The following is a 121693-nucleotide window of genomic DNA, read 5'->3' as shown; positions in this document are numbered from 1 at the left end:
AAAGTTAACATTTTGTTGTTTTTTAATGGAAGTTTAGGGCTATTATGCTATTTTTAAGCAAGTTGATAAATATCAAGACTGCTTTGTTAGCCTGAGGATTTTTCTTTCTTTACTATATTTTTCGGTGATTAAAAATTGTCATGAGTTCAGAAACTGTAAAAATTAATTTTAGGATATAGAAAGCTAAACAAGAATGTATACACTTTAAAAGTTTATCATGATTATTTGGAGTAATTGGAACAATTTGTATAAGATTCAAAACATTTTAAACGCAGAAAAACATGCTGCTTTCTCAAAAAGTTCCCCTATTGGTTTAAATTGAATATATAGCTATTCATTACACTCACACAATTTTTTCAGGACATAGGAAAAGTTTTGAAATCCCACTAATGAATGTCTCTTGTTCATTCCTTTAAACAACATTCAGCAGTAATGACAGTCACTACCAGTAAATGTTACTCTTTCTCCCCTATAATTGCTCATCAAAGACTGTGTCCAAATACAAAAATGGTGGGATAGTGTGCATTGATGCTTGAGTATCAGTGAACTCCATTGTTCATCAATAGAAACAATCAGTTAAAAATATCTTTCTGGTGACTGAGAAGAATAAACCTGATTTACACATAATTGAGGTAAGAAAAGATTCATTGTAGTTCCAGTATATTCCACCTACAACATGAAATCAGCAGAGCACTCTTCACAATAGTCACAAATAATATATAATACCTTGGTGTGACTCTAGCCAAGCAAGTGAAAGACCTATATGACAAGAACATAAAGTCTCTGAAGAAAGAAATCAAACAAGACCTCAGAAATTGGAGAGATTTCACATGCACATGGAATTAGGAGGATTAATACAGTAAACATGGCTATTTTGCCAAAAGTAATCTACAGATTCAATGCAATACCCATCAAAATTCCAACTCAGTTCTTCATAGACTTAGAAAAAGCAATTTGCAAATTCATTTGAAATAACAAAAAAAAAAAAAAAAAAAAAAAAAAAAAACCCAAGATAGCAAAAACCATTCTCCACAATAAAAGAATTTCTTGGAGAATCACCATCACTAACCTCAAGCTGTATTACAGATCAGTTGTGATCAAAAGAAAAAAAAATTCATGGTACTGGTACAGAGATAGGCAAGGAGATCAGTGTAAAAGAATTGAAGACGCACACACTTGTAGCCACTTGATCTTTGACAAAGGAGCTAAAACTATCAAGTAAAAACAGACAGCGTTTTCAACAAATGGTCAACTGATGGCCAGCATGTAGAAGAATGTAATTGATCCATTCTTATCTCCTTGTAAAAAGGTCAAGTCCACGTGGGTCAAGTACCTCCACATAAAACCAGATTAGCTGAATCTAATAGGAGAGGAAATGGGGAAGAACCTTGAACACATGGGCAAAGAGGTAAATTTCCTGAACAGAACAAAAATGATTTATGCTTTATAATCAATAATCAACAAATGGGACCTCATAAAAGTGTAAAGCTTCTGTAAGTCAAAGGGCAACTATCAATAGGACAAAACAACAACCAAGAGATTGGGGAAAGATCTTTAGCAACCCTACATCTGATAGAGGGCTAATATCCAATATATACAGATAACTTAAGAAGTTAGACTCCAGAGAAAAACATAACCCTATTAAAAATGGGCTACAGAGCTAAACAAAACATTCTCAGCTGAGGAATACTAAATGGCTGAGAAGCACCTAAAGAAATGCTCAACATCCCTAATCATCGGGGAAATGCAAATTAAAACAACACTGAAATTCTACCTCACAGCAGTCAGAATGACTAAGAGCAAAAACTCAAGTCACTGCAAATGCTGGTGAGGATGTGGAGAAAGAAGAACAGTCCTCCATTGTTGATGGGGTTGCAGGCTGGTACAACCACTGTGGAAATCAATCTGGTCGTTCCTCAGAAAATTGGACCTAGTACTACCTGAGAACCAAGCTATATCATTCCTGGTCATATACCCAAAAGAAGCTCCAACATCTAACAAGGACACCTGCTCCACTATGTTTATAGCAACCTTATATATAATAGCCAGAAGCTGGAAAGAACTCAAATATTTTTTAACTAAAAAATGGATACAGAAAATGTAGTACATTTACACAATGACCCAGTGAAATTCTTAAGCAAATATATGGAAATAGAAAATGTCATTCTGAGTTATTTAACCCAATCACCGAAGAACATATGGTATGCATTCACTGATAAGTGCATTTTAGCCCAAAAGCTAGAAATACCCAAGATATGAGTCACAGACCACATGAAGCTCAAGAAAATAAAAGACCAAAGTGTGGGTGCTTCAGTCCTTCTTTGAAGGGTGAACAAAATACTCAAGGGAAAGAATACAAAGACAAAGTGTGGAGCAGAGACTGAATGAACAGCCATCCAGAGATTGCTCCACCTGGGGATCCTTCTCATATACAGACACCAAACCCAGACATTATTGTGGATGTGAAGAAGTGCATGCTTACTGGAGCCTGATATAGCTGTGTCATGAGAGAATCTGCCGGAGCCTGACAAATACAGATGTAGATACCCACAGCCAACCATTGGAATGAACACAGGTTCCCCAGTGGAGGAGTTAGAGAAAGGTCTGAAGGAGCTAAAGGGTTTGCAGCCCATAGGAAGAACAACAGTATCAACCAACCAGAAACCCCAGAGCTCTGAGGGACTAAACCACCAACCAAAGAGTACACATGGAGGCACCCATGGCTCTAGCTGCATATGTAGCAGAGGATAGCCTTGTTAGAAATCAATGGGAGGTGAGGCCCTTTGTCCTGGGAAGGTTCAACACCCCTGTTAAATGGCAGAGCAAGGAGGCAGGAGTGAATGGGTGGGTGGGAGAACACCTTCATAAAAGCAGGGGAGGGAGAATGGGAAAGGGGCTTCGCAGAGGGGAAACCAGGAAAGGGGATTACATTTTACATGTAAATAAATAAAATACCAATAAAAAAGAAAAAGAGAAATGTTAACAGAATTCCATCTCTAATCTGAATTATCTTTGTCTCTGCATTACACAATGTGCTCTGTGTTCCTGTCTTAGGAGGAAGATGAAGGAAAATATCCCTCCATAAAACTGAAGATAGCACTTTACTTATTTCTCTGTTAGGTTTTAGAGAGGTAGTAAAGAGAAGGTTGGATTGAAAGGCTTGGAGGAGATATGAAGAAAAATATTAGATACCCACTCCCAATGTACAAAGCAGGTTGTTTAAAAAAGGGGAAGAAAGAAAAGAAAGAAAAAGAAAATTAAAGTGTTGTACAGAAAATGCCATTTTAAATCATCTGACATATGTACCAAAAATTTAACATTTTTTTATCATAAGGAATACAAAATTAAAGCAATAGTCCAATTTTTCTTTACCAAACAGATTTACTTTTGTATTGTTTTTAGCAGGAAGATTATCATACATATAATATATAATAAAGCCCAATAAGGAGCAGTTTTAGCTCTCCTGAAATTGGTAGAAGCAATTTTTTAACATAATTGAAGTTCCATCTATCCTCAGAGGCCCACAGCCAGGGTTAACCCTTCGGTATATGTAGGCTCTATTTCAGCACTGAGGCAGATGTAATTGTAACCATTCTTTAAAAGGGGTAGATGGCATTCTGGCATAAAGAATTAGCATTCTCATATGCACCTAACTTGAAAAAAATCATTCTGCCTGTTTATTAACAATCAGGCAATGATAGCTTGCAAAAGATGAAAAATTTAAAAAAAAAATCTCCATTTGGTGGATCAAAGTGATTGTCTACATGTAGGAGAATGAAACTAGTTATATAATTATCATCAGCACAAAACTCAAATTCAAATAAAAGACTTCAACATAAAACCGATACACTGAGACAAAAGAGAATGCAGAAAGTAGCCTTAACATCAATAATACAAAGGACTTCCTGAACAGAACACTGATCATGCAGACTCTAAAAAAAAAGAACAATCAATTAATGGGGCTTCATAAAACTGAGAAGGTAGAGGACAGGACCAACTGCGAAAATGTTTCAGCCTAAAGAATGGAAAAAGGTGTTTATCCATTCCACATAAAACAGAAGATAAAGATCCAAAAATATATAAAGAACTCAAGGCACAGAATATATTTTAAAACCCAATATTTAAAAGGTGGCATACCTTCTGGTTCATAACTGCACCCAGGAGCAGATTCTGCAGTTCAGCCCCAAACATCCCACCCACACCCAGAGAAAATGTCACCTCTAGGAGTTGTTACACCACCAGGTTCACAGGTGAGTACCCCATCCTCACCTGAATCCCTGGCCTAACCGGGGACCTCCCTCTCTTGACCTGGAGGACACAGGAACTCCTGCCCTGGGAAAGACACATCTTCCTCTCAGGTTTGCAACTAAACCGGGGAGCTGATTCTGTTCTCTACTACTCCCCACTCTATCCACATCAGAGTCAGCTTGACTCCCAGGATGTCTGCCACAGCCAGACTCACTGATCAGGTGCTCCGGATGCCTCACACACCCAGAGACAGTCTGAACAAAGGTTTGGTCTTCTCATCCTGCCCTGGATTTTTCTGGATGTTTTGGGTTAGGAGCTTTTTGCATTTTATATTTTCTTTGACTATTGTGTCAATGTTTTTTATGGTATCTTCTGACTCTGAGATTCTCTCTTCTATTTCTTGTTTCTATCTCATTTCGTTTTTTTTTTTTTCCATTTCTATTTTTAGATTCTAGATGGTTTTGTTCAATTCCTTTACTTATTTGATTGCTTTTCCTGTAATTTTCTAAGGGATTTTTGTGTTTCCACTTTAAGAGCTTCTACCGGTTTACCTGAATGCTTCTGTATTTCTTTGTGGGAATTATGTCTGTCCTTCTGAAAGTCCTCTGTCATCATCATGAGATGTATTTCAAATCCAAATCTTGCTTTTCTGCTGTGTTGAGGTAACCAAGACTTGCTGTGGTGGGAGAACTGGGTTCTCATGTTGCCATGTAGCCTTGGTTTCTGTTGCTTAGGTTCTTGTGCTTGACTCTTGCCTTCTGGTTGTCTCTGGTGTTAGCTGGTCTTGCTGTGTCTGACTGGAATTTGTCTCGCCTGTGGGCCTCTGAACCTGTGATTTTGGGAGTGAAGGTGCTCCTGGGAGACCATCTCTCTCTGGGCAGGATTTGGGCACTGAGGGCCATGAGACAGCTTTAGCTCTGGGCACAGATGGAGACTGGAAGGATCCTGTCCCAACCTGCTCTGTGGTTCTGTTCCTGTGCCCTGTGTGCTCCTTATAGGTCCCTTTTTGGACAGTTGCTGGAGCAAAAGCAAGGTCTCACCGGTGGACCTAGGAGTGAGAGCACTCCTGGAGACCAGTTCTTTCAGGGCAGGACTTGGGTATCGAGGGCAGTAGGATAGCCTCAGCTCCAGGTGAAAATGGAGATAGGACCATGGTTTGTCTTTTACACTAAAAAAAAAAAAAAAAAAAAAAAAAAAAAAAAAAAAAAAAAAAAAAATTAACCATTTTATTTGTTTGCATTTTAAATGACATCCTTTTTCCTGGTTACCCCTCCAAATACTCCACATCCCATCCTTCACTTCCCCCTCCTCTTTACCTCTATGAGGGAGCTCCTCCACCCACTTACCCACTCCTGTCTCACTGCTCTAGCTCTCCCTGTGCTGGGGCATCAAGCCTCCACAAAACCAAGGGCCTCCCCTCCCACTGATGTCATATAAATCCATCCTCTGCTACATATGTATCTGGACGCGGATCCCTCTTTGGTAGTGTGGAGCTTTGGGTAGTCTAGTTAGTTAATATTGTTCATCTTATGGGCTTGTGATCCCCTTCAGCTCCTTCAGTCCTTCTCCTAGTTCTTCCTATGGGGTCCACAGACTCAACCTAATGGTTGGCTGTAACTCTATCTTTTTTAACATAGAAATTAAGTTTATTCTCTATCTTTATTTTTAATTGAAAAAAAAGTTCAAACAATATATAACAATCATATTTTCCCTCCACAAACTCCTCTCATATCTTCCCTAATTCTCCATTACCCCAACTCCCCAAGTCCATACCCTTTCATTTTCTTTTGTATTTTTTTTATTTTTATTTTTTTGTTTTGTTTCTTTTGGATATTTGGTTTACTTACATTTCAAATGTTATTCCCTTTCCCAGTTTACCCTCCAGAAACCCCCTATCTCATTCCCCTTCTCCTTGTTTCTATGAGGGTGCTCACCCACCCATCCACCTAGCCCCTCCAGCCTCTCTACACTGGCATTCCCCTACATTGGGGTATTGAGCACTCATAAGACCAAGGTCCTCTTCTCCAATTGATACTGACAAGACATCCTCTGCTACATATGCAGTTGGAGCCATGGATCGCTCTGTGTGTAGTCTTTGGTGGTTTAGTTTCTGGGAGCTCTGGGGAGTCTGGTTGTTGATATTGTGGGATTGCAAACCCCTTCAGATCCTTCAGTCCTTTTCTAACTCCTACACTGAGGACCCTATTCGTAGTCCAATGGTTGGCTGAGAGCATCCTCCTCTGTATTTGTCGGGCTCTAGCAGAGCCTCTCGGGACACAGCTATATCAGGCTCCTGTCAGCATGCACTTTTTGTCAACTGTAATACTATCTTGGTTTGGTGACTCAGGTGCTGGTAGAAGCTCTAAGGGAACAGCCATACCAGACTTCTGTCAGCAAGTCCTTCATAGCATCAGCAATAGTGTGGGGGATTGGGTTATGGAGGTGGGATGGATCTCTGATGGTTTCTGGATGGCCTTTTCTTCACTCTCTCTTCCAATTTTTGTCTCTGTCTTTCCTTTGGAAAGGAACATTTCTGGATAAAAAATTTTGAGATGGGTGGGTGGCTCCATTCCTCAACAGGGAGTCATGCCTGTCTAATGGAGGTGTTCTATCTACATGTTCTATCTCCCCTTTGTTGGGTATTTTAGCTAAAGTCATCACCACTACGTCCTGGGAGGCACTTGCTTTCCTATAGTCTGGGACATTTAAGTGGCTTTCTCTAGTTCCCCACCCCCACTGCTACATATTTCTATTCAATTTCCTGACCCTCTGTACTTTTCCTCTGTCCCTTTCCAATACATACTTTCACATTTTTACCCATTTTTTTTCTTATTCATTTTCTTCCTTTTCTAACAAATTGGGGTTTAGTGTGTTTTAATTTATTTTTTTACTTTCCCTCTTCTTTTGTTAAAATAGAATCTTTGTCATATGCAATATTCTAATTATAGTATATTCTCTCAGTAATATATCGATAAATTTATGTCCCATGTTCTATTTCATGGGCATTCACTCCTTTTCTTTCTCTCATAGAAAAATAAATGACTCTAAGAGACAACAATTGAATATAGCAAATAAAAATATGTAAGATAAAAATTCATGTTAGAGTAGGACGAGGCCAAAATAATGCAAAGTAAATAATTTCCCAGGAGAAGGCACAAGAATCATAAACCCATTCATTCACATACTCAGGAGTCCCATGCACACACTCAAATTAAATCTATACTTGTAGTGGCTATTTCTGGTTGTCAATGGGACTATATATAGAATGAACTACAATCCAGAATTGGAAGGCCCACCGCTCATCCTGCTCTTGAGGCTGGGAAATACAAGTTTTTGACCTGCAACGCTAGAGTGGATACACTGTGTAAAATCTAATCCTCTACAATGGGAAGACCCAGAAGATAGGTCCTTCATGAATCCTATAAGACACAAAATGGTGAGAGGGGCACCAGCACATTTGATAGGTTTTGTTCTTGCCCTTTTCCTTGTGCCATACCTTGGGGTTGAGGCTGCTGCTGCTCAACTAGGTGAATTAAATGCAATGGGTTTAATTGGGTCCCGAGGTAACAAGGGGCAGGTGGCAGCATTGAATTGCCAGAGACAAGGTGATTGTAGTTATTAAAATGGACAATATAGACAAAACAGTGTTTATAATGAAATAGCCCATAATGGCCAACACAGATGAGGTGAAATTTATAATGGCATGACTCGTTTGGACCTTTGGTACTGGCTAATCAGTCATGGTGTTTTCAGGCATGAAATAGATAGGAAGCCTACTGCATATCTGTTTGATCTGTATAAATAGAAAAATTCTCAAACAAATGAAAGAAAGGCTACATTGGATCGTCACAAAAGGCAGTCTCAGCCAGTGAATCAATTTCTAGACTTGATCCAGTGTGCAGACCCAGAACCCCTTGAATGAAGGGATGACCAGGTTCCCCTGAGGAAGGATCTTGATAAGACACCTAAAAGTTTTGCTATTAGCCTTTTCTTCAGTTCTTCCCCAGAGGGACCTACAACCTTTAACAATGGTAACTGTGCACTGGGGGGAAAGGAATAGTAATAATCAGACTTTCCAGAGTCTATTGGATACTGGTTCTGAATTGACACTGATCCCAGGAGATCCCAAGAAACATAATGGCCCTCCAGTTCAAGTATGGGCTTATGGAGAACAGGTGTTTAATGGAGCTTTGAATGATGTATGACATCATCAAACCATCCTGTGGTTATTTCCTCTGTTCCAGAATGTATAATTGGAATACATATGCTGGGGTAAATATTAAATAAATGATAACCTTTTATCCTGTGGTAGTGCCGGCTCCTATAGGACCACATGGCACTGCGGGGCATCTTTATCTTATGCCACCTCTAAGTACTCACAGACCATGGCTTCTTTTGACCCAGGTGCAGTTCTCTCTGCCTGCCCCAGCTGCTTCTGTCCTGGGTGGTCCATAACTGCCCCAGTGTGTTGTTTTCACTCACTTTTCCTTGGTGTGTTGTTAACAAGTCTTTCATCTCATTCCTCGGGCCCTGCATTCCCTCTCCTCGTGTGGGATAACAGAGCTGGAACTGCTAGTTTCAGGGTATCTCAGCCATTGCTTTCACATACTATGTTCCACAATCTGGTAAAGTCACAACTCAACAATCAATAACTAATCAAACAGGTTTATACATTAAATTATAACCACAATCCCTCTACACAATAAGCTTATAATCAGTTGGCAAAGATATAAACTCCCCACCTAGGTAAGATAAATTGACCCCCAGAAACCCTTAGAAATGACCTAAGGTTACTCAGAAATGGTTCAACTTCTTCTTCAATCTTGAATCTCCTGCTTTCTCCTCCCCTTACCATTCACCAAAACTTAGTTCCTGCCTACTCTCTACTGTCCAATCATGTATAGCCTTAACTTCAACCTACATACATATACTTAGAAATTGGCAGAATTCTCACATTGGTTTCCTGACCTGTGGATGGTGGGCTATTATGGCTGGAAAGAAAGCCTTTAGAGTTTCCTCTGCCAAGGAAAATGGTGAATCAAAAACAGTATCTTATTCCTGGAGAAATAGACAACTAAATGTTTTCTGTTTAATTGAAAAAATTCTGGACTGGCAGTTAGGTATATTTTATACTTTATAAATTACAAAAATGATAATAGTTGTGCTCAGCTTATAATTGAGAGAAAAGTTCCTTTTTTAAGTGGGACAAAAAAGGTGAAATGTGTTTGAAATTTTAAAAAGGGTAGGCACAAGGCCTGTCATTGGATGAAAAGGAAGGATAGGGAGGAAAAAAGGGGTGGGCTTTTTTGGAACAAAGTTTTAGAAGAGAGGAGGAAGCAAGAGAGAGGAGAGGAGGCAAAATGGAGGAAGATGCAGGTGAGCGTCTTAGCATGTCTCTGCATATCTACAGGTTGTTGTGAATATTTTAAAAAGTATGGCTTTGTATAACATGATTTGTCTTGTCTAGGTGGGCAAATTATATAGTATCATTTGTCTCTGAGTTTATGGTGTGGACGTTTTGTGGAGTGTAAAATTTGCTGAGAAAATCTGAGATAAAGCCATTGCGGAATTACAAGTTTCTGGGGTTTTGAATTTGTCTGGCTGGTTGGAGTGTGGGGAGAGTTCAAGCCTGGCCCTCTGCAGGGAACGAGAAGGCAGAGGGGACAGGCTGCCTATAAGATAAATATGTTAGTTCTATATGGCCCACTGAGATAAATATATGTTAGTTATATATGGCCCGTTGGTGCCAGAACTAACGTGAGAGAGGCTGCCTCATTTGTCAGGCTGGTTGGAGTGTGGGCAGGGTTTGCAGATGGCCCTTTGCTGGGACAGAGAGTTCCTAGGGGTAGCATGGAATGGTGACATGCTGGAACCAGTTGACACTGCCATTTTAATATTTATTGCAACAACTATCAAGGAGTTGAAAGATGCAAGGGTGAAGGGTGGTGGTTCCCACCACATCTCCCTTTAACTCTCTTATCTGACCAGTGAAGAAGACAAAGAGATCATGGAGAACGGCAGTTGACTATGAAAACTAAATCAGGCAGTAACTCAGATTGCAGCTGCTGTGCCAGATGTAGTTTCATTACTGGAACAAATTAACACATCTCCTGGTACCTGGTATGCAGCTATTGGTCTAGCAAATGCCTTCTTGTCAGTGTTTGTTTATAAGGACCACCAGAAGCAAATTGCTTTCAGTCGGCAAGGCCAGTAGTATACCTTTACAGTTTTGCCTTTACAAGGATAAATTAAGTCTCCTGTCCTGTGTCAAAACTTAGTTAGAAGGGACCTTGATCATTTGTCTCTTCCACAAAATATCACATTGGTACACTATATTGATGACATTATGATGATTGGACCAAGTGATCAGGAAGTAACAACCACTTTGGACTCATTGGAAACACATATGTGTATCAGAGGATGGGAAATAAATTCAACCAAATTTAAGGAGATCTACCTCAGTGAAATTCTTAGGACTCCAGTGGTGTGGGGTCCTGCAGAGATATTCCTTCTATGGTGAAAAATAAGTTATTGTACCTGGCTTCTCCCACCATCAAGAAAGAAGCACAATGTTGGGGGAGGTCAAATTGGATTCTGGAGACAGCACATTCTTCACTTGGGTGTGTTACCCATGCATACTTCCCTGACTCAGAAAGCTGCAAGCTTTGTGTAGGGCCTGTAACAGGAGAAGGCTCTTCAACAGGCCCAGGCTACTATTCAGACTGCTCTACCACTTGGACCATATGATCCAACAGAGCTAATGGTGCTTGAAGTGTTGGTGGCAGAAACAGATGCTGTTTGGAGCCTCTGACAGGCCCTTTTAAGTGAATCACAGAAAAGACCTTTGGGATTTTTAGACTAAAGCTCTACCATCATCTGCAGACAAGAACGTTTGACAATAGGACACCAAGTTGCCATGAAACCTGAGCTGACCATCACGAGCTGGGTGCTATCAGACCCTCCAAGTCATAAAGTAGGACATGCACAACAGCAGTCTATTATCAAATGAAAGTGGTATATACATGATCGGGCCCAGGCAGGTCCTGAAGGCACAAGCAAGTTACATGAACAAGTTGTTCAAATGCCTATGGCTTCTACTCCTGTTACAATGTCATTTGCTGCCAAGTACATGCCTATATCCTCATGGGTGTTCCCTATGATAGGTTGACTGAAAAAGAAAAGACTAGGACATGGTTTACTGACAGTTCTGCACATTATGCAGGCACCACCTGGAAATGGACATCTTAAGTATTACAACTCCTTTCCAGGTCAACACTGAAAGATACAGATGAAGGAAAATCTTCCCAGTGGGCAGAACTTTGGTACAATACATGGTATTACAGTTTGTTTGGAAAAAGGAATGGCCAGATATATGACTGTTCACTGACTCATGTGGTATAGCCAATGGGTTGGCTGGCTGATCAGGGACTTGGAAATATCACAAATGGAAAATTGGTGAGAAAGACATCTGGGGAAGGAGAATGTGGTTAGATCTCTACAAATAGGCAAAGGATTTGAAGATATTTGTGTTCCATGTAAATACTCACTAAAAGTTGACTTCAGCTGAGGAGGAATTCAATAATCAAGTAGATAAGATGACCAGTTCTGTGGACTGTCAGCCTCTTTCCCTAGCCATCCCTGGAATTGTTCAATGGGCACATGAACAAAGTAGCCTTGGTAGACAAGATGGAGGTTATACTTGGGTTCAACTTCCACTCACCAAGGCTGACCTGGCTATTACTGCTGCTGAATTCCAGATCTGCCAACAGCAGAGACCAGTACTGAGCTCAAGATATGGCACCATTCCTCAAGGTTACTAACCAGCAACCTGGTGACAGGTTGGGCCACTTCCTCCGCAGAAAGAACAACATTTTGTTCTTACTAGAGTAAATACTTTTTCTGGTTATGAATTTGCCTTTTCTGCATGTAATGTTTCTGCCAAAACCATTACTCATGGACTTATAGAATGCCTTATCCATCATTGTGGTATTCCACACAGTATTGCTTCTGACCAAGGAACTCATTTCACAGCCAGAGAAGTGGGACAGTGGGCCCACGATCACAGAATCCATTGGTCTTACCATATTCCCCATTATCCCGATGCAGCTGGTCTGATAGAAAGATAGAATGGCCTTTTGAAGACACGATTAAGTGCCAATTAGGTGGCGACAGCAGCATGAAAAGCTGGGGCAGAGTTCATCAGAAGGCAGTATAGCTTTGAATCAGCATCCGATATATGGTACATTTTTTCTCATAGCCAAGATACATGGGTCTAGGAATCAAGGGATGGAAAAGAGAATAGTTCCACTCACTATCATTTCTAGTGACCCTCTAGGAATAGTTTTGCTTTCTGTTTCCACAACTCTAGGTTCTGCTGATCTAGAAGTTTTGGTTCCAGAGGGGGAAGTGCTACTACCAGAAGTCACAACAAACATTCCATTAAACTGGAAGCTCAGACTTCCTGATGGTCATTTTGGGCTTCTAATGCCGTAAACTAACATACTAAGAAAGGAATAACAGTGTTATTAAAGGTGATAGTTCCAGATTACCATGAGGAAATTATATTGCCACTCCACAATAAAGGCAAGAAGGATTATGTCTGGAGTGCAGGAGATCCTTTAGGGTGTCTCTTAGTACTACCATGTCCTCTGTGATTAAAGTCAATGGGAAACTACAGCAGCCTAATACAAGCAGGATGACAAAGGACAAAGAACCATCAGGAATGAAGGTATGGGTCACTCCTCCAGGGAAAGAGCCAAGACCTGCTGAGGTGCTTGCAGCAGGTAGAAGAAATACAGAATGGGTATTAGAGGAAGGTAGTTATAAATACCACCTAAGTCCATGTAACCAGTTTTAGAAATGAGGATTATAAAGAAATATAAATGCTTTTGTTTTATTTTATTAAGAACGTACTTGTCTTTCTTCCAATTCCTTTAACATCAATTGATATTTAAGTTGAGATACTAAAAGAATATTCCCAAGGAACATTGCCCCACTGTAAATTTATAAATGCATTTGCAATTTTGCCAGGAATAGTTATATCATGTTAGGTGTATTCATAACCTTGTCACTGTTTCGTGTGGACATGAGATATTATTTGTATCAAGTTGACAAGGGGTGTATTGTAGTGTCTATTCCTGGTTGTCAACTTAACTATATCTTTAATGAACTACAATCTAGAACTGGAAGGCTCACCAGTGATCCTGATCTTGTAGCTGGGAGATACAAGTTTCTGACCTGGATCTTGGCATGGAGATCTTGAGGCATAGTGGCTATGAATCCCAGGATACTAAGGCACGGTGATGTCGGAGTTCAAAGTCATCTGGACAAAGTAAGTTCCAGATCCAGGAGAAGTGGTAAACACTTTTAATCTGGGACATATCTGCTAAAGACCTACAAAAGGACATTGGAAGATGGAAGATTCTCTCTTCTTTTGCCTGCTTGCTTTGTGGGAATGAGTAACTGCTAGATCCTTTCAGTCTGTAGTCAACTCCCCAAAATGTTCAGCAGCTGCAGTGAATGGAATTCCAAGGCTCTAAGCCTCACAGAATGGACAATCTCCAGTCAGAGACAGCAAGGCCATCATCTAATACCAGCGAAAACCAGATGGCAAGGTATCAGGAGACTGATATGGCCCAGGTAGCAAGCAGATTGGAAGAAAGAGGGAGCTCAGGAGGTGTGTGTATATATTGTGCAGAAGGTGGGGTTGTCCCTCATCATCTGAACCCTTTGGTTGTTCCAGCTGTTGTGGGTATTTCGGCAAGATTCTCAGTGGGAGAATGTCTCCTGGGAGATATTCAGGCTGTCATGTGTGGGCAGATATCTGGCCGCTGATATGGCCTTAGTAAAAAGAGGGCCAGGAGAAAGGTTGAGCTCTGGAGACAGAGATCTACCCACCCCTGCCTCCCTGCCCACTCCCAACAATCACATTAAAGGTATGCAACACCACACCAGGCTCTGGTTTTTGTTGTTTTTGTTTTGTTTTGTTTTTTTTTTAAATCATTTGGGGTGCAAGTACAGACTTTCCTAACTATTCTTCTTTCTTTTAGTTTTCATGTAAAATGATGGTAGAACATGCCAAGGTTGATAGTGAGTGGTCTCTCTTTAGCTTTCCATGGTGAGACACTAAGAAGCCTAGGCCAGCTCTTGAGGCTCCCGTGCAGCCTCAGGTTTCCCACTACCACCCAGCAGACATTTTTCCTGTTCTGTCTGAAATTAGTAGGACGAGTTGAGATTTAAATCACATTTCTGCTGAGGGTGCTGTGCTCACACTGTGCTTTATAATTTGCTCGCTTTGTAGAATTTTTGTTAAGTTTTTCATAGTCACAGAGAAATTACTGATAGAACAATTTTTATTTAAATAGAGTGCATCATGGAAATGTTACAATTTTGTTGAACTAGAAAATAAAATTAACAAATACCGGGAGGCCTAAATCTCCCATTAATAGTGCGCGTATCTCTAAACTACTTTTATGTTTAGTTGTAAAAGTATGCTTGAATTCTTAGGCATACATATAATTTACAAAGTTTTTGTTATTGTTTTTGTCTTGTTGTTGTTGTTGTTCACTGTAGTTTTTAAAGTTAAAATGTGCATTATTTTTACCAAGTAATTAACCTTTCTGATTCATATTAGAAAAATTTTCTTGACAAAGAATTGCACTTAATTTGAAGCTATAATTTTTCTTTCTAAAATGTTAACTTTTCTTTTTGGTTTTTTTATTTAAAGATGATAATTTAGTGGGAAGGTAGCACTGACCTTTGAAAAAAGGACTCAATTTCACATCTGTAATAACCATAACTTGTTTTGAGATATTTGTGATGGTTTTTTGTTGTTGTTGTTTGATATAAATAAATTTGCCAACTTAAATATTTGTCAATAAATAAATTTAAATTTTAACCATAAAAAAGAGAATAAAGAAGCTAGTGATAAGATTTAAAAAATATGCATTTAGATACAAATTCATCCATATACTAAAATCATAATTATTAATTAGACTTACTAAAATGAGAACTTCTAAATATCATGGGTCATGTAACACTGTAACTTTTAGTTTCTGGTAAACATTTGATGTGCTAGAATAATTACTTTCTCACAACACATTATCTTCTACAGACTTGGTCCTCAATGTAAAATTTTTGATGGTGAAATATTAATTGAAATAAATTAATAAAACACCATGTTGTCCCACATTTGCCTTGTGTCTGCCTAGACACTTCTCAGCCTTCCATCCCTCAACAGCCACATCCTCCTGGGGAATTTATTTTTTCCACAACATGAACCATGGTCCAGACACATTAACCAAAATAAGTGGTTTTGTGTACAAGCTTTTGTATAAATCTAAAGTAACTAAGAGAAAGTATAAATAGAAAATTATTTCCATGCAGTGTCTGAAAAATAATGCTGAGCTTCACAAGACACAAGATTTTACAAAGTCACCACAAACCTCAGTGATGCAGCCCAACACTGAGCAGTTATATGATATGCCATTGTCTTTTAAAAAGCTAAGCTGCTCTTGGTCTCACCATTAGTAATAAGATTTTTAATTGCTTAATCAACATGGTTGTCAGTAATGCTTTAATATGGATCATTTCAGTTAAGTCACATAGATTACTGGGTGGTCATTACTGACCTGTGGCCTCTGTAATGATTTTCTAACATTTGTTTTCTACATTTTTCTGTTCTCTATCCATGATAATGGCATCAATTAGGACACATTGCCAATGACAGAAACATTATTTTGATACGGACTTTAAAACTTTCCAACAGATAGAACAATGTAAGTCAAGTAAATGAGGAGATCAATGGTTATTCAAATGAATTTAGAGACTAGCAAATGATTTCTGTCATTAGGATGTAAATGATACGAATACATTTTCACTTGGTAAAGAAGTTAGGAGTAATGTCTGTATACACTAAACAATTCTGGTGCTGTTTAAAGAGTAGCAATGGTAAAAAAAAAAAAAAAAAAAAAAAGTTAAAGGAACCAAAACAATAGGAGAACAATAATGAAAGTTGAGACATGAGTTGCTAGACCCACCCCTCCAACCTTATTCTTGTCACCATGAACAGTCCTAAAATAAAGTTTTAGGCATCAAAGCATATTACTAATTAAATCACAAATAAGATACTAAAATCCTAAATGAAGAAATGTTCAACGAGATAAAGGAAATACACTTAACACTAAACATACAGGGACAGAAAAAAATACCCATGACAAAATTAAAACACCAAAAACACAGAGTGATAAAAAGGTATTATTGAAAGCAGCAAGAAAGGTAAAGTTGCTTGTAAAACCAGAATTATCAAGTTAACTTTTCCAGTACTACCTTTTCACATAAGATGGAATCAGAGAGATGATCATTTGATTTCATGAAGATGTGCAGGAATAATTTAACATATGTAAATCAATATAGGACATATATAATATATGTAATAAATATAGCACATAATACAAATTTTGGATATTATGAAGAGAACAACAATGACTATGGTAGAGAAAATGTTTCTTTAAAAGTTTGAAGTATTTTGGGATATATGACCAAGAGTGCTATATTTATACTTTGGGGTAGATTGATTTTCATTTTTATGTGGAACTGCCAAACTGATTTTCATATTGCAAGTAAAATTCTGTACTGCCAAAAGCAATGCACAGTGTTCCTCTTATTTCACAATTTTTCAGCATGTGCTATCATTGGTTCTATTGACCTTTTCCATTCTGACAGTAAGATAAAAATCTCAGAGTAGTTTTGCTTTGTATTTTCTCGATGGCCCGGGTTGTTGAACATGTCTTGAAGTGTTTCCCTGCCATTTGAGTTTCCTCTGTTAAGGATTCTTTCTTTGGATTTGTACTCCATCAAAAATCAATAACTAATACTTTTTAAAAGTCCAAGTTATTTTACCTAAAAAATATCTTTTGACCTAGAATGTTGTGTTCCACCCTTAGAACATTAAGGTAGTTGCAAAAATTACTGATGAAACTTTTACAATGTGAGACTTTTGGGGAGGGAGAAGATGACACAATAGGAGCAGGTACCATGTCTCTGCCACCCTATGAATTTGAAAAAAAAGAAGTTATGCTTTTTATTCTAGCTGGGTGTTATATATCAGCCTTAAGAATACTGAAATCCCTCTGTAATTAGTTAATCTGTGAACTCCACCATCCAAACCTTTCTGTTTTAATTTAAAAAGGAATTACAGCATGTGATTAAATGTGTTAGCCTTCAAGAAGCATCAAGAAGAATTCATGATAATCCCATATATCCTAGAGACTGAAAGTTAATGAAAACATTAAAACTATCACACAGCTCACAAACCAATATTCTGGCAACACAGAAATAAAACATACATGCACATAAAAAATTAATATCACAGGGCTTCAGTTGTCAAAGAAAATGGCAACTCAAATATCTAGAACAAGAAACAAAGAAATATCTGAAATAGACTTTAGATCTGGCCCCTATTGAGCAACAGTGTGAGAAAATCAAGCTGAAACTGACTCAGCTGCCTTGTCTCTGAGAACTTGTCTCGGTATCCAGTGGTGCCCAGGAAGCAGTCAAAAGGAGGACGTTTTGGTTCTTCCTAGGAGAAGAAAAAAAAAATACTCACAGGATGAAATACAGAGACAAAATGTGGAGCAGAAACTGAAGGAAATGCTATCCAGAGACTTACCCACCTGGGGAGCCATTCCATATTCAGTCTTCAATCCCAGACAGTATTGCAGATGTCAAGAAGTGTTTGCTGACAGGAGCCTGATATAGCTGTCCCCTGAGAGGTTCTGCCAGAGCCTGACAAATACAGAGGAAGATGCTCTCAGCCAACCATTGGGCTGAGAATGGTAAGAGTTAGAGAAAGAACTGAAGGAGCTGATGGGGTTTGCAATTCCATAGGAAGAGCATCAATATCAACCAACTAGACTTCCCAGAGCTCCCAGAGACTAAATCACCAACCAAAAAGTACACATGGAGGCACTCAGCTGAATATGCAGCAGAGGATGGCCTTTTGGGGCATCAATGGGAGGAGAGGGCCTTGGTCCTGTGAAGTCTAGATGCCCCAGAGTAGGAAAATGCCAGGGCATGCAAGCAGGATAGAGTGGATTGTTTTGTGGTGGGGCACACTCAGAGAGGCGGGGGAGGGGTGTCTCTACTTTCACATTTTATGTATTTATGCACCACAGCAGTTAGTAGGTTGCGTTCTTGGATTATAGATCTCACAATTTATATTAATTCTTAATTGGGTCATTGTTTTACTGATAATCTCCTCTTTTGTATAGTTAATAAATTTTTTCAGTTTGCAATCTTTGAATTTATTTTAGTTATTCTATAAAGTATGAGCTTTATCAACAAAGTTGTCTCAGCTCATGTATCTGTACATCTGGATATCCCTCAAGTTTATTACCTCTCTCTATATATTTCACACAAAAGCTGTTTTAAGCTAATCACATAGGTTCCTTATATTATAAACATCATTGCAACATTTCTCAAACCACGTACATTATAGGTGATACTTTACAAATGCAAACCGAGTCTGTTTTCCCTTTCTTATTTTGTTAGATTCATCTCACAACCAGCTTCCTCATGAACTATGTTATGTAGATGTCTTAGAGATATAATGCCATATTGCAAGTATATAGAGAACCTTCTGAATTGCATTGTGGATGTACTTGAGATCAGGCCAGAGAACCATAATAGATTTGAAATCCAATAATGGACATACGTAGAAATAAATAGTCATTAATTCATCCTACAAATATTTTATAACAACTGAACAGAGAGGCTATGGAATTAAACATTGTATATGTATTAGTGACTTTTCTTTTACTGATAAATTACCTTACCAGAAGGAACTTGCAATAAGAAAAGTTTAGTTTTAGCTTACAGCTGGAGAGGGATAGAGCCCGCTGTGGAAGAGTAGACATGGTACCTGGAGCTATCTGGTCATAATTCAGATACACACAGAAAAATAAAGAAGACAAAAGTGCAGCCATGGAACAAAACCACAAATCCACAAAGCCAACTCAGGTGATATATACAGAAAGGCTTCCACTTCCTGAATGTTTCATAACATCAAAAACAGTATCAGAAACTGGGGGAAAATGTTCAAAATCATGAAATCATAAGAAAATTTCTCCTGTAAACTAACACAGTATATGCTATTGTTCTTTTTTTTTTTTTTGTAATTTAACAATGTCTTTATTTTTTCAACAAATTTTACACTCCACAAACTGTCCACACCATAAACTCAGGGCCAAATGACATTATATCATTTGCTCACCTAGACAAGACAAATTATCCTGTACAAATCCACCCTTTATAAAATGTTCATAACTACCTATAACTATGTAGAGACGCACAGACAGGATCATTCTCCCCTTTGTCCATCTTTCGTCCTCCCCTGGCTTCTTCTCTCTCCTTGCTAAGATTTTGTTCCTGCCTATCCTTCCTTCATTATCCAACGACAGGCCTTGTGCCAACTCTCCTTTAATTTTAACCACACATAATTTCGAATTTTATTGGGAATCTTAATATCCTCTTAGGTATACTTTCTTTTTTTTTCTTTTTTTTAAACTTTAATTTAAAAAACAAAGATAAAAGAAAAAAATTTAAACATTTTTGCATAAATGTATACAAATACAATTGTGTCAGTGCTTGGCTTTTTTTTTTTTTTCTTATTATTAAGGTTTGATACTCTACATTAAGGTCTTATTAGTTACAATGAGCAAAAAGTACATGTAAAACAGGATGTAACCCAGAATCAGTCAAAGTTTTCTTGGTGTGTAAGGATTGAGCATAACGTTTTTTTTTTTTTTTTTTTTTTTTTGTTTTGATTTGATTCGTTCTCTTTTTATCTTGAACTTCACACAGTCTGTGAGTTGTTTCTGGGGCAGTCCTAGCCTCTGGGGTTAGCATCCCACTATCAGTGACTGCATATTATGTCTGTTCTTTTGTGACTGGGTTATTTCACTCAGAATGATATTCTCTAGATGCAACCATTTTCTTAAGAATTTGGTTAAGTCACTGTTTCTGGTAGCTGAGTAGTACTCCATTGTGTAAATGTACCACAATTTTTGTATCCATTCATCTACTGAAGGACATCTGGGTTCTTTCCAGCTTCTGGCTATTATAAATAAAGCTGCTATGAACATTGTGGTGCATGTATCTTCGTTGTATATTGGAGTGTCTCTGGGGTATATGCCCAGAAGTGGATCTTCAGGCAGAACTATGTCCAATTTTCTGAAGAACCCCTAGATTGATTTCCAGAGTGGTTGTATCAGTTTACAACCCCACCAACAGTGGAGAAGGGTTCCTCTTTCTCCGCAACCTCGCCAGCATCTGCTGTCATCTGAGATTTGGATCTTGGCCAATCTGACTGGTGTGAGGTGGAATCTCAGGGTTGTTTTGATTTGCATTTCCCTGATGGATAAGGATGTTGAACATTTCCTTAGATGTTTCTCAGCCATTCCACATTCCTCAATTGAGAACGTTTTGTTTAGCTCTGTCCCCCATTTTTAATAGGGTTGGTTGATTCTCTGGTATCTAGCTTTTTGAGTTCTTTGTATACCTTGGATATTAGGCCTCTATCTGATGTGGAGTTGGTAAAGATCTTTTCCCATTCTGTTGGCTGTCGTTTTGTTTTCTTGACAATATCCTTAGCCTTACAGAAACTTTGCAATCTCATTAAGTCCCATTTGTTAAACTTTGACCTTAGAGCTTGAGCCATTGGTGTTTTGTTCAGAAAATTTTTTCCTGTGCCTATGTGTTCTAAGGTTTTCCCTACTTTCTCATCTAATACTTTCACTGTATCTGGTTTATGTTGCCACTTTCCTTTCTGATTTTGTTAATTTGTATACTCTCTCTTTGCCCTCTAGTTAGTCTGGCTAGGGGTCTATCAATCTTGTTGATTTTCTCAAAGAGCCAGCTCTTGGTTTTGTTGATTCTTTCGATGGTTCTTTTTGTTTCTATTTGGTTTATTTCTGCCCTAATTTTGATTATTTCTTGCTGTCTACTCCTCTTGGGTGTATCTGCTTCCTTTTGTTCTAGAGCTTTTAGCTGTGCTGTCAAGTTGCTGATGTATGCTCTCTCCAGTTTCTTTTTGGAAGCGCTTAAGGCTATGATTTTTCTCTCAGTACTGCTTTCATTGCATCCCATAGGTTTGGGTATGTTTTGTTTTCATTTTCATTGATTTCTAGAAAATCCTTAATTTCTTTCTTTATTTCTTCTTTGACCCTGCTATCGTTTAACAAAGCATTGTTTAGTTTCCATGTGTATGTGGGCTTTTTGTTGTCTTTGTTGTTGTTAAAGACCAGCCTTAGACCATTGTGATCTGAGAGGATGCATGGGAGTATTTCAATCTTCTTATATCGATTAAGGCTCGTTCTGTGTCCATTTATATGGTCAAATTTCGAGAACGTGCCATGGGATGCTGAGAAGATGGTATATTCTTTTACTTTAGGATGATATGTTCTGTAGATATCTATTAATTCTTGTTGGTTAATAGTCTCTGCTACTTTTACAGTGTCCTTGTTCAGTTTCTGTTTCCATGATCTGTCCATTGATGAGAGTGGGGTATTAAAGTCTCCCACTATTATTGTGTGGGGTGAAATGTATTTTTTGAGCTTTAGTAGGGTTTCTTTTATGAATGCGGGTGCTTTTGTATTTGGATCATATATGTTAAGGATTGGGCGTTCCTCCTGACAGATTTCCCCGGTAATGAGTAAAAAGTGTCCTTCCTTATCTTTTTTGATAACTTTTGGTTGGAAATTTACTTTATTCGTTATTAGAATAGCCACTCCTGCTTGCTTCTTCAGGCCGTTTGCTTGGAAGTTTTTTCCCCGACCTTTTACTCTGAGATTGTGTGTATCTTTGTCTCTGAGATGAGTTTCCTGTATGCAGCAAAATGCTGGATTTTGTTTATGTATCCAGTCTGATAGCCTATGTCTTTTTATTGGGGAGTTGAGTGCATTTATGTTAATAGATATCAAGAAATAGTGGTTGCTGTTTCCTGCTATTTTTGCTTTTGTAGGTAGTAGTGTGTCTATGTCTCTTTCTTCTTTTGTTTTTCTTGCTTAGGAGTTTCTTGTTTTTACTATGAGGTGATTCCCCTCATTATATTGGGTTTTTCACCTATAATTCGTTGTAATGCTTGGTTTGTGGTCAGATATTGTGTAAATTTAAATTTGTCTTGAAGTATCTTTATCTCTCCATCTATGGTGATTGATAGTTTTGCTGGGTATAGCAGCTTGGGCTGGTACTTGGGCTGGTACACTCTCTTAGGGTGTGCATGATGTCTGTCCAGGCTCTTCTAGCTTTCATAGTCTCTGTTGAGAAATCGGGTGTGAGTCTGATTGGTCTGCCATTATATGTTACCTGACCTTTTTCCCTTACTGCTGTTAGTATTCTTTCTTTGCTTTGGGCACTTGGTTTTTTGACTATTATGTGTCGGGAGGTATTTCTTTTCTGGTCCAACCTATTTGGAGTTCTGTAGGCTTCTTTTATGCTCGTGGTCATCTCATTCTTAAGGGTAGGGAAGTTTTCTTCTAAAATTTTGTTGAAGATATTTACTGTGCCTCTTAGTTGATATTCTTCTCCCACTTCTATTCCTATTATCCTTAGGTTTGGTTTTCTCATTGTGTCCTGGATCTCCTAGACATTTAGAATTAGGAGCTTTTTGGTTTTTGCACCTTCTCTGACTGTTTTGTCTATGTTTTCAATGTTGTCTTCGGCTCCCGAGATTCTCTTTCATCTTTTGTAGTCTGTTGGAAATGCTTGCATCTGTGACTCCTGATTTCTCTTTTAGGATTTCTACTTCTTGGGTTGTCTCTTTTAGAGTTTTCTTTATTGTGTCCTTTTCTGTTTTAAATTCCTTCTTCCATTCCTTCATCTCTTTGGTTCTGTTTTCCTCTAGTTCTTTGAGTTCTTTGAGTGTTTTTATTGTTTCTTCTTTAAAAGCTTCTGATTCTTTTTGCTTTTCCACCCGTTCTTGTTTAAGGATCTCTGTCATTGTCTTTAGGTATGATTTTAGGTCTGTGTCTTCTTTTTCTGGAGTGTTTGGCATTCCACTGTTTGCTGTGAAGGGAGAGCTGGGTACTGGTGTTGCAAAGTTTCTTGATTTCCTTGGGATATGCTCTTTTGCTTTCCTCTTGCCATCTTGTTGTCAGTGATATGTTCTTGCCTTTCCCTTGTACCTGCTCTGTATTCCTGGATCTCCACTGGTCTAGGTTGGCAGATGAGCCGAGCCCTGTTCTGTGCCCCAAAGCCACAGGGTGGGAACAGAGGTCCCAATGCTGGGTTCCTGGTCCCTGGATCAGGCAGGGCAGGGGTGCGCTTTCCGTGTGCACTCTGCAGATATATCTCTGCCCCCTGGCTGCTCAGATCTCCTTCTCACCAGGCCTTAACCTTTGGGAACTGCTGGTCCAGGTCTATGCTATTGTTCTTAAAATAAAGGTTCTGTTCCAGTGGGTGGTATAGATGGAAAATAAAATAAATATATTGCTGGATATTTGAATGGTTGAATAGGTTTTTCTATCTCTTCAAATCCACTAAATTATCTTTCTTGGATATTAATATTTCTATAGTTACACATCTTCCCTCCTTCCATTCTTTTCCTATTGCCTTGCTTCCTCCTTCCTATCTCTCAAGATTTCCTCCTCTTTTTTCTTTTTTATTACTCCATATTCACAGAGACATCTATAATATACACATATTATACTCTATGTATGAGATATTATATCCTCTCATGTAGTCTGAATATGCTTGGCCCAGAGAGTGACGTTATTGGGAAGTTTGGCCTTATTTGGAGAAAGTGTGTCAGTGCCAGGATGGATAATATGACCCTCCTCTTAATCATGTGGGTATCTTAACCATGTGCCTTCGCAGCAAGATGTAGACATCTCAGCTTCTCTCAAATTATGCCAGCTTGGATGCTCTCATGTTCTGGCCTTGATGATAAAAGACTTGTAAGCCAGCTCCAATTAAATGTTGTCTTTTTGAAGAGTTGTGGTGGTCATGGTGTCTTTTGACCACAGTGGTTCCTAACTAAGACATACGTACATGGAGAAACATGAACTGAATGCAGCCATGGTCTTTGTTTACTTGTGGATTCAAGTTTCTTTTGAAAAGGGCAACACAGCTTCAGGGTACAAAAAAATAAAAAATAAGAGAGCAAATAGTGTGTTGGTTCTACTTTTATAATTTTTTAATGGTTAAAATATGTTAAGTACAGAAATTCACTGTGATATTTTCATGTCTTTATTCATTCCAAGTTATAAATGTTCAATCTCACATCCATTTAACACATTACTATTTCTCCCCCTCCTTCTCCTTCTTCTTAGTGTTACACATCCCACTTCACTCCCATCCTCTTCTTTAGTTTGTGTTTCAGTTCCTAACAATATACCATTTATTATTCTTAGAGTATGGGAAAATGCTTATGTGGTGTTCATATGATTACGTAATACACAAATTACATAATCAAATCGCAAAAAAACTTAGCAAACTCAGCTATGTTGGTATAAATGAATTATATGAGTAGACTTTTCTTAAGAGAACCAACACAAATTTACCTTAAATCTATAAAAATAAGTTCAAGACAATTTGTTATTATAGAAATTGAAGCAAAAAAATCCTTTTTATCTCAGTCGAGTTAGATTGCAATTTTATAAAAAATGAAATTGTTCATGAGAATGTAGACAAAAAGAGATTCTAATTTAGTTTCATTGGGAGGCTAAGTATTGTGTCACTAAATACCAGTGATGGTTCCTCTTTTTCTTCTTCTATTTCCTCCTTTCGGTGATGACAATATATAGCAGAATCATAGGGTATCTAGTTGACATGGGCATTTTCGCCAAACTGCATCAACTGTCTAAACTACTTTTACTGCTTATTCATCCCAGTTCTTTCTTACTAGTGTTACATGTAAATCTGCACCTTGTGATGAGGATTTGACTTCACATACAATAATAAAAAGAGAGATGATAAGTTTTGGACTTTCTTATAAACACAACGTGTCCTTTGGATTGATTCACAGAGTGTTTTCTTCTCCTGACATCATTTTCTGCAGGATCAGTGTGGATGAAAAATGAAACCATTCTTTAGAAACAGTAAGTTAATAGTCACCTACAAATTTGTAACAATAACACATATGAGTTTTTCAAAATAAAAATAGGCAATCTGGTTATAGCTTAAGCCTACACTTTGCAATCACTTATCATTTATTATTTGTTATTAAGATATAAGATACAAACAAAGATAAAAATAAATCATTTAATATGTTTAGTTCATAATGTTTATTTCCAGCCATTTTCATAACATCTAAGGAAACTCCAGAACTGATGAGCAGTCTAATACACTGATCTTACTCTATACTTTTATTGATGTGTATAATTCATATCAATTGAAACACTTAGTAGTTAGAGCACTCTGTGTCTATATTAGTTATATACTGGGGACATACCATTCATTAGACATCCATACTGAGACATCAGTTGTGATTATGTTAATTAAAAATGACTCTATTGTCATAAGTTTATCAAGGTAGTTTAGCTGGGCATGAAACTCTAAGCATACAGTTATATCTGCCTCTTCTGCATTGGGATTCTAAGCATGTTGGCTTTCTGCTTGTGTTTGTTTTTTTTTTTTTCCACATGAGGACTAAGAACTTAATAGAAACAATCTTACTTGCAAGGCAATTACTTTGCTGACTGAACTCCACCCTGCCCCCACCCCCATTCTCTGCTAATTACTTTCTTCACTAAGCCTTAAAAATATCTTCATCCACACTGGAGCACACAATATGCCTCATGCTTCAATAACATTACAGTATTCTGTGGATGGATGGACCCATATGTGGTTATTCACTGTGTTTATACATTGTGACATTATAAGGCATGCTGCAATAAATATTGCTGTGTGGAACTTTTGTTGAACATGTATTAGTAGTTTTCTAGGGTAAATAATCAGTGATGAAATTGTAATCTTTAATGTCAGTTTGGACTACATGAAGCACTGCATTAATAATATAAAAAATTAAGGACAATACACAGCCCAAATTCATGGCACAGACACATTGCACGTGACTGTGTTTAACTACAAGCACATGTGTAAAAAGTTTGCTACATGAAACTATGACAATTTAGTCTTATCAAAGAAACTTGCCTCAAATTCTGTGACCTGAGCAATGACACACAATTCTAGGAGGCACTGAAAAATGACTATTTGCCTTTAGTTTAACTTAACACTACAAAACACAGAAAGTATATTGTTGGATTAGCTATTTTCCTTGCAATATAGAAGTGAAAGATCCCAATTGACTAAAAACAAATAAACAAAAAAAAAAAAAAAAAAAAAAACAAAGCATCATACTCAACAGCCTTCTCTGAACTGTGGTGTTTTGCTGAGGAGCAATTTCTTTTAAAAATAGCGTTGTAAAAAAGGAAGTGGTGTTTGTGTGTTTTGCTTTGCAACCACATGGTGATGGGGATGGTATTTCCTTCTTCTCTTGAAATGTGATTTCCTCTTCTGTGAAAGTGAATAAGGTTTTAACTTCAGAGTAAAAGAGTACAATTTGCTCATTTCTCCACTGTGCATTTTTTTGGGGAATGTGGACATTTATTTTGTTTTAGAATTCACTTTTAAAATTATACTTTGAGAATTTTATAGTGTATGTAATGCAGTATGTTCATATTCACCCCTTCTAATTATCCCTCTAATATTGTTCAGATTGTACCCACATAATACAGCCTCTAGTTAGTTCTTTTCATATGCATGAGAGCAGAGGACCATCCAATGTGAATGTACACTCTACCAGTGGCGAGAACCCTCCAAACAAGAGTCTCCTGCAGCAGCTGTCAACAGCAAATGCCTCCTCAGAATTATGCCATCCTGAGTTCTTTCATGCACCATGTTTGCATTTCTGCTGGCTCAAAAGCTGCTATCTTTTAAGTATGGTGTGGCTTTTTTATTGACAGACCTAATAGTGAACCTGTGGTTACCTGGAGAACATGGTTTCCATTTTGGCATACCATGAATAAATGGCTTGCCTACCTAAAAGCAGTTAATTAGAAGTATTTAATTAATACACTATATATTGGTTTAGTTATGTTCAGGAGCAGAAAGTTTGCCAAAGGGTGGTAAAGGACTCTGGGTTTTACTATGTAGTATTGTATCTGATTGTAGCTGGACTTTTTACTTATTTCTGAATGAACTATAAATTTGTTCATCAGTCTAGTGTTCAAATTTTAAAGATAGACACAATAGAGTGAGCATACCAGTCATCATCCAACGCAGAAAAAGTGTCTGGAGTATATGACTTCAAAATACTGCCTTGGAGATTTTTGGTTGTCATATGAAAAAAAGAGAATTTCAATCAATCATGTTTAGAAGAGAAAGTCAAATAGTACAATGTCTGACAGCATATATTCCAAGAAGATTATGCAGTCTGAGATATTTCTAAAAAAATCTTGTCACTCCTCAAAATAGGAAACAAAATCTGTTTCTATATATGCTGGAAAATTAATGCATAAAGTTTGGAAGAATCTATCCATTAGGCTTTAATCAAGTGTGAATACAAATAAAATAGTATTACTGACAGGGAATATCATCACACTGTGTTAAATCATATCATATTTCCTCACAAATGGGAAGGCACTCTATTTATCAAACCAATATCTATTATCTACTATCACCTATCTATCTATTTTCTTTCTTTCTTTCTTTCTATCTATCTATCTATCATCTAACTCTGTATCTATGTATCTATGTATCTATGTATCTATCTATCTATCTAAATACTATCTATCTACAATCTGTCATTTTTGTACAATTTGTGAACCTATATGGCATTAAAATAGAAGCAAGAATATTAGACAAAAGGGATAGTATCAAAAAGGCATGAATGACATCAACAATAGTGTAGGGTTTGGTAGGTGTATACGACTGCCTTGTCTAGGGCTATTTATTTATTTGTATATATATTTTAAAAAATAAGTAACAAGAATTTATGAACAATAAATAGAGTTTTGAATATTATTTTTGAGAAGAAAAGCTTAGCTAAAATTGAAAAATTTAACATTAGAAATGCAACATATAGATTTATAGGACATATTTTAAATTGATGCCCTCTATAAAGGAAATGAGTGATTTAAATACTTTGTTAGAAATACTAATTTTATATTAATATTTATACATATTATTTTACTATTATATTGTAGTATATTATGGACAAAGCATACTTTACATTGAAACCAGTAAACATTATAATGGTGACCATGTTTTTATTAAAATTGAACAACATTATTGGTGCAGAACAGATGGTCAGGCCATCTGCCACCAGGAACAGCAGAGATCCAGGGACACAGGCCTGATGAGACTGCACTGCGAATAACCATGGAGCAGAAAGGTCTGTGTTGAGCGCTCAGAAAGTGCGCCCCCCCATTGGTTCAGGGGAGTAGGAACCCTACCATTGGGTCTCAGTTTTCACCCAGTGGGTCCCTGCATGCAGAACAGGCACTCAGGCCATCAGCCACCAGGAACAGCTGAGATCCAGGGACACATGCCTGGTGAAACTGTGCTGCGAGTCTCTGGGGCACAGAGAGGTCTGGATGGAACGACCAGAAAGCAACCCCCGATTGGTTCAGGGTAGCAGGAACTCTGCAATAGGGTATCCGTTACCACCCGGCTGGCACATGCATGCAGAAAAGGCACTCAGGCCATCTGTCACCAGGAACAGCAGATCCAGAGACATAGGCCAGGTACACAGGAGATACAAGAACCAATCACTGACAACAAGACCACTTATAATCACAGACAACAAGATTGCAAGAAGAAAGCAAAAGAACCTACCCAAGGGAAACCAAGACAATCCAGCAACACCAGAACGCAGCTCTCAATCACAGCAAACAGTGGAATGCAAAACACAACAGAAAAAGAAGACTCAGAATCAAAATCATACCTCAAGGTGATGATAGAGATCCTTAAACAAGAATGGGAATAAAAGCTTAAAGAACTAGAAGCTTTTAAAAAGGAAACAAGAAAACCACTCAAAGAAATCAAAGAACTACAGGAAAACAGAACCAAAGAGATGAAGGAATTGAAGAAGGAATTTAAAATGGAAATGGAAACAATAAAGAAAACACTAAAAGAGAAAACCCTGGAGGTAGAAAGCCTAAAAAAGAAATCAGGAGTCACAGATGCAAGCATTACCAACAGACTACAAGAGATGGAAGAGAGAATCTCAGAGGCTGAAGACAACATTGAAACCATAGACAAAACAATCAGAGAAGATGCAAAAGCCAAAAAGCTCCTCACCCAAAATGTCCAGGAGATGCAGGACACAATGAGAAGAACAAACCTAAGGATAATAGGAATAGGAGAGGGAAAAGAATATCAATTAAGAAGCACAGTAAATATCTTCAACAAAATTGTAGAAGAAAACTTCTCTACCCTTAAGAATGAGATGACCATGAGCATAAAAGAAGCCTACAGAACTCCAAATAGAGTGGACCAGAAAAGAAATTCTTCCTGACACATAATAGTCAAAATGCCAAGTGCCCAAAGCAGAGAAAGAATACTAAAAGCAGTAAGGTGAAAAGGTCAAATATCATATAAAGGCAGACCAATCAGAATCACACCCAACTACTCAACAGAGACTATGAAAGCTAGCAGATCCTGGACAGACATCATGCAGACCCTAAGAGAACACAAGTGCCAGCCCAAGCTGCTATACCCAGCAAAACAATCAATCACCATAAAAGGAGAGACCAAGGTATTCCAGGACAAAACTAAATTTACACAATATCTGACCACAAACCCAGCACTACAATGAATTATACGTGGAAAACCCAATACAAGGAGGGAAACTACATCCTAGTAAAATCAAGAAAATACATAAGCAAGAAAACCAAAAGAAGAAAGACACACAGGCACAATTCTACCTCTAAAAGCAAAAATAGCAGGAAACAGCAACCAGTATTCCTAAATATCTGTTAACATAAATGGACACCATTAGTTATCAGGGAAATGCAAATCAAAACAACCCCAAGATTCCACCTCACACCAACCAGAATGGCTAATATCAAAAATTCAGATGACAGGAGATGCTGGCAAGGTTGTAGAGAAAGAGGAACACTTCTCCACTGTTGGTGGGGTTATAAACTGGTACAACCACTCTGGAAATCAGTCTGGTAATTCTTCAAAATATTGGACATAGTACTACCTGAAGACCCAGTTATTCCACTTCTGGGCATATACCCCAGAAAAGTTGCAACATACAACAAAGACACATGCACCACTATGTTCATAGTAGCCCTATTTATAATAGCCAGAAGCTGGAACTAACCCAGATGTCCTTCAGTAGATAAATGAATACAAAAATTGTGGTGTATTTACACAATGGAGTACTACTCAGCTATCAGAAACAATGACTTTATGAAATTCTTAAGAAAATAGATGATTCTAGAGAATATCATCCTGAGTGAGGTAACACAGTTAACAAAAGAAAAGACATAATATGCAGTCACTGATAATTGGATACTAACCCCAGAAAGCTCTGAACACCCCAGACACAACTCACAGACTATATGAAGTTCAAGGGGAAAAAAGAAAATAAAAAACCATTAAACTTAATTTTTACAGACCAAGAAAACTTTGACTAATTCCAGGTTACATCTTGTTTTACAGGTGTTTTATGCTCATAGTAAGATCTTAATTCATACTATCAAACCTTTAAAAAAATCAAGTACTGACAAAAATGTATTTCCATATTTTTATGCTTAAATGGATGAATCTGAACATTTATCTTTTTTAAAAATAAATTTGTTTAAAAAAAAAAAGAGGGAAGACCAGAAAGTGAATGACTGAGTCTTTCTTAGAAGGGAGAAGAAAACACTCTTGGGAGGAAATAAAGGGATAAATAGAGAAGCAGGGATTGCACATTGCTCTTTCCAACTCTATGAAGAATTGGGTTGGAATTTTGATGCAGATTGCATTGAATCTGTAGATTGCTTTTGGTAGGATGACCATTTTTACAATATTGATCCTTCCAATCCATGAGCATGGGAGCTCTTTCCATTTTCTGAGATCTTCCTCGATTTCCTTTTTTAGAGATTTGAAGTTCTTGTCATTCAGGTCCTTCACTTGCTTAGTTAGAGTCACACCAAGGTATTTCATATTGTTTATGACTATTGTGAAGAATATCTTTTCCCTAATTTCTTTCTCCACATGTTTGTCCTTTGAGTAGAAAAAGGCTACTGATTTGTTTGAGTTAATTCTATATCCAGCCACTTTGCAGAACTTGTTTATCAGCTGTCGGAGGTCTCTGGTGGAATTTGTGGGGTCACTTAAGTACACTATCATGTCATCTGCAAAGAGTGATGTTTTACTTTTTCCTTTCCAATTTGTATCCCTTTTATTTACTTTTGCTGCCTAATTGCTTTGGCCCAGACTTCCAGTACTATGTTGAATAAGTAGAGAGAGAGTGGGCAGCCTTGTCGAGTCACTGATTTTAAAGGGATTTCTTCAAAGTTGATGTTGGCTGTTGGTTTGCTGTATATTGCTTTTATTATGTTTAGGTATCGGCCTTGGATTCCTGTTCTTTCCAAGACGTTTAACATGAAGCGGTATTGAATTTTGTCTAATGCTTTCTCAGCATCTAGTGAGATAACCATATAGTTTTTTTTGAGTTTGTTCATATGGTGAATTACACTGATGGATTTCCTTATATTAAACCATCCCTGCATCCCAGGGATGAGGCCTACTTGGTCATGATGAATGATCGTTTTGATGTGTTCTTGGATTCAGTTTGCAAGGATTTTCTTGAGTATTTTTGCATCAATGTTCATAAGTGAGATTGGTCTGAATTTCTCTTTCCTTGTAGGGTCTTTGTGTGGTTTAGGAACGAGGGTTATTGTGCCCTCAAAAAATGAGTTAGGTAGTTTTCCATCTGATTCTACTTTGTGGAATAGTTTTGAGAGTATTGGTATTATGTTGTCAATAAATGTCTGATAAATTTCTGCACTGAACCCATCTGGTCCTGGGCTTTTTTTTGGTGGGAGGCTTTTGATGACTGTTTCTATTTCTTTAGGTGTTATGGGATGATTTAGATGGTTTACCTGGTCCTGGTTTAAATTTAGTATCTGGTATCTGTCTAGGTATTCATTCATTTCCTCCAGATTTTCCAGCTTTGTTGAGTATAAGCTTTTGTAGTAGGACCTGATGATTTCTTGAATTTCCTCAATTTCAGTTGTTATGTTTCCACTTTCTGATTTTGTTAATTTGTATACTCTCTCTTTGCCCTCTAGTTAGTCTGGCTAAGGTTTATCAATCTTGTTAATTTTCTCAAAGAGCCAGCTTTTGGTTTTGTTGATACTTTGAATGGTTCTTTTTGTTTCTATTTCGCCAATTTCTGCCCTAATTTTGATTATTTCTTGCCATGTACTCCTCTTGGATGTATCTGCTTCCTTTTATTCTAGAGCTTTCCACTGTGCTGTCAATTTGCTAGTGTATGCTTTCTCCAGTTTCTTTGTGGAAGCAGTCAGAGCTATGAGTTTTCCTCTCAGTACTGCTTTCATTGCATCTTATTGGTTTGTGTATGTTGTGTTTTCTTTTTTATTATATTCTAGAAAATCCTTAATTTCTTTCTTTATTTCTTCTTTGATCATGCTATCATTTAATAGAGCATTGTTTAGTTTCAATGTGTATTTGGGCTTTTTGTTGTCTTTGTTGTTATTAAAGACCAGCCTTTGACCATGGTGATCTGATAGGACGCATGGGACTATTTCAGTTTTCTTATATCTATTGAGGCTTGTTTGGTGACCGATTATATGGTCAATTTTGGAGAAAGTGTCGTGAGGTGCTGAGAGGAAGGTGTATTCTTTTGTTTTAAGATGATATGTTCTGTAGATATCTATTAATTCCAATTGGTTCATAACCTCTGCTAGTTTTACTGTGCCCTTGTTCAGTTTCTGTTTCCATGATCTGTTTATTGGTGAGAGTTGGGTATTGAGGTCTCCCACTATTATTGGGTTGGGTGCAATGTATTTTTTGAGCTTTAGTAAACTTTCTTTTATTAATATGGGTGCTCTTGTATTTCGAGCATATATGTTAAGGATTGATAGTTTCTCCTGACAAATTTTCCCTGTAATGAGTAAAAAGTATCCTCTCTTATCTTTTTGATGTTTTTTGGTTGCAAATCTACATTATTTGATATTATAATGGCCACTCCAGCTTGCTTCTTGGGGCTGTTTGCTTAGAAGGTTTTTTTTTCCCAACCTTTTACTCTGAGATAGTGTCTGTCTTTGTCTCTGAGATGAATTTCCTGTATGCAGCAAAATGCTGGATTCTGTTTATGTATCCAGTCTGATAGCCTATATCTTTTTATTGGGGAATTGAGTCCATTTATGTTAACAGATATTAAGAATAGTGATTGCTGTTTCCTCCTATTTTTGCTTTTAGAGGTAGAATTGTGCCTGTGTGTCTTTCTTCTTTTCATTTTCTTGCTTAGGTATTTTCTTGTTTTTACTAGGATGTAGTTTCCCTCCTTGTATTGGGTTTTCCATGTATAATTCATTGTAGTGCTGAGTTTGTGGTCAGATATTATGTAAATATAGTTTTGTCCTGGAATATCTTGTCTCTCCATTTATGTCGATTGGGAGTTTTGCTGGGTATAGCAGCTTGGACTGACACTTTTGTTCTCTTAGGGTCTACATGATGTCTGTCCAGGATCTTCTAGCTTTCATAGTCTATGTTGAAAAGTCAGGTGTGATTCTGATTGGTCTGCCTTTAAATGTTACATGACCTTTTTTTCCTTACTGCTTTTAGTATTCTTTCTTTGTTTGGGCACTTGGTGTTTTGACTATTATATATCAGGAGGAATTTCTTTTCTGGGCCAATCTATTTGGAGTTCTGTAGGCTTCTTTTTTGCTCATGGTCATCTCATTCTTAAGGGTAGGGAAGTTTTTTTCTATGATTTTGTTGAAGATATTTACCGTGTCTCTTAGTTGATATTCTTTGCCCTCTCCTATTCCTATTATTCTTATGTTTGGTCTTCACATTATGTCCTGGATCTCCTGGATATTTTGGGTTAGGAGCTTTTTGGCTTTTGTATCTACTCTGACTGTTTTTCTATGTTTTCCATGATGTCTCTGCTGCCTTAGATTCTCTCTTTCATCTCTTTTAGTCTGTAGGAGATACTTGCATCTGTGACTCCTGATTTCTTTTTTAGGTTTTCTACCTCCAGGGTTGTCTCTTTTAGTGTTTTTTTTTTTAATTGTTTCCATTCTAAATTCCTTCTTTAACTCCTTCATCTATTTGATTATGTTTTCCTCTACTTCTTTGATTTCTTTGAGTGTTTTTCTTATTTCCTCTTTAAATGCTTCTAATTCTTTATGCTTTTTCTCCAGTTTTTGTTTAAGAATCTCTATCATCATCTTGAAGTATCACTTTTGGTCTGAGTCTTCTTTTTCTGTAGTGTTTGGCATCCACCTGTTTTCTGTGATGGGAGAGCTGGGATCTGGTGTTGCCAGGTTGTCTTGGTCTCCATTGGGTAAGTTCTTTCACTTTCCTCTTGCCATCTTGTTGTCTGTGATTATAAGTGATCTTGTTGTCAGTGATTGGTTCCTGTCTATTCTGTATACCTGGCCTGTGTTCCTGGATCTCTGCTGTTCCTGGTGGCAGATGGCCTGAACATTTGTTCTGCATGGATGGGCCCTCTGGGTGGAAACCGAGTCGCTAAAGCAGAGTTCTTGCTCTCCTGAAACACTGTGGGTCGTTCTTTTAGTGAGCTTGGTCCAGACCTCTCTGCACCCCAGGTACTCGCAGCACAGTCTCACCAGGCCTGTGTCCCTGGATCTCTGCTGTTCTTGGTGGCAGGTCGTCTCGGGCTCTTTAATTATTCAGGAATAAGTAGAAATACATGATAATTTTCAAAAAGTGGCGAATTGCTAAGTGTTCCATAGGGAATTCAGTGAGACAAAAGTTGTTAATTTTCATCCTACTCTCTTTAAATATCACTGGAAAATATTTGATTATAATCACTAAAACTTTAAATGTAGAGGTCAATAGTTTCTGCCGTAGTGTTTTTCCTCTATATTTCTTTGTAATGTGTTGGTTATATTTAATGTGAGAATTAATTGGGAGTTGAAGTTGGGGCTTAATTCAATTTCACTAACTGATCATATGTGAAACCTAGATGTATGTCTGAAGTTTTTTGTTTTTTTGTTTTTTTGTTTTTTGTTTGTTTGCTTTTAAAGTGGGGCTCCATAAAGAATCAAGAACTCAACTAAAGATTCCACTTAAAAGTTGAACTTGTAAACTTGAGTTAAAACCATGCTCCCTGTAGACAAACACCATTTAAAACATTGTTTCTGAGGCATTTTACTATGCACCCTGGGCACTTCATGATCTTCTTTACACTGGTAGATCATGTAAAAAGAGAACAAATTAGCATTAGGCAAACTCTGCAGCAAAGAGTTCAGTTTTCTCATGTGACCACAAAATTTGTTGAGAAAGAGCAACCAAGATAAGCAGTGACGCTCTTCCCCTTTCATTGTTTCTGAGAATATTCCAGACTGGGTAAGAAGCAAACACCCATTCTCTCTGGAGTAAGTAGCTTTTTTATATTAACAACTGGCCATAGAAAATAAGGGAAAAATCACTCATGATTTTGTGTCAGGAAAATGTTTTGATTGGAAATTCTGCAAGGACAGCCTTCTTACCATTCACTTTATCTCTTGAAGGGTTCTGCTTAGACATTAGTCTCTTGCAAGTTCATTTTTATAGTGCTTGGGGAATGAATTTCTGTACTATAATCTATTTTAATTTTTGTTCTTATATTAATCAAAATATTAGCTAGGTTACTTTAATAGTGTTATAAAATATTGTTTTATTTATGATATTAAGTTATGAAAATTGGGAATACTCTCATCCTGGGTTTTCACTTATACACCTAGCTAGTTTCATCCCCATATAGGTCACTAGCAATGTTTTTGCATTTTATTGTTTTACAGATTCATACAGAAAACTTCTGATGATGATATGCACCAGACATTTACTGTTAGATTCTTGACACCCAGTGTCATTTTTCCTTTAGGCAATTTTTTCTCAGTTTTATAGTGATGATGCCAATATTGCAAAACCTTACTACAATGACTCATTTAGGATTACATTAAGCTGTTCCATTATTTTAATTTAAAATTAGATTTTTTCACATAAACAACGTACACTTTGTTTAAAATGTAGAACTAGCGCCATTGGAGTTTCAGTTAGTTTAGATTCCCAGTCAAAAATTTTAAAAGGCACCTGATACTGTAAGTTTTGTAGGTGATTTCCAAAAATGCTTTATGAAAATAGACTCACAATGTGTTGCCAAACATCAGACCTGGAGTCTTTTGCTCTATTTATATACAAGTCACAAATAGATAAAAGGGTACTCTCCCAGTTCTGGTAGCCTGGAGCCTTGGAATGCTTTAATCCCACAGGTTGGACAGGGAGATAAAAATAACTACTGTGCTGGCCAAAAGATCAATTACTACATTGATCCAGAAATTGGAAGCACAGGGATCACAACTTTAGTAAGTCATGTTGTGTTACTGTTGTGATCTTTAACAACCAATAGAGGTTTCAAGAGTTAACAAATCTAATAGCAAATCCTCAGTTTTCAGCCTTAATGAACTTTAACAACAAAGGAAGCAGATACAAGCTCGAAGTCATATGGTACTGCTGGTTCTTTGGTCTTATGAAGACATTCTGAGAAGCTTAACAGGAGTTATGGTTGCAGCTCCCAAATCACAGGCTCAGGGTTTGACGAGTGTTTGAAACTCATCCAGTGTCTAGAAACTGCAGCAGCTCATCCTGTTCTCTTCATAGCTTTTATCATATATGTTGCCTCTGTTTATTGATTATGATGGTCTTCTATTCATTTCCTCAGTTTCTGCCTCTCTATTCTTTTTTTTAACGACTTTATTTTACTAAGCAAAGATAAATGTACAGATTTTAAACATTTTTTGCTTAAAAATATATATTTTGTCAGTAATGTTTTTTCAGACATTAAAATAATTTTTACATAAAACCATGTGACTATATTTTTTAGTCAGTACTTGATTTTTTTCAAGGGCTTGACAGTATGCATTGAAAACCTAATAGTTACAATAAGCGAAAAGTACATGCAAAACAAAACGCAACATGGAAATAGTCAAAGTCTTCTTGTTTTGTAAACATATGTATATATTTTTTTGTTTTCTTTATTTCTTGGACTTCAAACAGTCTGTGAGTTGTTTCTGGGGGAGTGCAAGCCTCAGGGTTAGCATCCCACTATCAGTGACTGCATATTATGTCTGTTCTTTTGTGACTGGGTTATCTCACTCAGGATGATATTCTCTAGATGCAGCCATTTTCTTAAGAATTTGGTTAAGTCATTGTTTCTGGTGGCTGAGTAGTATTCCATTGTGTATATGTACCAAAATTGTTGTATCCATTCATCTTCTGAAGGACATCTGGGATCCTTCCAGCTTCTGGCTATTATAAATAGAGCCACTATGAACATTGTGGTGCATATATCTTTGTTGTGTATTAAAGTGTCTCTGGGGTATATGCCGAGAAGTGGAATAGCTGGGTCTTCAGGTAGTACTATATCCAATTTTCTAAGGTATCGCCAGACAGATTTCCAGAGTGGTTGTATTAGCTCGCAACCCCAACAACAGTGGAGAAGTGTTCCTCTTTCTCCACAGCCTCGCCAGCATCTGCTGTCATCTGAGTTTTGGATCTTGGCCAATCTGACTGGTGTGAGGTGGAATCTCAGGGTTGTTTTGATTTGCATTTCCCTGATGGCTAAGGATGTGGAGCACTTCCTCAGATGTTTTTCGGCCATTCGGTGTTTCTCAACTGAAAACGTTTTGTTTAGCTCTGTACCCCATTTTTTAATAGGGTTATTTGATTCTCTGGTGTCTAGCTTTTTGAGTTCCTTGTACACCTTGGATATTAGGCCTCTATCTGATGTGGTGTTGGTAAAGATCTTTTCCATTCTGTTGGTTGCCGTTTTGTTTTCTTGACAATGTCCTTAGCCTTACAGAAACTTTGCAATCTCATTAAGTCCCATTTGTTAATCTTTGACCTTAGAGCTTGAGCCACTGGTGTTTTTTTGTTCAGTGTTTTTTTGTTCACAGAAATTTTCTCCTGTGCCTATGTGTTCTAAGGTTTTCCCTACTTTCTCATCTAATAGTTTCAGTGTATCTGGTTTAATGTGGAGATCTTTGATCCACTTACACTGGAGCTTTCTACAAGGAGATAAGAACAGGTCTATTTTCATTCTTTTGCATGCTGAGTGCCAGTTGGACCAGCATCATTTGTTGAATAGGCTGTCCTTTTTCCATTGAATGTTTACTGCTCCTTTGTCAAAAATCAGGTGACCATATATATAAGGGCTCATTTCTGGATCTTCTATTCTATTCCATTGATCCACATGCCTATTTCTGTACAAGTACCATGCAGTTCTCAGCAAAATTGCCTTGTAATATAGCTTGAGGTCAGGAATAGTGATTCCCGCAGATGTTTTTTTGTTGTTGAGGATGGATTTTGCTATTCTAGGTCTTTTGTTATTCCATATGAAATTGCACATTGATCTTTCCAATTCCATGAAAAACTGGGTTGGAATTTTGATGGGGATTGCATTGAATCTGTAGATTGCTTTTGGTAGGATGGCCATTTTTAAGATGTTGATTTTTCCAATCCATGAGCATGGGAGATCTTTCCATTTTCTGAGATCCTCCTCAATTTCTTTCTTTAGAGGTTTGAAGTTCTTCTCATATAGGTCCTTCACTTGCTTAGTTAGAGTCACACCAAGGTATTTCATAGTTTTTGTAATGATTGTGAAGGTTACCTATTCCCTAATTTTTTTCTCCACATGTTGGTCTTTTGAGTATAGGAAGGCTAATGACTTGTTTGAGTTAATTGTGTATACAGCCACTTTGATGAACTTGTTTATAAGCTGTAGGGGTTCTCTGGAGGAATTTTTGGGGTCACTCAAGTACACTATCATGACATCGGCAAAGAGTGATGTTTTTATCTCTTCCTTTCCGATTTGTATCCCCTTGATCTCCTTTTGCTGTCTAATTGCTCCAGCCAGGACTTCCAGTACTATGTTGAATAGTTAGGGGGAGAGTGGGCAGCCTTGTCAAGTCCCTGATTTTAGTGGGATTGCTTCAAGTTTCTGGCCATTAAGTTTGATGTTGGCTGTTGGTTTGCTGTATATTGCTTTTATTATGTTTAAGTATGGGCCTTGGATTCCTGTACTTTCCAGGACTTTTAACATGAAGGGGTGTTGGATTTTGTCGAATGCTTTCTCAGCGTCTAGTGAGATGACCATGTGATTTGATCTTTGAGTTTGTTTATATGGTGGATTACGTTGATGGATTTTTTTATTTTAAACCATCCCTGCATCTCAGGGATGAAGCCTACTTGGTCATGATGAATGATCGTTTTGATGTGTTCTTGGAATCGGTTTGCAAGGATTTTGTTGAGTATTTTTGCATCAGTGTTCATAAGTGAGATTGGTCTGAAGTTCTCTTTCCTTGTAGGGTCTATGTGTGGTTTAGGTACGAGGGTTATTGTAGCCTCAAAAAATGAGTTGGGTAATATTCCATCTGATTCTATCTTTTTGAATAGTTTTGTCAGTATTGGTGTTTATCCTCAATAAAAGTCTGATAAAATTCTGCACTAAACCCGTCTGGACCTGGGGTTTTTTTGGTTGGGAGGCTTTTGATGATTTCTTCTATTTCTTTAGGTGTTATAGGGTTATTTAGATGGTTTACTTGGTTTTGGTTTAACTTTGTGACCTTGTACCTGTCTAGGAATTTGTCCATTTCCTCCAGATTTTCCAATTTTGTGGAGTATAAGTTTTTGTAGTAGGATCTGATGATTTCTTGAATTTCCTCAGTTTCAGTTGTTATGTCGCCAATTTCCTTTCTGATTTTGTTAATTTGGATACTCTCTCTTTGCCCTCTAGTTAGTCTGGCTAGGGGTTTATCAATCTTGTTGATTTTCTCAAAGAACCAACTCTTGGTTTTGTTGATTTTTTCAATGGTTCTTTTTGTTTCTATTTCGTCTATTTCTGTCCTAATTTTGATTATTTCTTGCCATCTACTCTTTTTGGGTATATCTGCTTCCTTTTGTTCTAGGGCTTTTAGCTGTGCTGTCAGGTTGCTGATGTGAGCTCTCTCCAGTTTCTTTTTGGAAGCACTTAGGGCTATGAGTTTTCCTCTCAATACTGCTTTCATTGCATCCAATTGGTTTGGGTATGTTGTGTTTTCGTTTTCATTGAATTCTAGAAAATCTTTAATTTCTTTCTTTATTTCTTCTTTGACCCTGCTATCCTTTAACAGAGCATTTTTTAGTTTCCATGTGTATGTGGGCTTTTTGTTTTCTTTGTTGTTGTTAAAGACCAGCCGTAGACCATGTTGATCTGAGAGGATGCATGGTAGTATTTTAATCTTCTTATATCTATGGAGGCTCATTCTGTGTCCAATTATGTGGTCAATTTTCCAGAAGGTGCCATGGGGTGGTGAGAAGAAGGTGTATTTTTTTACGTTGGGATAGTATGTTCTGTATATATCTATTAATTCTAGTTGGTTCAAAGTCTCTGCTAGTTTTGCACTGTCCTTGTTCAGTTTCTGTTTCCCTGATCTGTCCATTGGTGAGAGTGGGATATTAAAGTCTCCCACTATTATTGTGTGGGGTGAAATGTATTTTTTGAGCTTTAGTAGGGTTTCTTTTATGAATGTGGGTGATTTTTTATTTGGAGCATATATGTTAAGGATTGAGAGTTCCTCCTGACAGATTTCCCCGGTAATGAGTAAAAAGTGTCCTTCCTTATCTTTTTTGATAACTTTTGTTTGGAAATTTACTTTATTCGATATTACAATAGCCACTCCAGCTTGCTTCCTGGAGCTGTTTGCTTGGAAGTTTTTTTCCCACCCTTTTACTCTGAGATAGTGTCTTTCTTTGTCTCTGAGATGAGTTTCCTGTATGCAGCAAAAGGCTGGATTTTGTTTATGTGTCCAGTCTGATAGTCTATGTCTCTTTATTGGGGAGCTGAGACCATTTATGTTAATAAATATCAAGGAATAGTTGCTTCTGTTTCCTGCCATTATTGCTTTTTGGGTTGAGTTGTGTCTGTGTTTTTTTCTTCTTTTAGTTTTCTTCTTTAGGAGTTCTCTTGTTTTTACTCGGCTGTATTTTCCCTCGTTGTATTGGGTTTTCCACCTATAATTCGTTGTAGTGCTGGGTTTGTGGTCAGATATTGTGTGAATTTTGATTTGTCTTGAAATATCTTCGTCTCTCCATTGATGGTGATTGATAGTTTTGCTGGGTATAGCAGCTTGGGCTGGCACTTGTGCTCTCTTAATGAGTGCATGATGTCTGTCCAGGCTCTTCTAGCTTTCATAATCTCTGTTGAGAAATCGGGTGTGAATCTGATTGGTCTGCCTTATATGTTACCTGACCTTTTTCCCTTACTGCTTTTAGTATTCTTTCTTTACTTTGGACACTTGATGTTTTTACTATTATGTGTCGGGAGGTATTTCTTTTCTGGTCCAACCTATTTGGAGTTCTGAAGGCTTCTTTTATGCTGGTGGTCATCTCATTCTTGAGGGTAGGGAAGTTTTCTTCTATGATTTTGTTGAAGATATTTACTGTGCCTCTTAGTTGATACTCTTCTCCCTCTTCTATTCCTATTATCCTTAGGTTCGGTCTTCTCATTGTGTCTTGGATTTCCTGGACATTTTGGGTTAGGAGATTTTTGTTTTTTGCATCTTCTCTGGCTGTTTTGTCTATGTTTGCAATGTTGTCTTCAGCCCCTGAGATTCTCTCTTTGATCTCTTGTAATCTATTGGAAATGCTTGCTTCTGTGACTCCTGATTTCTTTTTTTGGTGTTCTGACTCTAGGGTTATCTCTTTTAGTGTTTTCTTTATTGCGTCAATCTCTGTTTTAATTTCCCTCTTCCATTCCTTTATTTCTTTGGTTCTGTTTTCCTCTAGTTCTTTGAGTTCTTTGAATGTTTTTCTTGTTTCTTCTTTAAAAGCTTCTGAATCTTTTTGCTTTTCCTCCCTTTCTTGTTTAAGTATCTCTATCAGCATCTTGAGGTATGATTTCAGGTCTGTGTTTTCTTTTTCTGGAGTGTTTGGAATTCCGATGTTTGCTGTTATGGGAGAGCTGGGCTCTGGTGTTGCTAGATTGTCTTTGTTCCCTTGGGATATACTCTTTCTCTTTCCTCTTGCCATTTTCTTGTCAGTGATATATTCTTGCCTTTCCCTTTTATCTGGTCTGTGTCTCTGGTTCTCCACTGGTTCAGGTGTCAGATGGGTCGAGCCCCTTTTATGCCTCAGAGTCGTCGGGTGTCAGCAGAAGTTTCAACGTTCTGTTTCTGTTTGCTGGATCGGGCACGGCAGGGCAGGGCAAGGCAGGGTGTACACTTTCTGTGTGTACTCCACAGAGATCTCTCTGCTCCCCTACAGCCCAGGTCTCCCACCTACCAGTTGCTCAGCCTTTACAAGCCTCCGTTCCAGGTGGCAGATGGGCCAGGCTCTGTTCTGTGTCCTGAAGTCGCCTCTGGGCAGAAACAGAAGTTCTAATTTTCTGTTCCCAATTGCAGTTGCTCAGCCTGTATGAGCCGCCAATCCGGGTGGCAGGTAGGCCAGGCTCCGCTCTGCGTCCGGAAGTCGCCCCCGCCTCTCTATTCTGTTCATTTCTACCACTTTCAATTCTAAAAATGATAAACAACAAAGTGGGCAAGAAAGTTTTTCATGTAGCTCAATGCCTGTAGTTTGTGACATGCCACAATTGAAGACTAAGTTAATTTGCCAACATTCTTATACACATGTTTACCCATATGCACATTAATGCACACAAGTGCACATACATATACACAGACACAGTTATGTGTAGGCAGAAAATATCCAATCAGGATAAGCCTTTTATAGCATATAGTTTTTCAATACCAGGAGATTATACAGAAGATGTCACCAGTCAGGTTCAGAAAGTGATTTCAAGGGCTTAGTTTTATGGTCTGGGAACAGTGTGTGACAATATCTGTGCCAATTCTTAGACAGAATTTGATGCAAATACAAAATCATGCATGCATCAATTATGGATATTCTGGGGAATTTTCTTTAGTTTCTGCCAAACCACTCATAACATTTTTGAATCAATCTAAAAGTTTATAATTTGCATACCATGATCACATTTTCTGATTATCGTCCCTATTGTATATGCTTGTTAACAAGCAACCTGCTGCCCCTTGGTATTAATTTGGCTATTTTTTACTTAATGACTTAAGTTTTTTTATCTCACCTATACCCTCCCAAGTTCTTTTTAAATTCTGGAAAAATTCAAAAATACTTGTGTATAAAGACAGAAATGTAATGTCTCTCCCTTATCCAGTGCCAAATTAGGTTAAAATGTGACAAATTGCCATACAATTTTGTTTACTCTTTATTACTGTTTGCTTTAAAAACCCACTGCCCAGCTATTTATAGAAAATTGTAGTAATTTTATCACAAATGTATCACAAAAAGTACAAAGTTCAATTTTAATCACTGACATATACATTCTTTATATTAACAAATTTTTTAGAATTGTTGAATTGTCAAAATAAGCATTGCATATTCCCAGGTACCTACAAAACTAAGTGAAATCATAGAAAACAGTGCCCCTGTGAATCAATAAGTGTCTTTGTTTTACATTATTTAACAATGTGACTTTCTAGGTGATCGTGATGCTCATCACAAAATGAATGTGTTTGTTACTGGAAATTTGAAAAGCAATAGTGACAGTCTTGCTGTGGGGTTGTCTGTGTGTGAGCTGCATTTAAACTGTCAGCAGAATTCAGTTCCATTGAATATCAATTCCTGGTTGTCTATTGAGTAAGCATGTATGCTCCAGTCAAGGTTATGCTGGTCACCTTTGAGAAGTATTTTCTTTGAGTTAGAGTATCATATGCAGTTATTGGTGGAAAGATGCAGATGTCAATGGGTTTCGTATGCATTATTTATCTGTATTTTTAGTTTAGTTGCCACCAGTAGATTCTTTTACTGATTCATTCATTTCAGGAACTCTCACTCAGCCCTGTTGAAAAAACTCCCAGAACATTGATGGTGGTAACTGGAAATATGGGAAACAGGTGCCTCCCACATGCCCCAGGTAAGTGAAACAGACCTCTCTCATCTTCTAGTATCTTTGCTATTGTAGCATTTCTTACTCAAAGCTGTGAGATCCTGTAGAAACAGTTTCATTTGACTGTGCTATTAAATAGCTATAGATTATTTCTTGGATTAAGATTCTTTGTGTAGTAAACTTGAAGAGGGTAGGCACAAGTCCCCAGGGTGGCCTTGGCTTGAGAAACTGTTGAGTGTGCAGATTTTATTTTTAAGGGGATCTGTAAATACTTCTTATAAATTTTTGAGAAATGAAATTCTATTTTAATATTAACTTTTACTGGTGATGGGTAACATAGCCCCTCTGGATTTTATGTGAACACACACAGGTTATTAAGACTGAAGATGGATCTGGGCTTTTTTTCCCCTCTTGGCTGGTTAAGTATTATTTCATCAGAGCTGTTTTAGGAAGCAATATACATCTCGTTTCTACAGGCTGAACCAGAAGACTATATTTTGTGTGGGTGAAGTGTGGATTGGGATTGACCCTTTCTGCCTGTCTGTGCTCCCTAAATAAGAGTTGTGTGTATTATACCTGTATAATAAAAAAATATTCTCGATAGAATCTCTGGATAAAAAATATTCATTGTGTAGCACCCACAGGTACCAGACCAAATAGAAACCTACAGTGAATGAAACCAAACCAAAGTTTCATCAAAAACTTAAATTTTACACAGCAAGTTGTCATATGATTTAATAGATTTATGTAAAAATATAAAGCCATACCATTTTCTGAATATAATAAAAGGCAACAGTGATAACAAAAGAACCTTCAGTGTTGAACTAATAAACTATGCAAACATTTCTTGGACCTAACATAAACAATTTATATAAAAATGATAAATTGCACATCATAGTTCTTCTTAATGCATTTTCTTTGTATCTTCCTTGTCTGACTTTGAACCCTGTATTCTTTCTCACTGACCCACTTGTCATGTTGTCTTATACAAAGTGACAGATGATATCAGAGATATTATCATAAATACTCTTTTTATTAGTTAATTAATCAATTAATTAATTAATTGTATGGCTTAATTTTGACTCTCACATTTCCCTCTCCAGTTTTTTTCTTTATTGTAATAGAACAATGGGCTCCCTGATGGTTACCTAGCTGCCTGACACATTAAGTTGCAGTACAAATAAGTACACCCTCTTCCACTGAAACCAGAAAAAGCAGTTCAGCTAGAAGGAAAGTATCCAAAAGCAGACAACAGAGTCAGAGACAGGCCTTGCTCTAACTTTTAATGAATTCACAGGAAGACAAACTTGCATGTCTACTGTGTATACGTAGGGGCTCTAGGTCTATCTAAGGCATGCTCTTTGATTGGTTTATCAGTCTTTGTGAGCCCCATTGGCACAGGTTAGTTTGCTCTGTAGGTCTTCTTGTGGTATCCTTGACACCTCTGATTCCCCCAATCATTCTCCCCACTCTTCAACAAGAGTCCTCAAGTTCCTTCCCATTTTACGGCTGTGGGTCTCTGCATCTGTTTTCCTCAGTTGTTAGATAAAGGTTCTCAAAGACAAATATGCTAAGGTCCTGTCTGAAAGCATTGCAGAGTATTAGTAATTGTTTCAGGGATTGGCTCTGTTCCAATGGGTAAATGTTAAGTTGAGCAAGTTATTAGTTTGCCTATTAATCAATCTCTGTTCCATCTTGAACCTAGTACATATTGTAGAAAGAGCAAATTATGGTTTAAAGGTTTTGTAGGTGGGTTTGTGTCTCCCTTTGTATCCTGAAAGTCATGTCTGGCTATAGTATGTGGCTACTTAAAATACCATATGTCCCACTGTAAAGAGACTCAGCTAGGCCTATAGCCTCTGAAGAGCTCACCTGAATCAACTCTCCAGATTGTCCCAGAAAGGACCCCCAAACATTTTTTCCTCCAACGATCATCTGCCCCTCTTCCCACGTCTCATCACTACTTCTGTTTTCCTTCTTCTTATACCCTTAAACCCAGTATGTTTTCTCAAGCTACTTCAGATGTCAGATTTTTTCAGTCAAAATGAGATTCGTGCATTTTTCATTGGATGCTCATTGGTACTTAGCTTCCTTTGATCTCTCAATTGTAGCATGAATACCTTGTACTTTATAGCTCATATTAACTTATAAGTGAGTACAGACCATTCATGATTTTTGGCATCTGGGTTACCTCACACATAAAAATATTTTCTAGGTCTATACATTTGCCTGCAAATTTCATGATGCTCTTATTTTATTTTTCCTAATTAAAAGTGTATTTACTTAGAAGCACTCACAGTGTTACCAAAATAGCTGCTTTTGTGCAGTCACAAGTGAAACTCAGTGAACAGAACAATTATTGTCATATAAGCTGCATCAGAGACAAGTGAAGATGAAAAAAAGGAAACAAAACCCCTATCACTATATATTTGTACTGTACACTAACAAGAATCTGCTTTAAATTTCTACACCAGTTTACAATCCCCAGGCAGTACCAGGCAAGAGGCTATTGAAAATAGGCATGTGACTTCATCTTTGGGTCTTCAATTCTATCCCACTGATCTGCCTGCCTATCTCTGTACCAATACTATGCAGTGCTTATCATGAATACAGCTTGAAGTCAGCGACAGTGATTCCCCTAAAAGTTCTTTTATTGTGGAAAATAGTTTTTTATAAGCTGGGTTTGCAATTTGCAAATGCTCTTTCCAACTGTGTGAATAATTGAGTTGGAATTTTGATGAGGATTCCATTTAGCAACATGGCCATTTTACTATATTAATCCTGCCAATCCATGATCATGGGAGAGCTTTACATCTTCTGAGATCTTCTTCAATCTCTTTCTTCAGATACTTGAAATTCTTGTTATACAGATCTTTCACTTGCTTGATCAGGGTCACACCAAGGTATTTTATATCATTTGTGACTATCGCGAAGGATGTCATTTCCCTAATTTCTTTCTCATCCTGTTTATTCTTTAAGTAGAGGAAAGCTACTGCTTTGTTTGAGTTAATTTTATATCCACCTACTTTGCTGACCAAACGACAACCCACAGATTGGGAAAAGATCTTTAGCAATCCTACATCTGATAGAGGGCTAATATCCAATATATATGAAGAACTCAAGAAGTTAGAATCCAGAAAAAAAATAACCCTACTAAAAAATGAGGGTCAGAGCTAAAATATTGTTCTTGACTAATAAATATCGAATGGTCAAGAAGCACCTAAAGAAATGATCAACATCCCTAGTCATCAGGAAAATGTAAATCAAAACAACACTGAGATTCTACCTCACACTATTCAGAATGGCTAAGATCAAAAAGGCAAGTGACAGCAGATGCTGGTGAGGATGTGGAGAAGGAGGAACACTCCTCTATTTTTGGTGGGATTTTAAGCTGGTATACCCTCTCTGGAAATCAGTCTGGTGTTTACTCAGAAAATTGTACATAATACTACCTGATGACCCAGCTATACCACTCCTGGGCATGTATCCAAAAGATGCTCCAACATATAACAAGGACACATGATCCACTATGTTCATAGCAGCCTTATTTATAATAGCTGGAAATTGGAAAGGACCCAGATGTCCTTCAATAGAGGAATGGATACAGCAAATGTGGTGTATTTATAAAATAGAGTACTACTCAGCCAGTAAAAGCAATGACTTTATAAAACCTTAGGCAAATGAATGGAGCTAGAAAATATCCTTGGTGAGGTATATTCCAAACCACAAAAGAACACTCATGGTATGCACTCACTGATAAATTGATATTTGTCCAAAAGCTCGAATTACCGAAGATACAATTAACAGACCACATGAAGCTCAAGAACTCAGAAGACCAAAGAGTGGATGCTTTAGTCCTTCTTAGAAGAGGGAACAAAATATTCACAGGAGAAAATACAGAGACAACCAGTAAAGCAGAGCCTGAAAGAAAGGTCATCAAGAGGTGCCCTTCCCAGGAGTGATCCATCCCATATACTGTCACCAAACCCACATGATACTGTGGATGCTAAGAAGTGCTTGCTGATAGGATACTGGTTTAACTTTCTCCTGAGAGATTCTTTCAGAGCCTGTGAAATACAGAGTCAGATGCTTTCAACTAATCGTTGGACAGAGAATGGGATCACCAAAGGAGGAGTTAGAAAAAAGGACTGAATGAGATGACGGGGTTTTCAACCCCATAGGAAGAACAACAATATCAACCAACCCCAAACCCCAGAGCTCCCAGGGACTAAACCACCAACTAAAGAGTACACATTGAGGGACCAATGGCTCCAGCCACATATGTAGCAGAGGATGGCCTTATTATGCACCAAGAGAGGAGAGGCTCATAGCCCTGTGAAGGCTTACTTCCCCAATGTAGTGGAATGCCAGGGCAGGGAGATGAGATGGAGAGGGTATGTGGTGGGAAACCCTCTCATAAAGGCAAGAGGAGGCAGAAAGGGATAGGGGAAGAGGATAGGGAGAGGGGAAGCTGGAAAAAAGGATAATATTTGAAATGTAAGTAAAGAAAATATCCAATAATAAATTTTGTTTTCTCATGGGTTAAAAAGAAGAAGAAAGAAAGAAACAGGTCTTATTAACAATGATAGGCATTCCGCAGGTCAAAAAAATATTTTCTAATTAGACAAAAGAAGGAAGCTGCAGTAGAAATTCTAATATCTGATAAAATAGACTGTCAACCAAAAATAATCAAAAGAGGTGTGGAAAGATACTTCATAGTTATTAAAGAAAAACCCTCTACACTGATATTCCAATTCTGAACATCTATGTCCCAAATGTAAGGCATCCAAATTCACAAGAGACACATACTAAAGCTTAAATCACAATCAAACCCAACACAATACTAGTGGTAGATTCCAACATCCTACCCTCATCAGTGAACAGTACATTGAGAAATATATTAAACAGAGAAATCATAAAAATAATAAGATGTTATGAAATAAAGAGGTCAGATTAATACATAACATTTCATCAAAACACAAATGAATATACCTTTTTCTCAGCATCACATGAAACGTCTCCAAAAATGATTATATGCACAGTAATGAAGCTTGTTGAAACATATACAAGAAAATTGAAATAATTCCCTGTCCCTGTACACAGCTGATTAAAGTTGGACTTCAACCATAACATAACTAGAAAAATCCTACAAACTCATGGAAACTAACAACCCTGAATTCAGTAATAACTAGGTCAGGAAAGAAATAAAGAAGAAATTCAGAAATTTCCAGAATTAATTAAAATTAAGGCATGACATATGCAAATTTATGGGAAACAATGAAAAAAGTTTTTAGAGCACTGAAATCTCATACTAGCAATTTAAATGTACATATGAATGCTGCAGAAAAAAGGAAGCAAACATACATAAGAGTAGTAAATAGCATAAAATAATCAAATTGTGGACTGAAATTAATAAATTAGAAACAAAGGGAACAATACAAAGATAAACAAAACCAAGAGCTGATTCTTAGAGAAAATCAACAAGACTGACTAATGATTAGTCAAACTAACTAAAAGGGAGTCATGACAATGGAATAGACAATTTTCGTAACAGACATCCACTTATCCAAGTTAAATCAAGATCAGATAAACAACTTAAAAGGTTCTATAATCTTTTAAAAAAGAGAGAACCAATCATCAAATTTTCAGAAACAAACAAATGAACAAGCCCAGGGAAATATGATTTTAGTACAGAATTCAAGGAGAATTCAAAGAAGAGCTAATACAAATGCTGTATAACTATTCTATAAAATAGAAACCTAAGGAACACTGTCAATCTCATTCTATGAGACCACACTCACCATGATACCTAAAGAACATGAAAATTTAGCAATGATAATTTCTAACCAAATTCTCTTATAAATATTAATGCAGAAATACTAAAAAATTACTCACAAACTGAATACAAGAACACACATCATATACCATGATCAAGTAGGTGTTATCCCAGGATACAGAGATGGTTCAATACATGAAAATTTATCAATGTAATTCACCTTTTTAAAAATTGAGAAAAATTGCACTATTCTTATTAGATACTGAAAAGGTCTTTGACAAATAAAACACCCCCTCATAGTAAAAGTCTTGGAGAGACTGGAGACAGAAACCTCATACATATACACAGTAACTACAACACATAGCAAGCTAATTACCAACATCTGTTAAATAGAGAAAACAAAGCAGTTCTACCAAAATCAGAAACAAGAGAAGCCTTACCATGCTCTCTATACTTATTCTATATAGCAACTGAAGTTCTAGTTAAAGCAATAAGAAAAGAGATGGCTATCAAGGACATATAAAATAAAAAATGGAGAAGTAAAAGTATCACTATTTGTGAATGTTATGTTAGTATTTATAACTGACCACCCAAATCATACCACTGAATTTCTACAGATGCTAATACTTTCAGCAAAGTAGTTAAATACAAATTAACTCAGAAAAATCAGAAATCCGCCTTTATGTGAAGGATAAACAGGCTGAAAAAGAAGTTAGAGAGATGACACCTGTCCTTCCTATGGTGTTGTAAACCCCTTCAGCCACTTCAGTTCTTTCTCTAGCTCCTCCACCGGGGTCTCTGTACCTTTAGTTCCAGTGTCTCCTCTAGACTGTATTTCCAATTTTTGACTGCTAACTGATGTAGAATGATCAAGACCACTATAGCAGTTTACAATCTAGCAGCTGGATGTGGGCTGTAAAAGTGAAGTAGTTGACCAAAGCTTGAGAACAAGCCAACAAGTGCTATTCCTCCATGATTTCTAATGCAAGCTCATTCCTGGATTCATGCTTTGCTTTTCCTTAATGGGGGATTGTAACCTGGAAGATCAAATAAACCTTTATTTCTCAAGGATTTTTGGACAAAATGTTTTAACACAGCAACAAAAAAGCTCATGCTGAAATGCACTTACTAATAATCAAAAATTTACTTATATGAATGTCGTCAGGCCAATGTAATAAAGATAATTTTACAAGTGAGGTGCCTTGTTTTTCATTTGAAAAGCAAAATCAGAAGTCATAGCAGTCAATAAGCTTTTCTTGGTCATCTAGCTCTCAACTTGTCAAGGGTTTTATAAATTAAACTAGTGTAAATTGAACTCTACTACCTTTATTTTTACTCTTCTGTGATTGACTTATAGTTTCCATGTACTCTTGTCTTGACTGGTCATGTCTTGATACCTCTCATCAAAGATGCCAAGAGTTGTTGTGGCTCTTCTTGTTTTTCTAAGGTTTAGATCCTTCAATGTGTGGTTAACTGGGGGTGGTCTCCCTTTTCTTCTCCTCCTACTCCTTTTTCTTCTTCCTCCTCATTTTCATTGGAATAACTGGAGATATTTTATTTTATAAGCTGTCCTTAGCCAGAATTTATTCTTTTGTAGTTAGATGGAAAAGAAACATAGACTAGAGGACAATGGTGCCTTGCTTGTCTTTCTCAGAGAGGTCAAAGAGGAATTGACCAATGGGAGTCCACCAGAGTCAGGTAGAGATTGCAGGATGGCCTTTTGTTTCCCAGAACACTCTACTCCCTCTTATTTGGTAAGCTTTTCTTCATATAGTGATTGCGTTTGTAATATACACGGTGGGTTTAGAGGCTAGAGCTGATAAGAGGAATCATTTAATATAGAACAGAGATTTGGGTGTGGCTTTTGTGTGAAAGCCCTGGAGAAAGTTTTCACTAGTAGGTTCACAAGAAAAATATTACATATGTTTCACTCTTTAGTATTTTCACAATCCAACACAACAATGGTGGTAAAGTAATATTTATACAAGTTGTATTTATACGGTGGACAAAGCCTATATAACTCTGAAGCAAAACTAGACTGCTAAAGACCACAACCAGAATATTTTCTTTTCTTTTTCTTTCAGTTTCTTTCATCCTGTTTATCTGGTCATTTTTACAAATGGTGGATATTTCAGGTGAGTCTATTCATGGTTAATATCAGGGAAAAAGATAGTGGGATATGAAATACTGTTCTATGTAAGGGAAATGTTCACTGTTAAGTGTAAAACTATGAGCGTTATATTTTTATACCTTAAATACCACCGCTCTTTTTAAATATCTTCAACTTCACCATTACTGTTTACAAAACTCAGCTGAGTAACTACACCTGTAATTGTATTTGATGCTTAAGATGTCACCATGAAGAAGACATAAAAACTATAAAAATGACATAATGCACACATGATTTTTAGTTTGCCTGAGTAGAAAGGAGCTAGGTCCAAGTCACAGAACTGGCAGATGCTAACTCTGGTCTTTCCCCCTCCCTGTATCTTTGATGTGATACATGTTTCAAACTCAGGTCATCATACGTATACATCAAATTTATATAAAATTATGTATAATTTATAGACAATTCATCTCCACAGCTCTTGAAGCTGAAGTTCTGTTTAATATATCCATTATGTAAGTCACTGAGTTAATGAGCCATTACTTATTAATAGGCATTAATAACTTGTCCTTTGGTGATTGAAGATGGCTTGGCTAGAGAAATATCCCAGAGAAGAAAAAACAAGGTCTCCCAATTGAAATGTGACAATTTGTGAAATAGATATTTCTAGTAAAAATATATACAGAAAGGTCTCTTCAGCATCTATATTTAACATTGGTATGGTCATAATATGATATGCTTCAAAGGTTATGAGAAAATACATCAATGAAATGTTTGTTTCTTGCAGCTTCCTGTCCCCAATGCAATGAAAATGCTAGATGCTTCAATAGTACCCACTGTATTTGTAAAGAAGGATTCTGGACTGGCTCAATAACTAGAAGGGTTATTGAGCCCCATGTGAAATGTCAAGGTAAAAAGTTTATCCTCATATTTTTTCTATTTTTGTGATTAATACCATGAGTAACCTAGGAAGAAAATGGTCCTTTTCATTCTAAACTTCAAGGTAACATTCTATTGCAGAGGAAAGTTAGAGAAGGCAATCAAGGTAAAAACAAAAAACAATCAACAAGCAAACAAAAAACAAAATTGGAGAAAGAGAATGAATCAGAGACCATGCAGGGGTATTGATTAATTGCTTTTCTTCATGGTTATTTCAACATAGTAATTTGAAGGAGAATGAGCTATATAGGGTCATATATTTAACTGCTTGGTTATCGGTTGGTGGAATTTTAGAAGGGATTAGGAATTATGAGCTTGTTAAAGGACTTTTGGCAATAGGGGTGAATTTTGACATTTTAAAATGCCACTCTCCATTAGCTACCTCTTTCCTTTATGCTTGTAGATGTGATCACATATAACATGTCAAATACTGCCCCATCACAGTTCATAAACACCTGTTGTCCTTATTCATGCCATGATAAGACCCTATAATTAAATGCCTTCTTTTATAGATGTTATTTGTCCCAGGATCTCTTCACAACAATAAAACTGTCTTAAGACAGCATTTTTCTTCAATTAAGTTTCTTATTTTAAAACAGACCTTCTTTTTGCCAAGTAGAGAAAGAAAAAAAATCCTAAAAAAACAAAAATGTTTAATTTAATCAACTGCCTAAGCAGACATTGATATATCATGTAGATCTCAAAGACCTTTAGAAGAATCACTCACAAAGTGACAAGGGAAAGATGTTAACCAAGTGCATTTGTGTGATATTCTTTTGGTAGAAAGGGACTTTGTGACTCTTAAGTTCAAGGAATCTTTAATTTGTAGGCCCTTTTATTAGTTTCATGAATGTTGTGACAAAATATCCTGAAACAAACAATTTAGGGGAGCAAATATTTGTCTTAGCACACAATACCAGGTTACACTTCATTACTGTAGGAAATTCATGGTGGGAGAAATTGTATTTTATTTATTTTTTGAGGCTGAAAGGCAAATTTATTTTGTTCCAATCTGCTTTTACACCATTTTAATTGCATGCAAGCAATAAAGTCAGTTATATGTTTTAAGGGAACAAACAAGACAATAAACACAAATAGTCAAGGAACAAACAAGGAAATAAAGAAAGTCTCATTATCACTGTTTCTAAGGACTTCTAAGGATGACCAAGATATCTGAACCCAATTTCTATCCTAGGCCAAAGTCATATTTTTGCCTGAAGCCTATTTCTTTGTTCTAGCCTAAAATCAGATTTCTCCCTGAGTTTACTTCTTGTCTTGATCCAATGTCAAATTCCTGCCTGGAAGAGCTCTACATTCTTGTCCTGATCCAATGTCAAATTCCTGCCAAGAGGCTCCAAAAGCTCTCCATATATTTTCCCTTTACATTTTGTAAACAAGACTGTGTCTGTCTTAGGTTGTTCTGACAAGAATGCCTTCCTTACCTGTCTTAAAATATGCATTATCAAAAGCAATGCATTTCTGTCTTATGCTGGTAAGGCTCTGTACAGAATCTTACCTGTCTCTGACTGCCAGCCTGTTAAATTAATAATTCTAGGGGTCTATTTTTAGTTTCAAGTAATGTACTTTGACTGCCAACATATGGATATTGTTAAAGGCAAGCATTATCATGACGGGCAGAAAAAAAAGTATTCCCAGGAAAAGAAAAGCTAGCATAATCAAGTGATATATGCAATTCTTCAACCTTGACCAAGATGGAAATACTGATTTTAAGCCATGAATAATCTTCTCAGCAATTTTATCTGCAGCATCAAAGCTCAATGGAGCAGATTCTTTACATTCATAATTTATGTATGAAATTTAAACATCTACAGAGGTGTGAATGTTATACCAAATACCCTGGAAGTGTCTTTGAACCTTTTTCCAATTATAGAGACTGTCGTTGTAAATTTTAGAAGTAACATAAATCTATTTATATTTAGCGGGATACTTAAGATGGCTTCTTACTTTTAAACTTTGAACCTCCTCTCCAATAATTTGAATAGTAATATAAAGAACATCATCCATTGTTCCAAAAGCTTATTTAAATCCTCTTGAATGCTCAAACATTAGTGACATTGTTTTTTGCTAAATTATTAGCAAAAGTGGGTAGGTGAAGAAGTCATAATTTTAATTTTCACAATTAAATCTGCATCTATAACTCCTGGGGCAATCATCAATCCTGCTATAGTGGCCCAGAATTAGTATCTCCAAATGCCCTGCCTGATGCTTTAATCAGCCTATCAACAAACTCCTAAAAAGGTTCATCATGTCCCTGCTTTATATTTGAAATATCTTGAGACAAATCTTATTTATTAGGCTCAGTATTCCAGGCTCTATGAGCAGCAGAAATTTCAGCATAAGTATCAGGATTAAATTGTAACTGCTTCTGAATATTGTAATATTGGCCCTCTGTTAACATCTTAGAAGTTACTGGATCATCAGTTCAAGCTCTAACTCTGCTGTCTGCTAATATCTTTCAAAAAAATCTTTATTTGCCACAGCACAAGCTGTTTGCAATATGCAACCTAAGTGGACAGACTTTCTAACATAGATGTGGTGAAAAGAACAGTAGGTCCATACTGAGCACAGAAGTGTTTAATTCCTTTAGCTGTTTAAAGTGAATGGGACTGTGATATATAACAGAATTCTGATGTTGATTCTGTACTTCAAAGGTATTTTTGCTCATCTAGGCTTTAGCATAATTTTTTCTTATGTTATTGGATATTCTCTATATTTAACTTTCAGGTGTTAATCCCTTTCCACCAATCCTATTCCCCTCCCCTTCCCATTGCTTCCATGAAGGTGGTCCCTCTCCCAACCTACCTCTCCCACCTCACCTTCTTGGCATTCTGCCACACTAGGAAAACCAGCCTTTGAGGGATCAAAGTCCTCTCCTATCACTGATGCCAGAGAATAATATCCACTTCCGCATATGCACCTGGAGCCATGGGTCTCTGCATAAGAACTCATTGGGTTGTGTTTTAGTCACTGGGAGCTGTGGTGGTTTGGTTAATTGATAATTTTGTTCTGCCCATGGGGTTGCAGAACCTGTCATATCCTTCAGCCCTTTCTCTAGCTCCTCTAGTGGTGTCCTTGTGTTCCATTTGATGATTAGCTGCAAGCATTCTCCTCTGTATCAGTATGGCTCTGGCAAAGCCTCTGAAAAGGCATTCATATCAGATTACTGCCAGTAAGCGCTACTTGGCATCAGCAACAGTGTGTGGATTTAGTGGCTTCATTTGGGAAGGATCCCCAGGAGAGGCAGTCTCTGGATGACCTTCATTCCAATCCCTGCTTCTCTATTATCTTCATTATCACCTCCCATAAGTGATTTGTTCTCCCTTTTAAGAAGAACTGAGGCCATCACATTTTAGCCTTCCATTTTGGAGCTTCAAAGATCTGAGAGTTGTTTCTGGGATTTTCAGAGCTTTCTGGGACTAGTATGAAATTATCAATGACTGCATATCATGTATGTTCCTTTGTGACTAGGTTACCTCAATCAGGATGATATTCTCTAGTTCCATCCATTTGCTTAGGAATTTTGTAAAGTCATTGTTTCTAATATCTGAGTAGTACTATATTGTGTAAATGCACATTTTCTGTATCCATTCCTCGGTTGAAAGACATCTGGGTTCTTTCGAGCTTCTGGCTATTAAAAATAAGGCTGCTATGAACATGATGGAGTGTGTGTCCTTATATGTTAGAGGATCTTTGGGGTATATACCAAGAAGTGGAATAACTGCGTCTTCAGGTAGTACTGTGCCCAATTTTCAGAGGAACAGCCAAACTGATTTCCCAAGTGGTTGTACGAGCTTCCAACCCCACCAACAGTGGAGAAGTGTTTCTCTTTTCATCCTTGCCAGCATCTGCTGTCATCTGGGTTTTTAAACTTAGCCATTCTAACTGGTGTGAGGCGAAATCTCAGGGTTATTTAATTTGCATTTCCCTGATGACTAGGGATGTTGAACATTTCTATAGGTGCTTCTCAGCCATTCTATATTAATCGGATAAGACTTCTTTGTTTAGCACTGTATACCATTTTTAATAGAATTGTTTGATTCTATAAGCTTTAACTTTTTGGATGCTTTATACATATTGGATATTAGACTTGTATCAGATGTGGAATTAGTAAAGATCTTATCCCATTCTGTTGTCTACCAATTTGGTTTCTTGACAGTGTCCTTAGCCTTACAGAAACTTTGTAATCTTATAAGATCCCATTTATAATTTTTTTATGTTGTAATATTTTATTTTATTTTTTTATTTTAACAACTTTATTTTAAAGAACAAAGAAAAATGTACAGATTTTAAGCATTTTTTGCATAAAAGTATATAATACATTTTTGTCAGTACTTGTTTTTTTGTTTTTTGTTTTTTTTTTTTTTTTTTTTTTTTTTTTTTTAAGGTTTGATAGTGTGATCAAGATCCCACAAGTTACAATAAGCAATAAGTACATGTAAAACAAGGTGCAACCTGGAAATAGTAAAAGATTTCTTGGTGTGTAAAGATTTTTTTTTTAACAATGAGCAGTAAGTACATGTAATACAGGGTTCAACCCGGAATTTGTCAATGTATTCTTGGTGGGTAAGGATTGAGCATGACTATTTTTATTGTTTTGTTTTGTTTTTCTTGGACTTCATACAGTCTGTGAGTTGTTTCTGGGGCAGTGCGAGCCTCTGAGGTTAACTTCCCAATATCAGTGACTGCATATTATGTCTGTTCTTTTGTGACTTGGTTATCTCACTCAGGATGATATTCTCTAGATGCAGCCATTTTCTTAAAAATTTGACTAAGTCATTTTTTCTGGTGGCTGAGTAGTATTCCATTGTGTAAATGTACCACAATTTTTGTATCCATTCATCTTCTGAATAACATCTGGGTTCTTTCCAGCTTCTAGCTCTTATAAATATAGATGCTATGAAGATTGTGGTGCATATACCTTTGTTGTGTATTAAAGTGTCTCTGGGGTATATGCCCAGAAGTTGAATAGCTGGGTCTTAAGGTAGTACTATGTCCAAATTTCTGAGGTATCGCCAGACTAATTTCCAGGGTGGTTGTATTACTTTGCAACCCCACCAACAGTGGAGAAGTGTTCCTCTTTATCCACAACCTCACCAGCATCTGTTGTCATCTGATATTTGGATCTTGGCCAATCTGACTGGTGTGAGGTGGAATCTCAGGGTTGTTCTGATTTGAATTTCTCTGATGGCTAAGGATGTCAAGTACTTCCTCAGATGTTTCTCAGCCATTCCAAATCCTGAGCTGAGAATGTTTTGTTTAGCTCTTTACCCCATTTTTAATAGGGTTGTTTGATTCTCTGGTGTCTAGCTTTTTGAGTTCCTTGTATACCTTGGATATTAGGCCTCTATCTGATGTGGAGTTGGTAAAGATTTTTTCCCATTCTGTTGGCTGCAGTTTTGTTTTCTTGACAATGTCCTTAGCCTTACAAAAACTTTGCAATCTCATTAAGTCCCAATTGTTAATCTTTGACCTTAGAGCTTGAGCCATTGGTGTTTTGTTCAGAAAATTCTCTCCTGTGCCTATGTATTCTAAGATTTTCTCTACTTTCTCATCTAATAGTTTCAGTGTATCTGGCTTAATGTGGAGATCTTTGATTCACTTACATTTGAGCTTTGTACAAGGAGAAAAGAAAGGGTCTATTTTCATTCTTTTGCATGCTGAGTGCCAGTTGGACCAGCACCATTTGTTGAATAGGCTGTCATTTTTCCATTAAATGTTTAGGGCTCCTTTGTCAAAAATCAGGTAATCATATACATGAGGGCTCATTTCTGGATCTTCTATTCTATTTCATTGATCCTCATGCCTATTTCTGTACCAGTACCATGCAGTTTTCAGCTCAATTGCCTTGTAATATAGCTTGAGATCAGGGATAGTGATTCCTGCAGATTTTTTCTTGTTGTTGACGATGGATTTCGCTATTCTAGGTCTTTTGTTATTCCATATGAAATTGCACATTGATCTTTCCAATTCAATGAAGTACTGGGTTGAAATTTTGATGGGGATTGCATTAAATCTGTAGATTGCTTTTGGTAGGATGGCCATTTTTAAAATGTTGATCCTTCCAATTCATGAGCATGGGAGATTTTTCCATTTTCTGAGATCATCCTCAATTTCCTTCTTTAGAAGTTTGAAGTTCTTGTCATACAGGTCCTTCACTTGCTTAGTTAGACTAACACCAAGGTATTTCATAGTTTTTCTGAGGATTGTGAAGGTTACCTTTTCCCTAATTTCTTTCTCCACATGTTTGTCCTTTGAGTATAGGAAGGCTACTGATCTGTTTGAGTTAATTTTGTATCGAGCTACTTTGCTGAACTTGTTTATCAGCTGTAGGAGTTCTCTGGTGGAATTTTTGGGGTCACTTATGTACACTATCATGTCATTGGCAAAGAGTGATATTTTTCTCTCTTACTTTGTGATTTGATTCCCCTTGATCTCCTTTTGCTGTCTAATTGCTCCAGCCAGGACTTCCAGTACTAGGTTGAATAGGTAGGGGGAGAGTGGGCAGCCTTGTCGAGTCCCTGATTTTAGTGGGATTGCTTCAAGTTTCCAACCATTAAGTTTGATGTGGGCTGTTGGTTTGCTGTATATTCCTTTTATTATGTTTAGGTATGGACCTTGGATTCCTGTTCTTTCCAGGACTTTTAACATGAAGGGGTGTTGGATTTTGTCAAATGTTTTCTCAGCATCTAGTGAGATGATCATGTGATTTTGTTCTTTGAGTTTGTTTATATGGTGGATTACATTGATGGACTTCCTTATAGTAAACCATCCCTGAATCCCAGAGATGAAGGCTACCTGGTCATGATGAATGATCACTTTGATGTGTTCTTGGATTCGGTTTGCAAGGATTTTGTTGAGTATTTTTGCATCGATGTTCATAAGTGAGATTGGTCTGAAGTTCTCTTTCCTTGTAGGGTCTTTGTGTGGTTTAGGAATGAGGGTTATTGTAGCCTCAAAAAACAAGATAGGTAGTATTCCATCTGATTCTATCTTGTGGAATAGTTTGGAGAGTATTGGTGTTATATCCACAATAAATGTCTGATAAAATTCCGCATTGAATCTGTGTGGACCTACGCTTTTTTTGGTTGGGAGGCTTTTGATGACTTCTTCTATTTCCTTAGGTATTATGGGAATATTTAGATGGTTTACTTGGTCCTGGTTTAACTTTAGGATTTTATATCTGTCTAGGAATTCATCCATTTATTCCAGATTTTCCAATTTTGTGGAGTATAAGTTTTTGTAGTAGGATCTGATGATTTCTTGAATTTCCTTAGTTTCAGTTGTTATGTCTCCACTTTCCTATCTGATTTTGTTTATTTGTATACTCTCTCTTTGCCCTCTAGTTAGTGTGGCTAGGGGTTTATCAATCTTGTTGATTTTCTCAAAGAACCAACTCTTGGTTTTGTTGATTGTTTCAATGGTTCTTTTTGTTTCTATTTGGTCTATTTCTGCCCTAATTTTGATTATTTCATGCTGTATACTCTTCTTCGGTATATCTGCTTCCATTTGTTCTAGGGCTTTTAGCTGTGATGTCAAGTTGTTGATGTAAGCTCTCTCCGGTTTTTTGGGAAGCACTTAGGGCTATGAGTTTTCCTCTCAGTACTTCTTTCATTGCATCCCATTGGTTTGGATATATTGTGTTTTCTTTTTCATTGAATTCTAGAAAATCTTTAATTTCTTTCTTTATTTCTTCTTTGACCCTGCTATCGTTTAACAGAGCGTTGTTTAGTTTCCATGTGTATGTGGGCTTTTTGTTGTCTTTGTTGTTGTTAAAGACCAGCTGTAGACTATGGTGGTCTGAGAGGATGCATGGGAGTATTTCAATCTTCTTATATCGATTGAGCCTTGTTTTGTGTCCAATTATGTGGTCAATTTTCGAGAAGGTGCAATGAGGTGATGAGAAGAAGGTGTATTCTTTTACTTTAGGATGATATGTTCCTTAGATATCTATTAATTCTAGTTGGTTCAAAGTCTCTGCTAGTTTTGCAGTGTCCTTGTTCAGTTTCTGTTTCCATGATCTGTCCATTGGTGAGAGTGGGGTATTAAAGTCTACCACTATTATTATGTGGGGTAAAATGTATTTTTTGAGCTTTAGTAGGGTTTCTTTTATGAATGTGGGTGCTTTTTTATTTGGAGCATATATGTTAAGTATTGAGAGTTCCTCCTGACAGATTTCCCCAGTAAAAGTAAAAAGTGTCCTTCCTTGTCTTTTTTGATTACTTTTGGTTGGAAATTTACTTTATTCGATAGTAGAATAGCCAGTCCAGCTTGCTTCTTGGGACTGCTTGCTTAGAAGTTTTTTTTCCCACCCTTTTACTCTGTGATACTCTCTGTCTTTGCCTCTGAGATGAGTTTCCTGTATGCAAGAATATGCTGTATTTTGTTTATGTATCCAGTCTGATAGCCTATGTCTCTTTATTGGGTAGTTGAGTCCATTTATGTTAATAGATATCAAGGAATAGCAGTTTCTGTTTTCTGCTCTTATTGCTTTTGTAGGTTGAGTTGTATCTGTGTCTTTTTCTTCTTTTGGTTTTCTTGTTTAGGAGTTTTCTTGTTTTTACTAGGATGTAGTTCCCCTCTTTGTATTGGGTTTTCCACCTTTAATTTGTTGTAGTGCTGTGTTTGTGGTCAGATATTGTGTAAATTTAGATTTGTCTTGAAGTATCTTCATCTCTCCATCTATGGTGATTGAGAGTTTTGCTGTGTATAGCAGCTTGGGCTGGCACTTGTGCTCTCTTAGGGTGTGCATGATGTCTGTCCAGGCTCTTTTAATTTTCTTAGTCTCTGTTGAGAAATCGGGTGTGATTCTGATTGGTCTGCCTTTATATGTTACCTGACCTTTTCCCCTTATTGCTTTTAGTATTCTTTCTTTGCTTTGGGCTCTTGGTGTTTTGACTATTATGTGTTAGGAGGTATTTCTTTTCTGGTCCAACCTATATGGAGTTCTGAAGGCTTCTTTTATGCTGGTGGTCATCTCATTCTTTAGGGTAGGGAAGTTTTCTTCTACGATTTTGTTGAAGATATTTACTGTGCCTCTTAGTTGTTACTCTTCTCCTTCTTCTATTCCTATTATCCTTAGGTTTGGTCTTCTCATTGTGTCCTGGATTTCCTGGACATTTTGGGTTAGGAGATTTTTGTTTTTTGCATCTTCTCTGGCTGTTTTGTCTATGTTTACAATGTTGTCTTCTACCCCCAAGATTCTCTCTTCCATCTCTTGTAGTCTATTGGAAATTCTTGCTTCTGTGACTCCTGATTTCTTTTTTTGGTGTTCTGACTCTAGGGTTATCTCTTTTAGTGTTTTCTTTATTGTGTCAATTTCCATTTTAAATTCCCTCTTCCATTCTTTCATCTCTTCGGTTCTGTTTTCCTCTAGTTCTTTGAGTTCTTTGAGTGTTTTTCTTGTTTCCTCTTTAAAAGCTTCTGATTCTTTTTGCTTTTCCTCCCGTTCTTGTTTAAGTATTTCTATCAGCATCTTGAGGTATGATTTCAGGTCTGTGTCTTTTTTTTTCTGGAGTGTTTGGCATTCCAATGTTTGCTGTTATGGGAGAGGTGGGTTCTAGTATTGCCCGGTTGTCTTGGTTTCCTTGGGATATACTTTCGCTTTCCTCTTGCCATCTTGTTGTCAGTGATATGTTCTTGCCTTTCCCTTGTATCTGGTCTGTGTTTCTGGATCTCCACTGGTCCAGGTGGCAGATGGGACGAGCCCTGTTCTGCGCCCTGAAGTTACTGCCAGGTGGAAACAGAAGTTCCAAAGTTGTGTTCCTGGTCCCTGAATCAGGCAGGGCAGGGGATGCTCTTTCTGTGCGCACTTCGCAGACATCTCTCTGCTCCCTGGCTGCCCAGATCTCCTACTCTCCAGTCTTTAAACCTTTAGGAGCTGCTGATCCAGTGGCAGATGGACCGCACCCTGTTCTGCGCCCTGAAGTCGCCGCCAGGTGGAAACAGAAGTTCCAAATTTGTGTTCCTGGTCCCTGGATCATGCAGGGCGGGGGGGGTGCTTTCCGTGCGCACTCCGCAGAGATCTCTCTGCTCCCTGGCTGCCTAGATCTCCTACTCACCAGTCTCTAAACCTTTAGGAACTGCTGGTGGGGGGGGGGCAGGTGGGCCGCCCCCTGTTCTGCGCTCTAAAATTCATTAATCTCTTTTATTTCTTCCTTGACCATGTTATTTTTGAGTATCACATTGTTCAGCTTCCATGTGTATGTGGTCTTTTTGTTATAAATTTTAGTCTATGATGATCTGACAGGATGCATTGAAGTATTCCAATCTTTCTATTCATCGAGGTTTAATTTGTGACCAACCATTAGTCAAATTTGAAAAAGTTGCCATGAGGTGCTAAGAAGTAGGTATATTCTGTGTTTTAGGGTAAAATGTTCTGTAGATGTCTTTTAATTCCAATTGGTTCATAACCTGTGCTATTTTTGCTGTGTCTCTGCTCAGTTTCTGCTTCCATAATCTGTCCATTGATAAGAGCTGGGTGTTGAAGTCTCCCACTATTATTGTGTGTAGTACAATATATGCTTTGAGCTTTAGTAGGGTTTTTTTAATGAATGTAGGTGCTCTTGTATTTGTAGCATAAATGTTCAGTATTGAAATTTTATCTTGATAAATATTTCCTGTGATGAGTAAAAACTATTCTTCCTTATCTTTTTTGATAACTTTTCATTGAAAATCTACTTTATTTGATATTAAAATGACTACTCCAGCTTGTTTCCTGGGGCCATTTGCTTGAAAGTTTTTTGTTTTTTTTTTTTTTTCTTTTTCTCCAGCCTTTTACTCTGAAGTAGTGTCTTTGTCTCTGAGATAAGTTGCCTGTATACAGCAAAAATTTATCCAGTCTAATAGTCTATGTCTCTTTTTGGGTAATTGAGTTCATTGATGTTAACAGATATTAAGGAATATTGATTGTTGCTGCCTGTTATTTTTGTTGTTAGTGGTAGAATTATGCTTGTGTGTCTTTCTTCTTTTTAGTTTTATTTGCATGATCATTTTTTTGCTTTTGCTAATGTATAGTTTCCCTCCTTGTATTGGATTTTCCATTTATTATCCTTTGTAGGGATAGATTTGTTGTCACATATTGTGTAAATTTGGTTTTGTCCTGGAATATCTTGGTTTCTCCATTTATGATATTTAAGAATTTTGCTGGATATAGTAACCTGGGCTAGCATTTGTGTTCTCTTGGAGTCTGTAGGATGCCTTTCGAGGATCTTCTAGCTTTCATAGTCTCTGTTGTGAAGTCTGGTGTAATTCTGATAGAGCTGCATTATATGTTACTTGACTTTTCTCTTATTGTTTTAATATTCTTTATTCTGTACATTTTGTGTTCTAATTATTATGGGATGGGAGAGTTTTCTTTTCTGGTATAATCTATTTGACATTCTGTAGGCATCTTGGATGTTGATGGACATCTGTTTTTGTTTGTTTGTTTTTCATTTAAAAAACATTTTTCTCTTTTTTAATTGGATAGTTTATGCATTTATATTTCAAATGTTATCCCCTTTCCTCTTTTCCTCTCCCATTCCCTCTCCCCCTATTTTTGTGGAGATGCTCTCCCTCCCACCCACCTGCTCTCATCTCAACATCTGGGTATTCCCCTACACTGGGAAAAAGAGCCTTCACAGGACTAAAGGCTTATCCTCCTATTAATGCTAGACAATGCTATTCTCTGCTACATATGCAGCTGTAGCCAAGGGTCCCCCATGTGTACTCTTTCATTGGTGGTTTGGTCCCTGGAAACTCGGGGGTTCTGGTTGATTGATATTGTTGCAAAATTTCTATAAGATAATGGATGCTGTCAGTAGAACAAACCAGCAACCAATAGATTGGGAAAAAGTCTTTACCAATCCTACATTCGATAGAGAGCTAATATCTAATATGTACAGCAGATGAAATGGAAAACAAATAGAATGATAAAATTTTATTGCCCCTAATAAAAATGGAGTAGAGAGCAAAACAAAGAATTCTCAACTGAAGAATATCAAATGGCCAAGAAGCACATAAAGAAATGGTCAACCTCCACAGTCACCAGGGAAATGCAAATCAAAACATCCATGAGACTCCACTCCACCTCAGAATGGCTATGATCAAAAATCAGCTGGCACAAGATGCTGGTGAGAATATGGAGAATGAGAAACTCTTCCATTCCTGGTGGAATGTTATCATACATTACAAGTCACAATTAACCATTCCTTCTTTAAGTTGCTCTGGAGACATACTAAGGTGCTTGGAAACATAAGAAAGACCATTACTTAGGGAGAGTGGAGTGAAGTTTATATATTAATTAAAGGAAAATGTGATCTTTATCATATTAGTTTAGCCTAACAGGACAAAAAAATATTTACTGGTAAATTTACAAATGAAATCTGGCAGTGGAGACTGTATAGTCAAGAGAAAGAGGCACTGATCTATGAAAATAAAAACATAAAATTTTTCTTGGTTTGCAGATATCAATGAGTGTCTGCTGGAAGAATTGGTGTGCAAGGACGTGTCATACTGTAGAAATAAAATTGGGACTTATATATGCAGCTGTGTAACAAAATATCCTTTGTTCAACTGGGTAGCTGGCATTATTAATATTGATCATCCTGATTGTTATGGTAAGTCTACTCATGATTTTTTTAACTAAACAGAAGGAGGTGGGTTGGTAGAGCTTGTGACAGCTATGCCATTATTATCCAGAATACTAGAATTATTTTGCATTTTCATACCCCATCCATTTGTTCCTGATCCTTTTGTAATTCGGTCACATTTAATTATTGAGATGAGATATTTACTTCTAAACATAAATCTTTTAAAACTATCTCCAATGCAAGCCTTTTCCCTTGATCTTTAAAAGAAGAGCTCTGGTGTTTTATAGAAGTTTGCAGAATTTTTATATTGCACCAATGCCAAATTTAATTCCTATGCCAATCTGTCTTTAAAGTAAACTCCATCTGTTTATGCTAATACTTTCAAGACTTGTGTTACATGTGACTTCATCCTACAGCAATGACAGATCAGTCTTTCAAGATCCAGAATACATTTTGTTGCTCAAGTCATGTAAAATGTCATACTTTTAAGGATGCTGTATTAAGATTTAGTGCTTCCACTTACAAATTGGTTTGGACATGCAATTAAAATAAGAAACTTATTTTTCATGCAATAAATTTTGATATATGTCTTCTACACACTGCTCCCAGGTCATCTATATTCTACCTACTGAACTTCAATTTCTTTTCCCCACTCTCTCTTTCTGCAAAACTCATAAAATAGATCAAACTCCAACAAGGCAAATAGTATTACAACAAAGCTGAAACAAACCTTCTCACACATGGAATTTTGTAGTTCTATTGTGTTGGTCAATCATCCATATACAAGGTTCCTATACTAGAGAATAGTTGATGTATTCATTGTCACTCCAATAGGAAGATTATCTTTCTTTTTCTGGCACATATCAATTCCTGATACCTTCTTGGTTGAGGTTGGAAATTTATATCTACTACCCCATTTTAGGGTTGGTTATCTTTATTTCAAGAATTAAATTTTTGCCTGAGTATATTAAAATGTGTCACATATAAATAAAAATAAAAGCATTATTTACTATGCTGTGTACAAATTGCCAAATAAGTTATCTAAGAATTCAGTAGAATAAAGCAAGAAATAAACCTACTTTTTGCACAATTTCTATATATAGAGGTCTAGATTTGGGTTAGCTGAGCTATCTGAATCTGAGTTCCTTGTTTCAGTCAAGATCATTATTAAAGGTATAGTTTCACTGTACATTGTATTGAGGCAAGACCTGCTGCTTACTCACCCACACAGCTGCTGACAGGATAGTTTAATGTTTGTCTTATTTTTAATGTCTTTCTTTTATGGACAGTATGATAGATATCCAGGAAATTTATGAATCTTCTCCACCACAATTCCTGCATTGAGTGTGCTACAACATGGCTTGGTTTATTTTCATAAAGGCTTCCTGTCAGCTCTTCCTCAAAGCTCTCTAAGCCTATGGTTGGATAATATTTATATCATCTCTGTCCCTCTATATGTGAGCATCAGATGACTGCCACACCAAGAAGCACTTATTCTGTGGATATAACAAAATTATGAGTCTTTGCATTATATTTCTACTTTCAGTAAAGAAGTTTTCCTCAATTAGTAACAATTTGGAAGCAATTTGACAAGCTTATTCAGTAAATTAACAGTATAATGTCATTGGACTCCATGGGGCCTTTGACTTCAGTCATTGGGATGCAACACTAGTTGTCAGCTCCACCTTGTAAAGTGGACCTTAATTTTCAGTAGTCACTCATACACATAATAGCCATGTCATGGAGTAATATGGCATGCAGGATTTATAATAAAGAAAAAAATTTGATGACAATTCCACTGCCACAGACTATACTTTACATCTCACCATTTTCAAATCTACAAGGCAGGGGATTATAGGCCGGCACAACTTGATTTCTACATGTCCTTTAGCCAACACTTTTGGTGCCATTAGCAATATGGTTTTGTCACCACATTCTTCCATCTAACCCAGAGTATTGGGAATAGGCTTTATAATTTCAGAGGATTAGCTGCTTCTATAGAAAATAATTTATAGGAAATATTCTCATCTCTGGCACAAAAACTCTCAATCAATGTTATTTTCTACTCACAATAAGTCTTTTTATGGGGGGATATTTTACAAATTTGTAAGATACTCAAGAGGCAGTGTTACATATTGAAACATTTTTATGTTGTACACGGGACTACCAAATTTCATTCCTACCAAATTCCTACCAAATTTCATTCCAATTAAATTCTAGTTGTTTATGCAAACAGGACCACTCTTAAGGCCAATCTCAATGTGAGTGATTTCATCCATTCTATAAGTTATTTAATCAAAAGTGCAATGGTGTGGCACCATGCGAGGAAAGATTAGTCTTTCTTCTCACCCATTGCCCGCAGACATTTTTATGTGTCCCTGGTGACCATCATTGATCTGCTGCACTGCAGTGCATTTTCATTCATCAGACTTGTGATGCTCAGCTCCATTGAGCCAGCCATGCTTTGTACTGTCAATGGGTTCTAAGTTCAAAATGCTCTCAACTGAAACTATGGTTCTTAACAGTACACTAGGTACACCTGACTTGTAAAATGACCCCAGGCAGACTAAACATTTTTTTCACTACCTGTAAATCATATAAAAAGCACATGGGGAAAGATCTCTGCTTTAAATTTCAAACTTCAAACTTAACCTTTCTTTTCCTGAACTGCCACTTGGCTTCTTAAGGCATCTAGAAGCTCATTAGTTCAACAGTTGGATTTCTGGTAATTTCTTCACTAGGAACTCTTTCTTGATCCCCAGTAACCTCATACTTCAGTTTGATTGCTTTGCCTTTTTCTTCTACTATTAGTAACTTTAACATATTAGAACCCAATTTATAAGTCACAGCTGATCACTCACATCCTCTAAACCTTCTTTAGCTCATCAGAAACTTTTTAGTATGTTTAGATTGTGTGTGTTTTGCTTCAAGGAAGACATTAAATTATACTAAAAATGTCTAGTTTTTATAACATTCAGACTGATCTTTCCATTTGTTTGTCCTACAGCCTAATTAGCAAGATCATAGAAAGAAGTTTTAAAATGTGTTTGTTTAAAATGTTTACTTAATTCATGTCAGATGCAGAATGATCTCTGATTATCATTGTTTCTAGTTTCTCATACATAGCTCTTTATAAAGTGTTGACTGCCTATGAATTTTTGATTTCTCTTTTGTTTTTTTCTATTGGAAATCAGAGCTAATGCAGTCTGCTCTCATTTTAGCTATCTTCCAGGCACTACCTTATTTTTTCCTGAGTTTCAAGGTCTTATATCTAAGAGAGGGCCACTTGCAAGCTCTTTCTCAGTGTTATTTCATACCTATCTGGCCATGCTCTTTCTGGGAAGAAATCTGAACTCAGTCACATATCTCACTGCACATAGCAAAGTCTACAAAAGTGATGACTCAGACTGCTTATGGTCTTTTCTTATATGTGCTAATTTCAGGTATTGTAATGTATTTTGTATTCCATCAGCAGATTGGTTGGCATTTCTACACTGGATTGAATGACTCCGATTACCAGTGGCTACTGCTAAGATATACAAAATAGAATATGACCACACTGTGATTCTAGCTATGGAAACTCCACTCTGATATAGTTTGTGCATTGGTGGTAGTCTACCTTCTATCATAAAGAGAATGATACCACAAGTAAAGCAAGAAGGCATATCATATATATTATATGAGGAAAGGTAGCCATGTTGGGATTGACTTTGCAGAAATCCACCCTCAGAAATACCAGCCACTATTGTGTGCCACAAAAATTTATCACAGGAGCCACCCAATTCTTCTTTTTCAAGTCATTTCTGATTCAGTTAGTGCCATTTGACATTTACTGTATCATGTAAACAAGTTATCTACCAACTACAGATACAACACTATTGATTAAATAAACAATTCTACTCATTTCTAACTAATTGAGACAGTGAGTTTACTGGAGTTACTTACAAGAGCATCTTTGAGAGATTACTAAAAACATCATAGATTCTTCAAGGCAAATATATCAAAAAGCACACACAGCATGGATTTCAACTCCCTGCAGACATAGATCTCCTTTAACATTTTTTAGGCAGCTGAGTAAATCTAACTACAGGAGCTTTTCCCTACAGCAATGGTCACTGCTTGTATAACCAAGGAAAGGACGCATGGACATCTTGTAAGTTTAATAAGCATCTTGAGACTTTTGAGTGTGTTTACTTACTAAGTTTCAATGGACCTTGTCTAACAGAGAATATTTTAGTTCAGAGGAGGTAGCTTAACATCAGCAATACCATTTTTCTTCTAAAATCTTAATACAGTAAAAGCATGACATAAAACACATACACAAATATCAAGAGAGTAAGAGGCCTTGGGAAGTAAAAGGGGTTTAATGAAAGATAGACACAAAAAATGTTATAAGAAAAAGTATCAGGAAATATGAACAAGATCATATACATATGTATTATAAAAAAGAAATACCCTAAAAGTTCAGGTTTAGAGTACATATTCAACATTTTACAATGTTTTTACACTTAGTTTTAGAAATTTATTTGGAAAACACATTGTTGAGAATTTATTTTGAGATTAAATTAACACTTTTTCTCTCTCCCAACTTCTCTTAGGTCCCTTTCTCTCCTTACCCATACAATTTTATGTTATTTTCTCTCTTAAAAAATAACAAACAATCCAAGCAAGAAGCATCAAAAATAAAAATAATAACATGGATGAGCTGTAAAGCAATCAGAAAATGATTAAACTTGGAGGTGATTAGAAAATAAATATAAAGCAGATGTGTTTTTCCCATATCTGATATAAATATGACTTTTTCCAGTGAACAAGAGCAAGAACATAGGATCAAATTCATGTACTTTGGTGAGTGGAGCAATGTCTTTGATTGGGAATCATCTAGTCTGTTCTGTTGGGTCATTTTTTGCTTAAGCAGTACACCAACTCACTATGATTATTGTGATAGAGTATTTCTTTTCCCCAGTTTATTTTGACCTCCTGTGTAAAGCTGGAAATATGTGAGTGGCATGATTTGTTGCCATGAGAATTAACTACAGTATTATGTCCATGAAAACTGAGAAACTTTAGGGTTGATGCAGGATATAAGGCATCTTCAGCTGTCAGTCAATGATTTTCACTAGGTGTCAAAATGCATCACTCACCCTATAGCATAGTGACTAACATTGTTGGCTTCTGGAACCAGCTAACAAAACTTACTCACATTCCTTCTTAAGTTTTGATAATAACCTATCACTTTGCAAATGTGTGTTTGAAAGGGAGTACTGAGTGAATGTGAATCCAAAGAGGATGTTGCAAAGGGGGCTACCAAATTACTTCACCAAGTGGAACTTCACATCTTGAATGAAAACTCAGCTATACCAAAAAAGGATGAAAATCCTTCATTGGGTATAGGTAAGAAACTTAAAGTTGACTTGTTAAAGTTCCATAAAGGAAAGTGGAAGGTGGAACACTCAAGGACTATGAAGTATAAAAACTGTTGTTTCTCAGAATTTTATGCTTAATATATGGACATTTCATGTGTATAGCAATCTCTGTTCATAAGAAAGAATCACAAGTAACTTAATTAAATTTCATTCCTATGTCAGAATACGTGACCTTATCATTTTCAAGTATGGAAGGTTTACTTGGCCCGATAGAGCTTTGGGTTAAGTTTTTCCACTTGTGTTTGTTTCTATGTGCTATGTCCAGTGAGACAACATATAATATCTCTACCAAAAGTTTAGTATAAGGCAGAGAGATCATGTATCATGAGGTTCTATTCAAAGGCAAACCAACAGTGGTTTACCTCTTACAACTCACTTCACCACCTAGTTGCTGGAATCTTAGATGTAATAACATTAGTCTGTGGATTCAGTTATAGATAATAAATTGATGATGTGACAGGCCTCAAAAAGAAAGCAAAAGCCATAGGTCTTGATACCAATGATACTTTTAGGATCTTTACATATCCCTACTTGTGTCAAAACTGTGCAGCATAGGAAATTTTGGCAGATGTCCAGGAGAAAAATATCAAATATTAATTGTTACTCATTTTCTTGCATATGTTAATGTTAATGTAGCCCTCTAAATCTCCTACTCTCCTGTCAAACAAGACAATCAAGCACCTTTCAATAACCAGAAAACTGATGAGAAAATCTTCCGCACATGGGCCTTACCAGGAGGCATGTCAAAGGTTTAATGACAACTGGTTAAATCAACCTTTAATAGATTTCAACTTCTTCAGGTTGTGAAAATATATATAAAATTATATTCTCAAGTACAGAATTCTCAAGCAAGATCATCATCATCATCGTTATTGTTGTTATTCATATGTGAGGCAAAACTCTTTTTTTTTTTTCGTTGCTTTCAGTGTATGAAACTAAGAGGTGCAAGAAGACAACTCTCCTGGAAGCCAGCAACAACACAATGAAGATTGATTGCACTAGTGCCTTCAAAGAAAACAAGAGTGGAGGTGACATGTATTATCTCATGTATCAGCATTTTTTCCTGTCACAGTGAATAGGCCTAGGGTTGTGTACTCATATTTTGCAAAGGATCAGAACTTTAAGAATAGGTTAAAAAAATATCATTATTGAATACTGATCAGGCATTCATGGAAATGAAGTTAAGAATCTTTCATAAAAACAGCATATTTTGCAACATATTCTAAAGTAACAACAGATTTGTACTGTGGTATTTTATAAACAAGGATAGGCTTGTCAAGTTTCAGTTTGATCCTCTGTAATACTAATATACTGACAGGCAAGCATTGTCTTGACCATTATTTTTTGGAGATTCATTTTTAAAACAGTTTTTAAAAGCATTTACTCAATTTCCCTTTATTTTTGTAAAAGGTTCCTCTCTCCTCTCTCTCTCTCTCTCTCTCTCTCTCTCTCTCTCTCTCTCTCTCTCTCTCCCTCTCCCTCTCTCTCTCTCTCTCTCTCTCTCTCTCTCTCTCTCTCTCTCACACACACACACACACACACACACACACACTGTGTGTGTGAATAGATGATGTGCTGAACAATAAACAAATAAACATGAATGCCTCAATTGAAGTTCCACTTCAAAAACAGAAAGCAGTCTGCACTTGACATAATTTTCAATAAATACCTGAAAAAATAAGGGAGTGGGTATCAGAGAGAAAAAATAAGGAAAGAAGAAACATTAATAGAAACAACTTCAAGTAGAAAGATCTGATCCAATCTTAAAAAGAGTGGTATTTACTCTGCAAATTTCTGACCACTCCTGCACCATCATTCAGAATTGCTCTGTATAAAACCAAAAAAGAGAACTTTCTAAAAATGAGTTTATTTAAAAAGTGAAGTAAACAATAACAGGATCATTGGCTGACATTAGTCTAAAACTGGAGGTTATTCAAAGTACTAGTCTCTGCTTTGGCATGAATGCTTTTATGGTTTATATTTGGGAAAACATTCACCAACTATTCTAATTTCCCTTCATTGGGACTCATATTCTAAAAGGGGAGGAAAATATGCAGGCTCACTTGTATCAGGTCTGATTTGACCTGCCCAACATTGTTCACTAGATAGAATGCTTTCATTTTTACCTGGAAGCTCTACACTGCTACTGGAATTACTATTTGATCAGACAACAGGTTTTAGACACACTTCCCTGTACTTTCATTCATGCACTCTAATCAGGGTGTCAAATATAGGCTCACATGTCTCAGTGATAGAAGGCTGTTCTGGTTTGAACATCCCAACATGATTTGATAGACAGACCTTATCTTTAATTTTCACCTGGAAGCTCTTCACCAGTATTGGACTTAGTCTTTGACTAGACAAATGGTTTTAGAAACTTTTATTTTTCCAGAATCGAGTGGATACCAATAGAATCTACATTAATATATACAGTGCTAATCAATTTTATTCTGGGAGTTATAAAGCAATTCACATACCAAATATGTTTTAAAAATAAACTTATATTATTCTTAAATTTTACATGGAATTAAAAATTAAGATTTGTACAACATAATAAAATCTACACACTAAAATAACACCAAAGATTAATCATTGAAAGTTGTGTATTTAACTTCTATATATTAACTTTCAATTTTATGAAGATGGGAAGGAGTGAAAAGAAAATAGGAAGGACAAGTAAGTTGGGATAAAAATGCAATAAAAAGATGAGGGAAGAATGGAGATTTAAAGAGCAAAGTAATGTATATATAAACAGAAAAGACTGCAAATACAATGAAAATAAATTAAATAATTACATAACCTTACATAATCTTGAGACAACTTGAGGTGGCATTAAACTTTTTCCTTAGTCCATTTGTTTTACAATACACACACACACACACATACGATAGAGAGAGAGAGACTAGTTTGTGTCAAAATGTCAAAATTTCCCAGCACATAGTGTGTGTGCATACAAATACAGATATGCATTTGCATATACACATGTCTATGCATATATAAATACATGCATGCACATACATACACATTCATATATACCTATGTGTGGATATGGTATTTGTAAAATTCCATGCCTATTAATATTAATAGTGTGTTATATATACAATCTAAGGGATGCCTATGGGTAAATTTAATAAACATATTATGTCTTTTTTTTTTTCTTTTTTCTTTTCCTTATTTACATTTCAAATGTTATATGCTTTTCTGGTTTCCCCTCTAGAAACCATTTATTCCGTCCCCCTACCTCTATAAAGATAATCCCCCACCCACCTACCCACTCCCTCTTGCCTCCTTGCCCTGACATTCCTCTACATTGGAGCATCGAGCCTTCACAAGACCTAGGGCCTCTCTTCCCATTGATGCCCCAAAAAGCCATCCTCTGCAGCATATGCAGCTGCAGCCATGGGTTGCTCCATGTGTATTCTTTGGTTGGTGGCTAAGTCCTTGAGAGTTCTGGAGGGTCTGATTGGTGATATTGTTATTTTTCCTATGGGATTGCAAGCACTTTCAGCTCCTTCAGTCCTTTCTCTAATCCCTCCATTGGGGACCCTGTTCTCAGACCAATGGTTGATGGTTGGCTGCAAACATCAACCTCTATATATCAGGCTCTAGAATTACTTCATGGTCACATGTAAGCTATTGTAACACATTGTTTAATATCCAATAAGATTTCTTTTATTTTATCAGATGAAACTGCAGTGGCTTTTATTGCTTATAAGTCTCTTGGGAATCTTCTAAATGGATCCTTTTTTAGTAATAAAAGTGGCTTTCAGGAAGTAAAATTGAACTCTCATATTGTTAGTGGAGCCATTCGCACAGAAATCAAACCTGTCCTATCTGAACCTGTACTCCTGACTTTACAACATATTCAGGTGAGTTTACTCTCAAAGCATCATTTCAAAACAATTTTAAGATCTTTTAATTTCATGTTCTTGAGTGTTTTTACATCATAGGTATGTGTGTGTGTGTGTGTGTGTGTGTGTGTGTGTGTGTGTGTGTTTGTGTGTGTGTGTGTGTGTGTGTGCATAAAGATCAGATTGCCATATAACTGCATCTGCCAAAGAAGATCAGATTGCCTATAGCTGGATTTCCAGATGGATATGAAAAAGATTGTGGGGGCTGAGTAAGGAACTTTTGTCCTCTGTGAAAGCAGTCAGGTTCTATTTAGTGGTGAGAGATTATCCCTTCTGTGTACTATATAAAGGGGTTTGATAAGATTAACAGAGAGGCATGAAATCTCATGTTGATCATTAAAAATTAAGAGAAATTACAAAAATGTTGAGAAATTTCAATTTTCTGTAACTTCATTACTGTTAATATTCATATCTTCTTATCAACAGTAAATCAATCACAGTTCAAAAAAAGAGTACACAGGTATGTAACTTTCTAGTCTGAAAAGATGCTGGTAATAAAATGAAATTTCTAGTTGTGCCCCTACAATCAAATGAGTATTCAAGAGCTTTGTGGTTCACACAGTACAATTTAAATTCAGTGACATTTGAAATAAAATAGGATATGTTAATATTGGCAAAGGAATTAAGGGAAGCTAGGTTCAAGGGGTCTGCAAGTGAGATTAATGCAGTTAAAGGAAAATCCTAATTAAAATCCACTTTAAATGTAAAAATTAACAATTTTCAAAATTACAAATGTATGTATTGTTGAGAATGTAGACTAAAGGGGAATCATCACATATTTTAGTTAAGAATTATTTATCAGTTTATCATTTAAGGAAAACAATATAGAATAAATGAAAATGAGAAAGAAACTGGAAAGGACTCCCTCAGTCACCCTATGGACTGCTTGCCATCCTCCCATGCTCACAGTACCATTAGTCATAGTAGCCAAAGTTTGGAAAAGGAGGGCATTCATCAAGGGCAGGGTATGTAAATAAAATGTAAACATTTTAATAAAAATATTGTATAGCTTTTGGTTATATAATATCAAATGATCACCACTGAAAATTCTAATACAAGCAACACTTTGTAAACTAAAAATATATATGCATATACATATGCACTGTAATGATGAATAATGAAAACAATAGACCATGAACTTCAATGAGAGCAAGGTGGGGCGAAAGGTTTAGAGGAAAGAAAAGGAAAAAAGGAGATATTAGTCAGGCTTCTTTGAAAGACCAGAGATGGCAAAATGACAGAAAGGTCAAGGATTTAGTAGTTGTTTAATTATTACTTGTCCAGCCCATTAGACTGGATACTCATCAGTCTCAGTAAGGTGCTGGAGTTCTTAGAATATCCTGAAAAATTATGTTCTAACACCAGTTAAGACATGTCTCAGCATCAGAACAAGCTTCCTTCTTTCGTGTCTCTTTGATGTTGACTGCCATGAGACAAGGTGACTCAGATTTAGAGTTGGTCTTCAGGCCTCAAGTAATACAACCTCACATGTATACCCAAAAGCTCCTGTTTCAGTTATTGTATATGTAGACAGCATAGGGCAACTGATGTAATTATAATTTCAAAAATTAAAGTAGTAATAAAAGTAGAAAAAATCCCATGTGTTTTAGTGGCTCAGTCTTAGGTTAAAACCAATAAACTCTTTAGGAACTCTAAAACACTGCAAAGCAAAAGCAGTAGAATTGAGTTTCTGTACAACAGGGCTGTACAGAGATTGTGGGAAAAAATACAGAAACATTAGAAACCAACATTATGTTATAAAATAACATTTTGGAGACAATGTATTCTAGCAAATCTTGAAATTATTACATTTTATTAATGTAAATTATACACAATAATGTTAAATGTTAACATTTTCATGCATTTACATACTGTGTTGGCTCATATTAACTCCACTATATTAAAGTGTGTTGGTCCTTCTGTTATGTAAAACTTCCTGAGGAAATGAGAGCATCTTTTTACCTCAGATATAGAACCCACGGCAAAGCAAAACAATAATGCCACCAAATTCCAGTTAATTAAGCAATGGAGTTGTTAGGGTAAGAGCTAGAGTCTGCTCCCAGTTGCACAGATATCTAAAAGATACTCAGTATATTAACACAATACTCATAAGGTCTTATAAGACCTAAATCCCTGGAAATCTGTATGTGTTTTACAGGCACTTGTAAAGTTCAATGGTTCTCCCTTTCTCAGTTGTTCTCACAACTTTTATAACTTTCAGAAGGATGGATTTTTTTTAATTAGAAATTTCTTGAGACTTCTGAATTGTTTATTCTTGAATATCAGAAACTGAATTTATCAATTACCTACCCACTCTACCTTTCTTTCCAATTCAAATGTAATTTATTTCATTTCCCTCCTCTTTTCTCTTACCAATGCCCCCTTATTTACCCTACCTTTCTTCTTCCTCAAATTCCAAGTCTCTTTTTCTTTGAATGTTATTGTTGTATATTTATATTTCCAATATATTAGATCTCCAATATCACCACTAAATTCAAAGTGAGAAGTGATAGTGAGAGTAGCTTGAATCTAGCCATTCATATATTCTGTATACTTTGGTTATATCCCACAAGTTAAATATGTACATTTCACTTGTGAAAGGCAGTTCAAGAAAAATGGAAATGAGTACTAAGTCACCTGTATACATCCATAAAGAAGAATAATTATTATGAAAAAACTTAAGTAGGCATTGGTGTTCTGAGAACTGTTGAACATACTGAGAATCAGAGGTAGAAATAAGGAACTGGCCTAAGGGTCAGACAAAGACAATTGACTTTTTTATTCAAGCAGTGGTCTCTCACCACCATCCCTCTTTGGTTTCTTCTGTGAATGAAAACTTTACATAGATTCTGGTATGCAATGAGATATTCATAGGAATCGAGAATAAATGATGAAACAAAAATCAATGTGAGGTGAAAGATGTAAAATGTCCCTTCATGTGTTTTCTCAATCAAGTAAGTGTGTGTCAGATTAGCCTACATAGAGAAGCTACAATGTGGGGGTGCAGGAAGGGCAGAGAGATCAGAAAGGGAAAAGGGTGAATGAGATGAGATGGAAAGACAGTTGTTAAATCACATTCTAGCTGATGTCACTTATCTTGATTAAAGATAAATAAAAGTTGGCATATTGACACTAAAACATGTTCTTTTATATTGTTTTCTTTACAGCCTATTGACTCAAGAGCAGAACATCTCTGTGTTTATTGGGAAGGAACAGAGGAAGGGGGTAGCTGGTCGACTAAGGGCTGCTCTCATGTGCACACCAATAACTCTTACACCATTTGCAAGTGTTTCCACCTGTCCAGCTTTGCTGTGCTCATGGCTCTATCACATGAGGTATCAAGTCTTACAGGTCTCAAGCATGAAAGTAGTGTTTATTTTAATATGTCTTTATAAAAAATACCCAGAAGTAACGAGTTATTTGGCTGTAGGTTTGATGAGAGATTATTTTTAGAAAATTCAAGATAATGAGTGCAACTTGGTTTCTCCTCTGTTATCCTCCTGATATTCTGTAGAATTATTGATCACCATGGTTAATTCAACTGATCTCACTAGCTAGAAATGTATCTACTGAAGCTATATGCTTGGCCTAAGATGTGAACACTCCATTAAGGACAATAAAAAATGTTTCTGTCAATTTTTATTAGTTATTTTACTACTTCTCTAATAAAATATTGTGACTGAAAGCAATATAAGGGAAAAGGTTCATTTGACCATCTGATTTCAAAGATACACTGACTATCATGACACAGAAAGAGAGACATCACAAGGAGAAGCTAGAAACTGAGAAATCAAATTTTGTCTACACATAGGAAGTAGAGAATGAAAAATGGGAGGACACAGTTATAAACCCCTAAATTCTTCCCAGAGTGGTATATACCCACTGGAAAATTATATCCACAAGAGACTCTACAACATTCCAGGAGTACACTAACTGAAGATCAATGTTGAAATGTACAGCTGAAACTTTTCACATTTGAACCCCCAGAAAGGTACATAGGTAGCTTCAGTTACCTCGTAGAATTGACAAACTCTCAAGAAATTCCAGTAATTTACTGTAGATATTAAATGTGAAGAATATTAATAGCAACATATAGAATATTACAAGTTTGGATATATAGACCTTATGCTACCCCTAGATGATTCCTGGAATGAGTTCAGAATATACAGTTCATATAATAATTGAAGGGTAGTTATGCCTGAATATAACACATGGCATTTCTTCAGTAATTTTATATCACAAAGATGTTACAGTAACAGATTAAGAATTTTCAAATCAAGTCATTGGGAACATAGTGCAGAACACACACTCCATATTCATTATAATTGAAGGGTAGTGAGGGCTGGGGATAACACATGACCTTTCATCAGTCATTTTATTTCATGAAGATTTTATAAACAGAAAAATAAAATTTTAATTGAAGCCATTTTAGAAACTAATATTAGTTGAAACCTCATGTAGGGGGTTAATGAAAGTTGCAGAAAATTTCACTGTCCCATAAGTATGCCTGGAGTAAACATGATCAATCAAAGAAATATCTCAAATGTTGAGAAATCGTGGTAGAAGAGCTTAATATTGCAGGGAACAATGGTATCTGGAATTGGAAGCATCATTTAATTTGCTAGACAGTTATATCCAAACTTCCTTGATTGAACCAAATTACCAAACTGAAATACCTGGCCACGATAAAAGACTTGGCATCATTCTACAGAATTTTAGACTCCAACAAAGATTTAGGTAAATAAAGTTAAAACAAACTCACCTATTGTCTTCTAGTCAATGTGAGATAACAAAATCATCAAAGCTCTCATTTCATAAGAAATAAAAAAAATACCTGTCCTAGGATGAAATATAAGTGAAAGTGTCCCAGGAAGATAGAGATTATTCCAGATAACATGATTTTATAGTAAAAGAACAAATAAAATGAAGTATTCAATGAATTCAAATACAATAGTGGAACATCAGATCACAGGGAAGCATGGAAAACCTGGCATAGTCTCAGCTGCTGTTGACAGTTTGTGGTTTTACAATAATACAAGTTAGAGGTCTAGTTGTTTGATGCAAAAGAATTCAAGAATGCTGGGTAATTCACAGATAGGCAGTAGATGTTATCTACAGGGCTAAAGACGATTATGATTCTAATATTGCCATTTTGCAATGTTCCAACTCTCTCTCTATTCGCAAGTGTAAGTCATTTGGGTAGCCATGTTTAAGGGAGATGTTAGACTGTAATTTAGATTTGCATACCCCTGTTGCACTTTAGTTCATGTTTATGAATATTTTTCTTCTCAGTGGCCCTCGTGCTATATATTTCTGCATGCATATTTCATTTAGTTAATATTTATTCAGTGACTCTCATGTCCTAAGCACTAATCTCAAACTTTATGACACAACTCAGAACAAGGTCACCAATCTCTCAGGTTCCCTATAGCTGATATTACAGCAGCTGCCATCTATATATGGAGAATCTGAAGCATCCCTTTGTGCATTGTAGGAGGATGCTGTGCATTTTGCACTCTCTGTGATCACCTATGTTGGACTGAGTCTTTCTCTCCTGTGCCTATGTCTGGCGGCCATCACTTTTCTCCTGTGCCGGCCCATTCAGAATACCAGCACCACACTCCACCTGCAGCTCTCCATCTGCCTTTTCCTGGCTGACCTCCTCTTCCTCACAGGCATCAACAGAACTAAGCCTAAGGTTAGTGACATAATAAAATTACTTCGTTGTGTGAATCATTCATGACTATCATGTCCTTAGCAATTATAAAGAGACAGAGAGCATCATCAATAGAGATGTTGGAAAAAAACTGCAGGATGAAGATTTTAGCTTCCGGTTTGTTTTGTTTTTTTTTTTAATCTTTTAAGTAAAACTCCAACTTTATTGAACAAAAGAATAAATGGGGTTTTCAAGTCTTTACATCATGGTTATTTTTTAAGCCATCTGATATATGACAGTACTTATCAACACAATGTTTGTCTACTTTTGTCATTTGTATTTTAATTTTCATATTCATAAATATATTTGAAGGAATTTTTATGCTTCCTTGGTCATTTTGGAATCAAAGGTATTATTATTAGTAATGTCACTCTACAGTGTTGTTTGGGTTGTTGGCATCTAAGTGTACTTCACGGACATGAGCGTGCACATATGAGCAGTAATGTGCATGCATACAGCACTCAGAGAAAAGTGTCAGCTGTGTTTCTCTATTGTGTCCCCTTTAGTGCCTTGGAACACAATCTCTTACATAATCAGATACTTTTCACTTTCACTAGGATGGCTGACCAGACAGCTTTGGTTATATACCTGCCTCCTTTGCCCCAGAGTGCTGAGCTTGTAGATATATGAGAACACGCCCAACTTTCATTTGTTTTTCTGGGCATTGAACTCATGTTGTCATGTTTCAAAGCAAGTACTCATACTCACTGGGTCATTACAAGATATATGTAAACAAGTAGATTTAAAATATGTCAATTATTCCTACATGCTAAAGTTGCATTTGTTACTGCTAATGCAGTTTCAAACTCATCCTTTTAGCCCAAAAGGAAAAAGGTTAAAATAAAACATACTCTTGGAGGGGAGGCTCATATGGAAAAACCAAGAGGGCATAGAGCTTCCTCTCACTGTTAGAGTACTGTCAGTTCACCACAGCAAACTGTAAGGCAGGCTGAGTAGCAAGTTCCTATGTTTGGAAGATCTTGCACTACCTACAAGACTCCAGAATCAGCAATAGGATAGAGGCTGGAAGTCACTGACTGTAGATTTGCCAAACTGATCTGCAAGTAACTCTAAAATTCTTCATTCTAATTGCTTTTTGAACTTGAAGTAAAATCTCACTTTAATAACATGGAAAAGTAAGTAATTATTGAGTCCTATTTATGAACATTTTTTCTATATTTATTATACAAAGATTGTTTTATAGAACACATAAACATGTTATTATAATTATGTTATGGGTTTAGTGGTTGAGTGTGTACTACTAAACACAGTTGATGATGACTTAGTGAAAAATATAAAAATGATAAGGGTAGATCCTTGTAGCATAGTAGAACACTGGCAGTAATTAAATAAATACTTCAAATTACCAGCAAAAAGTGCATTTTAGTATTTCTAGAACCAGCACAAAGAACTGGTAAATCTGTGTAATATGTCAATGACCCTGATTTGGTCATCCCATTCTCTGTAGACATATTGAAATGCTATAACATACCACAGGACCATGTTTGGTTAATATGTATACATTAAAACAATGCTGTAAGTGCCTGGCATCAATGTGGCCTTTGGTCCAGAGAGGGCACGTTTTCCAGTGTATGCGAATGTCAAGGCAATGGAGTGGAGAGGGTGATTAGGAGTGAGTGCACCTTTGTGAGGAAAAGTGGAGGTGGAGGGGGGATGGCAGTGGGGTGGGGGGAGGGGATAACAATTCAAATGTAAGTAGAGAGAGTATCTAATAAAAATAATGCTGCAAAGACTTCTTACTCTCAGCTTAGCACTCAACAATTAACTGTTCTTTATTGACATTATGAGTATTTCTGTATCAAAAGACAAGTATTTGCTTCTCACTATTCTTTTATGTTATAGGGTGATATAAAATATAGAAAGTTTCCTGGAAGTATTACTTTGAGTTTTGAATATCTACCCATTAAGATATAGCTATTCTTTGATATGGAACACTGTATCACAGATTGAAAAGATAGTATACAAAGCAAATTAGGATAATCATTTCCTCCTAAGAGTATCTTCTTGTGTAGCATGACTATTTGAAACCTCCCCTTAGTTGTTTCTGAATGCATAACAAATTGCTATTATCAGTAACCACTGGGATATATGATAGCCCTATGCAGCTAAAGCAATTTGGGGTGCTCATAGCTTAGTAGTTTCCTCTCTAATATGCAAATGTCTTATTACAGGCTCTAGGAAGAATTTGGCACAATAAAATGTAAATGGTATTTTTGGAATAGAAATACAGCTTAGAGATCATCTTCTGTTTTGCACAAATAGCTGAGTTCAGATCCCAGCATCTTCATAAAAAAATCACATGGAAGATGAAGTCAAGAAGTTTTGAACAGCTGACTGACCAACAAATATAACTGAAATAACAATAGCCAGGTTCAGTGGGAGATGTTGTCTCACAGGAACAAGGTGAAGAATCCCAGCAACACATCTTCATCTGGTTTCACACAAATATATGCATAGATGTTTACAAATGTGCACATACCATACATCAGAATAATTGTGAACAAATGTACATGCATCATATACAAGCATGTGTCACACAGTTGTACATCAAACACCATATACCATATGTGCAAAATATACATATTTTTCACTTATTACACATATAACATACTAATACACACATTCATGCACCACATACATACAAACACTACACACACACACACACACACACACACACACACACACACACACACCACACACACACACACCACTCATGCATGTGCTTCCTTCAACATACATAAATAACATGTACCCTTCAAAGATGTGAATACCCTATAGCATAATACAGACCAGTCAAATGCAGATTGTAAAAAAAACTTTGTGTCACCAACACAACCACAAATCTCTTTACTGTTGTTCTTGATTGTCCAGATCAATAATTTTACTGTGGTTACGTAAGCAATGCAGGGAAGAGTTAATTACTGTAGCATAGATGACATGGTTGGACATTTTGGCTAATATCACTCATTGAGTCCTGGGAAACTCTCACATCCCAGGTCTCTGGAACTTTCTAAAGGTTTCTTCAAATCCCCAACTTTGGCAGCTACATATTCCAATTCATTCTTTTGGTCCTCTTGGCTTCTCTTCTGTCTGTCCCAATACCTGATCCTGTCTCCATTTTTCCTTCCCTTCCCTTTTTCACCCAGGTCCCTTTATTTCTCTGCCTCCTGTGATTACTTTATTCCACCTTATGAGTGGGATTGAAACATCCTCGCATGGACCTTCCTTCTTGTAAAACATCCCAAGGTCTCTGGGGGGGGGGGGTGTATCAGAGATATTCTGCACATTTTGGCTAGTATGTACTTATCTGTGATACCATGCATGGTCCCTTTGTGTCTGAGTTACCTCACTCAAAATGATATTTTCTAGTTCCATTTATTTGCTTGAAAAATTCACAATGCCCTAGTTTTTAATTGCTGAATAGTATTCCATTGTGTAAATGAACCACATTTTCTGTATCCATTCTTTGGTTGGGGTACTTCTGGATTGCTTTCAATTTCTGGATATTATTAATAAGACTGCTATAAACAGTGGAGAATGTATTTTTGTTTTATGATGTAGCATCTTTTGGGTATATGCCAAGGAGAAGTGTAGCTGGTACTTCAGGTAGAACTATTTCCAATTTTCTAAAGATTTGCCATATTGATTTCCAGAGGGTATGTATGAGTTTCAGGTAAATCCTGGGAATTGTCAGTTGTTTTCTTTATGAGATTTATGAGCCTATCTCCACAATGGCTGTTTTATTTCAGAATGAACTGTTACACAACCGTATGTCTTCTTAATGTGTGCATGTGTTTGTGATGTTTTACTATCTATTGAAATAATGGAATCTTGTTTTATTATACAGCCACAACAGTCCATTGAATGATTTACCACATTCTGATTACCCACTAATAATTTCAAAGAATGTGTGGTTGTTTCAGTCTTTTACCTGTTGTCCTTAAAAATAATACAAATGATGAAGACAATAATTCCTTTAAATAACAATATGTATTTAATATGTATTTATCTTGGGCAAGATTTTGTCTACAGTTAAAACTATATATATATATACATGTATATATATATAGTTAAGACTAAGTAATATATATATTCACAATTTCTGACTATTTTAAGAGCTCCCTTTGGTTTGGGGACATTCAAATTGAGAAAAAAAATCACTTTTCTGACCACTTTTTTAATACTATCTCCATCCTTTTATGCTAGTAATTTATATTGCTTTCCTCATGTTCTATATATTTATAAAATTGTTAATGTGTATTTACTTACTGTGTATATATTTATACATGGTCTAAATTTAAAAGTCAAAAAAATCTTATATTTATTTTCTCTCTTTATACCATGTGGTGTCAAGTGGTCAAACTAAGTTTTTCATGATTACAGGTAAATATCATTACCCCTAAGAAATTATTTATGACTCAAGTAGTTGAATATCTTTCAACAGCATCTACTTTTATCTCATTTTGTGGACATTTTATACCATACTTTGTTTATATGCTTCACATGCCTAAAATTTCAATTTTGTTATCCATCCAGCTTTTGTATCATACATTTCAACTCTTTATCATGGTTATCACAGTTTCTTATGCCATCTCAATCATCATTTAGTAAGTCAGGAAACTATCTGGACATGCTTAAGACCACTTACGCTCCTGCAGAAGACTTGGATTTGGTAGCTAGCACTCTCAAGGCAGCTCACAGCTGTCTGCCACTCCCTTTCCAAGATATTCAACAGTTTCCTTTTGCATTAGAGGCCACAGCTGCATACATATGGAGGCATAAACACACTCTACAATAATAAATACAGGAAACCACTCACAAACATAAAATAAAATTATTCTGAAAAGCAAATTAGACAAATAAATTATTGTTCTCTTAAGTGAGTAAATTCAATTCTCATAGAAGCAGTGACTTGAATTAATGAATGAAGTCATAAAATTTTATTCTTTGTCTTCCTCACATGCATACACAGAGTGATTATTATTATTATTATTATTATTATTATTATTATTATTATTATTATCATTATAAAGTTAATACTAAAGAAATATTACAGTCAGAACTATAAAGTATTTTTGATACTCATGGATCAAAAATGAGCACACATTTTAAAATTCAATTTCTTAACATTTACTATTATTATCATATTATTTTTGATATGTAAGTCTGGTTTACATCCACAAAGGGGTGAAATCTTATCCAGAGAGAACATTTACTGTATATATGTAGCACTAATAAACAATGAATATTTTTCTCTGAGGGCTCATTACCATTTTCTCTAAATACTGATACTGCATCAAAGATTTGATTAACAATTTTTTTGCCTTTTATCTAAGACTCATTTAACTAGGAAGGATGAGAGCCAATCAATCATTATTTTCAAGTGCCCAGCATAAAAGATTGTCTGTGGATTCTACTGAAGACATCCAGGGGGCAGCACAGAACATTTGTCTTAAAAGTTTTGTTCAAAGTTCTGGGGAAATGAAGTATGGATCTATGAAGCCTTCTGTATTACTGATTTGAGGCATGTTCTGGTAGCATTAATTCCTTGGCATTCATGTGGAAAGTAAAATTTAGTAAGGTACTCCCTTAAAGTGTACTGTTTCCAAGCAAACATATACCGAACCCACACCAACATCCAGTAAAAAATAGGTACTGAGAATTGGATCAGGCACAGTTGACATCTGTTCCACACATTTTATTTTCCCTCCCAGGTGCTGTGCTCACTCATAGCCGGAATGTTGCACTACCTCTACTTGGCTTCCTTCATGTGGATGTTTCTGGAAGGGCTACACCTTTTTCTTACTGTGAGCAATCTCAAAGTGGTCAACTACAGCAACTCGGGCAGATTCAAGAAGAGGTTCATGTATCCTGTAGGATATGGATTTCCTGCCTTTATTGTTGCTGTGTCTGCAATAGCTGGCCACAAGAATTATGGAACATACAACCAGTAAGCATTTTGTGTGTGTGTGTGTGTGTGTGTGTGTGTGTGTGTGTGTGTGTGTGTGTGTGTGTGTGTGTGTGTGTTTGAAACGATAGACACAGTTTTTCGTTAGTGATGCTTTGTTTCTTTGAGACACGGTCTGCATCCCAGGTTGGAGTGGAACTCACTATGTAGTCAGTGGTGTTCTTGTGTTTTCCTTCCTACTGGTTCCAGCTTCACCTTCATGCTTTCAGCTTCATGTTCAGTTTGTGCAGTAGTGATGGCAGAATGACATCTGTGTGCATACAGGATGAACACTCTCACAGCAGGATCATGTATGTCTTCCATATTTTCTAACACTTAAAACAATAATCTAACTGAAATCCTTAGTAGCTCTGGTATATTATCACATTGAGAATTTTGGTAAAATGAGAAGTTCTTTCTTCAGGAAGATAAGGAATAGTTAAAGCAATCCCACAGTCCCTGATTGATATCAGATAGATTGTTGTTAAAGGACCTCAAACAGTAGGTAGAGATTAGGACTATTTCCTTGAATAAAAATAGCAATGAGAAGAAAAATACCAACTACCACGGTTAGTCTGTTGCTCATGTGGCTCTCAACATGATTCCATGAAAATGGAAGTTCTTTATTTCATTGACAGATATATGGGGATAATTGTAGTTTGTATATTTTTTGAAAGATGGGAGCTGGAAAGAAACAAGTAAAAGTACTCAATGGTACATTATGAAGAGTTACAGATTTCTGTCTTTTTTTAAAAAAAAATTCCAAATATGTCCTCTCAGAAGTTAGTTAAATTAATTATTATTTTGATAGTGTTGAGTTACAAGCTTTGTTATACCTACGATGGAATGCCTTCCATAATAACAATCATGCACTCAGAGGTATGTGTGGTGTGCACTTCGAGTCTTGAATTACCCAGAATGATAGCACAGCATAAATAGTAGGAAAAAAAATGGGAACAGGCAAACTGATTCGAAAAAGGACCAAATATTAATTATCTTATGTTTTTAGACCTGCCACTCTGAATGACTTTACCAGTTTCTTTGCAAGTCACTCTAAATCATACTCCTATGGTGATCTCGGTCATTAATAATACATAAAGTAAGGTGTTATAAAAATTAATTTATCTCAGATCAGGATCTCTACCTTACTTTATTTATTCAGTTCCCAGATAAAGAACACACATTTTATATTTAAAATGAGCCTTTAAAACACTTGAGCTAGGCACATATCTACCCTCTAAATGATTTAAATCTACTTTCCTATTAATAGCCACAAGGTATAAATTGGTATGATTCATCTGAATTGCTCTTAACTCCAATTCACTGTACTTCATGGCAAAGTCTTCATAATTCACCAACCATATGGTAACTTTTGCACTCTCCAGATTCTCTCTCCACTTGTGTTCCCCCTCCAACACCAAGCCCAGGAATCCCAAACTCTGCTTATCATAATTCTACACACTTGTAAGCATCATTATTCACCAGTCAGGGATAACGTGGAGAGGGTGTCAAGGTTGCACAGCATCAGCTGGGTCTATGTACGCATTCCTTCTTCTCTAGATGCAATCTGGCCTTTGGGGCCAGTATTTTGCCTCACAATAAATAGAAAAGACCAAACCTCAACAGGAAGGAGTGTAACTGAGTCACAGTAAAATTTACATACATAATATAAATATTTGGCAATTTTATTTGTTAAATAGTTGTAATTTTCAATCCATGAAGAAAATTTATGAGTTGATTTTTTTGTATCCTAAATATTGTCTGTTGCACATTATACTAATCAGATACTTAGTATTCTGCCAAGACCCGGTTATTGACATTTTCCATGACAGTTTGTAGATAAAAAAAATTACAAGTGACTAATAGAATAAGTTTAAAACAGAGAAGTGTTCATGTTTACATACAGTCAGTCATTTATTTTACAAAGGTTTGTTCTAAGTCTTTCAAACATTTAAAACATCACAAAAAGTTATCTTGCAGAAATTAAAGAAATTATCAAAAGTTTATTTGGAGAAATGACAGCTAGTAAGTTTTAAGTGCCTCATTGCTTTACAAGTCAGTTTACCTTTTCCAAGTTTTGATCATGACCTACTTGGGAAGCTTATCCTCAGTGCACAAAGCTTGTGTCAGACAAATTCTTTTGAAATTCGGTTAGGAAATATTGGTTCTACACACTGCTAGATTGTTCTCTAGGCCTGGTGTACAACTTTCTCTCTTCAATAGTGACAAAGACTGATGACTCTCATCTTCTGAACACAGCTGCTGGCTCAGCCTTCATAGAGGATTCATCTGGAGCTTCTTGGGGCCAGTGGCAGCCATTATCTTGGTAGGTGACTGTTACTTGTGAGAATACCTACATTCAGGTGGCATAAAATAGAATACACATTTTTATCTGTTAAAGTGGAACTGAAGTGAAGAAGTGAAGATAGATGTAAGTCTGAAAGCCTTTTGTTCCCAAGTACATTGGCATCATACATCTGCCTCTCATATGTTTATCTTCCATTAGCAAATTTTTAAGTGTAGTTTATATATATATATGTATATATGCATACACACACGCACACACATGAGACTATGGTCCTATTTACCCTGATTTATTTCCTCCAGCTCTCCTCTGAATGTCATGTCCTCTTCCTTTTTAAGATTACCAACTGAGTTAAGCTATGATATGTCACATATGGATAAATTTGTATTCCACAATGCAATTACAGATAGTCTGTCAGTGGGCATAAGCAAATATTTATTGAATCTTTTTCTTCTACTAAAAGTATTCCTTCTCTACCCATGATGGTGTTTTGTATTGCTTAATTTTCAGAGGGTTTTGTCTGGGTAACTATGATGGCTGTGAGATCATGAGCAAAATAAGCTTGTAATACACAGGAGACAGCATTTTCCAGCATCTCTTCTTCTCCATCAGCTTCTACATAAAGAATGTATATGTGTGTGTGTGTATATATATATATACATATATATATATATGTATGTATGTATAATTTTTTAAAGCCCTAGATTTGTTAAGTGATTTTTTCTTCAGAAAATATTGAATAATAATCCATCTACTGTATATAATGTGTTCCTAGATTTTAAAAATTTTAATCAATAATTTTGCCTAGGTCAATGTCATAAGGTTTATTGCTATACAGACCAATAATTGACCAAGGCTAATATTATAAAGGCAAACATTTAATTGGAGCTGCCTTATATTTTCAGAGATATAATCCATTATCATATTGGTAGGAAAAATATCAGCCTGCAGGCAGACGTGGTGTTGGAGGAGCCAAGATGTCTACATCTTGATCTTAAGGAAGACTGGAGGGGACTGTATTTTAAATTGTGGGGAACCTGCACATAGAAAAACTTAAATATCACCTACACACTGGCACACTACCTTCAACAAGGCCACGCCTCTTCCAACAAGGCCACAACTCCTATGAGTGCCACTCATTATAGCCAAGTATTCAAGCACATGAATCTATGGGAGGCAAAGCTTTTCAAACTACTACTGCCATGAATGAATAATAGCCTTTAATTTTCAGAATTTTCTATTTTAAGTAAAAACTACAGAAAATTATCAAAAATTGAAGGGAGCTATAATTGTATTATGGGCTGAACACAATACTTCAGAGAAGGTACATAGAACCTATAGGATGTCTGAATTATTGCCAAATGATTCTCAGATCCAACACCAGTTGTAGTATATGAAAAAAAAAGATCCTGAAGAAATCTCCAATTCATTTTCTCATGTGATTTCCACAGATAAACCTGGCATTCTACATTCAAGTTATATGGATTTTGAGAAGCAAACTCTCTTCTCTCAATAAAGACGTTTCTACACTTCAAGACACAAAGTAAGAATGCAGTAGAATCAGCTGTTCTCATTTCAACATTCTATACAAGAGAAACATGTATTTGAAAATATAATAATGTGTCCTGCTGAAGTTTATAGAGCTCTTGGTTAGCAGGATTGAAGCCCTGGCGTCTGTACCCAGACCACCAGATAAATACATAAAATCACACAAAACAAAATTCTCTATACTAAAACCCTGGGCATAACTAGGAAACCTGAATAGAAGAAGGGAACAACTCTACATTTCAGTTAAGCCAATGCAGTCTTTTAATTATGCACTGTTGATATTTTTATTTAATTATTGGCATAATATTGTTTATGTCAAATATATACCAAGAGCTTTGTTTTAATTTATTTTTTGTTATGACAAAATAACTGACAAATTAATGAAAAATGGGTTCTTTCTAACTGACTGGTTTGAACTTTTCATAGCAAAAATTGAGGGAAGGTCAGGGCAAGTAGAGATTGAAATATTTTGCTATACAGCATCCACAAATGAGAATATTATATGTATTTCTCTCTATATTTTATGCAGTGTAGCATCCCCGCTATGGGGCATAATACTGTGATACTGGGCAGAATATCCCTACTCAATTGATATAATCAAGCCAGTCCTTCAAAGATTCACGGTGGTTAGCCTTAATCTCATTATTCCCTCACAGATGTGCTCAGAATCAGGTGATTTAGGTGATTCTGGATTCTTCCAAGTATACATCAAATGCACCACAGCTCCTTCATTATTAACTTTATACCCAAACTTTTCACTTTTATGCCGTTACATTGTACTCATTGTCCTCACAGCCTCAGAGCCACATTGTAATTGGGCAACTAAACAATCCAAATGAAAAGCCTGTAAAGGCATTTATCATTTCAACAGAGTAAAACTCGGAGTTTTTGGGCATATACCCCAGAGACACTCCAATATACAACAAAGATACATGCACCGCAATGTTCATAGCAGCTCTATTTATAATAGCCAGAAGCTGGAAAGAACCCAGATATCCTTCAGTAGATGAATGGATACAAAAATTGTGGTACATTTACACAATGGAGTACTACTCAGCTATCAGAAACAATGACTTAACCAAATTCTTAAGAAAATGGTTGCATCTAGAGAATATCATCCTGAGTGAGATAACCCAGTCACAGAAGAACAGACATAATATGCAGTCACTGATATTGGGATGCTAACCCCAGAGGCTCGGATTGCCCCAGAAACAACTAACAGATTGTGTGAAGGTCAAGAAAAAAAAGAAAACAAAACAAAACAAAAAAAAAATTATCCTCAATCCTTACACACCAAGAAAACGTTGACTAATTCCGGGTTACATCCTGTTTTACATGTACTTTTTGCTCATTGTAACTAGTAAGACCTCAATGCAGAGTATCAAACCTTAAAAAAAAGAAAAAAAAAGCCAAGCACTGACAAAAATGTATTTGTATACATTTATGCAAAAATGTTTAAAATTTTTTTCTTTTATCTTTGTTTTTTAAAATAAAGTTTAAAAGAAAAAAGAAAAAAAAACCCGGAGTTTTAGTACATACATACAAAATTCCATAAGTGTGTACAGTTATAATTTTTCTCTAATTCTTCTTTTATTCTTTATATCCTGCCCTTCCACTCTTCCAAATTCCTGTCCACAATGCACTTCTACCCCAGATCCACTTCTCTGTTTCCCTTAAAAATACAAATCTCCCAGGGAAAACCACCAAACATGGCTTAGTACGCTAGGCACAAACCCTCATACCAAGGTTGGACGTGGAAACCCAGTAGGAGTAAAACCGTCCTAGGACACGGCAGGGTCAGAGACACCCTCCACTCCCACTGTTGGTAGTCCAACAAAACCATCAAGTTATACAGCCAAAAATATATGTTAACAATCATACAGGACTTTTTTTTTTTTTTTTTTTGCTGCAGTCTCTGTGAGCCCTACAAGCTCTGTTTCACTGATTCGTTTGGCTGTATTTGCATTGTATCCTTTACTCCCCTGCCTCCTATAGGCCTTCCTTCACATCTTCGGTGAGGGTCTGCTGGCTCCACCTAGGTTGGGGCTGTGAGTTTTGCATCTACATCCATTAATTTCTGGATTATGCCTGACTGATGATGATTAGGCTAGATACTGATCTATGCCAGCGGTAGATTATCATTAGGTTTCATTTTACTTACTAAATTTCCAGTCTTGTTTGGTTCTGTCCTGGGCCTCTGAGATATCCTGCCTATGCTTCTTGGCAAACCAGGAAGTGTTTGTTTTGTGTTGTAGGCCTCAGTTGGATCAATCTTTAGTTTACCACAGCCACAAGTTCTACACTACCATTACCTCAGCACATCTTGTGTGTAAATCTGGTAGAGTTTTAATAAGCAAAATATTTCTTAAAATTCTTAAAAATTAATAACCTAACACATGAAAATTACAATTTCCAGCAATCCAAATTAACCTGCAATAAAAGCCTAATGAAGAGTAGTTAAATTTTTTGTACTTTTTTTCCTTCCAGGATTATGACATTTAAAGCCATTGCTCAGCTATTTGTATTAGGATGTTCTTGGGGCATTGGCTTGTTTATTTTCATTGGAGTTGGGAAGACAGTGAAACTGATCATTACCTATCTGTTCACCATCATCAATGTCCTGCAGGGTGTTTTGGTATTCGTGGTACATTGTCTGCTTAATCGCCAGGTAAGACTGTCATTTGTCACAAATGTGGCTCTACATGTCTTTGACAATCTACTCATGTTCTATTTTTCACACTTCAATTTTGAAATTTTCATTTATTTATGATAGTTTTAAGTTTCACCTAGATAAAGCATACAATGTGTTTTATACATAGTCAGCCTCTAAGCATACATCTTAGAGGCGTGTAAAGATGAGGCTGTTCATTCTCCATTAACAAAGGTTCTTTATTATTATATTTTAAATCATAGTGACAAAAAAATATGATTAGAAAATTTTTTGTTCATATTATATAATTAACACTTTATTGACATAAAATTCATGAAATGAAAAAGTTTTCACTTGACAGTGACTTTGGTTGATGTTATGAATACAATGTGGGATATTGTTTGGTATTAAATGGGAAGGGGATCAAATATAAATCACATCTTAATCCTTGAAGCTTGCACATAGTAGTTACAGATATCATTATCATATTTGAGTTAACCATGAAGATGTATAATTTCCTGTAGTGATGTGTATTTTAGAAATGGACACAATGATATTTGACACAATCTACTTCACCCTCAAATCTTCTATTTAGCAGTTTGTTCTGTGACTGTGAAGATTATGCTTATTCTTTCTGAGTCAACATTATCCTCTGGAAATACTGCAGTGTCTTACTCTAAAGGGCTCAGAATCTATAGCAAAGTATAATGTAACCTACCAGCACACATGGTTTTTGTGAGAGTTGTTGTAATGATAATTTATTAGCTATGTGCAACCACCTTTAGTGGCCTTTCTCTTTGTTTGTTTGTTTGTTTGTTTGTTCGGCCAACATATAATAAGAACTCACTGTAATCTTAATGGGATTAGTATTCTTGGTGATCTTTAACCTTTCTCAAGCAAATTATTTCAACTAGAATTATATGCAGCTTGTGTGGTTTTGTTAAATCATGTTGAGGAGTACAAATTCAAAACTTATTTTTATTAATATATTCTCTCATATATTTTATCCCAACAGCAGTTTACCTCCCTCCTTTTCTCTAGACTCTTCCCCTATCTTTCCCTTCCCTGTCCTCTCCTCTTTTTTTTCTTCAAAAAAGGCAGGCCTCCAAGTAATATCAACTGAACATTGCATATCACATCACAATAATATTAGACACATCTCCACATCTTAATACTGTACTACTTAATTCTGTAGGACAAGGGTCTCCAAAGCAGACAAAACACCAGAAGCAGCCCCTGTTCATCTGTTAAGAGTCCCATAAAAATACAAGCTACAGAACTCTAGCATATATGGAGAGGGTCTAGCTTAGAAACATGCAGGCTTCCTGTTCATCTGCTTAGTCTCCGTGAGCTCCCATGAGTTCAGGCTAGTTGATTCTTTGGGTTTTCTTATGGTGTTATTGACCCTTCTGGTACCTAATAACTTTCCACTCATTTTAACTCAGGATACCCAGAGCTTGGCCCAATGTTTTCTGCACATCTCTGCATCTATTTTCATTAATTGCTGAATATAGCCTTTCTCATGGTGATTGTCAGACTCATATCTACAAGTATAGCAGATATCATTATAAATTATTTCATTGACTTTTATTTTATCTATCATGTTTACTTCTGGCCTAGGTTTCTGGGCAGTACTAGCCCTAGATTCTGGTACTCCAGGAAATTCCATGGTTGAGCTGTCAATTTTAGCATAGGTCTCAACATGGACCAGTGATTGATTAGCCCCACAATGAGACGGTACAAGTTGTAGATAAAAAATTTTGTGGAGTTTGGGAGGGTGTCCCAATCTTTCACTGGAAGACTTGTATGGTTATAGGCTATAGCTGGTTCTCTGTAACCACAAGTTTTAGTCACAGTTATTCTACTAGTTGTGTGAGAGTTTCTGTTGCCCCATATTTTTACAATGCACCCAAATTACCTGTCCCCCTATTACACTTGTCTCTCCCAGTACTCTCTCCCTCCATATTCCCCACATATGATCCCCCTCTACGCATTTCCAACCACACCAAGTCCACCCACAATATCTGTTGTCTCCCATTCCCAAAGAGATTAATGCATCCCCCTGAACCTTCATTGTTATTTAGCCTTTGTGGGTCTGTGGAGATTTTACTGAAGCAAGGTTAACCTTTATTATGCAGTTAATATCTACTTATAAGTGGATATATGCCATGTTTGTCTTTCTAGTCCACATTACCTTACTCAGAAAGATTTTTTCCTAGTTCCATCAATTTTCTGGAAAATTGTATGGTGCCATTGTTATATTTTGTTTATTATTATTGTTGTTATCATTATTATTCTTTATTATTATTATTATTATTATTATTATTATTAACATTCTAGCCATTGTCCACCTCAGTCCTGCCTCCCAACATTCTCATTCAATTCCTCCCCCCTTTGCCTCTGAGAAGGTACTCCCTAAGACCAGGCCTCTGCCTTCCCTGGTGCCCCAAGTCTACTGAGGATTAAATGTATCTTCTCCCACTGAGGGTTGACCAGACAGACATCTGCTATATTTGTGCCAGGGGCCTTGGACCAGCCCATGTATGCTCCTAATTAGTGGGTCAATGTCGGGGAACTCCCTGGGGTCTGTGGTAATTGAGACTGCTTGTCTTCTTATAAGGCCTCTCTCTCTTTCAGTTTCTTCAATCCTTCTTTTAACTCAACCATAGTGGTCCCTGACTTCAGGACAATTGCTGGGTACAAGTATCTTCTTCTGTTCCAGCTGCTGATAGAGCCTCTCAGAGGACTTCCATTATAGGTTTCTATCCGTAAGCATATAATAGCCTAAGTAGTAGTGTCAGGCCTTGATCCCCTCTCCCTCCATGAGATGGATTCCAAGTTGGGACAATCACTAGGTAGCCTTTACTTCAGTCTCTTCTCCATTTTTTCCCTGCAGTTATTTTAGACAGGAACAATACAGGGTCAGAAATATTGACTGTGGTGAGTAAACCTGTCCCTCTTCTTGAGCTCATGTCTATCTACAGGAGGTGGACTCTTCGAGTTCCCTCTCTCTAATGTTGGATATAATGGCTAAGGTCACCCAATTGAGTCCTTAGAGTCTATCATCTTCTGGGTCTCTGGTACATTCTAGAGGGTTCCCCCAACTTTAGAACAAGACAGATTATACAACTGTAGGATATACTTTCATATGCCATTATAAGTGTTACTGTCCTGGGATTTAGATCCTACCACCAGGTTAAAAATGGTTTTTTTCTATTGAATTAGTATAAATGTTAAATGCTATTTTCCATATTAAAAGCCTCACATATACCTATTGTTGAGTAAATTTTGGCAATAATCATCACACTCTCAACATCTTCTGCCTTTTCATCTTCATTATCACCACTACCACCACCATCATCTTCATTCAATCTTTATCCTGTTCATGATCAATATCACATCTATTATCATAGTATATCACTACCAAAATTATTATAATAATCATATTCCTATTCACTATTATCATTCTCACCATCATCACCACCATCAACATTGCCACTCTGATTACCACGATCATGATTGTACCTTTTATCATACTGATTGTCACCAGAATCACCATAATTATCATAATGACCATTATATATTATGACATTATTACCACCCATGCCATTGATATATTTTCAATGTTAACACTAAAATAATTATTATAATCACCATACTTATTAGCATCATTAATATCACTAGCATTATTCATCATCATCATCATCAACATCATCATCATCACTACCAATTTTGCCACTGTCATATAACATAACAATCATATTCGTCATTACCAGCCCCATCGTGACTATTAGCATTATCTCCATTATTATTACTGTGCTCATGATTATCATTACAACCATCGTGAGTGAGTGATCTTCCTTTATTATCTTAATCACTACTCCTACTATCATACAATTGCAATAACTATCAACATTTTCATTATCATCATCTGTACCACTATCACCACCAACAATATTATCATATCCTTATGGTTTTTTATATAGATATATTTTGGAGGACATCAAATTTAAATAAAATTAACATGGTCAAATATACACAGAATAGCAGTGAAATTGAAAAAGTAGCAGTTTGCATTTGTATCTTTTGAATTTCATGTTAGGTACACTTCCTTTTCTTGAACTAAGTTCAGGTGTAACCATAATTATAATTGTTCTTTTCCAGGTGCGAATGGAATATAAGAAGTGGTTTTACAGGCTGCAGAAAGAAACTGAAAGCGAAAGCACTGAAATGTCTCATTCTACTACTCACACCAAACTGGTAAGCTCAACTCTCTAGGATGGCTTTATATGACCATATCTAGTTTCATATGCAAACAAATTTCCTCTTTGTTCCTTGATAGAAAAAAATTAAAAATATGGCCTACAAAACACAGCCAGGGTTTTTAGATTTTGCAGCAAAATAGCTTTCTACATTCCTTAATTTCTTCTCTTTTCCTCCCTTCATTACTGCATTTTTTATACAAATGTCTCTCTCTACCCCACTCATGCCTTTCTTGAATGTCTTTTTCTTTCCCTGTTTCTCCAGTCTCCCAATTTCTTTCAATCTATCATTTTTGTATGTTCATTGTCAAGAGTGGGTATATGTTTCCTTCAGAAGATTCAAGACAGTTGTCATTAAACATAACCAATGGAAAATTCTGTAAGATACCACAGGATTCCTCAGTTTTTGGTAATATCAGTGATAACACTGAACTTTGCAGTGGAGTTGAGAACTCATATCTTTACCACTCTTTACCTTGGTGCTTTACAACCTATATCCTTTGAGAAAATACATATAACTTGTCATAGTTTTACTTAACAACATATGGACCGTCCTCTACTATGCTCTTTACTTCCCATCAGAACATTGCCCTGCTATTTTCACAACCTTTCCTGTCTATTGTAGTCTCATTTGACCATCTTAGTCCCCACAGCTGCAGAAGTTTGTCTATGGACTCCATGAATCAAGATTTTTCCAAATATTATAACCTTCTAGTATATTTTGTAAAGTTAGGATGCTTCTGAAGAGAGGTCCTGCTTTTAGCTCACTGTTGTTTTGAGGAGCAATGGAATTGAGTTATTAGCTTGTGCTAACCTTCATTTTAGTAATATCCACCCTCAAACCCATTGCAAAAGGCACTAAAAATGGTAGAATTATGGGTTGAGGAAAGAGTACATTTAGTAGAGTGTGTGTCCTGTAAGCAGAGGTTCAGTTTTGATCCCAAAACTTACCCAAGACCAGTATAAGCATGATGGTATATCTTTGTAATACCAGCCTGAGCAGATAAAGATAAATGATTCTTTGAGCTCTGTATACAGCTAGTTCAGATGAATAGGTGATCCCCTAGCCAATTAGAGACCCTGTGAAAAGATCAATGATATCTGATGAAATGACACTGAAGAATGTTTTCTGGCCCCATGTTTCCATATATGCATGCACTAATATAAACATCTGAGTGCTTTCACATAAAACTGAATCACTGTAGTTACTTTTACGTAGTTATTTATTAATTTACACCTTTTAGTCTAGCTTGCCTTATGCTTATACCATCTAGTTACCAAGAAATTTATTTTCAAAGTATTACAATGAACAGCTATGAGTATTGTACATAAATAAGAATTTCAAAGTATTACACAATGATATGACTACTGGCCATTTTATTGAACTATTATTACACTCAGCAATATTCTGACAAAGTATTTAATTTGATATTCAACCTTTTACTCAATCATTTTACAAACTTAAATTTTTATATAAGATCTCTTACTTTAAGTCAGCTCACTGACTCCATAAAATGAATGTCCAGAGAATTATACCATGTCCCAGTTTAAAAATAATCTCCCAATGGTTTGGTCACCAAATTGTGTAATATTCCTTTGTGTGTATGTATGAGTTATATATTTAAATATTTTTGTTAAATCATTAGCCAGTAATTCCTGATTTCTAAGCTAAGTGATGAGAAAACAAACCTAGATCAAAAGTTGGCATGATTAATCATTTTCCCCTACTAAGCAATCTCCCCGTGGCCAAAATAATTTATTGATAAATTTTGTTTTGTTTTCTGTGAATTTCATTAATACGTATGTGTTTTGCTTAAATTCCATTTTCTAAATCTTCTTTCTGTATTTTATACCAATTTTATTTCCAAATTATATGTTTACATTTAAAATTCCACTGTTCTACTTAATGTGGACAGATACAGTATCATTTACTAGAGTATGGATACACTCTTAGAAGCCACATGCATAGGTGTGGAACTTCATGATCGAATAGCAAATCCATTTGGAAAATTTATCTGGTTTTATCTTTTGCAGGTCTTGTGAATGCATTCAAAGCTGCTTTGAGTCCATATGTGCAGTAGCATTGTAATATCTAGCTACTGGGTATTGCCTCAGATGTCTCCTATCTCTGGCCCCCACTATCTATTTGATCATTTTAAATGCTGATATCTAAATTTGGGAGTCATAAGTTTTATCATGGGTGTCTCCAAAGATTCTTATTCTTTGTATGCTGACCTATTGTACATCTCTGTATTAATTGCTATATACTATACAAAGAAGCATGTCTAATAAGATTGGAAAGCTAAAATCATCTTTGGTATAAAAATACCAACAATAAAGAACTTTATTACTATGTCCATTTGACACATTGATATTACTGCATGATCCCTAGGATCTAGAACTTAGACAGGTAAATGATTTGGCCCATTTAATGCTCGCAGGCATAAGGTTCCTCTTGTAGTGGCCTTAAAATTCTATAAGAAAGTAGGTCTTAAATACAACGAGAAAGTTATGTTAGTTATAACTCTAGAATTTGTATACCAGTCATTATTTTAGCACAAAGTGTTCAGAGATAAAAAAAAAAATGTTGGGTGATTCTATTTCTAGCGATACATGAACAAATATCTACTCACTTCACTTAGGGAAACCCCCCAAGAAATGAAGGTAAAATCACCAAAATCTACTGTGGATAACCAGTGAGTTTTACTGAAGACACTCACTCTAGATATATGAGCTACAGCTTGCAAAGTTTCAACAGTAGTTTTCCTTAAATAATTGTCAAAGGTTTATAGTATATATTCCTCCCCATACTCTTTACATTATACTGCCCATCAATACCTGAACCCACTGAAACCTTCTTGTTGCATGATTTTTTTTTCTCAACTTCATAATAACCAGCTCCTGGTTTTGTTGATTCTTTCTATAGCTCTTTTTGTTTCTACTTGGTTAATTATAGCCCTGAGTTTGATTATTTCCTGCCATGTATTCCTCTTGGGTGTATCTGCTTCTTTTGTTCTAGAACCTTTCAGGTATGCTATTAAGCTACTATTATATGCCTTTTCCAGTTTCTTTTTAGAAGAACTAAGAGCTATGAGTTTTCCTCTTAGTACTTCTTTTGTCCATTGTGGTCTGATAGGATGCATGAAAATATTTTGATCATCTTGTATCTGTTGAGGCCTGTTTTGTGAAGGACTATATGGCCAATTTTGAAGAAGCTACCATGAGGTGCTCAGAAGTAGGTATATTCTTTGTTTTAGGATGAAATGTTTTATAGATACCTGTTAAATCCATTTGGTTCATAACCTCTGCTAGTTTCACTGTGTTTCTGTTCCGTTTCTACTTTCATGATGAGAGTTCCATGTCCATTGATGAGAGCTGGGTGTTGTGGTTTCTTCTATTATTGTGTGTGGTGCAATGCATGCTTTAAGCTTCAGTAGTGTTTCTTTTATAAATGTGGGTGCCCTTGTATTAAGAGCATAGATGTTCATGATTGAGAGTTCATCTTGATAGATTTTTTTTATTAGATGAGTAAAGTGTTTCCTTCCTTATCTTTTTTGATAACTTTTGGTTGAAAATCTATTTTTATTCAATATTAGTATGGCTACTCCAGCTTGTTTCTTGGGATCATTTGCTTGGAAAGATTTTTTCCCAGACTTTTACTCTTAGGTAGTGTCTGTATCTGTCACTGAGATAAGTTTCCTGTATGCAGCAAAATGCTGGATCCTGTTCACATATCTAGTCTAATAGTCACTGTCTATTTATTGGGGAATTGAGTCCATTAATGTTAAGAGATATTAAGGAATGGTGATTATTGTTTTCTGTTGTTAGAGGTAGGATTATGTCTGTGTGCTTTTCTTCTTCTGGGTTTGTTGCAATGAGATCATTTTCTTTCTTTTCCTAGGGTGTAATTTTCCTCCTTGTGTTGGAGTATTTCATGTTATCCTTTGTAGGGCTGGGTTTGTGGACAGATATTGTGTAGATTTGCTTTTGTCCTAGAATAGCTTGGCTTCTCTATCTATAGTAATTAAGAGTTTTAGGGTCTGTATGATGTCTGTCCAGGATCTTCTAGCTTTCATAGACTCTGTTGAGAAGACTGGTATAATTCTGATTGGTCTGCCTTTATGTTACTTTTCCTTTTCCCTTACTGACTTTAGTATTCTTTCTGTTTGAACATTTGTTGTTTTGACTATTATGTGTCCGGAGGAATTTCTTTTCTGGTCCAATCTATTTGGAGTTCTGTAGGCTTCTGGCATGTTCATGGTCTACTCTTTCTTTAGGTTAAGGACGTTTTCTTCTATAATTTCGTTGAAGATATTTAGTGGGCCTTTTAGTTGGAAGTTTTCGTTCTCTTCTACACCTATGATCCTTAGGTTTGGTCTTCCCATTGTGTCCTGACTTTTCTGGATGTTTTGGGTTAGAAGATTTTCAATTTTTGCATTTTCTGACTATTGTGTCAACATTTCCTATGTTATCTTCTGTCCCAGAGATCCTCTTTACCATCTCTTGTATTCTGTTGGTGATGCTTGCATCTATGACTCCTGAACTCTTTCCTAGGTTTTCTATCTCCAGGTTTGTTTCCTTTTGTGATTTCTTTATTGTTTCTATTTCCATTTGCAATTTCTTCACCTGTTGGTTGTGTTTTTCTGTATCACTTTAAGTGATCGTTGTGTTTCATCTTCAAGTGCTTCTACTTGTTTATATGTGTTCTCTTGTAACTCTTTAAGGGAGTTGTTAATATACTTCTTGAGGATCTCCATCATCATCATGAAGTATGATTTTAAGTATATATCTTGTTTTTATCTGTTGTGTTGGGATATCCACTACTTGCTGTGGTGGGAGAACTGGGTTCTAATGTTGCCAGGTTGTTTTTGGTTTCCATTGCTTTGGTTCTTGCACTTACCTCTTGCTATCTTGTTATTTGTAATTTTAGGTGATCTTGTCTCTGATTGGAGCTGGTCTCTCCTGTGGGTCTATTGGTCAGTGGGCCCATGGGTTCAGTAGGACAATTGTTCCTGGGTGTTCAACTCTCTGTGAGCTGACAGTGTGTCCTGATGTTCATGGCCCAGCTCTCTCTCTGGGCTGTAACAGATCATTCCCAGATATTCCTGTGCTGTCTGCACCCTGAGAGCTCCCAGTGGTCTCTCCCAGGATAGTCAGTGGGGAGGGATTAAAGGTATACCCATAAGCTTAGGTAGAAGAGCACTTTTGAGGCTCTTCTGGGTGCTCAGCAGTCTGTGGGCAGACCCTGAGTCCTGAGGGTGGTGACCTACTCTGTCTCTCAGTATTTTTCTTTTTGAATCTGCATTTCCTTACTCAAAATAGTTATGTCCAATTTAATCTATTTACCTGAGAATTTTTAATTTTGTTTCTTTATATCTGAATAAGACTGTTTTGTATAAGTATAAAATTTTCATAATCCATTTATTAGTTGAGGAATAAGCAGGGTATTTCTTTGTTTGAATAATTTGAGTAAAACAGCAGTGAACCTTGGTGAGCAAGGCTCCTCATAGTAAGATATAGATCCCTAAGTGGCCACTTGTTTTTGTTGGCATATTTGTTTTGGTTGATTTTTGTCAACTTGATACAACCCTTCATGTATCCAAAAACAGGTAACTGTAAGTGAAAAGATAAACCCAGAAGATTGTCTTATGGACAAGTCTGTGTATATATTCTTGATTCATGATTAATATTGTAGTAATTATTTAACTCTGAGTGGTCATATCCTTGAGCAAGTAGTCTTAGGGTCTATAAGAAATCATCCTGTGGAGACCCAGCCCAGTTTCATCAAGTCAGGTGGCCTGCACACCTACAGGTCACAAGAAGCTTAGAAGAGCTGCAGAAGCACTCTTCATCCTAAGTCAAAGGGTCATGGGCAGCTTGGAGGAGCTGCAGAGGTGCTTTTCCTTCTAAGGGGAAGGGTGAATCAACTTCTTTTACCCACTGTCCACACTGGGGGAGGGCATCCAGAACTCTCTTAATACAGGCAGCGGTACTGCCTGGGAGTGCACACTTCCGGACCAAGACCAGAACCAGCCCAGGAACTCACAGCCAGGACTGGGCTCTACCATCAGAACTCACAGTCTACCTTGAGAGAGGAACACCTAGGAACAATCTCTCTTTGGAGACCACAGACCTACAGACCCACAAGAAAGAAAAGCTCCAGTAAAAGACAACAAGATCACCTAGCATCTCCTATATCAAGATGGCAAGAGGCAAGCACAAGAATCTAAGAAACAGAAACCAAGAAAACCTGGCAACATCAGTACCCAGTTCTTCCACCACTGCAAATTGTGGATATCCCAACTCACCAGAAAAACAAGATTTAGACTTAAAATCATACTTCATGATGATGGTGGAGATCTTTGAGAAGCACATAAGTAGCACGCTTAAAGAAGTACAGGAAAACGAAGAGAACACATACAAACAAATTGAAGCCCTTAAAGAGGAAACAAAAAATCCCAAAGATCACTTAAAGAGCTACAGGAAAGCACAAACAACCAGGCGAAGGAACTGAAAACAGAAATAGAAACAATGAATAAATCACAAAAGGAGCTATCCCTAAATTTGGAAAACCTAGAAAAGACATCGGGAGTCATAGATGCTAGCATCACCAACAGAATACAAGAGATGGAGGACAGAATCTCAAGGGCAGAAGATACCATAGAAAGTATTGACACAACAGTCAGAGAAAATGCAAAAATCAAAAAGATTCTAACCCAAAACATCCAGGAAATCCAGGATGCAATGAGAAGACCAAACCTAAGGATAAAAGGTATAGAAGAGGGTGAAGACTATAAACTGAAAGGCCCAGTAAATATCTTCAACAAAATTATAGAAGTAAACTTCCATAACCTAAAAAAAGAGATGACCATGAATATACAAGAAGCATACAGAACCCCAGATAGACTGGGTTTCAGAAAATAAATCCTTCCTAACACATAATAGTCAAAACAACAAATGCTCAAAACAAATAAAAAATAGCAAAAGCAGTAAGAGAAAAAGGACAGGTAAGATATAAAGGTAGACTGAACAGAAACCAAATCCATGAACACATCAAAATGATCATTTACCATGATCAAGAAGGCTTTATATCCCAGGGAAGCAAGGATGGTTAAATATTTGAAAATCCATCAATGCCATCCACTATATAAAGAAACTAAAAGAAAAAATTACATGATTATCTCTCTAGATCCTGATAAAGCATTTGACAAAATTTAACACCTCTTCATGTTAAAAGTCTTAGAAAGATCAGGTATTCAAGGCACATATTTAAACATAATAAAAGCAATATACAGCAAACCAGTAGCCACCATCAAAGTAAATGGTGAGAAACTTGAAACAATCCCACTAAAATCAGGGACTAGACAAGGCTGTCTACCCCCTATCTATTCAATATAGTACTTCAAGTACTAGCCAGAGCAGTAAGACAACAAAAAGAGGTCAAAGGAAAAAAATTGGAAAGGAAGAAGTCAAAAATATTACTATGTGCAGATATGACAGTATCATCTTAAGTGACCCCAAAAATCTTATCAGGGAACTTTTACAGCTGATAAACACCTTCAGCAAAATGGCTGGATATAAAATTTACTCAAGAAAACCAGTAGCATTCCTCTACTCAGAGGACAAACAGGCTGAGAAAGAAATTGGAGAATTGATCCCTTTACAATACCTACAAAGAATATAAAATACCTTTGTATGACCCTATCGAAGCAAGTGAAGGATCTTTACAACAAGAACTTTAAGTTGCTGAAGAAGGAAGTTGAAGACCTCAGAAGATGGAAAGATCTACCATGCTCATAGATAACTGAAGGATCAACATTGTAAAAATGGCCATCTGGCCTAAGGCAATCTACAAATTCATTACAATCCCTAACAAAATTCCAACTCAGTTCTTCATAGAGCTAGAGCAATTTGTAAATTCATTTGGAATAATAAAAAACCCAAGATAGCAAAACCATTCTCAACAATAAAAAAACTTCTGGGGGAATCACCATCCCTGACCTCAAACATTATTACAGATCAATTTTGATAAAAACGGCCTGGTATTGGAACAGAGACGGGCAAGTAGACCAATGTAATAGAATCAAAGAACCAGAAATAAAACCACACATGTATGGTCACTTGATCTTTGACAAAGGAGCTAAAAACTTTCAATGGAAAAAGGACAGCCTCTTCAATAAATGGTGCTGGTTTAGCTAGCAGTCAGCATGCAGAAGATCAAAGATCTCCACATAAAACTCGGTACTCTGAAACTAATAGAATAAAAAGAGGGGAAGACCTTAGAACATATAGGCACAGGGGAAATTTTCCTGAACAGAACACCAATAGCTTATGCTCTAGGACCAAGAATTGACAAGTGTGAACTCGTGAAATTGCAAAGCTTCTGTAAGGCCAAGAACACTGTCAAAAGAACAAAATTGTAACCAAGAGATTGGGAAAAAAATCTTTACCAATCCTTCATCTGATAGAAGGCTAGTATCCAATATATATAAAGAACTGAAGAAGTTAGACTCTAGAGAATCAAATAATCCTATTTTTTAAAATGGGGGTACAGAGCTACACAGAAACTTTTCAGTGGAGGAATATTGAATGGCTGGGAAGCAACTAAAGAAATGCTCAACATTTCTAGTCATCAGAGAAATGCAAATCAAAACCACTCTAAGATTCCACCTCACACCAGTCAGAATGTTTGACAGGGAGGAGGGAGGGGAGTGTGTGGGGAAGGGTATAATACTTAGGTGACAGCACATGCTGGTAAGAATGTGGAGAAAGAGGAACACTCCTTCACTGTTGGTGGGATTTTAAACTGGTACAACTACTCAGGAAATCACTCTGGAGGTTTCTCAGAAAAATTTATCATAGTGATGTCCAAGGACACAGTTATACCACTCCTGGGCATATACCCAAAAGTAGTTACAACATCTAACAAAAACACATGCTCCACCATGTTCATAGCAGCCTTATTTATAATAGGCAGAAGCTGGAAAGAACCCAGATTTCCCTCAACAGAGAAATGGATACAGAAATTGTGGTACATATACACAATGGAGTACTACTCAGCTATTTAAAACAAGTTCATGAAATTCCTAGGCAAATCATCCTGAGTGAGGTAACCCAGTAACAAAAGAACAATCATGGTATGCACTCACTTATAAGCAGATGCTAGTCCCTTACCCACCCCCAAAAAAGAAATAAAAGCTCAGATTACCCAAGAAAATATTCACAGAACTTATGAAGCTCAAGAAGAAGAAAGGATGTGGATGCCTCAGTCCTTCTTAGAAGGAAGAACAAAAGAGGGTGGAAATACAAGGTCAAATAGAGGAGCAGGGATTGAAGATCTACAGAGACTGTCTCACCTGGAGAACCACCACATATGCAGCCACCAAACCTAAGCACTACTGCTGATGCCAAGAAGTATTTACTGGCAGAAACCAGATATGAATGTCTCCTCAGAGGCTCTCTCAGAGTCACATAGATACAGATGAGGATGCTTGCATCTAAACATCAAACTGAACACAGGGACCCCAATGAAAATGCTAGAGAAACAACTGAAAGAGCTGAAGGCTTTGTACCTTCCCGGGAAGAACAGCACCATCAACAGCCAAAGCACTGAGGTGGACAGAGTGATTGAGAGAGGGAGCACCTTCATGGAAGCAACTTGAGGGGGAGGAGGAAGGGGAGTGGGTGGGGAAGGGCACATTTTTGAAATGTAAATACACAGAATATCCAATAAAATTGAAAAAAAAAGAAATTATCCTGTGAAAGCCATATGAAACAATCTTACAAGCAACATTTTCCCACTTTTTTCTTTCTTTTTTCAAAAATTTGTCTTACTGTGTGGTTCCAGCTTTTCATTCCTTCCATGACTTCAAAGAGTGATGGAGTGTAACTTCATAAATATAAACTGAAATAAGCATTCTTCCATTAGCTGCTATTATGGTGTTGTAGCTAAGACATAATTTCCACAACTATGACAATATCTATTTCCACAATTAGTGAAGAATTTCTCCCATATAATGGTGTGCTTTTCTATTTTTTCATCAGTGTATTTAAGCTTTCAGTGACTATTCTTATAGCTTAATTTATCTAATTTTTAAAAAATCTTTATCATTAATAGTTTTGTTACCCAGCTATTTTCAGATGTTTACTGCTGCTGTATAAGAATATTTTTGATTTTTATATTAATTGGCATACTGTTATTTTCTAAGCATGTTTATTACTGGTGGTAGTTTTCTCATGGGATTGTTAGGGTCTTATATGCCTAATATCATGTCATCTGTAAGTAAAGACATTTTGACTTGCTCCAATATATAGGCTGCCATTTTGCCTTTTTTTTCTACCATTTTTCCTATGAACAGTTTTCTTTGCTTTAAAGACACTTTTAAGTTTCAAAAGGCCTCATTTATCAATTTTTGATATTAGAGCCTGACACATTGGTATTCTTTTCAGAAAGTTTTCTCCTGTGCCAGTGTCTTCAAGGCTATTTCCTAATTTCTCTTCTATAAGATTCATTGTATCTTGTTTTATGTTGAGGTCCTTTCTCCTCCTGGACATGAGCTTTGTGCAGGGTGATAAATGTTGCATTCTTCTACATGTAGACACTCAGTTACATATACACCATTTATTCAACATGTTTTCACTTTTCCACTCATGGAAAATGACTTCAACATCAAAGGTCAAGTGTCCATAGGTATGTGGGTTTATTTTTGGTTCTTGAATTCCATTCTTTTAATCAATCTGTCTGTCTATATACCAATACCATTAGGTTTTTTTTTTTTCACCATTGCTCTCTAATAGACCTTGAAGTGAGGGGTGGTGATTCCCCCAGAAGTTTTTTATTTTTTAGGATTGTTTTTGTTATCCTGTGTTTTTTGTTTTTTCACATGGAGCTGAGAGTTGCTCTTACAATGTATGTAGAGTATGGTTTTGTCATTTTGACAAGAATTGCATTGAATCTGTAGACTGAATTTGTTAACATGGCTATTTTTACTGTTAATCTTAGTGATGCATGCAGTTTGGATAGATTTCTATTTTCTGAGGTCTTCTCTGGTATCTTTCTTCAGGATCTGTAAACTCTTCTTATACAAAGCTTTCACTTTCTTGGTTAGAGTTACACCAAAATACATTAAATTATTTGTGGTTACTAGGAAGGGTCTTGTTTCCTTTCTTGATTAGGCCATTTATCATTTGCATAAAGGAAAGCTATTAATTTGAGTTGACTTTTTATCCAGTCACTTTTCTGAAGTTGTTTATCAGATATATGAGTTCTCTGGTAGATACTATCATATCATCTGTGAATAGTGATATTATGACTTTTTCCTTTCAAATGTGTACACCATTGACCTTCTTTAGTTGCCTTTTTGCTCTAACTAGACATTCAAGTACTGTATTAAATATATAGAAAAAGAGTAGGCAGTCTTGTCATGTTCCTTATTTAGGTGGGATTCATCAAGTTTCTTTTCATTTATTTGTTGTTGTCTGAATACTTGTGATTTGTGTCTTTTATTATGTTTAGATATGTGCTATAAGTTCCTGATGTTTTCAAAACTTTTAACATGAAAGGGTGTTGGATTTTGTCAAATTCTTTTTCAGATTAGAAGATTTTTTTTCTTTGAGTTTGTGTATTTAGTGTATTACATAGATGAATTTTTGCATATTGAACAATCCTTGCATTATGAGATGAAATCTATTTGTCAATGGTGAATGATATTTTTATGTGTTCTTTTATTTTTGTTTGCTAGAATTTAATTGAGTATTTTTAAATCACTGTTTATAAAAGAAATTTGTCTAAAGTTATTTTTTTATGAGTTCATTTTGTGGTGCAGATATCACAGTAACTGTGGCTTCTTAGAATGAATTAGGTAGTATTCCTTTTATTGTATTCTATAGAATAGTTTGAAGAGTAGTGGTATTAGATCTTCTTTGAAAGTCTGGCATAATTCTGCACTAAAACCATCTGACTCTGGGCTTTTTCTGGAAAAAAAGGTTTTTAGTGACTGCTTCTATTTCCTTAGAGGTATAGGACTGTTGAGATGTTGAGATGATTTACTTAATTTTGATTTAACTTAGGTAAGGGGTATTTGTCTAGAAACTTATCTATTTTGTCCAGATATCCCAAGTTATTTCAAATGGAGGCTTTTATAGTAACATCCGTTAATTTTTTTATGTCCTTAGTTTCTGTTATGTCACCTTTTTCTTTCTTTTTTATTTATTTATTTTTATTTTTTAACTTTTTTTAAAAAAAATGTTATTTTAAAAAACAAAGAGAGGCTTATATGATGTTTTTCCAGGATCTCCTAGCTTTCATAGTCTCTGTTGAGAAGTCAGGTGTAACTTTGATTGGTCTGCCTTTATATGTTACTTGTCCTTTTTTTCTTACAGCTTTTAGGATTCTTTTGTTTGTTTGTTTGTTTCGAATATTCAGTGTTTTGCCTATTATGTGCCGGGAGGAGTTTCTTTTCTGGTCCAATTTATTTGCAGTTCTGTAGGCTTCCTGTATATTCATGGTCATCTCATTCTTTCGGGCAAGAAGTTTTTTTCTATGATTTTGTTGAAGATATTTATGGTGCCTTTTAGTTAATATTCTTTGCCCTTTTCTACACCTATTATCTTTAAGTTTGGTCTTCTCATTGTGTCCTGGATCTCCTGGATATTTTGGGTTAGGAGTTTTTGGTCTTTGCATCTTCTCTGACTGTTTTCTCTATGTTTTCTATGTTGTCTTTGGCCCCTGAGATCCTCTCTTCCATCTTTTGTAGTCTGTTGGTGATGCTTGCATCTTTGACTCCTGATTTTTTTTTTTTTTTTTTTTTTTTGGTTTTCCTTCTCCAGGGTTGTCTCTTTTTGTGTTTTCTTTATTGTTTCTATTTCCATTTTCAATTCCTTTATCTGTTTGGTTGTGTTTTCCTATACTTCATTGAGTGATTGTTTTCTTGGTTCTCCTGTAATTGTTTAAGGGAGTTATTTATGTGCTTCTCCAAGTTCTCCGTCATCATTATGAAGTATGATTTCATGACTGAGTTTTGTTTTTCTGGTGTGTTTGGCAATCCACTACTTGCTGCGGTGTGAGAGCTGGATTCTGATGTTACCAAGTTGTCTTGGTTTCCATTGCTTAGGTTCCTTTGCTTTTCTCTTGTCATCTTGTTATCTGTGATTACAGGTTCTCTTGATGTCTCTGACTGGAACCTGTCTCTTGTGTTGATCTGAGGGCCTGTAGGCTCAGGTTAAAAAAAAAATTGTTTCTGGATGTTTGTCTCTTTGAGGTCAGGTTCTGAGTTTTGGTTGCAGTGGCTCAGTTCTGTCTCCATGGGCTCAGGTAAGAGAGCTCTTGCAAGACTTCTCTGGCTGCTCAGCCGTGTGCAGGTGGGTCCTGAATCTTAATGGTGGTCATTCTGCCTTCTTGGTGGGCCGAAGAGGACTCAATCACAGAGTGCACCATGCTAGCTGGCCTCCAGGGGCTCCAGGCTATCCCTCCCGGGGCCACCTGAAGGGTATGTGGCAAGCTCCATTGACTCAGGTAGGAGAGCACTTGCAAGGCTCCTCTGCGGGCTCAGCCTTGTGCAGGCAGGTCACCATTTTCTTTTTATTTTGTTAATTTTGTTACTCTTTCTGTGCCTTGGAGTTAATTTGCTAAGGTTTTCTTTTGTCAAAGAACCAGATTCTGGTTTTGTTGATTCTTCGTATAGCTCTTTTTGTCCACATTGTATAATTTCAGTCATGAGTTTGACTATTTCCTGCCATATCCTATTTCTGCTTTGTATGCTTGTTTCTTTTTTGTTCTACAGCTTCTGGGTATGCTGTTAAGTTGTTTGTATAGGGTATTTCCAATTTCTATATGAAGGCACTTAGTACTATGAATTTTCTCTTAACACTATTCTCATTGTGTCCTAGATATTTGGGTATGCTGCACCTTCATTTCCATTTAATTCTAGAAAGTCAACCATTTCTTTATTTCTTCCCTGAACAAGTTACTTATGACTAGAAATTTGTTGTTTTCATGAGTATACAGGCTTTCTGGGGGGTTTTTTTGTTTGTTTGTTTTGTTTTATTTGTTTGGTTTTTGGTTTGTTTGAGTCTGTGGTGATCTGTTCAAATGCAGGAGATTTTCAGTCATCTTTTATCTGCTAAAGCTTATTTTGTGTCCAATTATATGTCAGATCTGGTGAAGGTTCTATGTAGTGCTAGAAGAATGTATATCCTATTGTTTTGTTGTGAAATGTTCTGTAGATATCTGCTAAATCTCTTTGGTTCATAAATTTTGTTAGTTTCATCATTCCATTCTTTAGATACTGATTTAATGATATTCATTGGTGAAAGTGAGACGTTTCAGTCATCCATTATTATTGGGTGCATTTCAATGTGTTTTGAATTGTGTTAATGTTTCTTTTATGAATGTTATTTTCCTTACATTTGCACACGGTGTTCATTCAAATCTGACACTTTATCTTTGTGGATTTTTTTTTGATGAGTCATAAGTATCCTAGACCTAACTTGATTACATTTGGTTGAAAGTATATTTTACTGTTTCTTGGAATTGCTACTCTAGCTTGTATCTTGGGAGCTTGTGCTTGCAAAAATTTTACCAGTCGTTTACTCTGAAGTAGTTTCTGACTTTGTTCCTGAGGTAGTTTCCTTATATGAAGCACAATGGTGGATTATGTTCATGTATCCAGTCTGTTATCTTGTGTATTTCTATTGAGGAATTTAGTCGATTCACATTGATAGATATTAATGACTCATGATTATTAGTACCTGGTTGTCATGTCCAACCTCGTCCCGCAAGGAAAAGAGGCAACACGGCCAGATTCTTCTCTCAGTGGTTTATTCAGGACTCCTTTCTTGATGCTTGTGTGGAGGGGGAGCCCCGTGCCTGGGAGGTTCTCTCCTTTTATCCTCCCTGCTGTCCACCAGCTGAGGTGTATCATTATAATTGGTCAGTAATGTGGCGTGATACAGGTGCAGGCGCTCTTGAGGTGTTTACTAGTTAGAGAGGGCAGAAGCCAGCACCATCTTAGGGTGCAGCCCTTTGTCTCCAAATCCAATACAGCTCCCTACACCTGGTATTTTTGTTTTTAAAAATATTTGGGGGGGTTCTCTTCTTTTGGTTTTATTGAGAGATGATTAATAATGTCTTGTGTTTTCTTGGTTGTAGTTACCCTTATTTCATGGGAGTTTTCCTTCTAGTATCCTCTGTACTGTTGAATTAGTACAAAGATATTGCTTAAATTACATTTTGTCATAGAATATACTGGTTTCTTTTTCTATGGTGATTGAGAGTTTTGCTCCATATAGTAGTCTGGCCTGGTATCTTTGATCTCTTAGGGTCTTTATAACATTCATTTAAGGTCTTCTGGCTTTTAGAGTCTCTGCTGAGAAGTTGGGTATGATTTTGTTAGATGTTCTATATGTTACTTGGCATTACTCCATTATAGCTTTTGATATTTTTTCTTTGTTCTGTACATTTTATGTTTTGATTATTAAGTGATGGGAAGATATTCATTTCTGGACCAATCTATGTGGTGTTCTATAGGCTTGCTAAACATTTGTGGCTATCTCTTTCTTTAGGTTAGGTAGTGATTTTCTATGATTTTGTTGAGGATGTTTTTTGACCCTTTGAACTTGTAATATTCACCCTCTTGTATTCTGATAATTCTTAGGATTGGACTTTCAATTGTTTGCCAATGTTTTGGATTTTCTGGATGTTTTGGATTATGAACTGTTTACACTTTGCATTTCTTTGACTGATATGACAATATATTTTGTGGTATCTTCTAAATCTGTTCTCTTTCCTTCATTTTCTATCTCCAGTATCACTTCCATTTGTAATATCTTTTAAAATTCTATGTTCATTCTTTTTTGGCTTGGACTGTTGTGTTTGATCCTTTACCTGTTGCTGACTGTATTTACTTGTATTTCCTTATGGGATTTCTTTGTTTCCTCTTAAAGACTTCTATTCATTTGTGTGTGTTTTACTGTATTTCTCCATAAAGGCCTCTATCATCTTCATGATATGAAATTTTAGGTCGCAATATTGGTATTGTGTGTTAGGGTATCCCGGGCTTGCTGTGGTAGGAGATATGGCTTCTGAAAGTGCCAAATTACATTGCCTTCTGTTGCATATGGTCTTGAATGTTGATGTCATCCATACATAGTTCATATAAAAATAAGTATCAACAATCTGAGAGTATATAGCCTCAAAGACTATGCATTTGTTTTCACTGTTGTTTTGCTGTTGTAATTGTAGTACATTGTTGGGTTTTTTGTTTGTTTTGTTTTGTTTTTAGATACAGTGTGCTTCTGTGTCTCTGTACAGTGATGGCTATCATGAAAATTACTGTGTAGAACATGTTGGCCTAAAACCTGCCACTGCCTCCTGAGTGCTGGTGTGTGCCATCACTGCTGTCGTCATATATTTTCTAAGATTGACTGAATTTTTGCTGGGAATTTTTGTGTGTGTTTCTATACATGTGTGTGTTCCCATGACTGTAGAGATACATATATGTATGTAGGTATGTGAAATAAGGAAGAAGGCATTACACATCAGGCTAGCAAGGGGAAGGGCCAGATCTGTTTATCCTGACAATGCTCACATCTGCCCTAAAGATAAATTACTCACAGTATCCACATTCAAGGTCAGCTCTGCTGTGCTGTCCAGGGGCAGACCTCACAATTTTATGTAATTTTGTTTGTTTTAATTATGATTGTGCACTTGTTTGAGTTTTATCAATCATATTTTATTTGAGCTTCAACATATATTTTGTATTATTATTTAGTATATATTTTATAATATTATTTAATCTCTATTATTATTATTATTATTATTATTATTATTATTATTATTATTATTATTATATACCACATATGTGTCCATGTGAATATTCATGAGGAAGGTACATTTAAACTATGATTATTCTGCTTTCTCATTCTTTATCTCATTGTTTTGACACAGGGTCTTTCTGTGAACCTGGAAAATTTCTGCCAAACTGGAAACCTACCTGCTCCTTCTGACTCCACTCCTCAGAGTGCAGGAGTTGCGAGTTCATACTCAACCACAACCAACTTTAACCTTAGTGCTCACAATCTGAACTCAGGCACTCATGTGTACTGGAGCAGAGTTGTTAGTGACTGAATCAACTCTTTCTCCAACCCTCTTGTAGTGAATTTTCACTTCTACTGGGTCATTCACATGAAACCATATCACCAATCTGCTAAAACAACATTAGTTGTACATTCCATGGTCATTTCATTTTATCTCTTCTTGAAAAGTTAGCTTTCTTTCCCCACATATTGTTTTATATTTCTCTTTCTTGCCTTTATATATAGCTTCAAGTAAGGGGGTTCCTGGTCTTAATGTTCTAGATTACTGTTTTCTTTTTGCTTAACCTCTATTGGTATTCATTTCCTGTATAGTGTATACCACTGGGATATATTTAATTATTTCTTTAAATTATAAGGTTACAATATACTTATATCATTTTTTTTCATTTCTTTCCACAAATATCCTGCATATGTTATTCTTGGTATTCCTGGCATTTATTTTTATTTGTTGCTTTTACCTGCATATATATGATATGCATAACATGCATATATGTGTGTTAATATAAATATATATTCTTACATACAGGAAAACAATCTTCTTAGTCTAAATAATATTTTTCTATGAATATTTTTAGGACAGAAACAACAATAGACATGGTAACATGATCAGGGAAAAGCCCACAGGACCTCAGCCTTATACAAAGAATCAGAGGCAACTGAGGGATGTTAAGTAGAAGAAATAGTCTTGCCAGGGGAGAGCATATTAGTTGGTAATCTAATACAAAATGTTCAGCCCAGAAATTATTAAGATATAAAAGCCTATATGGGTCTTAGGAAGCATCTACCTTGATAGGCCTGGAGAGGCCACAACTTTATGGGAACATCATCCACATGGTCATTCTGTGTTATTAATAAGGTGCATTGCATTTTTGAGGGTTGATAAGTTTAATTATTCCATTACATACTCAGTGTGTTTTGCTTTGCTATAGTGAATAATGCTCCATTTCCCTGTATGTGCCATTTTTGTTACTTTTTTCCTGGCAATATTTTATTCAACAAGAACCTAGAGCCTTGGTTTATTACCTTTTTTGCACAGAATAACTTCATTGTCTTTCAAGATTAAATATGATCAATATTTATTGTATGAATGTACAAATGTCAAGATAAATGTATTACTATGTAAAATTAATAACTGCCAATAAACTCCAAGAGAAAAGGAATATTACTGCTAATGTGTATTCTTTAATTCACTCAATATTTCTGAGTTTGAAGATATTGATTATGAAACATACTCTCTTTTTTAAATTTTTCATTTTTATTGCATATTATCTGTATTTATAATTCAGATGGTATCTCCTTTCCCTGCAATACAATCCCCCTCCACCTTCCATTGCCTTCATATGCACCTAGGGCCATGGGTCTTTCCAGGAAAATTGATTGGTTGGTGTTTTAGACACTGGGAACTGTAGTGGGTTTGGTTAGTTGATTATTTTGTTCTTCCCATGGGGTTGCAGACCCTTTCAGTTCCTTCATTTGAGCTCCTCATGTTCAGTCTGATGGCTAGCTGCAAAAAGCCTCCTCTGTATGGCTCTGGCAGAACTTCTGAAGAGGCATTGATATCAGGCTCCTGCCAGTAAGCAATACTTGGCATCAGCAATAGTGCTTAGGTTTAGTGCCTGATGAGGCAGTCTCTTTTCTCCAATCCCTGCTTCTCTATTTATCCATTTATTTCCTTCCATGAGTACTTTGCTCTCCCTTCTAAGAAAGACTCAGGCATTTGCCTTCTGGCCTTCCTTCTTTTATAGCTTAATATGTTCTGTGAACTGTTTCTTGGGTATTCCAAGCTTTTGGGCTAGTATCCACTTAGCAGTGAGTACATGCCATGAGTGTTCTTTAGTGACTAGGTTACCTCACTCAGGATGATAGCTTCTACTTCCATCCATTTGCCTGGGAATTTCATGAAGTCATTGTTTTTAACAGCTTAATAGTACTCCATTGTGTAATGTGCCACAATTTCTGTATCCACATGTCTGTTAAAGGACATCTGGGTTTTTTTTTTCTAGATTTTGGCTATTATTTTTAAAAAGGCTGCTATGAATATTGTGGAACATGTGCCCTTGTTAGATGTTGGAGGTCCTTATGGGAATATGCCCAGGAGTGGTATAGCTGGATCCTCAGGTACTACTATGTCCAATTTCATGAAGAAACACCAGACTGATTTCCTGAGTGGTTATACCAGATTACAATCCCATCAACAGTGGAGGAGTGTTCCTCTTTCTCCCCATCCTGGCCAGCATCTGCTGTCACCTGAGTTTTTGATCTTAGCCATTCTGACTGGTGTGAGGTGGAATCTCAGGGTTGTTTTGATTTGCATTTCTCTAATGACTAGGGATGTTGAACATTTTTTAGGTGCTTCTCAAATGTTTGATATTCCTCAGTTGAGAATTCTTTGTTTAGCCCTGTACCCCTTTTTAAATTTGATTCTCTAGAGTCTAACTTCTTGAATTCTTTGTATATATTGGATACTAGCCCTCTATCAAATGTAAGATTGCTAAAGATCTTTTCTCAACCTCTTGGTTGCTGTTTTGTCCTTTTGACAGTGTCCTTTGCCTTACAGAACCTTTGAAATTTCATGAGGTTCCATTTGTCGATTCTTGATCTTAAAGCATAATACATTGGTGTTCTGTTCAGGAAAATTTCCCCTGTGCCTATGTGTTCTAAGTGCTTCCCCACTTTCTCCTCTATTAGTTTCAGTGTACCTAGTTTTATGTGGAGGTCTTTGATCCATTTGGACTTGAGCTTTGTATAAGGAGATAATAAGAGATCAATTTGCATTCTTCTGCATGCTAACTGCCAGTTGAACCATCACCATTTGTTGAAGATACTGTCCTTTTTCCACTGAATATGTTTAGCTCCTTTGTCAAAGATCAAGTGACCATAGGTGTGTGGGTTCATTATCAACCAAGCAAACCCTTCATAGGTCCCAGAGACTAAAATGCCAACCAGTAGGTTTATATAAGGAGGATCCTATGGCTCCAGTTGCATATGTAGCAGAGGATAGCATTGTCTAGCATCAATGGGAGAAGAGGTCTTTGGTTCACTGAAGGCTCATTTTCTAGTGTAGGGGAAAGTCAAGGTGCTGAGGTGAGAGAAGTTATTTGGGAGAGGGAGCACCTTCATGGATGCAAGGGGAGGGGAATGGGAGTGGGGTGAAGGGGATAATATTTGAAAATGTGAATACAGAGAATATTCAATAAAAATGAAAAAGGAGAAAAATAAATAATAAAAAGAAGAAAGAATTCTTTTGGGGGATCAATGGGCACATTTATTGTAGGGCAGTAAAGGAGCTTGCAGTAATACTGAGATAAGCTTGCTGCAGCATTTCTTACCTACTCCTAGAGTCTGTGTCATTGACTCTGCACCAACTCACACCCCTGTCACCGCTGTCTCTGACCAGCACAAAAGGAGTGACAACACAGCGTTCTTCTCAAAAGCGGTTTATTCAGGAACCTTACAGCATGCTCGTGAAAATCTTTCTGTCTCCCATCTGTCTCTCTTCTTCTCTCTCTCCTAGTTTCTCTTTCTGTTTCCCCATTTTTTTTTCCTTTCGGTTTCTCTTTTCAATTTCCCCACCTCCAAGTGCAGTCCTATTGTCCTGATAAAGAGTCATGGGTGCACCTGCGCAGCTCACACGGTGGGAGTGGCTAATTTCAAGGGCAGGAGGAAGTCAGGTGCTAGTCATCTTGGGACTGGCACTACACCCACTCTCCACATCTCCCCCTTCTTTATAATTTTGGCCAGAGAATGTCTGCCTAAAGTTGCCCCCTGTGGCAGTGTCCCATCATTGGGAGAATGAACTGCATTGGTTCGATCCCTGTCTTAGGTTGGTGACACACCCAGGGAGTCTTACCCGTCCCTGACTACTTCTCTAGCATGCCAAGCCACACTTGAGGAGACTGCCCAGTCTTCACCGCTGCAAAAGCCTGTATCATTAAGGCTTGAGTTCTGTGCTGTCAAAATTGTATATGGCACATGCACCAGAACGCCAGGACGTTTATGAGAACCAAGCAAAGGGCTAATCTAGCTAGTCTAGCCCATACTTTCAGCCTTGAAGCGGCAGTGATGATCCAAAATCCCTATTAGGCCTGAATAAGGTCATACCTGAAGGGGCCTGTACAGGCCAGGGAACAAACTGAGAAACAGAGGTCTCAAATCCCACAGATCCATTCCAATGAAAGCTTGCATAACCCCAACCCCCTCTCAAATAGCATACTTAAAGCAGATAAATCTGTGCAACTACCATTAACACCACACAGCAACCATACATTAAAAGGATTGCTGGCAATTGCCTGAGCAGAACTTTGGTATGTCCAATTATATCCTGAAAATGATAATCATCTGAAAACATAACAATCTTGGAAACACTGATAGGAGATCGCAGATCTTCAGTTTTCACCACCGGGAGCATCAGCAGCATCAGTCTCATCCATAGGGTCGCTGCTCCACTCATACAGGACCACTCTGGTCAACCTCTCTGGGACCCACAGTGACTGTCAATGTTCCTGAGGAAATACACAAACAGACCATCTCGCCCAAACCAACACAGGATCGGGACCCTGCCATTTGCGAGTCAGGACATCAGGATTGGCGTGACGCTCAGCAGCGACCCTCCCATGCTTGTCTTTATTTTAAAAATTTAAGGTAAAAAGAGCAATAGCCAATCTCTTCCACGGGAAGAACCTGGGGAGGCAATTCCTCCCTTTTGTTTAACTAGACTCTCCCTGTGGGTGAGGTGAGCATGCTCAATGATTCTTTGTCCTTGAGGATTATAGGGCAATCTGTGAGTTACTCGAACACCCATCATTTTGCAGAAGGACACAAAAGAAGCAGAAGTATAGGCAGGCCCATTATCTGTTTTCAATTCTTTGGGCTGCTCCCAGGTGCTCCATGCATCAAAGCAATGTGCAATTACATGACGTGCCTTTTTCCCTGAATGTAGAGATGCAAAAATGATCCCAGAGGTTGTATCAATAGAAACATGGAGATACTTTAATTTTCCAAATTCAAGGAAATGAGTGATATCCATTGGCTGGAGGTATAGAGGGTGCAACCCATGTGGGTTAACCCCAAAACCAATCTGGGGTAGCATAGGGGCACACTTCTGACACCCTTTCACAATATCCCGTGCCTCATTGTGGTGATCTTAAAGCGTGAGGACAGGGTCTTGGAATTAATATGGAACTGTGAATGAAATTCTTGAGCCAATGAAATAGGTGATGTATCGAAAAAATCAAGCAAGCCCTAGTAGCTTTATCTGAAATATCATTTCCCTCTGCTAGGGGACCAGGTAAGTTAGTATGGGCATGGATATGCTGTACAAAAAAAGGATGAAGTTCTTTTTAAAATCAAGTCATGCAAGGTGATGTCCAATAGTAGATTTTGAATTGATTTTACCCACTACTTCCAAGCAGAGCAACATGTTAACAACATACTGACTATCAGATATCAAGTTAAAAGAATCTGGAAACAACTCAAATACCTTAATCACAATTTGCAATTCAATAACTTGGTGTGATGCAGGGGAAATTGTATGGTAACTGGAGAGGAGCTTGCCACCACATATGCTCCTTGTCCTGTCTTGGAGTCATCTGTAAAGATAAGTGGTGTGTCTGGCAAAGGATCCTTTGAAGTGATGCTAAGGAAAACTACAGGATGAGTGGTAATCAGCTGTAGGATAGGATCCTTAGGGAAATGATTATCAAAGTTACTTTGAAAACTGCATCTCAAAATAGCCCTGTCATCTAGAGTAGATGACAATACTTCTAGTTGTCTCACATTATAAGGGATTATAAGATCCTTAGGTGGGATGCCAATATACTGTATGCATTGTTGAATGCCTAGCAAAGCCAATTGTGCCACTGAAGTGGGAAAATGCACAAGTGTCTTGGCCAGGGAAATCTTGGGATGTATCCAAAGCAAAGGAGCTCCGTGCCACAGAGCTCCTGTAGGCTGTGCCTCTGTGGGCAGAATACACAGCAAAATGGGTTGTGACTCATCCCGGTGTTTTAAGGCCGCAGTCTAGATGCCCTGCTCTACCAGTTGTAATGCAGCTCGGGCAGCATCAGTGAGTTGTCTGGGAGAATCAAGAGCAGAATCACCTGGCAGAATATCATAGAGTGGTTGCAGCTGTCAATTGTTTAGAGATAAGTAAGGTTGAACCCATTGAATATCTCCTTATATTTTTGGAAAATCATTTAGCGTTTTTAACTGATCAGTACGAATTTGGATTTTTTGGGGAGTCACCGAATCCATAGTTATCTGATGATTTTTGAAAAGTAAATTATCTTCATGAACTTTCTGTGCCACAATCTGGCTAGGAAGACTGATAACCCAATTGTTTGGCAAGTAAACATTGAGGGTTTTAAGTTTCAGCCTCCTGCCATTGAGGCAGCAGTAAAATAATAAAAGACCATCAGCCATTCTCTGAGGCAAAGGTTTCCAAAGACACCCATTGTCTCAAGAGGCTCTTCAAAACCACAAGCAGACAAGCCAGATGCAAAGGAATAATGTGGAAATGATCTTTGAAAATCTATGATAATTCTTTGGAATGGCAACTGAAGCAATAAACCAGGCTGTAAATTCCACAGCCTCAACCCTTCACAAAGCTGAAGGAATTCTTACCTGTTTGATTCTTACTTAATGTGGCCAGCTTGCAATTGCTCCTGCACTAGCTATTGAGTGGCCAAATTTTTTTCTGAAGCTGATTAACCCATATAGGGACATCACATTTTAAAATAATTTCATCTGAATGGTGTGCAGGCTTGCCAATTAAAAATATTTTAGATCAGCTTTTCCTTTTCTAGGGGTAACTGCAGCGAGCTCTAATTTAGTCTTGATTTTGCTTTCCCAGACCTTGATTAGGCAGGTAACCACAGTTAAACATTTGTGTGTAACATAGTTACCCAGTCTATAGAAAAGGACTCCTGTAAGGCTAACTCAGATCTTTCAGCTTTTATAGCTTGTACCCAATATATGCATCTGAAAGGCCAAATCTTCTTCCAGT

The 121693-nt window shown here is 36.6% G+C and overlaps 1 protein-coding gene across 1 annotated transcript; it reads left to right on the top strand.

Annotated features, from left to right (window-relative positions):
- Positions 1–52293: 52293 nt before the first annotated feature.
- Positions 52294–114721, top strand: ADGRE3 (adhesion G protein-coupled receptor E3; the record flags this gene model as incomplete). Its single annotated transcript, XM_080917432.1, has 15 exons — positions 52294–52309; positions 53069–53191; positions 65685–65837; positions 70618–70658; positions 71069–71204; positions 72163–72264; positions 74921–75105; positions 78315–78482; positions 80642–80845; positions 86599–86834; positions 89091–89157; positions 90588–90679; positions 93172–93352; positions 97499–97594; positions 114542–114721. The coding sequence occupies 15 exons, from the start codon at positions 52294–52296 to the stop codon at positions 114719–114721; spliced, it is 1980 nt and encodes a 659-aa protein (XP_080773558.1).
- Between the last annotated feature and the right edge of the window lie 6972 nt (positions 114722–121693).

The sequence above is a fragment of the Micromys minutus genome (assembly GCF_963924665.1).
Source record: "Micromys minutus genome assembly, chromosome: 5".
NCBI lineage: Eukaryota > Metazoa > Chordata > Mammalia > Rodentia > Muridae > Micromys > Micromys minutus.
The sequence above is the reverse complement of the archived record's forward strand: the minus strand, read 5'-3'. Positions and strand labels throughout refer to the sequence as shown.